At 34.5% G+C, this 140,674-nt stretch overlaps 19 protein-coding genes and 2 non-coding genes across 28 annotated transcripts; 7 read left to right on the top strand and 14 right to left on the bottom strand.

Moving 5' to 3' along the window:
• Positions 1-1,003: 1,003 nt before the first annotated feature.
• On the bottom strand, positions 1,004-6,487 carry LOC108226045 (pollen-specific leucine-rich repeat extensin-like protein 1). Its single transcript, XM_064079282.1, has one exon. It carries the CDS (start codon positions 6,155-6,157, stop codon positions 1,202-1,204), a length of 4,956 nt encoding a protein of 1,651 aa, XP_063935352.1. The 5' UTR covers positions 6,158-6,487; the 3' UTR covers positions 1,004-1,201.
• Positions 6,488-6,635: 148 nt separating this feature from the next.
• LOC108225792 (CCG-binding protein 1) lies at positions 6,636-7,989 on the bottom strand. The gene is made up of 3 exons (XM_017400750.2): positions 7,677-7,989; positions 7,360-7,433; positions 6,636-7,125 (listed from the first exon to the last, which is right to left on the bottom strand). The coding sequence occupies exons 1-3, from the start codon at positions 7,936-7,938 to the stop codon at positions 6,805-6,807; spliced, it is 657 nt and encodes a 218-aa protein (XP_017256239.1). The 5' UTR covers positions 7,939-7,989; the 3' UTR covers positions 6,636-6,804.
• Positions 7,990-11,272: 3,283 nt separating this feature from the next.
• On the bottom strand, positions 11,273-13,902 carry LOC108225787 (uncharacterized). The gene is made up of 4 exons (XM_017400744.2): positions 13,743-13,902; positions 13,243-13,556; positions 12,411-12,518; positions 11,273-12,028 (listed from the first exon to the last, which is right to left on the bottom strand). Exons 2-4 carry the CDS (start codon positions 13,546-13,548, stop codon positions 11,744-11,746), a joined length of 699 nt encoding a protein of 232 aa, XP_017256233.1. The 5' UTR covers positions 13,549-13,556; positions 13,743-13,902; the 3' UTR covers positions 11,273-11,743.
• A 1,107-nt stretch (positions 13,903-15,009) lies between these two features.
• LOC108225741 (B3 domain-containing protein REM20) lies at positions 15,010-20,069 on the top strand. The gene is made up of 6 exons (XM_017400680.2): positions 15,010-15,202; positions 17,389-17,442; positions 17,689-18,042; positions 18,235-18,336; positions 18,846-19,478; positions 19,650-20,069. Exons 1-6 carry the CDS (start codon positions 15,197-15,199, stop codon positions 19,908-19,910), a joined length of 1,410 nt encoding a protein of 469 aa, XP_017256169.1. The 5' UTR covers positions 15,010-15,196; the 3' UTR covers positions 19,911-20,069.
• A 4,413-nt stretch (positions 20,070-24,482) lies between these two features.
• On the top strand, positions 24,483-24,555 carry TRNAR-CCU (transfer RNA arginine (anticodon CCU)). Its single transcript has one exon. It is a non-coding gene; the product is annotated as a tRNA-Arg (tRNA).
• A 1,715-nt stretch (positions 24,556-26,270) lies between these two features.
• LOC108225806 (diphthamide biosynthesis protein 3) lies at positions 26,271-26,818 on the bottom strand. Its single transcript, XM_017400767.2, has one exon. The coding sequence runs from the start codon at positions 26,735-26,737 to the stop codon at positions 26,486-26,488; it is 252 nt and encodes an 83-aa protein (XP_017256256.1). The 5' UTR covers positions 26,738-26,818; the 3' UTR covers positions 26,271-26,485.
• Positions 26,819-27,523: 705 nt separating this feature from the next.
• On the top strand, positions 27,524-30,917 carry LOC108225762 (disease resistance protein RPV1). The gene is made up of 2 exons (XM_017400713.2): positions 27,524-29,460; positions 29,807-30,917. Exons 1-2 carry the CDS (start codon positions 28,520-28,522, stop codon positions 29,862-29,864), a joined length of 999 nt encoding a protein of 332 aa, XP_017256202.1. The 5' UTR covers positions 27,524-28,519; the 3' UTR covers positions 29,865-30,917.
• Positions 30,918-32,798: 1,881 nt separating this feature from the next.
• Positions 32,799-37,799, bottom strand: LOC108225716 (extra-large guanine nucleotide-binding protein 1). The gene is made up of 8 exons (XM_017400648.2): positions 36,157-37,799; positions 35,938-36,075; positions 35,754-35,858; positions 35,495-35,680; positions 35,037-35,217; positions 34,175-34,422; positions 33,871-34,034; positions 32,799-33,546 (listed from the first exon to the last, which is right to left on the bottom strand). Exons 1-8 carry the CDS (start codon positions 37,375-37,377, stop codon positions 32,964-32,966), a joined length of 2,826 nt encoding a protein of 941 aa, XP_017256137.1. The 5' UTR covers positions 37,378-37,799; the 3' UTR covers positions 32,799-32,963.
• Positions 37,800-43,609: 5,810 nt separating this feature from the next.
• On the top strand, positions 43,610-48,294 carry LOC108226044 (two-component response regulator ORR24). The gene is made up of 11 exons (XM_017400999.1): positions 43,610-43,667; positions 43,840-44,067; positions 44,160-44,237; positions 44,618-44,694; positions 44,792-45,002; positions 45,112-45,530; positions 45,766-45,846; positions 45,935-46,021; positions 46,100-46,186; positions 46,278-46,352; positions 48,268-48,294. The coding sequence occupies exons 1-11, from the start codon at positions 43,610-43,612 to the stop codon at positions 48,292-48,294; spliced, it is 1,428 nt and encodes a 475-aa protein (XP_017256488.1).
• A 4,110-nt stretch (positions 48,295-52,404) lies between these two features.
• LOC108225742 (protein JINGUBANG) lies at positions 52,405-54,077 on the bottom strand. Its single transcript, XM_017400682.2, has one exon. It carries the CDS (start codon positions 53,940-53,942, stop codon positions 52,605-52,607), a length of 1,338 nt encoding a protein of 445 aa, XP_017256171.1. The 5' UTR covers positions 53,943-54,077; the 3' UTR covers positions 52,405-52,604.
• A 7,284-nt stretch (positions 54,078-61,361) lies between these two features.
• LOC108225722 (probable CoA ligase CCL6) lies at positions 61,362-67,339 on the bottom strand. 2 transcript variants are annotated; one of them, XM_064080519.1, is made up of 20 exons: positions 67,202-67,339; positions 66,887-67,052; positions 65,785-65,848; positions 65,423-65,512; positions 65,270-65,326; positions 64,890-64,938; positions 64,680-64,756; positions 64,387-64,426; positions 64,194-64,288; positions 63,939-64,103; positions 63,589-63,699; positions 63,408-63,495; positions 63,259-63,325; positions 63,086-63,161; positions 62,899-63,016; positions 62,467-62,712; positions 62,176-62,315; positions 61,910-62,092; positions 61,711-61,830; positions 61,362-61,617 (listed from the first exon to the last, which is right to left on the bottom strand). In XM_064080519.1, the coding sequence occupies exons 2-20, from the start codon at positions 67,039-67,041 to the stop codon at positions 61,570-61,572; spliced, it is 1,989 nt and encodes a 662-aa protein (XP_063936589.1). In that variant the 5' UTR covers positions 67,042-67,052; positions 67,202-67,339; the 3' UTR covers positions 61,362-61,569. The 2 variants fall into 2 exon arrangements, with proteins under 2 accessions (XP_063936589.1, XP_017256147.1); XM_017400658.2 differs by having other exon boundaries at positions 66,887-67,268.
• Positions 67,340-69,985: 2,646 nt separating this feature from the next.
• On the top strand, positions 69,986-71,420 carry LOC108225807 (mitochondrial import receptor subunit TOM6 homolog). 4 transcript variants are annotated; one of them, XR_010284890.1, is made up of 3 exons: positions 69,986-70,267; positions 70,570-70,606; positions 71,210-71,420. XR_010284890.1 is itself a non-coding variant. In XM_017400769.2 (2 exons), the coding sequence occupies exon 1, from the start codon at positions 70,090-70,092 to the stop codon at positions 70,249-70,251; it is 162 nt and encodes a 53-aa protein (XP_017256258.1). In that variant the 5' UTR covers positions 69,987-70,089; the 3' UTR covers positions 70,252-70,267; positions 71,210-71,420. The 4 variants fall into 4 exon arrangements, 2 of the variants coding, with proteins under 2 accessions (XP_017256258.1, XP_017256257.1); XR_010284889.1 differs by having other exon boundaries at positions 69,987-70,267; positions 71,207-71,420; XM_017400769.2 differs by lacking the exon at positions 70,570-70,606 and having other exon boundaries at positions 69,987-70,267.
• Positions 71,421-72,531: 1,111 nt separating this feature from the next.
• On the bottom strand, positions 72,532-73,264 carry LOC108225799 (17.3 kDa class II heat shock protein-like). Its single transcript, XM_017400758.2, has one exon. It carries the CDS (start codon positions 73,173-73,175, stop codon positions 72,702-72,704), a length of 474 nt encoding a protein of 157 aa, XP_017256247.1. The 5' UTR covers positions 73,176-73,264; the 3' UTR covers positions 72,532-72,701.
• Positions 73,265-74,268: 1,004 nt separating this feature from the next.
• Positions 74,269-76,428, bottom strand: LOC108225736 (pentatricopeptide repeat-containing protein At2g15980). The gene has a single exon (XM_017400676.2). It carries the CDS (start codon positions 76,386-76,388, stop codon positions 74,892-74,894), a length of 1,497 nt encoding a protein of 498 aa, XP_017256165.1. The 5' UTR covers positions 76,389-76,428; the 3' UTR covers positions 74,269-74,891.
• Positions 76,429-83,421: 6,993 nt separating this feature from the next.
• LOC108225777 (uncharacterized) lies at positions 83,422-84,498 on the top strand. Its single transcript, XM_017400732.2, has one exon. It carries the CDS (start codon positions 83,492-83,494, stop codon positions 84,314-84,316), a length of 825 nt encoding a protein of 274 aa, XP_017256221.1. The 5' UTR covers positions 83,422-83,491; the 3' UTR covers positions 84,317-84,498.
• Positions 84,499-87,781: 3,283 nt separating this feature from the next.
• Positions 87,782-89,506, bottom strand: LOC108225786 (non-symbiotic hemoglobin 1). Of its 2 annotated transcripts, none has more exons than XM_064078964.1 (6): positions 89,207-89,506; positions 88,988-89,137; positions 88,779-88,905; positions 88,517-88,631; positions 88,125-88,241; positions 87,782-88,026 (listed from the first exon to the last, which is right to left on the bottom strand). In XM_064078964.1, the coding sequence occupies exons 1-6, from the start codon at positions 89,259-89,261 to the stop codon at positions 87,886-87,888; spliced, it is 705 nt and encodes a 234-aa protein (XP_063935034.1). In that variant the 5' UTR covers positions 89,262-89,506; the 3' UTR covers positions 87,782-87,885. The 2 variants fall into 2 exon arrangements, with proteins under 2 accessions (XP_063935034.1, XP_017256230.1); XM_017400741.2 differs by having other exon boundaries at positions 88,988-89,134; positions 89,207-89,481.
• A 2,295-nt stretch (positions 89,507-91,801) lies between these two features.
• LOC108225731 (uncharacterized) lies at positions 91,802-96,387 on the bottom strand. Its single transcript, XM_017400669.2, has 11 exons — positions 96,123-96,387; positions 95,815-95,945; positions 95,378-95,456; positions 95,067-95,147; positions 94,460-94,882; positions 93,943-94,349; positions 93,397-93,496; positions 93,234-93,293; positions 93,059-93,145; positions 92,834-92,962; positions 91,802-92,313 (listed from the first exon to the last, which is right to left on the bottom strand). The coding sequence occupies exons 3-11, from the start codon at positions 95,429-95,431 to the stop codon at positions 92,002-92,004; spliced, it is 1,653 nt and encodes a 550-aa protein (XP_017256158.1). The 5' UTR covers positions 95,432-95,456; positions 95,815-95,945; positions 96,123-96,387; the 3' UTR covers positions 91,802-92,001.
• Positions 96,388-100,367: 3,980 nt separating this feature from the next.
• On the bottom strand, positions 100,368-106,156 carry LOC108225729 (probable E3 ubiquitin-protein ligase ARI2). The gene is made up of 7 exons (XM_064079820.1): positions 105,877-106,156; positions 104,305-104,337; positions 103,931-104,210; positions 103,171-103,651; positions 102,031-102,579; positions 101,800-101,951; positions 100,368-100,785 (listed from the first exon to the last, which is right to left on the bottom strand). The coding sequence occupies exons 1-7, from the start codon at positions 105,994-105,996 to the stop codon at positions 100,640-100,642; spliced, it is 1,761 nt and encodes a 586-aa protein (XP_063935890.1). The 5' UTR covers positions 105,997-106,156; the 3' UTR covers positions 100,368-100,639.
• Positions 106,157-129,373: 23,217 nt separating this feature from the next.
• Positions 129,374-129,447, top strand: TRNAN-GUU (transfer RNA asparagine (anticodon GUU)). The gene has a single exon. It is a non-coding gene; the product is annotated as a tRNA-Asn (tRNA).
• Positions 129,448-129,861: 414 nt separating this feature from the next.
• LOC108225365 (uncharacterized) lies at positions 129,862-133,617 on the bottom strand. 2 transcript variants are annotated; one of them, XM_017400210.2, is made up of 8 exons: positions 133,458-133,617; positions 133,281-133,377; positions 132,486-132,624; positions 131,363-131,445; positions 131,085-131,219; positions 130,872-130,976; positions 130,478-130,611; positions 129,862-130,205 (listed from the first exon to the last, which is right to left on the bottom strand). In XM_017400210.2, exons 1-7 carry the CDS (start codon positions 133,550-133,552, stop codon positions 130,483-130,485), a joined length of 783 nt encoding a protein of 260 aa, XP_017255699.1. In that variant the 5' UTR covers positions 133,553-133,617; the 3' UTR covers positions 129,862-130,205; positions 130,478-130,482. The 2 variants fall into 2 exon arrangements, with proteins under 2 accessions (XP_017255699.1, XP_063935953.1); XM_064079883.1 differs by lacking the exon at positions 130,478-130,611.
• Positions 133,618-133,857: 240 nt separating this feature from the next.
• On the bottom strand, positions 133,858-140,308 carry LOC108193055 (protein TIC 62, chloroplastic). Of its 2 annotated transcripts, XM_064079882.1 has the most exons (16): positions 139,941-140,308; positions 139,384-139,501; positions 139,217-139,289; positions 139,092-139,140; positions 138,830-139,006; positions 138,071-138,152; positions 137,523-137,595; positions 137,323-137,433; positions 136,582-136,734; positions 135,792-135,925; positions 135,392-135,580; positions 135,144-135,317; positions 134,805-134,957; positions 134,607-134,716; positions 134,400-134,508; positions 133,858-134,262 (listed from the first exon to the last, which is right to left on the bottom strand). In XM_064079882.1, exons 1-14 carry the CDS (start codon positions 140,107-140,109, stop codon positions 134,665-134,667), a joined length of 1,707 nt encoding a protein of 568 aa, XP_063935952.1. In that variant the 5' UTR covers positions 140,110-140,308; the 3' UTR covers positions 133,858-134,262; positions 134,400-134,508; positions 134,607-134,664. The 2 variants fall into 2 exon arrangements, with proteins under 2 accessions (XP_063935952.1, XP_017215112.1); XM_017359623.2 differs by lacking the exon at positions 133,858-134,262 and having other exon boundaries at positions 134,273-134,508.
• Between the last annotated feature and the right edge of the window lie 366 nt (positions 140,309-140,674).

Raw genomic sequence — 140,674 nt, 5'->3', positions numbered from 1 at the left:
TTTAGTGAAACTTTTAACTTTTAAGAGATAATATTAAAAAAATAAAAGCCGGCCAGGACACGGTTGGAGGAAAATGAATGGTATTGTCCAACTTTATATTCCAGGATCAACTTCTATTAGGTGGCACGTATGTGGGGTTACTAAATTAAAAAGTTAAGCTCTTAGTAATAACTAGTTTTAGACCTGTGCGAGCAATAAAATCATAATATAACAATTGCAAATATGGATCTAATACAATTTCTTTATGAGTTTTTACTTCTTACATACAAGTATTCAAGCAGTTTAAAAATATAAGACCTTACATTTTCACTAGTAAGTAGGCTATAGTTCACGTTCTTTTAGTCCCTTATCTTATAATGTCTTAGATACCATACCTTATACCACCTGCAACAATCATAAGAAGAAATTATGGTCAAATCACATCTAAATGAACACACAACCAATATAAAGTTCCTAAAATTATTACCTAAAGTTTGATGTTTACAGTATTGTAGTATGGCTTTTAGAGCTTGTCACATGGAAAAGGTTCAATAATTAACTGTGAAAAGTACGTAAAAAAGAAGGCTTAAAAAGAATACTAGATAAGAGAACGGTAGACGTAAATCCGAATTTGGTTGCTTTCATTGGCATTGCAAGATTGTGTCTTCGAATTAAATGACCTGAAAGTGAGGCCTTCGATGGATCAAGTTGTGGTAAAGGTGATTCAAGAATTGGAATGACTAGACAATTTGTAACCTCATTTAATAAGGTATCTTAGTACTGACAATTAAATTGATTTTTCCTTTATCAAGCACACTTTGACGTAGAATCACATTTTAGATTTAAGAACTATTTGCTAATTCTTCACAAGGAAATATGTGATTAAATAATAACAGCTTGTGTGTGAGCTCGATCACATGTTGGAAATAAACTACACATCTTTTCTCTCTATGTTTTATGCTACAAAATAACATTTATGTAGAATAACATACAATGAACAATGTCTGCTTGATCACGTCTAAGGAACCAAGCTAGTTTATTACTCTAACTTTACATTTAAATGGATTATTCATACAAGAGATAGCAACAAACTATTAATATGTAGACAATTAGAGAAAAGATGTCAAAGATTTATTCCCACTTGACAAGTGTTTGAGCATTTGACATTCTGAACTACAAATGGAGATAAAACTAAAAAGAGTATAAAAACATAAAATAATGCTTAATATCCCGCGAACTGTGGTGGTGGTGGTGATGAGTACAATGCTCCCAAATTTGGTGGTAGGATGAAGTCTTCAGCTGGTGGTGGTGAAGAAACAGGAGTAGGAGGAGCATGAACAGGCGCTGGTGGTGGTGAACGTGCAGGGGCGGGTGGTGGTGAACGTAATGGAGCGGGTGGTGGCGAATGGACCACTGGTGCTGGTGGCGGGGAATGGACTGGAGCAGGTGGTGGTGAATGGACTGGAGCAGGTGGTGGCGAACGCACGGGAGCCGGCGGTGGGGAATGCACGGGAGCCGGTGGTGGGGAATGGACCGGAGCCGGCGGTGGGGAATGCACGGGAGCCGGTGGTGGGGAATGCACGGGTGCGGGCGGTGGGGGGGAATGGACAGGAGCTGGCGGGGGTGAGTGGACGGGAGCTGGCGGTGGGGGTGAGTGGACGGGAGCTGGCGGTGGGGGTGACGGGACGGGCGGTGGGGGTGAGTGGACGGGAGCTGGCGGTGGGGGTGAGTGGACGGGCGGTGGGGGTGAGTGGACGGGAGCTGGCGGTGGGGGTGAATGGACGGGCGGTGGGGGTGAGTGGACGGGAGCTGGCGGTGGGGGTGAATGGACGGGCGGTGGGGGTGAGTGGACGGGAGCTGGCGGTGGGGGTGAATGGACGGGCGGTGGGGGTGAGTGGACGGGAGCTGGCGGTGGGGGTGAATGGACGGGCGGTGGGGGTGAGTGGACGGGAGCTGGTGGTGGGGGAGAATGGACGGGAGCTGGTGGTGGGGGACTTTTGACAGGCGGTGGGGGAGAGAAAACAGGTGGAGGCGGAGAGTGAACTATTGGTGGAGGCTTGACATCAGAAGGTGGTGGTGTACTCTTTGATGGCTGAGGTGATGAAGATGGTGGTAGTGAGTGGGCTGGAGACACTAAACTAGGTGTAGGTGGTGGTGTACTCTTGGCGGGTGGTGGGGGAGAGAATACAGGTGGAGGCGGAGAGTGAACCATTGGTGGAGGCTTGGCATCAGAAGGTGGTGGTGTACTCTTTGATGGCTGAGGTGATGAGGATGGTGGTAGTGAGTAGGCCGGAGATACTAAACTAGGTGATGGACTAGGTGCACTTGGAGTTGGTTTCGGACTTGGTGGATGTAAATAAGATCCTTCCGGATAAACTATAGATGGGGATGGTGTAGGTTTCGGACTTGGTGAAGGTGAAACTTGTGGTGTTGGTGGACTCAGAGTTAGTTTTGGACTGGGTGGTGGTGTACTCTTTGATGGTTGAGGTGATGAAGATGGTGGTAGTGAGTGGGCTGGAGACACTAAACTAGGTGTAGGTGGTGGTGTACTCTTGGCGGGTGGTGGGGGAGAGAATACAGGTGGAGGCGGAGAGTGAACCATTGGTGGAGGCTTGGCATCAGAAGGTGGTGGTGTGCTCTTTGATGGCTGAGGTGATGAGGATGGTGGTAGTGAGTAGGCCGGAGATACTAAACTAGGTGATGGACTAGGTGCACTTAGAGTTGGTTTTGGACTTGGTGGATGTAAATAAGATCCTTCCGGATAAACTATAGATGGGGATGGTGTAGGTTTCGGACTTGGTGAAGGTGAAACTTGTGGTGTTGGTGGACTCGGAGTTAGTTTTGGACTTGGTGGAGGTGAACTAGATGGTGGCGTGACTTTTGGAGGTGGAGATGTGGGTGGAGGGGATTGTACAGGTGATGGTGGTGAAGAAACTAGAGGTGTTGGGCTAGGATGTGTCGGAGTCTTAGGTTGTTGCATCATAGGAGCAGTTAGAGATGGGTTAGGAATTGGCGAAGGTGAAGTTTGTGGTGTTGGTGAACTTGGAGTTGATTTCGGACTTGGTGCAGGTGAAGCTTGTGGTGTTGGTGTACTTGGAGTTGGTTTAGGAGTTGGTGGATGTAAATAAGATCCTTCCGGATAAACTATAGATGGGGATGGTGTAGGTTTCGGACTTGGTGCAGGTGAACTGGGGGTGAGTTTAGGTGTAAAAGATATTGGTGCAGATGGGGTTGGTGCAATTGGGGTTGGTGAATCCGGATAAGTTATTGATGGGGATACTGTAGATGGGGATGGTGTAGGTTTCGGACTTGGTGCAGGTGAAGCTTGTGGTGTTGGTGTACTTGGAGTTGGTTTCGGACCTGGTGGATGTAAATAAGATCCTTCTGGATAAACTATAGATGGGGATGGTGTTGGTTTCGGACTTGGTGAAGGTGAACTGGGGGTGAGTTTAGGTGTAAAAGATATTGGTGCAGATGGGGTTGGTGCAATTGGGGTTGGTGAATCCGGATAAGATATTGATGGGGATACTGTAGATGGGGATGGTGTAGGTTTTGGACTTGGTGCAGGTGAAGCTTGTGGTGTTGGTGTACTTGGAGTTGGTTTCGGACCTGGTGGATGTAAATAAGATCCTTCTGGATAAACTATAGATGGGGATGGTGTTGGTTTTGGACTTGGTGAAGGTGAACTGGGGGTGAGTTTAGGTGTCATAGGTGTAAAAGATATTGGTGCAGATGGGGTTGGTGCAATTGGGGTTGGTGAATCCGGATAAGTTATTGATGGGGATACTGTAGATGGGGATGGTGTAGGTTTCGGACTTGGGGAAACTTGTGGTGTTGGTGGACTCGGAGTTAGTTTGGGACTTGGTGGGGATGAAGCTTGTGGTGTTGGTGGACTCGGAGTAAGTTTCGGACTTAGTGGAGGGGAAGCTTGTGGTGTTGGTGAACTGGGGGTGAGTTTAGGTGTCATAGGTGTAAAAGATATTGGTGCAGATGGGGTTGGTGCAATTGGGGTTGGGGAATCTGGATAAGTTATTGATGGGGATACTGTAGATGGGGATGGTGTAGGTTTCGGACTTGGTGCAGGTGAAGCTTGTGGTGTTGGTGTACTTGGAGTTGATTTCGGACCTGGTGGATGTAAATAAGATCCTTCTGGATAAACTATAGATGGGGATGGTGTTGGTTTCGGACTTGGTGAAGGTGAAACTTTTGGTGGTGGTGGACTCGGAGTTAGTTTGGGACTTGGTGGGGATGAAGCTTGTGGTGTTGGTGGACTCGGAGTTAGTTTCGGACTTAGTGGAGGTGAAGCTTGTGGTGTTGGTGAACTGGGGGTGAGTTTAGGTGTCATAGGTGCAGATGGGGTTGGTGCAATTGGGGTTGGTGAATCCGGATAAGTTATTGATGGGGATACTGTAGATGGGGATGGTGTAGATTTCGGACTTGGTGCAGGTGAAGCTTGTGGTGTTGGTGTACTTGGAGTTGTTTTCGGACCTGGTGGATGTAAATAAGATCCTTCTGGATAAACTATAGATGGGGATGGTGTTGGTTTAGGACTTGGTGAAGGTGAACTGGGGGTGAGTTTAGGTGTCATAGGTGTAAAAGATATTGGTGCAGACGGGGTTGGTGCAATTGGGGTTGGTGAATCCGGATAAGATATTGATGGGGATACTGTAGATGGGGATGGTGTAGGTTTCGGACTTGGTGAAGGTGAAACTTGTGATGTTGGTGAACTGGGGGTGAGTTTAGGTGTCATAGGTGTAGAAGATATTGATGGAGATGGGGTTGGTGAATAAGATCCTTCCGGATAAGATATAGATGGGGATACCGTAGATGGGGATGGTGTAGGTTTCGGACTTGGTGGAGTTGAAGCTTGTGGTGTTGCTGGACTCGGAGTTGGTTTCGGACTTGGTGAATGTAAATAAGATCCTTCCGGATATGATATAGATGGGGATGGTGTAGAAGGTGTAGATGGGGATGGTGTAGAAGATATTGGTTGAGTTGGAGTTGGTGAGGTTATTTTAGGAGGTGTAGGGACAGGCGATTCATGATCAGGATTCCCTCTGCAGCAACTCTCACAATTGACTGTTTCTTGTACCACTGGTGCGCACTCTGCCACAGTTTTCTGGTCTGTTGCATCAGGTAAACAATTCATACTGTGATCGAGTATTAGACCATTTCTTGCTTGTTGGCAACCCTTCATCTCTTCCTTAAAGAAGTTATAGGAATAGGTGAAGTTCTCCAAACTTGGCAATGAGCAAACAGATTCAGGAACAGAACCTACCAATCTGTTGTGAGAAACGTCCATCATGTTGATGCTCTTTAACCCGGAGAGGCCTACAGGCAATGATCCGATGAAATTGTTGAAGCTGATGTCGAACACATTTAAGTTTGACAACATCCCAATTTCTTCGGGCAAGCAGCCGGTGAGGTTATTATTCATAAAAATCATTTCGTTCAATGTTTTTGTCATATTGCCAATGCTTTTCGGAATGCAACCAGTAAAATTATTGTTGGCCAATACAATCACAGAAACAGGGGAATTGCCAAGATTTTCTGGAATGTTATACGTGAAGCGATTGTTGTTTACGAACAAAGCATCGAGGGGTACATCAAAGACCTTTGGTGGCAAAGGCCCTTCAAAATCGTTAAAACGAAGGTCGAGGTAGACAAGGGCCGGTAACCTCAGACAAACTTCTGGAAATGTACCAACAAAACGATTATTGCTCACATCAAATTCACGGAGGATAATCAACTTTGAGAATTCCTCTGGGATGATTCCGCAAAAACGGTTAGTATTGATGTGAAAAACTACCATATCAGTCAAGAGGCCAAGCTGTGGCACAAGGTGTCCGGCGATGTCTCCCTTGTTAAGATCAATGGCAGCAACAACTGTCAAGCTAGCATCATCAAGGGCCTGTTCACAGAACACACCCATGTAAGTGCATACGTTGGGACCAATCCAATTGGTAGTCATGTTATTCGGATCGGAGAATATTGCCATCTTCCATGCTTGAAGGGCAGTGTAAGCATTCTTAAGCCTCACATTGGCGAATGCTTTTGTATCAATATCTTTTTCAGTTGCTATAGGAACATTGTCAGGTGTTGAAGATACAGGAGATAGAGAAAGAAAAGAGAGAAAAAGAAAGCATCCTATATCTTTTAAAAATCTAGAGTTAGCCATGCCTACCAATTCTTCTTGGCCAAGCCCAGGGCTACTTAATACTACTACTCACCCCTGTTGAGCTACCCTATAAATATGGAGAATTGAGGCTGAATTCACATGACCCTCCAAATTCGAGGGCTGTTAATTCACTTCTCCTCCTCAATCCTTTCTCCACCACCCATTGACGAGACTTTTCTGGGACTACACATATGTTTTCAGTTAATTTTATCACCGGAACAGGATCATACTGTCTAATATTGGCAATGACTGGGTCTTGTGTTTATAGACAACCTCATTACTGGTCAATTCTTTCCGTACTTCTGTATCATCACAACTTCTAGCCATTCACAGTGAGTGGCATATAATTTTCCAACTTTTTTCTTTTTCAAGTTTAATTTTAAATATATATGTTATTTCCATCTCCAGACTAAAATTAGGGGGAGGAACATTTCTAATCATCTTGTCGTCGGTCCAATACATCTAACAACAAAACAGGGACTCCCAAATTTCGAGCATGTTTGGCTCTACTCATTTCCCAAAAACTAGAGATTTATTTAGACATAAGTAGACATTACTTGCATTCAAAAAATAAGTCTGACAACAGGAGTAAAATTCATCCAATTTCCTAACCGAAAAAAAGAGAGCGGAATCTAATGATCCATAATCTAGTCTGTTTCATGATCAGGCGCAGGGGAGTACCAAGCCGGAAATCTCCCTTTGTTTCTGAGCAACCTGGTGAATGGTGAATCCGGCATTCTTGCTTTTTCTTCCTCCTCCATTTCTTCAGCTGATCTCGGCAATCCATCCGGCACTGGACAATGGTTTTCCACTTGTTTCTTTGCATTTAGCGATGCCTTGTTCGACTCATTGGCAGCTGCTTTTTTGGCCTTGTGAATTGCAGAAATCCCATGTAAACATCCGATCAACGATTTCATCCCCCCTGCTTCAAGTATCACCTTCTCGACCTCATCTTTCGGCTCTTTGGTCTTCAAATTGACAAAAAACAATACTTACTTCGAGTTCAAAATAAAGTTCAGATCTATGAGTTCAATCAATACTTGGGCCAAAGCATAAAGTTCAGAATTCAGAAAAAAAACAAACAAAATTATCACAAAATTCAGTTAAAACAATATACATGTTGGCCTAATCTACAAACAGAAAGTCCATAATTTCTGGTGTAAATTAACATCAGTAGTAAAATGTACACCAGTAATACTCACTTCCAGATCTTTGAGTTCAAAATAAGCTTGCCAGCAACTATAAGAATTTTCCCCTTCAAGTGTTGAACAATAATCTGAAAAACAAGAAAAAAAAATAAATTCGACAGAGTATACAAACAAACTAGTACTAGCACATACAACTAAACATCAAGGACAGAATCAATTTAAAATGGTTAAATTCAACATCAATCCAAATCCAAATAAAACAAAGAGTTAGTACATAAAATCACAATATCTAGTCTCTCCAACTTGCAAGATTCATAAAACCAAAAAAAAATTAAAAAAAATACCCAAAAGAGAATATGATAATAAAAAACCTGCAAGTTGAGTTTCAGATTTTTGAATCAAGGGAGGGTCTTGAAGAACACGATCAAACTTAGTTCTGGTGCTAAAAGGTTGAAGCTTTGGTATGTAGCCATGGGTGTCGTTTCTTGAACAACAACATATTGTGCTTGTTGGTTTAGTAATAACAATAGATGGAGAATACATGTTAGAATTATATGGAGAATTTGATTTAGAACAAGTGGTGGAGTTATTAGGACAACCCAGAAACAGAGATGAAGATCTTGCTGCTATCATTGTAGTGTGACTGTGTAAGGATATTTTTTTCTAAGTACAATCTTATCAGATGTTCTTCTAGACTAGATATAAAGGGGTGTACTTTATTATTATATTATTATTTTTTATTATATTATATTGTGAATGAGAGAAATAGATGTGTGAGGACTTTGTGTATAGATAAGGATGAGATATTTTAGTGATTGTTTGTCTGATGTGTCAATCAATACTTTCAATTATTGTAATTCAGAGGATATGGAATGTTTTTATATATTAATTTACAATTTATTTACAAATATCTCAGAATATTAGTTAAATTCAAAATTTTGCGGATCGTAAAAATAATCATCGTTTTAGTTGATTCGCTGTGTAAATAGTATAACAATCTTCAAAGATAGATATTTTTTTAATTATTCATCATAATTTCATTATTTATTAGATTAGATTTCGAATTATTACCGGTAACGTCGGCTGAGAAAAGGGATCAAACTGTCAAACTAGCGGAAATAAAAAAGCGAGCCCATAGGATGTTTCATTGCGGGCTTCAGCGGAAACAGGCCGTTAGTTTTGCTTCTCCCCCTTTTCCCTTTGTCTTTTGAATTATAAAATATTCTATCAAAATTATGTAAACTCTTATATAATTTATAAGTCACATTATTCATATTTTATTATTTATCTTTCACAATTTAATTTTTTATTTTTAATTGTAAATAATACTTTTTCTTATCTTAATCAATGTTCTAAAAATTCTTAATTTATTGAAAAATCCCCGCTAAATTATCGACTATTTCTTTTTAAAAAATTAACGATTCATCAATTACATTTCAATTTATCAAAAATTCTTACATAAATTTTGAATTAGTAATTCCATTGATTAATTTTGATTTTCAATTTCTACGATAATGATCCTAACTACACGAGTGATAATTTTACATGAATAGTATCATGTAATACTTAAAGTGTGCGAGTATAGAATGTGCACTTCACTAATTTTTCACTCTAAGATATTATGCGCTATCTTAGAAGACAAAAATATTATATACTTCCAAAAATTAATTAAAATCCCGTATATATCCCAGCTTAAATTTTAGTTCATAAGCATATAATATTAGAATGTACACTTCACTATTTTACATTCTAACACTAATTTTACATTCTAAGGTCATCTCCAACAGTGGAACCAATTTTTAGCCTAAATATTGGTGCAAATTTAAACCGAACCATCTTTCCATTCCAACAGTTTGACCTAAATTTTGGTCCAAATTCATATATCAATATTTTATTCTTCTAACTATCTTTATATTATTATTTTAATCTTTTAACAATAATATTCATATTAGTAGTAAACTTAATAAATTCATTAAATTAGAAAAACATTACATTTAAACAAAGAAAATAAAAAAACTTTATATTTTAATTAATTAACTAAAACAAAAATCACAAAGATTCAATACTACTCCGAATTAATAAATTATTCCCACATATGCTCAATTAATGCAACTCGTTGTCGACTGTAATTTTTATCTTGCTGATTGTAATCTTTATCTTATGTTTAATGTATTGTTAATTTGAATTATTTTTAGAGTGTTTAATTATATGTTTCATAATTAATATATATAATTATTTAAGTAAAATATATTATTTATAATTTATAACTATTTAATAATTATATATAATCATTTAATTAACTAAATATATAAAAAAGCTAAAAAAGTTATTATTATATTACTAAAAAGATTTAGACCGGTGATTAGTATCGGCCTAAATTTAGGACAGTACTGTTCACCTGCCTAAATTTGAGCTAAGATTTAGGTCACTGTCGGAAAAATCTAGACTGAAACTGACTCAAATTTGGACCTTTATACCACTGATGGATTTGCCCTAAGCTATTATGGGCTACCTAAAAACTATCGAAAAGGACAAAAGCATTATATAGCTTCGAAAATTTACTTAAAAACCCGTATATATCCCAGCTTAAATTTTAGCTCATAACCTGGCTGTATAACAATGATATATATATGGTATATATGTATTAACGGTCTTTCTAATGTGCGCCCAAGGACACACAATAAGCACCAATTTTCATGAAAATGGCTTGTTTTGATTGGTGGAATTGATGTAAATGCAGGGGGGGCCATTTACATTTATTAACAATCCACCAATCAAAAGTTACTCCCTCCGTCCCTATTTATTTGTCCACTTTGGAAGTAAAAATTTGTCCCTATTTATCTGTCCATTTATACTTTCAAAACTAATTTAATGATAGTTTTTCAAATATATCTCCATAATTTCAATTTTCAAGGCTTGACTTATTTAAAACTTGGTTGAATTCATGTTTTCAAGACATAAAGTAGGGGTATTTCACCATTTTCAAGATATTAATTAGAGGTATTTAATGAAAAAGTTTATACAATCAATTATTCCTTGGTATGTGTTTTTTTTTCCAAAATGGACAGAAAAAAAGGGACGGAGGGAGTAGTATTCTAATGGATGTTAGAGCATCTCCATCAGTGTCTTACACCCTGCTCCCGAGTTTTAAAATGGGAGGAAAGCAAGTGAAGAGGAAGTAAAGTTATCTAACTTTCACTCCTTTGTGTGCTCCCGAGTTTTTTAAAGAGATGAAAGTGAGTGAAAGTGAGTGCAAATATAGCATAGTTGCACTCCAAAACTTTCACTCCAAAAGTGGGATGAAAGTGAAAGCACACTTGCATTCACTTGCTTTCTCTCCTAAAAAAACTAGTGGCTTCCTTATAAATATTATAAAATATTGAATCCTAGTGATTTAGGACAAGATTTTGTATTTCAACTCCAACAATGATCCTTATAATTCATTCCTTATTATTATTATAATAATAAATTTGGAAAAAGATTGATAAAAAATGGAAGGAAGAGAGAGAAAATAAGTTACAATAAGAGAGAGAAATGATTTTTTTATTAAAGAAATCAAATAAGGCATGGCTAGTGGTGCCTTATTAATAAGGCATGGAAGGAGGATCCTAGTGATTTAAGGCACTTCTAAGACACTGCTGGAGCACTAATTTATGTCACATTTCTTATAATTGGACTTAGGACATGAAATAGGGAAGCTGCTGGAGTTGCTCTTAGTGACTATTGTGTGCCCTTAGACACACCATAGAAAATTCGATGTATTAAAGTAATTGGATACTATTTCCAATTTGTAAGAACCTATAAGATATATTTTATTAGTTGGAATGTCAAAATTAAATATAATTATTTTGAGTGCGTAGTATAATTGTTGTGCATTAGTTTTGCCAAAAAATTTCTCCACGTTCGAATCTTTACAACGACATTTATACTCTGTTTACTGCATTTTTTATTTTTTATCAGATCAAAGTTGGCTTATAACATAATCCTATGATCTTCTGATAGATGAATTTCGGCAAGTATACAAGCTTGAGTTCAAGTACGTAGCACATCACATCTCTGTAAACTCCACACAAAAACATCCTCTAACTAGTAAAAATCAACATCCTGTGTTCTCAAGCACTTGCAGATGAAAAATACATGTCAGTCTAGGCCACTTACAACTTCTTGTGCTAGATGTAAAAATCGGGCCCTCGATCATTTTGGCCAAGTGTATTAGATGTTTTTCACCTTCAATGGTCCTGTCCAACATGCGACTAGGGTCTCAATAAATTATTACATCCCAATGGTTCCACGGTGGACAAGGTACCTAGTGTTCATATATTATTTGTTCGAATATATAAACATCTACTGCTGTCTGTATACTCGTATAACAGCTAAAGTTGATTGCAGTAGCACTAGTTTCATACTCATCTTCAGTTCAACTCTTTGATAGCTTTATCTAGGTGAAAACATTGCGGATATTGGAATACAGACCAAACAAGGAATACTGTCGGAGATTTGCTACCTCGTACCAGGAGTTAAGCACATTATAGTTTTTGTCTGTGCCTGAAAACGCCAATTGTATGCCTAGAGTGCAATCGACATCACCTCCATTGTTTTTGCACTTGGATGATGGTACTGCACAGTCTGTATTATTAACACAAACGGATTCCCCTGAGCAAGAGCCGCAGCCATACTTCTTCCAGAACAAGTTTTGGAGCGTGCCAGTTTTGAATTCGAGGACCTGCACATGTAACGCAAAACAATTTTGATAGTGCAGCTTTGTCACAGGGAATATGGAATACAGAAAAAGAATAAAAGACGATTTCTCAAATAGGCATAAATGACATGCTAACAATATCTTGGAACGCTAATTTTTCTCTTGGTCCCGTAAGTTAAAACTTTGAGAAGCAAAGAGCACTCTCTTCTGAAACATGGTAATCTACTCCAAAACTCCAAAAAACAAAAGGAAATTAGTTGGTATCTACTCTAATCTTCATTCTTTTCTCAAAGAGATATTCTTCTCTTTCCTCCGAGTATATCTTTGCGAAAAAATGACAAACATGGTGCAAATTAAGCAGATAGAAATGAAAGAAGGTAGACTAGAGATAGCAAGTTAGTCATACCAAGGTAAAACTATTCACGGTGTGAGTACCATCTGCAACAAAGACAGGTGGAGATCGTGCAGCGAACTGTCTCCCAGCAAATGCCACCATATGTCCACCAGATGTACCCTGAAAACCATAGTGCATATAAAGTTGGAGTAAAATAACAGGACGAAGATCATAATATAAAGATAGCTATCTAGACTTCTAGAAAGTGTCCTGAGTAACTCTATCCTTAATATGTAATTCATACATGTAAGCTGGAGCATTTGATTATTCAGAATGTGGGCAAAGAAACAGGTCAGAATTGTCTATACAAAAATTGAGCTGTTGAAATATATATGTAGTAGATGTAATTTATCCATCAAACAAAGCAATATCTGGCAAAGAATCTGTGCAACCACCAGTGGAGGATCGAGAAACATTCTAGACCAGGGTACTATACACATAGCAGCATTAAAATTAATTTTACATACAAAGGAAACACAACACATCTATAAAATTAACTTATTACCAATAGAAACACTAGAATAAAGTTTAAATCAAGATTGACGGTATCTCTTTTACTCAGGTGAATTAGTAAATTCTGTACAAGCCTATGCAATTTGGTTTAAAAAAAAAATCATACAAATATGATCTTCAGGTCAAGTTCAAAAAGGTCATATTACTGAATCTATAAACTATATAGTCTTGATGTAATAGTATGAGAACTGACAAATCTTTGTAAAGCCTGATCAGAAAAGACTAGAGCAACACACAGAATCAACTCAATCAAGCCAAATTCTACATTCTTAAGAAAATTCACGACGACAAAATGCATAAAGGAGTTAAGAAAAGAGAAAACTCGACATACGGGTTTGAAGCTGCTGGTATTGACAGACAAGAGAGTAATTTCATCGACTTTCGGCCTAAAGAGGGCAACTGCAGCAGCAGCATTCCCATTGAGTGGTAAGCGTTTATCGCAAGGCGAAAGCTGCGTCTGATTAAAGAAAAAGGTCTCCTTGGACGCAAACGCAAGGCCGAATGTAAATCCATCGTTTATCTTGACCTTAGTATCCGAACATGGCTCATATACAGGATTCGTGTCATCGCCATTGCACGTAATTAAAATCATCATCATCACCACAATCACCCTCATGATCATCATACTTTCCACCATTTTTAATTCTGCCGAATTTTAGATTGATTAAATATTATTCCTCATCACATAAATATTTTCTTTAACATATTATTACCTAACATGGTGACAAGAACAAAGAGAACCAAATATAACAGCTGGAAACATAGATAATTTCTCCATGAAATTTAAAATTGGAAAGAAAAATGGTGAATAAAAGAAGAGGCGAGGCTTACCACGATGAAGATTGAATTTTTGACACGGGATCCAAAAAATTGTTGATCGATTGTAGTAAAGATGTATTGTAAGTAACTTAAAGCTGGGGTTTGCATTATAGTATGTCACGAGTCGATCTCGTAAGATGAAGACATCAAGTATTGACAAAGCCAACAACAACGTGTTGTGAGTTACACAAAGACGGTTTAATCGGCAGGCCGGGTGGGTCCGGCTTTAGTGATTTTTTTTTGAAAGAGTTAATTTTTGGCATGTCTTCGTCTCTTACTCTTTTGTAGAAGTTAAAGACTAGCTATATTTGTATTCATAATTATTAACATCAAAATATAGCATAATTTTTTTTATTGTGACAAATATGGATAGATGATAAGCTCTTGACAACTTGAGCGATCCAACCGTTTTCAGCATGGTTTATTTTAATTGCTCCCTTTATTGTATTCTTTTATTTTGGATATGAGAGAAAAGAAGTGAAAAGAAATTATCTAAGGAAATTTTCGAGTAATGAATCGCAATAAAATTTTCGCGTGAGTGCATTAGCAAACTGATAAGTATCATTAATCGTGTCAAAATAGGAAAGTATCCTCGTAGCGAAAAATTGAAGACTAATTATGATATGTGGCATGCTTATTTTTAATATATTATTTTATTAAGATATTTTTTCTTTTGTTTTACAATTTTATATCCATGTTTAGACAACATTAAGATGCAACTGTTATAAATCTTTGATTAAATTAAAAAATCTTAAAGAATTTCACTTATATTTTCTTATTGATTCAATAAACCATCTTGTGGTATCAAGGTTAAAGGATTTTTCATATATGGCACAACATAGCTCTCTCAAGGACAGGCGCCTTTGCATATTTGTCCCAGTTGATGGTGGGAATGACATATCTACAATATTGTGAAGAAGGCTGCTTCATGGTAACCAAGAATTTAGTCATATCAAAATACTATTAAAATTGCAGTCTGTCCAAGTGACTAGTGTTTGCAACTATGATAATTAAAGCCCATGGGCATCAAAGATGCATGGAAAGATGATCAAAATCGGAATTTTTGTCCATTTACTGGTATCTCTGCTTGCCAGGAAGCTTATCTTTCTAGGAAAGACAGAGAGGAGGACCACTATAACATGTATAACTACATAAGGTAGCTGAAATCGACTTATATTTACTAAAGAACACCCATTATCATGCAATTCAATCTACGAAGGCTTGTACAAATTTAGAAATTTGATCAGTATTTTTCCAGTTTCAGGTCATACTTGGTCTTAAATCTTTTGAGGTTATTCCATTTTATAGCTGGTTTATCACAGAATTCTGCTGTATTCAGTTCAACTATACATGCACTACTGACCACACACTCTCCTCCATTTCTCAAGATCTGGGTTCAAACTCGAAAAAGTTTGGGTTAATTTCTTAAAGTTATATTATCTTGCTTAACAACTTTCTTCTGGATTATGGCCGTAAGTTTTCTCTTGGCTTCGACTTCTTTGCTAAAATATGAAATCCCTTGATTTTGATTATAATTTTTCCAGACTTTAATTTGTATCTTGTTCAAATTTGATTATTTAGCTCTTATGTCAATCATTTGGTAATTGGGTGCATATATGCTTTTTTGTGTGCTTCTTTCTGCAAATTATTGTATTCCTTAAATGAGTTTTTTGTACGCTTCAGTGATCAGGGCTTTATTATGGGTTCTTGTATAGAGTATTTAGCTCGCAGCTTGTTGCTTGTCTGTCTTTGATCTCAACATAATCATTTGTGATTTTACAAGTACAGTAACCTGGAGAGTATCGTGTATCCTTTGGCTAAAGAAATTTTATATAAAAACTGAATAGATAATATTAAAGTAACTCTTCAGAGTAGGTACCAGTGAATTCAAAAGAGGTGAAGGATGAGTGATGAGTCAGGTTAAAGAAGATTGCATGTCAAATTGTAAAGACGACCACTAAAAGATTTCTCCCTTACACAGTATTTGGCAAGTGATCTCTTGGCACAGTCGTTGAGCTAATTCCTACAAATTTACTAGTTATACCTTCACCCATGCCCGCTGCACAGATTTCTGTCAGCCTCAAGTACCTGAAACCTGGTAACAATGTCTTGATACCCAGATCCCCTATATCTGCCATATGAAGTGGCTCATTTGCGCGCTTCTATAATCTTTACATACTCCAACAGAAGCCTTTCACTTGGTAAAACTTTTATATGGTAGTACATCTTTTCGAACAGAACCAGCAGTTTATACTCTAGGAATCATCTCCAACTCCAGGTGCAGAATCAAAATTCCTTAACCTACAGTATGACTTCTTAAAAATTTGAAACCATAGGGGGAAAAGAAGGCCTAGGGTTTTCACGTTACAAGTTACAACCCCATAAGTAGAACTAAAACACCCTATTCCCTGACAACCAAAAGATTTCAGCAAGGTCACACACATATATTTTACTTAATTATTAATTGCTTTGGAAAAGTGCATAGATATTTTATTACTGGGAATACCCCAAAAAAAATGACAAATTCAACAGCTAGAGGATTTAAACCCACGCGCAATCATTTTTAATAAAGTATCCGTTGAATATTATACATGCCTATGCATATATTACTATTGGGAATGCAAAGAGGATTTTATGTGCAAGTCTGTTGGTTCTGTTTGAAGCAAAGGTAAAATATAAAAGAAATTTCTCAAACACTTTGTTTTGTTTTCATTAAACTACTTATGCAGCAGCCAAACAGATCATATTTCAAACTTATTTTGATCAAATTACTGCAATTTGTTTTGTTTTTATCAAACTACTTATGCACCAGCCAACAGATTATATTGTGAGCCAATTACTGCAATTTGTTTTGTTGTTATCGAACTACTTATACAGCAGCCAACAATTTATATTATGAAGTTCGGTTAATCAAATTAGAGCACAAGTTGCCGAGGAGTGATGGGCAAACATAATATATTGTGAAACTAAATCTCAGTATTGCTCACTGAGATTTTTCATACTGTGATTGTTCCGCCAGTTTTTGAGGCTCATTGAGGTAAAACTACAAGATTTAGGTGTAAATTTGCATGCCCCCTCACAAAAAAAGAGTCCTTCCAATTGTATATAGTCTACAAAAACACATAAAGAATCCTGGCGTATGTGGTGTGGATGTGTTGTATAAACTTGTACAAATCAAGGCTACTTATTTAGCTGCCTGCCTTCTTAGGCTCCCTGCTAAATCAATACTGAGATACCTAAGTTCCACGTTTCGTGTTAACTGGAAAGCTCCTCCATGAGTCCTAAACCTAGCAGACCTCGCCCACTTGTGGTATCTTGATCTTGCAAATAACTATGAAATATAGATTGTTAATATCCTCTAGTCATTCAGGAAACTTTTAGCATCTAAAGTAGGACCTCTCTCATCCTCTCCTGCCTCTCCTGTAGTAACCCGCGTTCAACCATTTTTGACGAAGTGTCTGTTAAGTGTGATACATACCTATGCATATATTACTATTGGGAATGCAAAGAGAATTTTATGTGCAAGTCTGTTGGTTCTGTTTGAAGCTAAGGTAAAATATGAAAAATATATGTATTTAGATGGTAAGCTAACTTGTGTGGATGTAATTGTTCATGATTTACTTTTATGCACTTCTAATATATTTATAATTTCTTGCAGATGGCGAGTGCTTTTTCAGACAATGGGCCGTCCTTTTTCACACTTCTGCACCATGTAAGTTTTTCAAAAAAAATTATGGTGCCATGAATGTAACAAATATCACTTAATCTTAAAAATTTAGAAAAAAGTAAAGATTAAGCTATAGATCTCAATATATAATGATCACTCACTCACAAGTATGTTGTTTTTTATCTTGGTCAAATATCAGAAAATTTTGTTTTGGCTTTTGGAATTTAAACAATTGATCTCTATTACTAACATGTATAAACTGTTGTTTCCAATGTCTGAATGTACACATAGCGACGGATTCCTGCAGTCTTTAAGGGAATGATTGGAGAAAGATATCCTTGTGTTATATATTTGAAGGTGTCATCTGGTCCTTGGTTTAAGATTGTTGTCTGTGATGACGACAATGAAAAAATGGCTATGAAAGAAGGTCTGAAGGGTTTTTTGCTGTCAAATAACATAACTATGAGCAACTTCCTAGTTTTCTGTTTTGATGGAGTCTCGAGCTTCCATGTTCAAGTTTTCGAACCTTCGGGATTGGAGAGGGTGCCAGAGAATAAAGAACAGCTTGAAACTATTGGTACTCCTAATGGAAAAAGGAAGCCAGGAAGGCCAAGAAAATATGGCAAGGATAATCATGTGCTGCGGGTAATGGACATTTAAGCTTATTTACAACATGAACTTTATCATCCAGATGGTTTTTTTTCTTGTTGTTAACAACTCTCTTTTGCCTGATGTTTGGTTTTGAATATTTATCAATAATTATAAAAGTTCCTGACCTGGAGATACTAGGTTCTGTTTGCTTTGCTTTATGTAGTACTAATAATACCTGTTTTTTAGGGCAAGAAAGAACAACAATATCAAGATTATGGAAAAGAGCCAAGCAAGAAAATCCCAGCATTCTTTAAAGCATTCATAACTGAAGAAGCCCACCGAAGACTGGTACCTGTTCTTGAATTTCTCAATTTTTTCGCCTTGGTTTCATTTTTTCGTCACATTTTCGCTTTGTTTTTTTGTTTTTATTAGTCTCCCTTTAAGATTTATATACTATACTGCAAAGAAATCGTAAAAGAGAAGGTTAAGACATACTACTGATCTTACCAAAATGAAAACAGACATATGTGAAAGATAAAATTTCTTTACAGAGAATTGATAGGTAAGCTGTTTGAAATATTTGATCAAGGTAATGATTTAAACAGTTAATAACAGGCAAAGGGTTATCTACAGAGACATGATTTAGATCATATTGTTATACACTGGTAACACTGCACCAAAGAGCCAAGGGAGCTGAAAACATATACAAGGCCTTGGACACAAATGAAACATATGATAAACTCGTATCCATATAGATACATAAGCAAGCTAATCAATAGATGTATAGATATCTTGAAATGTTTAGTAAAACTGCTATCTGTATGCACTGATAACATTGTCTCTGTAATTTGTTGCAGAACATTCCTTTGGCTTTCACAGAATATTTGGAAGGAAAGATAGCACATACTGCATTTCTGAGGAATCGTAAGAGTTATGTTTGGACTGTAACAACAACCAAAAGCAGAAATCAGTACTCTTTTGACAATGGTTGGCCAGAGTTTGTGGAACAGAATGATGTCCACCTTGGAGATTTCTTGGTTTTCCAATACGATGGTAAATGCACGTTCGACTTTAAGCACTTTGGCACTAGTATGTGCGAGAAGGAAGCGAAAATTTTAAGTTTTAAAATAGAGGAGGAATATGGAGAAGGTTTTGACAGAGAAGCAGAAACTTCTGAGAAAAAGTATGCTGATTCTGACAATTCTTTTAGTGATGTCAATGATGAAAATGATGGTGATGAGGACGATGAAGGTGACAATGATGTGGTGTTGGAGGATGAGAAGGATGTTGGTGAGGATGCTGGTTATGACTACGATGATGATAACTTTGATGGCGACGAAGATGTGGAAGGAGAAGATGTCGATGAGGAGGTATCTGTCAAGGATGTTGAAACAAATGAAGAAGATGCCATTTTTAAATCTGGAATAGTTGAGAGGCCTAAGAATCCTTATTTTGTTGCAAAGATCCTTCCATCTCGTCGTAGTGATTTGGTAAGACTTGCACATTATCATTATACATTATCATTAAACCTGAAAGAGGTTTTAGTGAATGCTGATCAGATTTGAATAAAGATTGCTGATTCCAGTTTTAAAACTTGAAATAGTAACTAGTAAGTATTTGTGCTTGAATGTAATTATGTTCACTGCTGTCTGTTGCTGCAGTTTGTTCCCTCCGATGTGATCAAAGATTTCAACCTCAAACTTCCAAAAGATCTTTGTATATTTGTCAAACACGGGAGGAGATGGAAGACAGAGGTAAAAGTTTGGAAGGATGGCAGAACAGTGCTTTCTAAAGGATGGAGGCCGATTTGCAAGTGGAACAATCTGCAGCTAGACGACAGGTGCATTTGTGAATTTGTTCCAGGAGATGGCGAAGAAGGCCTTTTTCTGCAGATGACTATCGTAAGGGCTGGATCATGGTAGTCAAGAAATGAAGATGAGGAGGAACTAGCACTTTGTGTAGGGAAGACTAAGTTTTTAAAGCTTTTAGTAGTTTTGGATTACATGTATGCTGTCATGACAAGTAATTACTTCATCAGATTTGTCATTTTAATCAAGTTCCAGAGATAAGATCATTAAAGCCTTAAGCTTGTTAACACGTAGTACTAACAAGTCTGATTTGCTCGCCGTCTTCTTAGATGTTCTGTCATTCAGTGGCTTCACTCTGCTAGTGGAACTACATTTACTGATTCTTCAAACATAAGTTGCTTGAAAACACTTTTTTATAGTTCAAGCAAAGTCTCACTGATGATTCCAATCGTTTCTCATCCTGGGCGGAGATGATTGTTGTGTTTACGGAACTTATAGTTGTTGTAATGAGCATTGATCATAGGATAATGTCCACGACAATCAATTATTAGCGACATACGAACAGCGGAAAAAATCGCTTGATGATAAAAATTCTAGAATAAGTGATTTTTCCGTTGAAAGATATCATAGTCTGATGGATTTAGTTTCTGTCTTCTCTCTCTCTCCAGAGGGAGAGCCGTTCTTGTGTATATGTATCTGTATGTATCTGTGCAATTGATCGTTCTAATTGTTTCTCCCCCTTCTCTTCTTTTTTCCTCTCCTTTTATGTCTTATTCTTCATGAGTCATTCCTCTTTTCCCTCTCCTTCTGCCATCTGGGTGTATCTACTGCTTATAGGGTTGGTGACTGTTTGAAGCTACTACACAGGCAGGCAGGTGAGTCAACAGGGATAGGGGCAGGTGTCGCTACGGATGGAAGGCACATGTCTTCGTTCGTAGGCTAAGCAGGCGTGATAGGGATTGCAGGGTAGGCTGGGTTCCAAGGGGAGATGGCCTTAGACCCTACGGTCCTTTGGCTGCTTATAGGGTTGATTTTTGAGTCTATCATTTGCCCTCGTGGTGGGGGAGCCTTCTTTAGGAGGCGTCGTTTGGGGAGCGGGATTCGATACCGCCTGAGTTATGTAAAAGTAGAAGTAAAAATGAATGAATTAATAAATAAATAGATGATAAAAAGAGGGCTCTTAAGTGGGTTTGTTTATATTTTGATATTTATTTTTTTTAGGGGGAAAAAGTGGTTTTTAAGCGCAAGTGGAGGGGTTTCTTTTAGGGGCAAAATTTCTATGTTGTTCTCCTTCTGTGGAGCGTGTTTTGGATGAGAATTCGGAGGAATTTTTCGTTTCTTCTCATAGATTTTCTTAGAATGTATGTGGGTTTTTTTGGAGGTTAATGGGTTCATTTGGGGGATATTGAACGTGTCTGTGGTTTTCCTGCAGATATTACAGGGAGAAGACATGGTTTAGAGTAAGAGGGAAGCTGGGGAAGAAGTTGAAGCTAGTGCTCCTGATTCGGAGAATCAGTTGTTGTCCGCTTCCAGTAGTGTAGGGGAGGGTTCGGATGGGGACAGTTCGGAGACAGAGAGTAGTGAAGGGGGATCTAAAAGCGGAGGGAAATCCTCGAGCGAGAATGTTCCCATAAATGAGTTGTCTTGTAGGCGGGCTCATGTCGTGGGTTTCAAACAAAAAGTGGGGGAGATGTCTGTAAAAAAAGGAAAGGAGAAAGTGGAGGAGGTAGAAATTCCAGTTAGAAAGAAAGCTAAGGCGCTGAAAGTTTTGGTCCGTAGTCGTTTGGGGGATGCTTCGGGATGGTTGGATTGTGCGGAGAAGTTTGTGCTAAGTCTGGCGGGGTTTCTCAGGGAGGAGTATTTCTAGTCATATGGAGTGGCTTGTTATTATGAGCCTCAGTGGGATGTAGTTGCAGGTGACTTTTTGAGCGAGGAGTTGGGAAAGCTGGAACATATAAACATGTTGTGCAATTTTAATCCAACTTATTTTCTAGTGATAAAAGCGGCTTTTCAGATATCCGAGGCTTATGAGGCGAGGTTGCCGGAAGTGGGTGATATGATATATCATTAAGGTGGAGATACGTGGGTTGGGATTCCCTTGAAACACTTTAGGGTAGTCTTACGGTTGCCTTTACATAGGTTCATTCATACACTGTTTGTTAATATGAGGTTGGCTTTGGGGCAGTTAGGGCCGAATTCTATTCGGAAGATATGTGCTTTTATAGCTAGGTGTACAGAGTTGAGTTTGGAGCTGACTTTGTCTTTGTTTTGATCTCTACATCAGTTGCAAGCATCTCGTGATTACTATCCACTTTTCAAACTACAGTGGGTGAGTAAGAGTTTGGGGGAATTTTAGTGGAGTTTGTGCTGTTCTTTTTCGTATTTGTTGGTTAGAATTGTGGCAAAAATAAATTTTTTTTGTAAGGATCATAGGTGTGTAAGCCTGTAAGAATCGTATTAAATTTTTAGTAAAGATCGTAGGCGTGTAAGCCTTTGTAAGAATCGTAGGCGTGTAAGCCTTTGTAAGAATCGTAGGCGTGTAAGCCTTTGTAAGAATCATAGGCGTGTAAGCCTTTGTAAGAATCATAGGCGGGGTAAGTGTACCGCCAACATGGTGGAGTAATCTTTTAGGTTACTCCGTAGTTGGAATAGAGTGTTTATTATAACGAGCCGTAGCTATTGTAGGGTACTCGTGTTTTTTTTTCTTTTAAGAGCCATAACAAGAGTAGGGCTATGTATGTTGGCTCGTTGTTGAAACCCGTAAGGTCGTGCGGGTTGCAGTGAACCTTATGGCCGTAGTGAATTTGGCTTACGTATGTTAAACCCGTAGGATTGTGTGGGTTGTAGTGAACCTTAGGGCCGTAGCGAAGGTGGGCTACGTATGTTAAACCCGTAGGATTGTGTGGGTTGCAGTGAACCTTAGGGCCGTAGCGGTTGTAAGGCTACGTACGATGGCCTTGTGGCAGGGTAGCCATAGCGAAGAATGGGCTATGTATGTAGGCTCTCTGCTGTTGGGCTGTAGCGATTGTAGGGCTACGTATGATGGCCTTGTGGCAGAGTAGCCATAGCGAAGAATGGGCTATGTATGTAGGCTCTCTGCTGTTGGACTGTAGCGATTGTAGGGCTACGTATGATGGCCTTGTTTTATTATGTGTTAGATAACGCTTAAGGAAAAGGTGAGATATATGAGGTGGTAGAAAAAATTTACATACAGATGTGTTATTTGTATGCTAACTGAAAGTCGTTGTATACCTGTATGCAATCAACCTTGAGATCGTGAGCTAGGCGGAGGCCGGCTAGATGGCTTCATATTCAGAGCAATTGTTAGTGGCGGGGAAGCAGAATCTAATGGATTGCTGAATTTGAAAGCACTCTTCAGTGGTCGGAGGATCTGGACCTTGCTCTTCGTCCATGTCGGGGACTGCGGTTGCCATATGGGCAGTGGTGGGAGTTTTCTGAGACTCGAGACCTAGAGGAAGAACGTTTTGGCCGATGAAGGTGGTCATCTAGGCGGCCAAATTATCCACCTGCTCTTGTAGATGTCGTTGTTGAGCTTCATATTGGTTGAAGCGATCGAAATTCGGGGAGTGAGATGGTGAGGGAGTGATGTTATACGGGTGGTGAGAAGACTGAGATGGTGAAGGTGCTATACGGGAGTGATGCTATACAGGTGCTCGATTCTTCGCTCACCTTTCTTCGTGTAGGGTTTTCTTCCTAGTCGTCGTGGTATGGTGGTGAATTTCACGGGTTTCTCTTTCTTTTCGATCCCCGGCGGCGGCGCCAATTGATGGATTTAGTTTCTGTCTTCTCTCTCTCTCCAGAGGGAGAGCCGTTCTTGTGTATATGTATCTGTATGTATCTGTGCAATTGATCGTTCTAATTGTTTCTCCCCCTTCTCTTCTTTTTTCCTCTCCTTTTATGTCTTATTCTTCATGAGTCATTCCTCTTTTCCCTCTCCTTCTGCCATCTGGGTGTATCTACTGCTTATAGGGTTGGTGACTGTTTGAAGCTACTACACAGGCAGGCAGGTGAGTCAACAGGGATAGGGGCAGGTGTCGCTACGGATGGAAGGCACATGTCTTCGTTCGTAGGCTAAGCAGGCGTGATAGGGATTGCAGGGTAGGCTGGGTTCCAAGGGGAGATGGCCTTAGACCCTACGGTCCTTTGGCTGCTTATAGGGTTGATTTTTGAGTCTATCATAGTCCCTAAAATTTTTCACTGCAGGTCCCTCAAGTGCAACCTGGGTCATCAGCCAGAACTCTTCTTCTTATGGTTTTGTTCCAAAATGTAGCTCCTGGTCCACCAAACACACTTTTACAGGTTGCTGTGAAAAATTCTCAGCAACCTGTGTGATACTACAAAGATAAAATTTCATTACTGGTTTTTTTTACCGAGGATGGGACTTTCCTGCCATTGTGATAAATAGTGTGGAAGCTACACTTGACCGGTTGGCTTCATCGAATATGTTTTTTTATCGCAAAGCATAAAAATGCCAACCAGGAGGTCCTGTACCTCTCCGTCAAGATCCCTAGAACAATCCCATTTTTTTTTTTTTTTTTGACAAAGAACAATCCCATTTTTGATTGAACTAACAATGGTGATCGGAAATGAAAAAATCTGCAAGGCAATATTGCAGTAGGAGTGAAATAGAACGATCAAGAACAAAAGATTCAAAGTAATCACCAAGCGCCTGTAGCTCAGTGGATAGAGCGTCTGTTTCCTAAGCAGAAAGTCGAAGGTTCGACCCCTTCCTGGCGCGTAATTTGTTTTGTTTCAGTTTATTATTCTAACTACTTATGCAGCAGCCAAAAAGATCATATTGTAAACTTATACTTATCAAATTACAGCAAACAGGTCATACTGTGAACTTATTTTTAACTTATCAAATTACTGCAATTTGTTTTGTTTTCATCAAACTGCATACTGCAATTTGTTTTGTTTTCATCAAACTACTTATGCAGCAACCAAACAGATCATATCCTTAATTTTTATCAAATTACTGCAATTTATTTTGTTTTCATCAAACTACTTATGCGGCAGCCAAACAGATCATACTGTGAACTTCTTTTTACTGAGCAGCGTTTATTCCCGAGCACAAGCTGCTAAGGAGTGAGGTGCAGATTTGATGCAGCGTACAAAGATATCATATTGTGAAACCAAAGCTCACCATTGGTCACCGAGATTTTTCATATTGTGATTGTTTCCAGTTTTTTAGGCTCACCCGAGGCAAAACTACAGGACCTAGGAGTGAATTTGCATGCCCCTTCTCCCAAAAGACTCCTTCCAGTTGTATACAGTCAGCAAAAACACATAAAATATCCTGGCACATGTGGTGTCGATGTGCTATATAAACTTGTACAAATCAAGGCAGCTTATTTAGCTTCCTGACTTCTTAAGCTCCCTCCTAAATCAATTCAAAATACCTAGGCTCCCTCCTAAATCAATTCGAAATATTAAAGTTCCCCGTTCAGTGTTAACTGGAAAGAACCTCCAAGAATCCTAAACCTAGCAAACCTGGCTCACTTGTGGTATCTTGATCTTGCAAATAACTATGAAATACGGATTGTTGATATTCTCTAGTCATTCAGGAAACTTTAGCATCTAAAGCATAAGGACCTCTCCTGCCACAGTGCCACTCCTTCCCAAAATTAATATGCTACCTTCTTTGCAGGTTTCAAAATTACATTGATGCCTACATTTTAAAGATTTTCTTACATACGCCCATACTAACATTACGTCTTTAGTCTAGCTGACATTAGCCAACGTGTCCACAGTCCTCCACTAACTGTCTACCACTACTGAACTTGGTAAACAATAGCTTAATTAAACCGTTTTTATCTGTTGGTTTCAAATCCTATTAAGACAGTAAATTCTAAACATTCTTGACGAGGTTCAAGGTTTAATTCCATCTCGGATTACTAACCTTTCCCAACTTACACATCTTATTCACATTGATTGCCAACATCCCTTCCCAACTGAAAAGTCCCTGTGGTGAAAAATTTCCACGGTCAGTTCCTGAATCTACTGGAATATAAAGTAAATTAAATTCTATATATCTTTCTGAAAGATCCTCAACTATTACTTTCCTAAGTCAATTTCTCAGCACACAACTCCTCAGCATATTACACTAAATGAGTTTGGTCTATCTTAAATTTGCTTTAACGACTGACAATTATAACAGATTCAGCAAACTACCCCAACTTAAAACTCTCTACCTATCCAACTAACATTAAGTTAGAAACTTAAATTCAATAACTTCGAAGCTTATATATAGCAATTCCAACTGAGAATTGTGATCTTAATAAACATAAACACTTCAATGTCAGTAGTAATAAACTTACCGCAAAACCTACTACCATCACTCAACCAGCCAAAATCAGAAATACTACCAACACAAAATACATATAATTTTATTAAAAAACAATCATAAACTCAATTTCAAACACATTTAATCGAAACAAAAAACAATCAAAATAGTCAGCCTAACCAAACCAAATTTTCATTAAATTCCGTAACAATATCACTACAATAAGTCGATAACCGAAAAATTCAACCACTACAAAATTATAATCATCGATAATTCAAAAATATAATTAAAGAAAAACCCTAATTACTAATCTTACACATCAAAAATCAGATTCCTCAATAAAACAGACATACGTATATGAAGACGTACAAAGATTGAAACTTTAAGCAACCGCTACAGGCTGCTGTTTTGTGGGCTCGAGATTCTTGTTGCGATCATTATCGCCGGCGAAATCTTCCATATTATAAATAACGGTGATAAAAAGAGAGCAGCTAGGGCAGCGAGCGATCTCTTCGCCGAGTTTAAGATCCTCTTTTGTGATTTGAAACAAATCGCCGCACGGACATGGATATGTGTAGGCTTCGAGCTCTGCGTTCCACTCCATATCTTCAATCTCCACGTCGTCGTACGACATCGTTTTCAGCCTCCGTCCACTAATTAGGGTTTGGATGGAATTTGGGGGAGGTATTTATTGGGCTTTGTTTTCTTTATACAGAGTCCACGTGTTTTATAATTTTATTGTGTTACACATAACCGAATCAATTCGGCAGGTATTGCTCTTAAATGCACGGGTGTTTTTCGCTAAGTTTTTTTTTCTAAATAATTTTGTGCAGTAATATTTTATCATCCAAAAGTTAGATTCGGCTACAAAACCATTATTATCTAATTTCTTTTATAAAAATGAGAACCGAGTTTACTAGTGCACTAGATATACTACCCCATTTCAATTTATTTGATCGATTATTCAGAGAGTTTCAAATAGATTAGAGGAGCTTAAGTATAATATTTTTTTTTCCATATTTTCTATTTCTATAAAAATTTGGATTTAAAATTTGTATTCAAACAAAAAATCATAAAAAAATATTATGTCAAAACTTCTTTTACACGGGGTCATATAAAATAGAACGGGTAGAATCTATATTATTAAATCGTAAATGAAGTGTTTATATTAATTTCAAATTAATAAGCAAAAGTTGTTTTTACGTAAAAAAATCATGTAATTTCTGTCTTGACTTGCACTGAATTGAACAAAGGAATAGCAAGTTGGGTATAGCTTTCAGTTTTGCCGTTGAATGCTAGAAAACCAGAGCGCACACAGATGACAGAACATGGTTCGTAAATTCTGTTTCCTGGTGATACCATCAGCTAGCTGTGGTTTCAGTGTTTAAGACTTGAGTTGCTAATTTTAAAATTTGTTGTGTAAAGTTTGCACGTTCTGTAGTCTATATAGTTGGTTACATCTTGCACATGAATCCCACACACCTTAAATTCCAAGATTACCACAATTCACTTGTTCTTGTCTCAAATACGGAGAGTTTATAAATTACTATAAGAACATCCAAGCATGCCAGGAGTTTTTGATAGCTGGACAAACGAGCTAACCAAGCTGAGGGCTCAGACTCAAACCATACTCTCAAGTGGCTCCAACCAAGCTGATGATCAGTCGGTCCGGTCCGACAAAAATACTCTTGTTGAATCAAAATCACCCACCATTATTCAGTTCATGCGAGACAACTTACATCTGAAATTCTACTACTCTGAGTCCGCGCTTTCTATGATGGTTCAATGTTTTAGCCCTTGATTATCATTAAACTTTTTATGGTAATTATGCTTGTAGATATTTTTAATTTCGTGTCATTCTTATGATCCGGTTCATAAGAATCTAAAGTTGAGCACTATGTACTGGTATTTACTTACACGGTTATGTGATTCATTTCCATCTTTCCAGTCTCATGTCTCTTACACAAATTGTCTATTAGCATTATTGTAATTGAGCTTAGATTTGACAATTGTAATAAAATCTCAAGCACGTAAAAAAAATTATGGTCCTGATATATCATATATAGGGGCCGGACCGTTTGCAATTGGGCGGGTGGCGCACTCAAATCAACGGAATTGCGACAGTTTTAGTTGACACTTTGCCGCTCTGAATGCAACCTAGTCAACTATAAGCTCTATCACCACACTGAACATGCTATATATGGTTAATTTGCAAATTGAAGTTCACCAACGCGTCTAGATCGAGTGCGAAGCTTAAGTCTTAAGGTGCCCCCTATTCTACTCAATCTAACAGGTTCATGGAGTTGGAACTTGCTATATAACCATGTATTCAAGTCGAGTGTCTGACATAAAAAATCTGGCCTGGTCACTGTTTAGTTAGTTAAAATCTCGTACAGAGTTTTCAGTTTCTCTGGGGATGGGTTGGCTTTACGATTCTTTTGTTTCCTTTTTTGGTAGGGATACTAGAGATGAAAATTCAGCTACGGCTGCAACTCCCTCTTCAGCAACCCCTCCGGTTGCCTCCCATTCTCCCTCCCACAGCGTCCCCAGGTCCGGTCCTGGTTCCAGCTCCACCAAGCCCCAACCAAGTCCACGTGTTAGCTCCCCGCCACTATTCAATGCCCGCTTGAGCCCATCCTTAAGGCCCGTGTCAAGTCAACGCTTTAAATCCTATATAAGTCCGCCTTTAAGCCCGGCCTCAAGTCAGCGCTTGAGTCCCAATCCACATTTTTATTCCCCCTTAAGTCCGCCTTTGAGCCCTGCCTCAAGTCAACGTTTTAGCCCCAATCGACACTTTAGTCCCAACATAAGTCCAACCTTGAGCCGTGCCTCAAGCCAACGCTTGAGCCCCCCACATTTTAATTCCCGCTTGAGCCCACCCTTGAGCCCACCATCTCCTCTGGTTTATGATCTCTTTCTCAGCTTCAGATTCAAAGACACTGGAAATAACTTCACCAGTCATTTATATAAAGCTCTTAGTGAGGCCAGAATACGCACTGCAGGTAGTCCTCGGGTTCCGCTAAGCAGCACAGAAAACATATCAAGTGAATTCCATCATGCTATTCGAGCATCTGAGATGTACATCATTATCTTCTCAGAAAATTATGCTCATTCAATTTGGCTTCTCCAGGAGCTAAGACACATCATTGAGCATTCAGAACTGACTGGCCGACCGGTCATTCCTCTATTTTACAATGTCGAGCCACATTATTTACAACTTGAAGCTGAGAGGTTGGGAGATGCTATCCTTGAAAGCTATGAATACTCGGATAATAGCACTACACATTTTATGGAAAAGTGTCGTGTTGCACTAAGTACAGCCGCGGAGCTTCCAGGTGTCGTTATAGATGATACTACGTAAGTATAATCATTATCAATATATTATTTTTGTTAGAATACAATATGATCATGATAAACTCTCCGCCTAAAACCTACACTTCACAATTATGACCGGAATATCATCTAAAGGTATCTACACTAGAATTAAGCTATCCTGATTTCTAATTTGGGCAGAGTTGAGTATTCTATGAAAGAACTGATATAAGCGGTCTTATATTCTGATGGAATGGCTTATAAGTAGCTTACGAGATGAATTTCAGCACTTCACATTCAGTCCGATTACGCGAGTCATTTATCCTATAAAATTACCCGTAAACTAATCCGGATACAATTTTGATGCCCAAAATATATAAATACATAACAGGTCCGAGGCCAGAATCGTTGAGGATGTTGTTCGAGCTGTTCTACAACATATTGCTTGAATAATTACATCAACGGATCAAATGCAAACCACAAACAAGAAAATCGATTGTCAAAGTGGGAAGTAGAACAAACCTTCCGCGGTTCCGGGGAATAAGCTTCTACTATGATACAAGAGAAATGAATCTTCTGCTTAAATTCTTAATTTTACTTGTTTTCCTCTGCAATAAAAATATTATTATATTCAATTTACTATATTATATAGCGTTTTTTGTCGATTCTGCTAGATATTAGGATAAATCTGAAATAAGGACTGTGAGTTCTGGGATCGAAAACCGTAATCGAACCAACAATTCAGTTATAATTTTAAATTTTTTGATTCGATTGTAATTAGCTCGATTTCGATAACAAAACCGCCGACACAAAAACCAGAAAACAAAAAACAGAGAGCAGACTCACATGACGTTACTAGCAAATAAAACTATGCACACAGAGAAAGAGAACATGGTTTACACTTTACAATACTGTTTCCTGGGCGATACCGCCGGCTACCAGTGGTTTGAGTTGCTAGTTTACAAGTAGTTAGATTAAAGTATATAATACTACAACACTTCCTTTATCTACATGTAGTCATGTAGTAGTCTATAAATATGCAAAGTATTGTACACACACCAAAGCACACATAAATCTCACACACTCGAGTCTACAAAGAATTTTACTTCTACTACTAGTACTTGGAATTATATTGAAGAATGCCTGGAGTTATGGACAGCTGGACAAACGAGCTAACGAAGCTACGAGCCTGGGGTCACACCATGTTGTCGAGTGGTTCGAGCCAAATTGATGAGGCGGGTCAGTCGGAGAAAGTCGGTTCGAAGTCACCCACCATATTTGAGTTCATGCGACTCAATTCGCCGGTGAAAGTGAATTATTCGGAGGCCACGGTTTGCATGATGGTGGAGTGCTTTAATCCGTAGTTGATTTAAACTTGTGTATTTGATTATTATGTATTTGTAAATTTGTCATGTCATAATTGGTCACTGCCTTTTAAGCCGTGAGCCTTTTGAATACTGAATCACAAGTGCTATGGATTTTAAGTTTTGTTTTGATTTAAACTACTCTCAACTTGCTAGAACGTACACGCTGCCCAGTATTGCAATAGGTTAACACAGATCGCCGTCTCATTTCCAAAATTTCTCCTTTAAAATAAAGATTACTAGTATATGTTAAGGTTTAGAGAGTCAGAGCTATCACTTTCGATGGAACGAAAATTCGACCCAATCTGACGTGAAACAATTTTAACAAATATGAATTTAGTTAAAAATATTTCTGTTATGACTAAAAAGTCTTTTATAATTGTAAGTAAAATGTACTCCCTCCGTGCCCGGCAGGTTGTTTACACGTATTTTGAGACTCCCGTAAAATATATGTTCATAATGATTTTTTTAATTTTTTATGAATAAACATTTAAATGTCAAAATTTTATTCTAAGAATTTTTTTTTAATTTTATATGCAACTGTTGTACTTTATAAGAATTTCAAAATATACATCAAAAAATAACGTAAAGTATATGATGTGCAAACAAATGAAAAAAAGTAAAACTATATACATTTTGGACGAACAAATTAGATCATGAATCCAAAAGCATCATTACTTGCTCTTGTTGATATGGCTCACACGTTAGCGTGGGACTGTTAATTTGGAACATGTGACCGTCATCTTGGAAGCGTGGAAGAAAAACAGTCGAACCGCAGCTTCGTCCCGCTATAAATCAAATTACATGTGCTTTCCTCTCCATAATGTGTCTCCAATAATTTCCTTCTTCTGAAAATGACAATTTTTCTTTCATTTTTCAACATATTCGAAATTCAATAATCTCCTAAATATCTTTCCGCATTCTTCTACTATATAAATAAAACCTTCTCCTCCTCCTCCTCCTCATATTCACAATCAACAAACCATTTAGCAAGCATTATTATATTAACATATATCTTGAGCCTAAACAAACATACTATATTTGGAGATCTGTAATGGCAGCAGTAGTAGATGTGTGGGTTGGAGAGCTTGCAAAGCTGGGAGAGAAAGTGAAGATACCCAGCTGTGTGTTTTTCGATACCAGAAGAACGAGAAAAGCTTGCGAATCTGCTCAGGTCATGGAAGCAGAAGTAGAGGAACAGAGTAGTGAATCCAGAGTTAAGGTGAATGCAAAGATTGAGGACACACTTTCAGAATCCACTGTCTTCATGCTCATGAACGCGTTTGCTCCCTCCTAATCGTTTACGTTTACTACATTCCTAATGTTATTTATCTGTATGTAAATTGATCACTGTATCATGTATTTATTCATCACAAGGAAGATAGAATGCAAATTTAGTGCAATATGTTGAACTAGTTATATGTTTCCTTAAGGTAACACTAGAATAAAGTTATATGGAGACCCCTTTGGTATTAAAGAACTCGAAAATGTTTTACTCGCGTAACATATATAGTCTCCAAAGTCTCCGATAAAAATGTGGTTTCTATATAACTCAACCCAATACTAACCCAGAAACTCGGGCATATAATATAGTGACATGCTAAATTAAAAGGTTATGTAAAAATATCAGATGCTAATTGTTGAGAAGAACATTAATGCAGATTTAAGTATAGTACAGATTCTGAACTCGAACAAAAAGAGATATCCCCTGCAACTCTGTGACAGATTGGTAACAGTAGCTAATATAAAACCAGTAGCATCCTAAAAATTCTTTAAACCAGGTGATAGAAATCGCGTGAAACCATTCATAACAAATGAGAAGAACTTGCTCGATCTTCTCTTTTAAAAGGTCGAATGTCGTGAGTATCAGAAGAAAGTCTTTATCGGAATTCGGAAGAGGTTGGAATTTGGATGGTTCACAGTGGTTTCAAACAAAATCAACTCCTCAGCATATTGTTTGCAGCATCATATGAAATTGACAGTAATCTGTTAAAAGACCCATATATGACAAGATCAACGTCTTCAAACATCTCTAACTTCTTCATTATCTTTATGTAACTTGATTAAGCACTTCCTATCTACTCTTTCTTTTTCTATCAATTCAACTGCAATTTGCATAGACGCAGTAAATTTACACAACAAAAAAAATTTCAAGCAAGAAACAGGCACAGGCTGCGGTGCTGATCATGAGGAGCTGCTGATTTCAACACTGCCAGAAGACCACTCATTTATATTATAAGTTGGTTTCTCAAAATCCCAGTTTAGAATCTCCCTTGCGTATTTCAGTGCTTCATCCACACTATCAGCTTCCAGTCCACTAACCTGTGATACGTATAATCTGTTTCCAGTTAAGGAATAAAACTCTCCTTTGAACTTTGATGCAATGTAATGGAATGCTCGTTGAGCTAATGAAGCATTTGAATTGTTGCTCATGTTGGAGTTTGGATTGCTGCTAATCACTGGATTGAAGTCATGAAACCATTCACAACGAGTGAGAGGAACCTTTTCAATCATCTCTTCTAAAAGGTCGAATTTTGTGAGTATCAGAAGACAGTCCTTTTCAGAAGAGATTGCATGGTTCACTATGGTTTCAAACAAATTTCTACTCTTCAGCATATTGTTTGTAGCATCACCATTGGTGTCATATGAAAACTGACAGTAATCTGTTAAAGAAACACAATATATGACAAGATCAACTTCTTCAAACATCTCTAACCACTTGCACTTATTACCAAGGCTACTCGTGTGCACTCTAATGAGTTGGTATCTGCAACAGCAAAATAAGGTCTATTTCAATAATCAAATGCTCAGTTCTATAAAGAAACAATAATCTTCCTTGGTTGTAATTATAGACGAAAAACACATTATGACATCGTTATATTAATATTTCACTTGTAACAGTCTAAACAAGCAACATACACATGATTGAAGCTGTATCAATGATCTTAAACTACTACCAAGGATCTTGATAAAATGACCTTCTGGCGCAAAGATTTTGTAACTTAAAATTGTTAGTGACAATCAAACAATTTCTGTGAATATGAAATCTGAATTCATAATATGTGCAAATAAAGAGAATTTGTGACCAAACCTTTTTAGCGGATCATCATGATCAGTAATGTCCATGTAGCTGTCCTGAACTGATTTGGGGAATGAAAATTCAACACTGGCAATCCCGTTAGATAAAGTGATGCCTTCAGCATGCAGAATGTCTATGTCAGAAGGCTCATAGTCTGCCCTCGTAATTTCAACAGCCTTTAAAATGAAACTGGTCAGACTATGCATAATTCACTTGAAAGTTGAAGGAGCCAGCTATTTAATGATCTAGTGTCATTTGACACTTTGCTACTCAGAGGATTAATTTCGTTGACTGAGAATTGTGAGCATAAGCTTACCCGATTTAAAAAATAACTGACACCTTGAGAAAGCATTTGGAGTTCATTTATCCGGTTGTATGTGGCTTGAATGGCTTTATCCTTCCACAGTTCCTCCACTAGTGGTGCATACTCTCGAGTAGAAGCTGGGAATATGGCCTCTAAATTTCCGGACACCATAACTTGGAGAAGCCAATCAGAAAATGCTCTTAGTCTTTTGTTGATGGAATAAATACTTTCTTCAGCAATCTGGTCAGTACTTTGTGTGCCTACATGTTCGTTATATGTGTTTCAGTGTCAAGATATGTAGTAACCCGTAAAATCAAATAAAATGCAGAAGGTATAGGCTTTGCATCTGGAAGAATTTTTTTCATTATATTCTACAGCATCATATGTTTGCAGCACAATATCCGCATCCTATAATCAGCACTGAGATTCCAGGCTGAATCAGTTTACCAAATTGATAACAGAAAAGCTATAGCAAGTGCAAAGCTAATTCCAGTGGTGAAATTTTTTACCAAATTGATTACAGAAAAGCTATAGCAAGTGCAAAGCTAATTCCAGTGGTGCAAATTTCTCTCAAACTTGTAAACCAAAACTTCTTTGTATGTTCATATCACAAGTTCAGATGCACAATTCAGAGTGGACTTGATTTTTTATCTTCTGGGAGTTGTATCTGATTCTAGTGGCCTGACCAGTGTTTTCTTACTATTAAAATGTATATAATATATACCAGAGCATGAACAAATTGCCATACATGATCCAGCCTCGAAGTTGAATGATACTTTCAATTCATTAGTTAAAGTGAGCTGTGATGGATTAAGCAGGTCCACTTATATTTTACATGAATAATGCTGACAGAAGTGAATTTATTCCTCTGTACCTGACGGTGAAGCACCAAGCTGATCAGCATGTTTCATCCTCGCTCTGTTCAAACTTTCCTCCTCAAATCGTTCACGATCCTCAAGAAGAATACCAATATAGCTGTAGAGCTTGCTCTGAATAATGATTTTAATTTCTTGACGCTCTTCTTCAGAGAAAGGAGCATTGTACAAAATTTTAGCCTAAACAAAACATGAAAATTACACTGATGAGTTGGAACTTTCTGTGTGCAATATACTGGTGCAATTCTGAGTCATGAATTCTTTTTAAAGATGCCTTCAGGCATGCATATACCTTAAGAAATAAAATGAAATTGCATTTTTCAAAAAACCCCTATATAATCTGTAATATTGACCTTCTTGCAAGTTTTTAGCTTAAGTGTGAATTGATATACAGACCCTTTCCCTATTTTCACATCAATGAAAGCCTATCACATATTATGCATAACAGATGTCATACCTGTTTAAATAAGGTGCTGGTTCCAGATTTCTCAGAACCAACCATAAGAAATTTACAAGGTTTTCTCTGCTCAAGGTTGCCCGAAGCAAGTTTGCTAGTAATTTTATTATCTTCTTGTATACCAGAATGTGCAGCCTCAGAAGGCACTGGCAAAGATAAAATAGCACAAAGTAGTTTGATTCTAGGCTGAAAAATAGCATATGTCAGAATTTTTGCAACGTAAACAAGCATAAATATCACCAGAAACATTATTGCCTACCTTAAATAATTTTTGCTTCATGACATTTTTTTGCCCCTCCTCCTGGAAGGAACCATCAGCACTCATCCAAAAGTGTGGTTTTCCTTCACAATTAATTCCTGCAAACTATAAGGTTTGACAATATGGTCAAAAATATTATGCAGAATTACATACTTGCAGTGTAACAAAATACAGTCATGTATACCTCTAACATCCAGAGTTCCGATCTGGTGATCTCCCTATTATTTACCAAAATGTTTGTATTGCCATTGCTGGCATTTCGCATGATCTGATCACCAACAGACAATTGAGCGCTAATAATCTGGCAAGGCTTCTTCCCTTCCTGTTTGAACAGGATTGGCGATCTATTATAAACAAGCAAGTTAAATGTTAATGATTAAACTAGAAACTGAGTAATTCTCACCTTTCCCCATAGTCCAGACACCTTGTCATACCAATACTTTATGGGTTCTAGCTTTCTCGGAGGATTTGGACAGCATAGCAATTCAACCAGCTCTGCTTCACTAAGTGATCTGCCATTCACATAGATCAATTCAGGTGGAAACTGATTGGCTTTGCATGATATCTCATGCCTCATGATTTCTTTTGCTCTTGCCTTAACGTGTAATCTTTTAATCATTCTAGAACTTTTTCCCAAGGTCGCTCTCTTTGACTCATCAATCCTATAACCAATGCAACTAATACACTTTCTTCCTTCTGGCATCGATCCCATTGCCCTCAGCACACACTTGTAGCAATACTTCGCACTACAAACCAAGCAAGCTTCCTTCTGTGTGAATTGGTTTCCCTTGAGACATAGATGGCATAATCCTTTCCCAACACTAGCCCTAGTACTTCTTTGCTTTTCTTGTACAACAACTGACTCAACGTGATCATTCTCCCCATAAACAATATCACTCAATTCAGGATCACGAAACTTCACTATAGGTATTCTATGGCGAGGAGACCTGGCCTCATGAACAGACTCCTCTTCTTCACAAGACGTAATTTCAGAGGAAAGAATAGGTGATCTCAATCCTGGTTTATCAAATTCTGAAGAAAGACCTCCCACAGGACCATCACTTACACCCTCCACATCCATATTTTCTGACAATTCATGTGAATTACCATGACTCTCTGAGACCCCTAAACTCCTAGAACTTGCATTTCTATTCAAAACTCTCCTTGTTATAAACTCATAACTATCAGAATATCCTGATTCACCTGAATCATCAATCACATTAACAACTCTAAATGATGTACCTTGACCACTTGATAAACGAGCTTCACGACCATCATCAAATCCACCTGCATCTATTACAGAAATCGGAGAATTAGCTGCTGCACTTAAATCCAACTTTCTCTCATTTGGCAATCTCATGCTCAAATGATCCTTCCTCTTCTTAACTATAGGTTGAACAACAGGCAGTGACAAATTACTCAAACTAGATGAAGTAGAAACCTCTGCAGCTGTCGGAATGTGACCAACATCCACAGGAACCACCCGAGGAATATCATAAGTCACCGGAGGGCCACTGTACTGCAAAGCAAATGAGTACTCCATGTTGTACTCATCATCAGCATTAAAATTCGAATTCGAGGCCGATGGATTAGTAGGCAAAAATTTTCTGAAAAAAGTTGCCATCGAGTTAAATCTTTTTCCTTCAAAAATTGAAGGAAAAAATCATTCTTGTTTTTTGAATAACAAGTACAACTAAACCTAAAACAGAGGAGATCACTAAAATTCTAAATACTTCAAGCAAAAAAAATAAATATTTAAGAACATCATGGTTTACTATAAGTCAATAAACACAAGAACCAAATTTCAACTTCTAACTAACTTGGCAGAAAACACATCACTTGACCAAGTCTGTAACACTTTTCTTGTTGACTAAATTCACCGTTTATTTTTTCTGAAGTTACGACATGAAATAACCTAGTGATAAAAGCTTATTTCCGCTCTCGAGAAAGTTGACGTGGACTTAAAATGTGTTGCTTACCAAAAGGGTAGAGAGGAGTGAGACTTGAATGGAGACTTGGGAGGCAAACAAAGACCATTTCTTGGTTTTAAAATGAAACGCGTTTGGTGGGAAAGATATACAAAGGACTATGATGGGGAAGCATATATAAAAAGACAAAAGAATGGGCAGTGTTTTTCTTAATTTTCTGAACACAAATTTGGAATAATGAGATGAGTAAGCACTGCACTGGGCCTTGATCTCTTGTCTCCTTGCGGAAGATGGCGATTGCATTAAAATAATAAAAAATTCACATGCCGGAATTGGCTCATGCCGCATGTCATCGCGGTGCTCGGTTTTACGAGGATAAGGCCACCACTTGGTAACTGCATCTGAACTAGTAACTGCATCTGATTTCAAAAAAAATCCCAATTGTTCCGAACTTTTTAGTTTTAGAATGGAATATTTACGGAAAATTTTTAAATGGCAGTTCCAAAAAAACGTAATTCTATATAAAAAAACGTATTCGTAAAAATATTTGGAAAGGTAAGGGATCTTGGGCAGCCTTAGAAGCGTTGTCATTAGGTAAATCTCTTTCTACCGGAAACTCACTATCTTTTTAAACATACGAGTAATTAAATTACAAGAATACCATCTTTATCTTCTCATTCTTTTTTTTACTACTCTCTCCTCCCTTTCTCACCCTCCTCTCACTCACCGTCTCTCTCTCCTCATTAAATTGAACAAACCAATAAAACCCCGAATCACAATGCTATAGCAACGCATTTATTACAGTGCGATTATGTACAAATGCTGACTGAATCTGCAAGGCGAGTAATGTGTTCTTTTTGCATTTTTCAATACCTGTGTTTTTGATTCAAAATTTAATTTGAATTCGATGAAGCTTCTTCAATCTCGATAGATTAAAACTTCTTCTTGAACTCATCGATTGAAAGTCTATAGGATTAATGGGTTACTTAAAGTTAGTATATATATCAATTCCTTATGGGGCCGTGGGCTGTCGTCCGGGAGTTCAAATATATATATATGAGCTGCCATCACCATATATTTTTATTTTTATTCATGGTGTGGGGGGCTGGATATTGAAAAGAGAAGGTAGTAAAGTTATGTTGTTTATTTAATTGGTTGCTTTTAGTTGATTTCATGGTTACTTTTGTGATATTAGTATTAGCCCCGCAAGGTACTCATTTTCGTCATCTGCAACCACATTACAACTTATTATGCAATTAAATGTAATTTTTAAGAGATTTTTTTAAAGTTGCATTTGTAGTTGCATATATAGTTGCTGACAGTTGCAGATATGGTTGCATATGCAACCTCCGTATTTTTGCAAATATTTTTTGGAGTGTAGTTATTTTACAATTTGTTTTAAAAAGCGACGGTATTTTTGCAAAAATTCTTTTAAACTTGGATATTTATGGAAAAAGGCCCTAATAATTATAGACTCCCCATACTCTCATATTATCCGGACTCCGTAGACCTCAACTCAATAGTATATTTTGGAAACAACAATTAATTTATATGAACAAATAGATGTGTGTGACGATATTTTAAAATCCTTATCAGCACCTAGAGAATAAAAATTAGTCACTTAAACTTTCATTTTGTCAAGTAAATAATGATTTTTTTAAATATCTAATATATAAACTAAGTAATAAAATAAAGCAAACTATGATATTCAATGTTAAATTCATGAGACAATTTTAGATTTCGGTGATATGTCTTATTTTATTTTATTTTTGCTAAATAATTGTATGTCTATTTGACGTAACTTTCATGATATATTATTCTAAAAGAAGCATACAAATAATCTATCACTTCCCATATAAGAACAAGTGTTCTGTTTAGAACCATGATTATATTCATTCTTTTTCATTTAAATTCATGTAAATTTTTTATAAAATTTATATATCGTTAAATTCAACATTAAAAACAAATTTATGTGAATTATTGAAAATTAGTGAGTATTACTACATAATACTATAACAGTTTTGATGGCTTTTTCCAAAATTCTACATAAAATGATTCTTTTCGAAACATTGTCTTAAATCATATTCGACAATGTATCGTAGTTGCTCAAGGAAATTAAATTTCTTAATATACATATCGATTTGGAAATAGTACAAAAAATCTATTCAAACGGAACATAAGAAATCTAATGATGTGTAAACGCACGATATTTGTTGTGTTGTGGTTCGACAAATGCAGGTCGTATAGTCAAGGAGACATGTTCTATAAATTATTATAGAGTAAAGTGCATTATGTGTACTTGCACTTTAAGCGAGACACCACTTTTAATACTGCACTTCTAAAACCACCACATGCAATATCACAGTTAATAACCCGATATAGTTTATGCAGTACTGTCTATAATTCTAACAAATATAAGAGTATTTGTGTAATTTCACCTCTATAACGGCTCTTTTATGCTTCTTTTTGCTATTTAATGAAGCTGCAACCTCCCCAAATCATTCTACAGCCTCACGCAACCCTAATTTTTCAATAGTTCTCTCATAAGCTACCTGGAAAATTAGGGTTGAGTGAGTCTGTAAAATAAATTGGGGGGTTGCAACTTCATTAAATAGCATAAAAGAACCGTTATAGAGGTGAAATTACACAAATACCCCTTTGTCCGTTAGAATTATAGACGAGACTGCATAAACTGTATCGGGTTATGAATTGTGATATTGCATGTGATGGTTTTAAAAGTGCAGTATTGCAAGTGGTGTCTCGTTTAAAGTACAAGTACACATAATGCACTTTACTCATCATTATATAATTATTACTAATTATTTCAAGAGGAAATGATGAATGAAGTTATTTTAACTAACTGATTTATAATTAAATTCAAATGATTAGATCCTAAAATAATCAAATTTAAAATATAGAACAATTAGGTCCACCATGCATGCTTACATCATAATCAATATCTAAGCTAATGCAATTAAAGTGGTCATGTAACTGGAGTTTATATCAACACTCCTGAAACATACTTACACAACTAATCACTTTTAGTAATTCAATCAATCGGGTGATTAAAACAATGCTAATCTCTCTCGAGTGTTAATGATATCAGAATTTCAATAAAAAATTTACACTTATATTCAATTCTGCTAATCGTATGTGTGCCTTAGTAATATACCTCTACATCGTCCTTCTATTTGCTTAAAATTTATTTGTGATCAGCTGATTACATAAATTAATATCAAAGCAAAATCACTAGAATAACAATAACCAATCCAATCACTATGAATATAGCGCTAAAATTATTGCACAAACATGGCTTTCCCACCCCTGTAAAATACTATAATAAAAAAAAAACAAGTAGGATAATAAAAATACATAATTGAACTAACGATAATAAATAAGAGAACTAAAAAAAACTTTTAACCATAAAAATTGCCACATCAAGAAGAGTCATAGTTATTCTCCATATCTGACCCTTATAATATTCAATAATCTAATAATATACATTAATCTAATGATCAAGCTTGGTCCCGTGTTTTAGCTTGTCTTAGTATGTTGGTTATGTAGTAGCTTAGGTTTTAATTCCGTTGGTTTCTAGTGTCCTTTTGAAACTTTGGTTTCTAGTGTCCTTGAAGCTTGGCGCTATTTTCGTTATGTAAAGCCAGCTTCCGTTTTATTAATGATATCGCTCTAGCTTATCAAAAAAAAAATACATTAATATTTGGTCTCATCTCTAATAATAAAATTATTCTTAATGTTTTAAATCAATATAGAAATAGAACTCTACAATCAATTAACTAGTATTCTTCATAAAAATACGCAACTGTTATTACAACTCTATTTACCGGTTTTGCGGAGGAACTTTGTTTCTTGGGCTATCTTTGAATTCTAAAGAATTCATTAAACTTCGTATGAGAAGTAGGATTATCTAAATCTGATGTGTGGAACTAAGATATGAATAGTCTAAAAATTGGATTATTGAGTCATACCCAATTTTTCATATAATTTATCTTCAAAATAGATTTTTCTTTCCAATCCCTCTTAATTAAAAAATTCTCATTTCTTGCACTAACAAGCTAAATGTATTAAATAAAAATATAAAATATAATAATATATGAGAATAGAATCGTAAAAAATACATACACAAATATATCATATCATCTAACATGAAAAATCTTGACTTTTTTGTGACCTTCATCATCTTGAACACAAAAGGGACACGAGTGCTATATGTAAACAATCTATGTACCTTAACTACTTATATCCTCACAACTGTTTCGCGCTGTTTTAATTTTAGACTATTTTAGAATTAAATATATGTGTGTGTGTATTTGTTTTTGATAATATTCTTAACATCATTTAACGTCATCCATAACCTAGTATTATTTAATCATACCAATTATTTAAATATCTTCCGTTTAATAGTGCATACATTAAACTTTAATATGTAACTATTGAGATTTAAAGCCAATAACAACATTAAAACTATAATATCATACATATTAACTTATAACTTTTAATAGCTATTGAATATTAATCGCTGACTATGAATTATATCATATTCAAATATAATGATGTAATATAGTGTTTAAATTATATAGAATTGAATGTAATAATGAGTGATTATAAATATATGAAGAATAATATTATTGATTCAATATATAGTAAAATTTGTTTTTTCTTTTGCCATTATAGATAACAAAACCACGATGCAAAACCATGGGCTGTAAACAAAAACAGATATCATATCTTATGGATTGCAAGTTGAATACAAACAAGAAGTAATAGAAAATCCATGCCAACACTTATTTCAACTAACATTACCCTTATCTCTAACATTAAAATCCATTCAATTGATTATGTATTTACACAATTATAAATTGGCGTATTTGTAATGCTAAGTAGTAACAAAGTTACAAGGAGTATTCCGTTCTCAATAAGGAAAACAGAAAAAAAAGTGTTTAGATTAAAAGGGAGAAACACAACATAAAATGTACAGTGTTTTGTTAGTGGATGGAGATGAAACATCTTTAGCAGTTTCTAAAGCCTCTCTTAAGAGATGTAATTATGAAGGTATGGATTATATAACATATGATAATGTGATATCAAATGCTAAATTAGTATAATTTAACATTTAATATATCTAGTTATCAAAAAATATCTAGTATAAGTTAGTTAAATACCAGATACGAGCAAGTACTTGTCAAAGAATTGCTAATTGTTTAAAGATGAAGATAATGGATTATCTGGTTTGATTTATTTTTAAATAAAACAAATGATAAGTTTGTATGCGCACAAATAATATTATTTTGATATGAGGAAATATTGGAAATATATACTCTGTTATTATTCAAATTCTTATAGTGAATAATTTTTTGAACAACAAATGATAAAAGTTTACTAATTTTACTCAAATTTAAGATGCAATATTGGTGAAAGTATATTGACATCGCACTTTCTTAGTCAATTTAGATTTCAAAACATAACATGTGGGTGTGTGTGAAGATGAAAATCTTTTTGTCGTATATAATTGATATCTTTTAACATATATTTATAAATAATTGTAAATATTAATAATTGACATTTTTTTCATGTTTGAATAATTATTAAATATTAAATAACAAAAAAGACAGGGTTTTTTTTATCTTAATAAAATAATGCTATCTAGTTGTCTTTTAACAGAATTCAGATTCTTTTAGTTGCAAGTTTATATTTTGTCGCACGAATTATTTTTATATCAATTGAAAATATATTATCTACTTTGTGTGCCTAATATATATTAGATACTAATACTTGTTTAATTAATGTACGAGGCTAATATATTTCTTAATCTTAATTTTAGTGACGGCCGTAGGTCATATCAGGGACGCTTTGTGCCTACTCCAGCAGAAATCATTTGATCTAGTTTTAATGGACGTTCACTTGCCAAACATGGATGGTCTTCAACTTCTAAAATGCATTAATAAAGATTATGATATACCTGTAATATGTAAGTTTTTGAAATACGTTTCATTATCATATAAATCATGGTTGTATATTAATGTACGATAATTATAAATCCTGTGATAATATTAACATTCTCGCATTTTAATTTTTAACTACTGTATCTAACGAAGATTAGTTATGAGTTACTAACAAACAATGAATTTTTCTATATGCAGTAACAACAGATGATGTCATGCACGAGCTAATTGGAGATGGACTTAACAATGGGGCCGAATCTTGCTTGCTAAAGCCTATATTGCCTGATGCTGTCAGGGACATATGGCAATTCTATGAATTGAGGAAAGTAAACAAGAACATACATACTATGTCCGGAAGCTCTTTAGCAAAGGTACCATCAAGCATTGGCCCATCTACAACTGATAATTCTAATGACAAACCAGCGAGTAAGAAATTAATTACTTTTAATTTATGTTTACATAATATATATTCTGATAATGGTAATGAAGTAAATGATGAATTGTTTATTTTGACACAGAGTGGGCCAAGAAGATTGATTGGACCCCAAGGCTTCATAATCGATTTGTCGATGCTATTTTAGTCACTGGTTATCATAGTAAGTTATATATCCACATACCTAGTTATTAAAACTTAGAAATAAGAATATAAACATATATATATATATATATATATATATATATATATATATATATATATATATATATATATATATATATATATATGAGAACCTTATATAGAGTTAAATGAAAGACATGTCCTGAAACATTTTCTGCTTATGTACTTTACAATGTTTTATATGCAAAACATATTGCATGGCATATAATTATTTAATTAATACTCCATATAAAATATTTTTATAATATTTTATATATCAGACGCGTTGGTGGATATATGAGTCTCTCACTAGTACTCTCTATAAGATTCTTGATTGAATTTTACCTTTATATATGATCCTCTCCATATAATTTTCGACAGAAGCTATTCCAAACACTATATTGGAAAAGATGAATGAGCCTGGAGTCTCTCGAGAACAAGTGGCTAGTCATTTGCAGGTATGTGGAAATGTCACATGATAATTTCTATAAGAATTACATAATGTATATGTCTTTATAATTATTGATTATTGTTGGACTAACACGTACAATGTAGAAATATCGAAAATTCTTGAATGGAGTTTTGGATGGCAAGATTAGTCTTCAATCTTCAAAATACTGCTCCAATTTGAATTATAATCACTCGAGTATAGTGGATGGGAATCCAAACCTATTTTTGATCAATCAACTAAGAAATGAGCAAAGATCTAGCAAGGACGCAGCCCCAATTCGTGCATCCTTACCCATGTTGAGATTCAACGAAGCTGGTGAGCTAATTATATATATATTTCACATGCAACCAAATATTTCAACTTGATAAAACGTTGTTAACCACTATCTGTTAATCAAATTTATACATATTTTTCACTTGTGCAGGGTCTTCTTCCAGGTTGATAATGAATGCAATGTCAGCACCAAACTATGCACCTTGTGCTGATATAAATATAAAAGCAGATTGGCTTAGTAATGGGATTGCTACTTCTGAAAATGATGGTAACTTAAACATTGGGAATATCGTTGAAAGCAACCATGCCTATTATAATCGCTACGAGGAAGGTGAGAAGGGTGATTATAATCAAACTACACTGACGCCACATCAAAACAATAAATTTTCTGATGGTGGATTGCTTGGAGGTGCTAACATCAATGATTGGCTTCATGCAACAAATCTTACTGTACTTTCTGATAGTGTTATTGAATCCATTCATAATGCCTTCATTTCTCAACCACCGCTAAATCCTGAAGCACAAGGCAACACTAGAATCTTTAATCGAAACAATTTCAACAGAGTTCAGGTAAAATAGGGGTTAGATATTTTATACACAAGGTCGGAACATGGATTTACAATGACATGAGACCAAAATTCTTAATAATATTTCTCCTCAAGGTTTAATTATTTACTATCTTTTATTGTAAGGATTATATGTTACTTTTTCATAAAACAATAATTATTTCTGATTCCTTTTCCATGTTTAAATATTTATTTATGTCTCCCAACTATCATTGTATTTCTTTGGTTACGTGTAACAGGAAAATTCTCAACCTGCTCCATCTATTGATTTTTCCTTTGGTGAAAATCAATTCATACATCCTTTAGGGATGGATGACCAGGCATGTATATAAGAGTTTCACACATATATGTTTACATATGTGTTTGTTCTTCGGCGACCATTAATTTATATTTTTGATCGTGATTTAGTTAGGAGCAATGCAAAGTGATATAAACACAAGTGATGGATCACTTGGCATCAAAAAAATTGGAAATACCTTAACGATAAATGAAGAGGTATTGTATATGTGATGTTGCGCAACTCTAAAAATTTCTCTTGCTATTGCTAATCTTTTAGTTTTAATTTACTGGTAGACGAGATACATGCAACCCACGCATTCTGGCATTGGTGCTTCATTGGTTGCAAATCAAGATGAATATACCTTCCCGGTGAATAAAAAGGTATGTATGCATATAAATTAGTATATATGATACTACACTTTTTTTAAAAAAAAATTCTTCCAAATTATAAATACATGTTTTTTGTGTGCAGCCGCGAAATGGTGATGATGATTGTAATGAATTGAATAATTTTGACTTGCTTAGTTTCGATCCGGACTCAAGTAAGGTATACTTTTAAAACTTCCAAGCTACAAATATATTGAACCGATCAATTGTGTACCCAATAAATAGATATGATTCATTTATATATCTCTGTGTGTGTGTGTGTGTTTATATAATTGTGTCACCGTATATATTTAGTTGTAGTTTTGTGTATGTGTGTCTTTATAAACTATGTAAGTTTGTACTTGAACACGATCAATCTCAAATCTCTCTCTCTCTCTCTCTCTATATATATATATATATATATATATATATATATATATATATATATATATATATATAATAAACTACTTTGACTTTGTTTCAGCTACGAGATTGAAACATATGGTGACAAAGGATGATGACGCCAAGACCAAGGATATATGATGACTAAAATATGAGGACGATGCTCGCAACGACTTTAACTTTAAAATTTTATCGAATAAATCATGCTTTTTAGAATGTTAAACCAAACGTACAAACAATGTTTGACCTAATATTTGGTGGTTATTTACTTTTTTTATACATGGATATTATCGTAATAATTCGGTTTGGATTTGTGACTATATTTTAGTTTAAATTTTTCGTAGCTAATGATATATTATATTTGTGTTTATGTATGTGTGTGTGTGTGTGTGATACTAATATAATATTATTGAAACATGCATGCTAGATTGTTTTTCATATTATGTATATCATCAAAAATATTATTCTTAAGAGGTTTAGATTTATAGCAATAGTTTTACAATATATTATGCTAGATTGTCCAAAATCCTTTTCATGTTTTATCTAGAAAGCTAGTTAGAAGAAAGGGTAAGATCAAAAGAATATATTTTGGTAATAATGGTATGTGTTCTTCTATATATTTTTCATCGATAATAATTGTCTAATTTTTTAAGGCTAATAGAAAAGAGGAAACACTTTCTAGGAAATCTTGAAAATTCATATCAAGGAATCTAGTCAAATCATTAATTTTTAGAAGTCAGTTATGGGAGTAAGTCTAATGGTCTTTTTCATAATCTCAAAGTGCTAATATATAATGTAGGAAGAACATTTCATAATCTCAAAGTGCTTTTATGCCGGGTAGGATGATTTTTGATAATGTTGTTATTGCTTTAAAAAGATGCATATGTGAAAGAGATAAATTTAGACCGGGACAACAAAGTTGGCTCTCAAAATCGATATAACTAGGGCATACAATAGATTTGAATTGAATGAGATTATTTTAGAGAATATTATGTTTAAACTCACGAATAGGACGGACCGGGTTGGTATAATAATGAAGCGCATTATCTATGTTAAGTTTTGGATTCTTATTAACTGATGGGTACGGGGTCATGCCGAATAGAGCGCTTTGGAAATAGGATCCTTTATCCTCTTACTTGTTTTTATTTTGCGCCTTATCATGTCTTATCTAGAAAGCTAGTTAGAACATATAGGGTAAGATCAAAGAAATATCAAATATATTGATAGTAATGGTACTACGATTTCCAATATATTTTTCGTCGATGATAACCTTCTAATTTATTAAGACTAATAAAAAGAGGAAACACTTTCCGGAAAATCTTGAAAATTTATATTACGATACCTAGTCAAGTCATATTTTTTAGAAATCAATGTTTGGAGTAAGGTTATTGGTCTCTTTGTGCAAGTAGCTAGCTAAATATTAGGATGTTAAATTTGTTGGAATAATCTTAAATTTAATTGTTATTAATTATTTAGTTATTTATTTATTTTGATAAAATTTGATTATTTGTGTTCATGTTAGTTTTTAGATAAAAGTAGTTTTAGCTAAAAGTAGCCAGATGTTTGTTTGAGCGTTTTTAGGAGGAAGTATTTTGAATAAGGTGGAGTGATAGAGAATTTGTAGGAGGTAGTGGTTGGTTTGTAGCCAATATCTATGGGTTTTCCTTATATTGCTTGTATTTTTCATTCTGCAGAAGAATAAGAGAGACAATACAATGTAGTACTTGAGATCAGTTCGCGCTTATAAATATCTCTCTTCCATCTTGTTTTACTTTATATTTATCATTCTATTATTTTTTATTTTAAACAAAATTAGTAATAATTAAGATGGATAACTAGGGTTATCGATTTTTGTTGGTAAAAAAGAAAAGTTCAATTTTAATACCATAAAAATAGGACTTGCAATAAACATAAAGTTGATATGATCCTTCCTTTTTTAGTGCTTATTAAGGTATCCTGCATATATAATAAGTCGTTTCAAGTTACGTGGAAATGTAATAAATGATATTCATCGCCTAGCTGTGAGATTTTGGTGGGGATCTTTGGACAAGAAAAGAAGAATGCACGTGTTTAAATATAAAATGTCATGTTTACCAAAAATTTAAAAAAAAAAATTAGAATAGAATTGAAGGTTGCATTTTAGGAATTAATTATGAGTCAAAAATTTTGATTTCTAATATTAGAAGGTGATTAAGACTTGCTACTTTCTAAATTATAGTGTCTACGATACTAATATGGATCTAAGCCTCCAATAATTAGGCGAAGAATTCCTCTAGGAATGATAAATCATTAAAAAGGGATAATAGTGATGGGAATAATGTTCAAATTATTGATAATCCATGAATTTTAAGACCGAATATTTTTAGTTTTTTGATAAATCATATCTCCCTGATAACTTATATGTGATTGATCTCAAACAAGATGATGGTACATGCGATGAAGACAAAATCATTTGGCATTATATTAAATATAAGTAGTATAATTTTAGATATGAGTACAAAATCTCAATCCAAATATTTTCGCTAGTAAGAATTCAAATAAGAAGGATAATGAGAATCGGTGGACTACTATTTGGAAATGATTGTTACTCCCAAAGTGAAATAATTTTAATGAAAATTTAATAATTGTTGGCTTCATAAAAAATTTAATGTCATGTAGATTGGTCATGCTACTGACTTATATTTCAGATGCATGATATTTTACAATCCCTTTAATTATGTCATGAAATTGTTGTGCGGAGAAAAGTGGGTTTTAGTTGCTTATTCATAAATATCATAGTTTTGATATGGTCACTCTTCTTTCTAATATGTTACATAACATTTCTTTTGATAAGTATGAACTTTTTGTTACTATTTTTTGAGATATTCGTAAGAAGAAATTTTTTTTATGCTACAGATCATGTAAAGGGGTTTCAAACTTTTACGGATGATTAAAAAAATAGTGCAAGCCCTTTAAAGAAAAGCATGTGGCTACGTTTAGAATAATTTGAAACATCCCTTACCTACTTGTTTGAAGAACAATATTGATGCATCCAATGTTATGGAATTGTGTTGTAGAATTATGCAATTCTTAGTGATGAATGTAAAAAAAATTATTCAGAATATATAGACCAGTGTACAATTCGTTAATTAATGATAGATCAGAATATATAACTCTACCATTAAAGAATTATATGCTATTAAAAGGCAATTTTAATTGAATATCTTTATATATATGGCATTAGTATTGGGTTATATTTTATATATCTTAATTTAATATTCAAATTATCCGTAGTGTGTAATGATATGGAGGATTTGGTCACAACTACTCTTTAATTGACCTGTCAAGCTTCTTTTCATGGATTTCTGCTATAAAAGTTCATAATCATCATCTTAGCAATTTGAGGCTACCCGTCAACATCTACGTAGTGCGAGCCAAAGACATGTTTGAAGCCAATATCACGGAGACATGAGGCTTACTTAAAATAGGCAATATTCAACTAATAAGGGGCTAAACTAATTAGGTAAAAAGTGACGTTGCTCTGAAAATCATAACTCAACTTGTAAGAAGGCTGCTGATGATTTAAAATTCATATGAATTATAAAATTTTGTGGAAAATCTAGCAAAATATGGTTGGTAAGAACCAAATTTTATATATATATATATATATATATTCGAGCCTACAATATTTGAAAACAATATTTCAATAAGAGCAACAACAATAAACGGAAGAACGTTCAGTATAAATGGAAGAAACACAAGATAGTTTGATCCTAGAATTAAAGCGAGAGTAGAACATCAAATCAAGTTTTATGGTTAATCATGGAGGAGGAGGATTTCATGCCAGAGAAGTCAGGACATAAATTTATATGAAATGTGTATGCAGGCTAATTGGGTTGTTTATTAGGAAGATATGTTGGGAAAGACCATTACAAAATTAAGTATACATTGTCATGTGCTAGCTAAATGTAGCTTGCAGCATGAAGTGTAATGTCCCGAATCCGGGATCATAATCACGTGCGACTAATAGCCATATATAATATATAAACTTGGATATATACAAACACAATTCCTTAAAATATAGGATCGTTTAAAGGCCATAATAGTATTGAAAACTGGAGAGAAAAATCTACAAGTTATTGCAATAAAACCTTATTAATATTATGACAAAAAAAAACCTTATTAATATTAAAATGATTTGGTAATATATAATTTGCTTAAATTTAAAATGTTTTGAATTCGTCTTCGCTTTTTAAACATGGCTCCCATCAAGCTCAGTTAAAATTTTGCCATTAACTTGTATAAGTGTGGAGTATATTTTAGAGTCATGACCAAACTTTACATCGAATTACAAAAAGTTGGCGAACTACAGTGCAAGCACGCATACTTATTTATACGAAATATTGCACACACCAAAAGTTTCCCTAGAGTTAGAAACTGAAATCAAACATCAATTTCAAATATTATATATAGAAAAATCACAAGCATACTACTTAATAACCGGAACTGCTGAAAACTGAAGCAGACAAAACTATGAACCCAATAATGAGATAAGTCATCTTCAATTTACTACCATCAGAAGTTGCACCATTTTCTATAAAGTTCTTAGATCCTGTATTAATTAAAAGATACAAGGTTTTTAGTTTAGTATAATGTATTAACAGTGTTATAAAAATCGGTTGTAGGCGGGGGAGAAAACAATCCGCCGCAACAATGTCTTGCATTAATACTGATATAGGAGACTTATAAGTAAGTGCTCATGTTGTCTTTAGATCACGGAGTTATTGCTGAAGAATCTAAATATACATTCAGTACTCTGCAATAGACAAATTTGCTGCTGTTCGAATACTCCGGGTACCAATTAATTTCCAGTAAATTATAGGAAAACCTAACTATGATTATTATATGTTTGAAATTGATCTCTTTACATCCTTTATATGCCTACAAATAAAAGAATCTACTAACTGTATAAACTTATCTTGCTTGGCTATATTTGCTTTCAACAGGTTTGCCTGGATTTTATAAATTGACATACAAAGCTGAAATCAAGTGAAGACTTTTTATGATGAAAAACATGGAATTAAAATAGTACACTTGCCAATGAAAGTATATGGATACATGAGATAGTTAATTATGTCATCAATTTTATGTTTCCATGTTTTTGGATCAGGATCAACCACTTCGAAGAAATTAATGAATTTAGTTCTGCTATAGTGTAACATTGTAGAATTCATTTTGCTTATTTCTGTTTAATATTATGGATCTTTTTTTTTTTTTTGCCATATTGTATGGGTCATTTCATCTTTTCATACATGCAATAAATTGCTTATACCCTTGACAATGAGATATTGCAATGTAGTGATTGGAAAATAATTTTGGAGGGTCAAAATTTGTAATAGACCCTTCCTTTATTCTTTTGAAATTTATAACAGCAGTTAACTGATGGAGTTTGCACTTTCGATGCTATGGAGTTTGCACTTTCCATGCTAAGGAAGAGCACAAAGTAGTGTCTAATTAACTTTAAGACCCGTAATTTTCAGTCGATGTAAAGTTTGACCATAACTCTAAAATTACTTCACGGTTATATAAGTTAATGATAAATTTTTAATGAGATTTAATGAGAGGCACGTTTTTAATAAGTGGAGACAAATATGTGCCAATTTTTTGATGATTTCAAAACTTGACCAATTTCATGTAATTCAGCTCGCTCTCAATTTGAATCGAATTCTTCAAGAACAAATTCGTGCCCGACTTGTTAATGAAAAGAGTTGATGTTAAACATAAGATCTTAATTGACTCAACTCGTTTAAGTAGATTCATGCAAAACTTAAATGGACTTGCTCGTTCGAAGCTAGAAAATCAAACAAAAGATTCATGGTCATGATAATTAGGATAAACACTTCAAAATTTGTTCAAACATACAATTATGTATTTGACACATTACAATTACACACTTCTCAACATTATTATGCCCGCTTCCTTTTTCATCTTATATATACAGTTCGAGATACAACACACAGGATCCAAACATCATAATCCAAGCGCGTACTCTTCACTCCCCAAAATGATCAACCTCGTGCGCGTGTTCAGACAACCGCCAAACTTTGACAGAACTGTCCAAACTCCCACTATACAATCTCCACCGTTGATCATCCTCCTCATCCTCCACAATACTCCCCTCTTCCTCCACAATAGTCAGACACTTGACCGGCCCAGTGTGGCCCACCAGCACCGTCAAACACGAGTGGTCCCCACTCTCTTCCCTCCTCCACACACAAATATTGCTATCCGCGGACCCACTCACAACCAAATTCCCCGCCACCGCCAAACACAACACCGCCATCTTATGTCCCTTCAACGCGCCGCCGTACCTCAAACTCTTCTTCTCACGCACCCAATAACTCACCAACCCATCCGACGCGCCGCTATAAACCACCCCACTCGCTGCCACCGCCACCGCCGTCACCGCGCACTCCTGCCTCAACAACGTCTGCACCAAAACATGCCTCACCACCTTCTTCCCCACCTCCCTCCGCCACATCTTCACCGTCCCATCCGCCGACCCCGTGAAAACCAAACCACCGTCCACCGCCACAGAATTCACCGCATCATCATGAGCATTCACCGACTCCATGCACTTCAAATCCGACAATCTCCACACCTTTACCGTCTTATCCCACGAACCGGAATACAATAAACCGGTCTCCTCATCCAAACTCATACAAGAAACCGCATCAAAATGCTTAATCCACGGCACGTTACGATGTCGTCTCACCTTCACATAACTCCTCGGATTCATCGAGCTCTTCACAAAATCTTTACTAGTCGGTAAATTCCCAATGCGCTTGTACACTCTCTTTTCACCCACCGGAACTTGCCACACCCGAATTTTACCGTCTTGATGACCGGTAAAAATTTTGTTACCGGTCACAATAATCGCCTTGACTAATCCACTGTGCGATTTAAATCCCGAGAAGTCTTTTAAATTCTTCCAGACATGGATATTCTGGCTTTCTGAACCGGTATATAAAATGTTCCCCGATGCGGCTAGTGAATAAATGTGGCCTTGTTCTCGAACGAGTGAGCCGATGAGTCCGGGCTGCCATGAACATGCGTTATAATCATCTGTTGATGGTTGATGAATCCATGGTGAATTTATGTAAGGAGAAATGGGTTGATTCCAGGGGGAGAATACGTATGGGGAAGCGGAGGGTGTGTCGTATAAGGGGGGGCTGGGGACGGAGGCGCTGCTTAAGCGGCGCTGAACGAATTCAACGTCTTCCTCGTTGTTTAAGATGTTTATGTCGGAGTGGAGTAGTAGGGTTTCGAGTTTTTGTCGAGGTCGTGAGTTTTCGGTTACTACCGTTTTAATGATCTTTTGGTTCGTCATTTTATCGACAAGCGGAATATATCGGATACGTTTGATTTCGAATATATATGATAATGTAAATGAAAAAATTTTGATAGAATGAAAAATAGAGAGAAGAGGAGGGGAGGGGGTATATATAGAGAGGGGAGGGGATGTAGCGTGAGTTGAAATGAGGAAGAGGTTGGCTAAAATTAGGTGGATGGGAGGTGGAAAATAGGACACCTGTGCAGAGTGTGATCAGAGTATGATGCGTATGCAAGAAATGTGTGGAATATTGGGAACTTGGAACCGGTTGTTCGGGTAAAAAGGGGTTGACCAAAGTGGTCTATGAAAGCGTGTAAATATGAAACATTAGGGTGCGTTGCAGAATTTGCAGGAGTGTGGAAGCTGAGAGAAGACAAAAGGTGATTAAAAGTGTTGCGGTAACGGGAGTGGAGACTGGAGAAAGATTGAGAGCGAGAGGAGAAAAGATAATAATAAATCTGCTTTATAGCTTTTCGAGTCGACTAATTTGGTGATGTATTTTTTTTAAGTAAATTACGTCTTTTGCTTTAGTTTCGGTTGAATTTTATTACATTTGTTCATCTTTGATTCCTCGAGGTTTTCTTCTAGTATTTGGAATCAATTGTAGTTCAGAACAATTTAATTTTGAATAAGTGTTTTGTTTGGACAAAAAAATTTGAATGAGTCTCAAATTTCGATAAGTTTGCTTTAAAAGTTATCCTCTCTTTCCATGCCATTTTTTTTAATAAATTCTTCTCAACATTTTTTTTAATTATTGTTTTCAAACTAATAATTTTTTATAACCAAAACTCAGTCAATTAATTAAGTGGCCAGTTCGACTCGGAAAAACATAATGAATCCTTAAAGGTAAACGTGCCAAAAAAAAAGAATGATACTGAATTATTTTATCATTTATAATTTAATTCGAAATCGAAATGGAAATTTGTATGAGCTATATATATGTTTTTTTGATATTTTCTTATTTTAATATATTCTAAAATATTTTATATATTATTTTTAATAATTTCATACATAAATTATAAATGTAAAAGGAGGAGAAAGCAAATACCGGCAAAATGAAAATAAATATAAGAAGGGACATTGCATTAACCTACACCTGAATTGGTTTAATTATTTCACTTGTTCTCCGTTAATTAGCTCAACCAACCAAACGTCATTAATCCGTTTCATCGTTATAGCACCCATAATTAATTAGAAGTTCACATCGATTGATTAATGCATGAACTCCTTTTATGTTTCACTGTGGCCTCGCTTGCAAATTGTAACCAATCAGAGTTCGAAAAATCACAAAGAACTTTTTCTATAAAAACAAAATCAGACAAAGAAATTAAACATTACTGCCAAATATGAAATGGCCAGAAAATAACCATTGCAGGCTAAGATTATACTCCCTCTGTCCCTCTCATTTGTTTACAGTTTTTTTACACTGTTCGACACGCATTTCAAGGCGTATATAAAACATAGTTATACAACTTTTTTTTGGAAAATTTCTTTTTTGTATAAAAATATAAACATCAAACCTTTATTCGGAAGAAAAAAAAGTTCAAAATAATTTATCAAACTACGTTTTATAAGAGCATTAGAATGCGTGCCGAGCCCCCGTCCCCCAATGTAAACAAATGAGGGGGACGGAGGGAGTACATTGTATATTTAATAATCAGTTACGTCACGCCAAAAATAACTAAACCAATTTTCACATTCATGTAATTTGACGCGCCAATAATTCTAAAAAATGTCAACGGTCCACGGCATCATTTCGGGTATGGGAAAACAAGGGTGACAAATTGGAGACATTTGACACGTACCTCATTTGGATTAAGTCACTCGTTAATTTAATATTGAATTGATATTATAAATACATAATAAGATTACCAAAGTGAGATGCAGTAGCCAATATATTTTTGTTTCTAGAAGAGGCGAAAACTTGCACCTGGCTGTTTATCACACCAATACAACTTCGATAAGTATTTTGTAACAATATAACACGTTTTTATTACATATTCCTCGTAAAAGTAATGAAAAATCTGTTGTTTTTGACCTATTAGCAGGAAAAAGTTGAAAACTAAACAAATAATTCCCGAGCACACAATTGAATATACATAATTTTTCCCTAAAATTTTCGAAAATAAATGGAATTATTTTTCTTTTATAAACAAAAATAGGTATCACAAACATGTGGCAAGAATCCTCGTAGAAATGTATATACATAAAATATTATGCTTAAGATATCTTAGATAAATATTTAAAAAACTAGTTGAGAATCCGCGCGTTGCGGCGGCTTATAAAAATTATATTAATGATTCAATATTAATATTTGTAGAATAAAATAATTTAGTGGTTGTTTATAAAAAGTATAATAATGTTTTAAAATTAATATTTGTAGGATAAAGTATATTTTATATTATAAAAATCTTGATGTAATACCAATACTAATATATAAAATTGTAAAATTGGACTATAATTCATGGTGAAAAAATGAAAATAAATTTATACACGTAATTAACAATTTAAAGTACGATGAATCTTAATTTTATTTGTGTTTTTCTTAAAAGTAATCATGTTCTTACATTGTCACCTTACTCCAATTTTTTTAGATTTATTATGCACAAAAACATCTAACTTAATCCGTGAGATAGCGGTCTATAACTATCCTTACTCGTAACAACTTTTATATTTTAATACTGTATAAACAGCCTTCACTTAAAATTTGCTTGAACGGAGCAAACAGATAATGCATGATTAATTTTTTTTCCAGTATACAAAGTAAATCAGAAAAAAATTAACAATAAACATGTCCGAAAAACAAAACAAATATTATAATAATAACCAACAAACATACATCACTGACAGTTAATTTATTGATATCATCCATCAATAATAATTTTCACTTATCGTTGCAGAAGAACGGCACCACCGAGTTAAAAATCGAGAAAAAGAATTATCACCAGAGAGAGGTAGGGTTGTGATATTGAGAGAGAGAGAGAGGAGGTTGTGTTTAGATAATCCAAAACCCTACAATCCGTAGGGGTATTTATAGGTGTAGAGAGATTTGTGTGCTATTTTTTTTATAATTAAATATTCTCTGAAACAAAATCAGATTAAAACTTTCAAGCTACTATATTCCATAAATAATCTAAAATAAAATCAAATTCTGAAACTTGCTTCCAATATACCCGAAACTAAAAAAGGCAGTTCTGATTTTTGATATTTCCAAAAATTTTAGAAAATTAGAAAAATAAAACAGAGCGATGTGAGAAGCGCCAACCTACACGCCCCTCGCTTCTCCTTTATATATCAAGCTACTATATTCCATAAATAATCTGAAACAAAATCAGATTCTGAAACTTGCTTCCAATATACTCAAAACTAAAAAAAAAAAAATTTTAATTTTTAATATTTCCAAAAATTCCAAAAAAATAGAAAAATAGAACGGAGCGATGTGAGAGACGCCATCTACACGCCTCTCGCTTCTTTATATTGATTGGATTCGTTGAGATCGGATTGTCATGTTGTCGGGTGACATTTTACTGGAAATTAAACAAATGATGATTTGCTAACTATTCTAAGATTTAAAAATTAATTTTGTGATTGTTGCGGTGGAAGCAACAGAAAGCGTCCGTAAAAAAATATGTAAAAGATTTTAAGGTCAACGTATCTGCTACAAGTAAATAATATAATTTTCTCAACATCCTTTTTTAACTATTCTTGTAATTATGAGAATGAGACACCTGGTGCCTATGAAATATAATAGTATAAAAGGTTCAGTACCGGCTAATCTCTGTTGAGATCTTCATTTGCATAAATAATTATGGATATGATCTCTTTTTAGTTACGTTGATTTTGTTTTCTCCACGCGTGCCATTGTTGCTGGGACAATTGTGTTGGATCCTTATTTGTAACATTGACCGACTAATTTTTCGATCAATTATTACAAAATATTATGTTGATTCGATATTTTTATTTCTGTTGATTATAATATATATTTTTAAATTAATATAACAAATTTAATAAATTAAATATTGTAATATTATTTTATTTTATTCGATTAATATCCTCATTAATCATTTCGATTAATACATGATTATTCATTAATTACTAGGCGGTGGCTCATCGATTAATTTCGATTTTTGCGTCTATAATACTCTACCATCTCTACCATCTGTTGGATCAAAGTTAATTATTTAAAAATAAAAGTTCAAGAGACTCTGCAATTCATTTTGGAAAAAATCAAAAATTCTTTAAAACATAAATGTAATTATCTAAATGATTGATTTTTTTTAGTAATAATATAATTTCACGTGTAGCTATATGCCCATAAATGAAAATCATACATATGTCATTATATATACATATATCATGGGATGAGATAAACGTTTTGAAAATGTTTTATAGGTTATCTAACACTATTCTAAGAAAAGAAAGTATAGTAAGCAACAGATATCGTTAGTGTGAAAATATTTAACGCTTTCATTGCGAGCAGATATCATCATATAATCATGCTGACGAAAGTCCAAGCCAAATTATACTCGCTCTGAGCATATGTTTTTAAGTAAAAGTAGATCTTCATATTCTTAGAAAATGTCACTTTGTCAATTTTTATGAAAAAATTGTGCTCATGTCGTTTACTTTTTGAGATGTCCTAACCAATTCTTTACATTCCAAAAATTATCAAAGAAGTTAATGAATCTCGTCACTTTTTCACCTTTCCTCCCGTCTCACATTATTTTTATTCCACCTACTCTTTTATATATATTAAAAATTAATATGTCCCACTATTTCACCTACTTTTTTTTTCATTTTTCCACTACTCTATATATACTCCTTCCGTCCCACCCATTTCTTATCAAATGGGTTGGGCACGGAGGTTAAGGAATATGTATAAAATAGTGGAAAAGAGGAAGAAAAGTGGGTAAAGTGGTGGGACCCATTGATTTTTAATGTATAAAAAGAAGATAGTGGAGTAAAAATAGTGTGAAAAGGAAAGAAAAGTGGAGAAGTGGTGGGACCCATTAACTATTTTTGGTAAGTTTTGAAATGTAAAGAATTGAGTGGGACACCCCAAAAAAGAAAGTGTAAAGAAATGGATGGGACGGAGGGAGTATTTGTTAACCTCCGTATTCAAACCAAAGAATTAGCCGAGACATAGGAGTAACAAATTTCATTGTCAAATTTCATGAAAATCATTATTTGTTTAATTATACATCAAAATTATATTTATAATAAATTTATTACTAAACAATAAACATATATATAATTTTCAATGCAAGTTTCTATAACAGGACAGCACTATCCCAACTGCGTAATCCTGGTCCCCGGCTTTCTCTTTTGAAGGATCATTTATTCTCTAAAGACTAAAGGTAGTACTCTATAGAAGAATAATGAGGATAAAGGCCCCGTGTGTACAGTACAGTGTACACAACTGACAACTCAATGATAAAAGCGTTATACTATTCCGTTCCGCCCTGATAATGACGAAATTTGTCAAAGATTTTACTGTCAGGTCTTACAAAAATCATTATTTTTAATATACATTTAAAAATATATAAATATTAAAATTATTATCAATATATTATTATTTATATAACAAAAATATTTTCTCTATATTTTTCTAGAAGCACAACAATTTTAAATCATTCAAATAATATCATTCATTCGAGTGATAATATAAGACACGACCCGAACCCGACTCGAACCCGCCACCCGATTTACTGAGACGAAACCCGAAAGTGACCTGAAAATCACATGATTGACCCGGAATAGACTCGAAATGACCCGGAATTAGAATTTCAATTCTAATAACTTCAATTTTCAATTTTAATTAATTTTAAGTGATTTTAGCTTGACTCGAAATCGACTTGATTTCTGACATGAACACGACTTTGTTACCCGAAATTGTCACCCCTAATCATTCCCCAAAGGCAATATAGAAGAATAACAAACTTAATGATAAAAGCGTAATATTCCTATGGAACTAATAATAACAAACAGCTCCTGTCAGCAGAAACGATATTTTGTGTAACTTTACGTGTAATATCAATTTTTTTTTTTTGACGAAGTGTAGCATCAAATTATTAGTTAAGTTGAGTTGGTTTGCATGAAAATATTTATATTATTAGTATTTTTTGTTGTAATAATACATTAATATATTTTGAAATTTTTTTGATAAAATGGTCTAAAATTTTAGCAGGAAATTTAAACATGAAATATTTTAATTTATAATATTAAAAAAATAGTTCTACAGAAACCGGGGCGATCTGAAGCCGGCGCTGCCCCTAGCGAATACTGATGGTATTGTACACACAAAATTGTGGCGAAAAATAAAGAGGACCAGACAAGTGTCCATCTTCCATGCCCGCCGCCCAATCCCGTCTAATGATGCTATCATGTCATGGTCATGCACTAGTAGTCTGTTCTGTTGGCACTTTCAGGTTTCAGCAGGGGGTGGCAATTCATGGCTTCGGATTAGGATAACAGATATTCTAAAAGTATATTCAAATCAATCCCAGATTTCAATGAACAAGGTACGGGTACAGGTGTAATCGAGTCGAGCCGAGCCGAGTCGAATACTGTCAGGCTCGGCTCGAGCTCGACCGAAAAGTTCGAGACTCGAGTTCGACCGAACCTTCAAAACTCGGCTCGTAAACGATTCGATAGGCTCGAGTTCGGCTCGAAAGCTCGAATCGAGTCACCATATATCAATAAAAACTCGAAATATGATATGTTTGGCGATTCGTTTATTTATATAAATTATAAATAAAATATTAAATATTTTTGTAAAAATATTTTTATAATAAAAAATTAAAAAATAGTAGAGGCTCGATAAGGCTCGCGAACCTTACAAGCCGAGTAATTTGAATCTCGAGCTGGGCTCGATAAAACATCCAAATAGCTCGAGCTCGAGCTCGGCTCGATTATTACCTAATCAAATTCGAATATCTTACGAGTCGAGCTCGAGTAGCTCACGAACCCCTTAGTTACGGCAGAATATATTTTATTAGTAAAATTCCTGAATTATTATTAATTAATCAAATTTGAAGTAAAGCATAATCTTCTTCTTATTTTTTCCGGTAACGAGAAGACTTAAGTGTCAAATTTCTGTGTATTTGCACTTAAACATTGAAGCCCTTTTGTTTGCGATCCAATATCTTGAAAAGGCAGTTTGACAAAATTAATAATTTTATCAGAAACCATTAATCAATAATGATTTTGTAAAATTTTGAATTAGAAGTGCTTCTTTCTGGGTCATTTACATGTGTATATTGATCATCCATATTAAAGGTATTTCAAAGTTTCACAAAATCATGTCAAAAAGAAAAGCTTTTACAAAATAGGTTTTTGTCCTAAGAAAAATGAAATAAAAAAGGTAAAATTAGTTTTCATATTATGAAAATTTATTACTTTTAAAAAGCTTTAAAATTGACGAGACAACGAGTATAATACAAATGTGTTTCCCCCAGAATTTGGGACTTCATACATATGTATTTCCCTTGGGATTTAGGACTTCATATATACAATACAAGAGCATCATCAGATTCACAGAAATTATTACACTAACAATGTATTCCAGAAGAGTTCACAACTTTAAGTATTGGATGCTCACAAATAATAATTCAGTGTAAATGTACTATGCATTTCCTGCCTTCCCTTCAATGTACAGCTGATCTATGCACTCCTGATGACATAAAAAAAAAAAATTTACTATTAAAACAACGATTTGTTGTAAAGGAAGCAATGTATTGTTAGAGATGCAAGGTAAATGTTATACCTTGTAGTGCTTAAGCAGCTGAGGCCTCTTTAGCTTAAATGTTGGAGTCACCAAATCTCGTTCAATGTCGAAAGGCATTGGTTCCAGATAAACAGCTCTCAACATCTCAAAACCTCGGAGCTGTGAAATAACATTCAAAAGAAATCACAACAGAGCACAGGGTTTATGGTATTGATGTTTTTATTGTGCACACACATACTTTTTCTTTCCGGCCAAGGCTATTAAGTTCTTCCAAAATGTATTTTTTCGCTTTCCCATTTTGGCACAATGATTGGAAATCTCCAGAAAGATTATTAGCTGCGGCCCAATCCTCAAGGGGTTTTCTCTCAGGAACCACCACAGCCACAAGAAAGGACTCGAAACTGTTGCCATAGACCCAGACCTGTGGAAACAATGAGTCCTCAGAATCACAAAATTGAAGTGTATTCTATAAATGTGCTGAGGAGAAGTGATCTAAGAGCATACTGTGGTCACGAGGGGGCATCGCGAATATGTGCTTTCAATATTTTCCACTGCAACATATTCGCCTTGAGATAACTTGAATATGTTTTTCTTTCTGTCGATTATTTTCATTGAACCATTAGGCTGCCATTCTCCGATGTCACCTGCAATAGTTAATTTCATTCTTATTTAGCAATCACAAGATGAAAATAAAAATTCCAGACTTATGCAGAATTCTTGTCCATCACAAAACACATTGGCAGTGGTGCCAACTAAATATTGAAGTTAAGAGATGAGAAGTACATCATATCTTACCTGTATGAAGCCATCCATCTACAAGGGTCTCCTTAGTAAGATCCTGCCGCTTGTGGTACCCAGAAAATAATGTTGTTCCTCGCAGACAGATTTCTCCACGTGGCACAGCGGCTAAAGCATCATAAGACATCTCAGGCACTGATTCAAGCCTCGCTTCAATGGTTGTCATGGGCACACCTACAGTTCCTAGCATAGAGATCACATTGGCTATCGAGGTGAAGCATCCACCACAACTTTCAGTAAGGCCTGTAGATAAATGAAATTAGAAAAGGTAGCAATATGATGTGAATGAATTTAAAGTTAAGAATTAGGCTGTATAACATAGAAGGAAATCGCAGTGAAGTAATACTGACATTATAACAGTGCCAAGTAGTACATTGTGTTCTGAGAATAGATATTGTATAATATACTCAGCATGACATTCTGACATACCATATCCTTGTGACAAAACGGTACAACATGTCACCCTAAGAAACTCCTCCAAATGCCTTGGCAACGGTGCAGCTCCAGACAACATAAGACGAACCCTTCCTCCAAATGCTTGTTTGATCTGACATGAGAACTCAATAATATGAACTTATTGCACTTAAATAATGTTAAATAATGAACAATATGCAACCTTATCAAAAACAATTTTATCCATGAGAGGAGCTGCTTCTTCTTGTCTGTAACCCTTCTCAAGATTTCCTAGCTTGCTGTTAGTAAATAGCTATTTTGTTAGTTGCATAACAAGTAAAGTTAAACATTCATAATCGCCAAAGAAGAGAAATGAGGGAATAAGGGGACACATACTAGCTATAAGCATACTGAAATAGCATCTTCTTCAGTGTACCTCCTTGTTCAATTTTATCCATCACACCTTGAGAATTGAAAAATATCTTTAAATTCAAGCTTAGTATGTTGGATAATGTACATGTAATAGGATTTTGAGTATTTTGTACCAGTGTATATGCGGTCATAAACTCTGGGAACGCCGCAGAATACAGTTGGTTTCAATTCAAGAAGGTCTGGAATCAAATATCTGATATCCTGAAACTCAAATTCAACATTGATGTTAAGAGAAATTTCTAAGAAGTACTTGAACTGTAAGAATGCTCGTTGAAACATTATAAAAGATGTTACCCCTTGCCAAAATCCTACTGAAGAACCACTGTAGATCCAGTAGGTCACTAGAATCTGATCCATAATGTGAGCGAGAGGAAGGAATGAAAAGTATGTATCTTCAGGTGAGCCCTGTAAATGATAATACCTTCTTTAGATTCTGGGTTCCCACTAAAATAGTAAAGAATCTGAATTGATCTCCCTTGAGCATTCAGTTTGTCAAAATGTCCAACAAATTTGAGAAAGGATCAGACATGGAATTATTGTGATAAGGGTCATGAAGAGTAACAGCTAAAGAGTCATATGCAGGCCATACGATTCCAAATGACCATGGCATAAATATATTGAGAATTGTAGAACTAAATTCTTACAGGTTTATCTGTTTCCACAAGTAGTTGGTGCATTGACAAAACTTCTCCAACGAAGGACCCATTACTTAGAATGACTCCCTTTGGCTCTCCTGTTGTTCCACTAGTATACATTATTGTACAAGTATCAGTTCTCTGTCTAGCAGGTAGTTCATGATCCAGATGTCCCTGGAAAATTGAACAAGAGTTATACTCTGATCAATTAAAACTAGCATATATTTTTATATACTTTCTTTATTGGAATTTAATATAGCGTACCAGAAGTGCAAACTCCTCCCAAGAGAAGCAATCTATGCCAAGTTCCTCAACCTCCTTCTTTTGAGTGCTGGAAATTGTCCCAAAGCTAACAATGGCTTCATAAAGGAATAAATGAAAACTCAAGTTATTTTCGAGTACAAATTATTGGAGTCCAGATTTTTTCTCTGGTTTGTAGACATTACTATGGACTTACTTTTAAGATGAGCTGTGCAATTTGGGAGACATTTTAGTACCTACAGCAAGAATTGAGGTTTAATTACAGCAAAAAATGGAGAAATTAAATTTAACAAGAAAAAAAAGATGGAGAAATTAAAGTTTCAATAGGGTAGAAGGAAAAAAGTAAATATACAGATAAATGATAACTATATTAAAGTTTTGACTTGCCAATTGAACAAATTAAAAAAAAAAGCTTGAGAATCCTCCCTAATACAAACATAATATAACTCGAAAAATAATTAGCTCGATTGGTGTATAAGTAGAACATACCGCTGGTAGTTTGTTCTCTTGAATAAAAGCTATTGAGACTTCTGCATGGTTAATGATAAACTCCACAGCATTAGCACCTGCAACATTTAGAGGTTGTTAAACCCAAAAAGCATAGCTCACACTTCGAGTTTGAGACATATAGAAAGATAATACTGCATCCAAATAGCTTAGCAGCTAAAAAATTGCAGTGAAAAGGTATTGGGGATATACCAAGTGTATCATAGAGGGGCACGCAGGAAATTACATGGCTGTTACATGCCTGTCGAAAAATGAAAGATAAAAAGATAAGATTGTATAAATATTCAGCAGTAGAATTACAAAGAAGTGTAGTAGATATCAAGTACAATGTAAAGACAATTAACATGTAAACATCTACACTAAACATCAATTTTGCTGGCCAATATAAGCGAACAATCAGAATTCACTTGGAGAGGAGAAAACGCTATAACTGGTAATTATTTAACTGTGAATATTTGATAATGCATGTGTAATTATCGTTGGAAGGATCCTGGATTGTGTTTAGAGGGTCATCTCCCCTGCCGACCTTCCTAAATCTGCACCTAGATAGTAGGCATCTGTTGTACACATACCTCCATTGCCATTATCCACTGTGGGCAGTTAGCTCCATATATTCCACAACGATCTCCCTAGATGAAAGGAACTGTCAGCTGAATAGATTACAAGCATAAAGAATTACATTATTACATGTAATATTACAAAGGCAAAAATAATAAACAACTTACAGGATTAACACCACGGCTTCTGATAGCGGATCCAATGCGGAGAGTAGTCTCATAAGCCTCCTCATATGTGATCCATGTATATGGGCCTGCCTGCAAATTCAATCCAAATTTGCAGCATATTGTCATTTCACTGTTTTCTTTTAAACAATTACGGTGGTGAAGTTGTTTTAATCATTCATAAAACTAGTAGAAGCTTGTTGATAAACAGATTGATGTATTGTTAAGTCAGCCTATTGTTTATCTAACTGCTAAAGTCTTTAATATTCTTGTAAAACATGGCATCACAAGCTGTTTAGAACAGTGTTTTATCTGGATATAAGTTGTTTGAATGCTAGATGTAAACGTACAGGAAGATTGATTACCTTCTTTTCATTTAGCTGACGACGGCCAAGCATTCGATTCTTGGGGTTTCTTTTGACTGATTCACTGATAAAGAAAGACAAGTTAAATTAAAATCTCAAGTTCTCTTTAACAAATAAACTTGGAATATTTCATATTTGCATTTTATTTTTCAATTTGAGCTGAAACAAAGAGTGAAAGACAACAAAGACTTGTGAAGGTTCAGTTCTAGTGAAATCCCCCTGGTCTATGAAATCACCAAAGCCCGAAGGTGTTACAAGAATAAAGAGATCAGAAGTTCACGTTTTCTTTTGGTTATTTTTCCAAACAAAAAGATATAATTCATTGCCTAAGAAGTATAATTAGAGCCATATCAGTGTAATGAATTTTGCCCTCTGATACAGTTTCGTGGCCTATAAAAAATTCTAACTTTTTAAAAAAAATCTAAACAAAATTATAATTGAGAAAATTATACTATATATATTTTTTTTTTGCAAAATCAGGATCCGGGCATTCAGGAAATAACATTTTGTAGCACGATGGAGTAGGATAAGTTTCCGTCACGTCTCATCTTTTCATAGCCTACTTCCTTCTACAAGTCTGAATTTTTGTTTGTGGTTTGAATGTGATTAAGTTTCAAATCAAATACTTATATACTCTAAGTAGTAAGCTACACAAGTAGTTAGAGTCATAAAGCTTAAGTAATATAACAAATTAAGAGAATACTTCACCAACTAGTTAAGTAGGTAGTCTATATATACACAAATATACTAAAGCTGAATTACTCAGGTCCTATTACACAAATGTCAAAAAGAATTGCTAAATGACTTGCTCTATTTCAATTGAACTTGATCAACTTCAGTGACAGCACTAGCAAAATTGATAACAGCATTTCTAACTAAAACTTTACCCCTGTAGTTAGATTAATTTAATTTACCCATGTCTCCCTCCTCCCCCAGGCTAATGGTTGGAACAATCAAGATTAATCAATAATTTAATTTAACTCAGAAAAAATTCGATTCATAGATGTCAAGACCACACATATAAAAGCACAAAACACACACAAAGAATATGAATCAGATTCAGAATAGCCATGGTGCACAAAAAAAATAATTTTTTTTTTACCTAAACAAGTCCCAGGGGGAATTATATTGAGAGGGTACATCCATGAGACCATCTTTGGCATAAATGCACCGGTACACCGGGCCTGCAGACGGCTTTCCAGCTGCCGGGGGTCGAGAGCCTTCAACTTCCACCGTATACACCGCAGTCGACGACATTATCTTGAAGCCTGTAAAAAACTTATGCAGCCTAATAAACTCACAATGCTGCTTATATATTGCAGTACTAGCTACCAGCAAGCTATTAAATATAAATGACAAGGAGATTTGCTAGATATGGATTGCACAAGAAAGTAGTTGGTAGAGATATAAATCTGGCCTTAATTTCTTGCACTACTCATAGTCTTCCATGACATAGTGAATAAAGCTGTATGCATAATATAGATGGATGAACACCAAACCCTGCAGCTCATTTATGTAGGCAGTTGGCAGACTCATAAATTAAACCTTCCCCATGCATTTTGCTTTTCACCCTGTCTGTTTTTTAGGAGTTTTTTTTTTCTTGCTCTATTTTCTTATCCATCCCATTTATTAGATGCACCTATTTCTGAATAGCTGCGGCCTGCCCAACTGTTAACCAAAGTGTTGCTTGACCCTGAAATTCAAAGTCGGTTTCATGGCTAAATTTCAAAGTTATAGGGACAAATGGACAATGTGACAACATGGGTGGGTTAGAAATTTAGCTCCTGCATTGACTCTGGGTCAATATTGTTAGAAGTTGATGGTACTCCACAGTTTGCTTGCAGGACTGACTAATGTATAAAAACAACAGATTTTCTAGTGTCTGTGTAACATCCTAGGTTAGATAAAAGAGTTGAGCAAGTAAGTCATGTATACCAATTTGCTAGCATGGGTTGTTGGGTCCGGTCACCAGAAACACCCTAAAAATCTAAAAATAATGAAAAAAATATATATCTTGATAAAAAATATTTATTTAATTAAATTATTATATATATAATCAAATATTTTAATAGATGATTCAAAATTTCCCATCACACTACTAATCTAGTTCATGATCGGTGGATCTCCGCCCAGTCCGCGGCTTACTTTTTCTTAATCTTTTTCGCTCAAATGATTTATACCTTGCTTTTTTACTTTTCTTATCTCTGCACCGTTTTAAATCGGCAACAAAGCAGCGTCAGAGTTAAAAACAAGGCGTCCCCTGTGTTCCTGATTTTTTCGAGCTCCTAGATCCTGGTGGCGTCAAAAAGGTGAACTTCATGTAGACGATGATCAGAATCTATCCATACAAAACATCCGTATATAAATCGCAGATGTTGTGAACGAGTGAGAATCGGCTATATGTGGAGGCGGCTCAACGATTCATCACTAAATGGTGGTCCTCAAATTATTGGCTCATCTATATTCAAGATTTTGACTTTCAAAATAAAGGTGTACTCTCCCAATTCTTAACATGTTTATGTGATTATTTGTTTTATTAGTGTATATAATTTCGTATGTTTTAAGAGTTTTGTCGTAAGATCTCGGATTTTCTTACTTTTTTGTTTTTATGCATGATAATCAATTTCTGAAGGTGTGTTTTTGTTTTAATTTTGTCTTTTGATTTATCCAGAAGATGAGATAGTTGGTGAGTTTCAGTCAAACTTGTTTTGTATATTATGTGTATGATATGTTGTTTTTTAACAATTTATTCAGAGTCACAAGTTCGTTTGCAATTGTGTTTTGAGCTTGTAGGAGTTAGAGTGTATATCGTTTGTAATGACAATGACGAGATTATGGTTATTTCCATGTCGGTGATGAGATGGTTATATCATTTGGTGTGATTTTGATAATAGAATATTATTGATAATTTCTTGCATGATTATAGGTTTTTCTTGTAAAATTAGTAAGTTTATTGCCAACTTTATTTTATTTAATTGACTTTATTAGTAGTAAATGTTGATTTAATTTTGGCTATTTTAAATGGCTAGTTGACTTTGCTTGATTGTTACTAACTTTCGAATTTGGTTTTCGAGTTATTGCTAATTAATATGCTTTAAATGCTGTAATCCTCATTGATTAGAGTTTTATGCAATTTGTTAACAGATGTATAATTACTTGCAATTCTTGATTATGGCTTTTATTTGTACCATTTATGGGTGGCCATGATTGGTGGCGTTGATTATTGGCCTGGTATACGGCAATTTGGTGTCATTTTGTTGGCTCGTTTTTTATATTTAAGTTTTAAAATTTTAGATATATTTTTGAAAACTAGAGTTTTATATTTTAGCTTTTATATTTTGATTCTTATATTACTAATTATATTCTTAGTATTTATTTAGTTTGTTATATATCTAGCCAAAGGGTCTCCCTTTGGTTAGATATATATTTTCTATTTTAGTATTTATTTTATTTATCACCTTTTTTTCACAAATTATTTTATTTATCTTTCATTGACTTTGCCATCTTTTGATAAACTATTTTATATTTTATTGTAATAATTAAATTTATAATTTTCCTGTTATTAATGAATCGTATTATTTCAGGGATGAGGTGGAAGTAGCGTGGATTTGGAGCTTGGGACGTTTTATTTCAGAAATTAAGTTTTATTGTCTAAACTTCCGGAGACATTTTCTTGTCTTTCGGTTAGATAATAAGCTTTTTGAATGAAAAAAACTCCTCGAAGTATTGGCGTATTCTCGATACGAGCAAGTGCATTTCTGTCAAAAAAAAAAAAAAAAAAAATTCCCATCACAAAAAGTTTGTCTTATGTAAGCAAACGATTAAGGGTACTTAATTTTTATAATTTATGTTTAAATATCTCATAGATTCTTAGTTAAAGAATTTTCATGTTTGGAAATGGTTTCAGAGATTTAACAAAAGTTTTGCATTATTTGATCCAATTAAAGTATAGTTATTGAATATGTGAAATAGTTTATATGTGTATTATATAGTCTATATCTTTATTTTATATTAATTATATGTTCTTTTTTAAAATAGACTATTTCAACATGTGAAGGGAAAATTTTTTATTCAGAAAAAAAATGATCAAAAAATCAATTATGGTTGATTGAACAGAAATAGATTCTAAAAGTGAAGATCTAGAGCCCAATGACATCTACGATCCAATGAAACGGATCCTCAAAGCCCAAACAATTATTATAACTTTGTACAGAAGAAATTAAACATGTACACTGGCAGAAAACGCCTAGGGTTTTAAGTTTTCATCAATCTCCAATTCAACCAAATCTGAAAATCTAAGGCAAGATGTTTGCAGGGATGTATGGCAAACCAGACAAGAAAGCAGCTTTAAAGCAGCTTCGGACCCATGCAGCTATGTTCGGGGCATGGGTCGTGGCTATTCGGGTCACGCCTTATGTTCTTCATTATTTCTCTCATCAAGATCAACAGCTCTCTCTTGACTTCTAATTTCATCACCTACAAGGTCAGTCACTTTTCTTTTGTTCCTTATTGTTTCATTTACTTGCTTGTAATGCTATTCAATTAAAAAAATTAAAAAAAAAATTTGCTTTTTTTTAGGGTTTGCTTATGTTAATTATGATTCGGGTAAATTTTGATTTTTTGTTTATTTATGTGTATATTGGGGAGACTAGTGAATGAGTAATGATTTGAATTCATGAACCTTTAACTACTAGCCTATCGACAAATTAGTGATATAAGAGGGATTCTGGATATTGGGGGGGGGGGGGGGGGGGGGGGGGGTATTTTAGTTTTTCTTGATCTCAGGGAATGGATATTTTGCTATTAATTTCTCCGTTACAAGGTACAATTTTGTTTCGTATTGAGGATGCTTGTGTAATCTTCATGTTATGTTCTTGGTTCTTATTTCATTTTCCAAGTTTTGCATTCAAATTTTGAAATTTCAGCTGCCCTTTTTTTTAGAAATTAAAGTGATTCCTGAGCATTAATATTTATGTGGTGTTTGGTTGGGGAGAATGGTATGGAATGAGTAAAATTACTTGAAACTAATAGAGATAAGAGGGAAGTTTGAAATAAATTTAAGTGAGTGCAAAATTGCTATGATGAGATTTAAGAAGAAATTGGGGGTAGGAGAGAATGGAGCATTCCATCTCGAATTGAAGGTATGATCTCTAGCACATAATTTAAGGAATGGAATGGAGGAAGGAATGAAATTTGTTAACAATTGCCCATAATATAGTTCATTTTTCATTCCATTCCTTCATTCATCCCAACCAAATACAACATTATTGGTATGGCAGTGTTTAATCTTTCAACTGAAGCACTTTTATTAATTGTGGTTCATGAGAAATGGTATATGCTTCTATTGAAGAGGTTACACTGTGTTTTAAGGATAATGCCCTTCTTAATGCTTTTATTTATGGTGTTGCTTTGTTTTTTGCAGCAGTTCAACGAAGAGGAGCAGAATTGCATGGATGGATTATGTGTCACTCCATATATTTTAGTTATGTTTTTATGAACTTTAATTTTGCTGATATTTATGGTTGACACAATCATGTAGTTAAATCGTTATCAGATTCGTTTTGTTGTGTTGAATAATAGATACAATTACCTTGAATGCTTATTTCTTATACTCTATAAGCTCCTGTTTTGCACTATGATATGCTCTTAACATTTAGTAGCAGTCTGAGTTTTCTAACCCATCAAATTATTACCTTTGCCGGCTATATGTTCAATTTTTGTTTATACTTTTAGTGATGCAGCGTGTATCTTGATATTTTCTTTGTTCACTTCAGCAAATAATCTGTTAATGTTGCTAATTGCTATAAAATTCCTATACTAAACACAAACTAGGAAAGGATATAGGACCAAATGCTAGACATTCTTAATTGGATAGGATTGTTTGAGGAAACCACATTAGACACGGTGAGGAATTTACATTACAATGGACAATTATAGAACAGGCAGATTCCCAGCTGAAGTGAAAAGCTAGATACATTGGTTTCCTCGTTTTTTAACTTGTCTAAATGAGGAAAACATTTTTCATAAGGCCTTTCTTAAGTTGTTGTGATGTGACACTGATAGCATTAGGTTTTTGGGGGATTGTAGTGGAAGTTAAAAGCCCTTTTTTGGTATTAGTTCTGGCAGCAATTTTAATCTCTGTTTTGTGTACAGTGTGCTTGTTAGAGGAGGTACAAGATGCAAGATGCACTTGGGACCAAGAATAGGCGACCCAGATGGTTTCTTTTAAAATAAAATTTGTTTATTTATTTATTTTTTGTGACACCACTTACAGAGATTTTGAAGTACTTGAACATGTGTGTTTCTACTCCAACCCTCAGACATCTTAAAGGAAAGGTGTTCTTTCCACTCCAACCCTCAGACATCTTAAAGAATGTGGTCTTTTTACAATTTAGATACTTGTTTTGTCTGAAGATCTAACAGAAGGCAAATGAAGTTTAATTTTGTAAACAAGAAGATTCAGGATCAGGTTGTCAAGCTGTAAAGTTTATAAAATTAAGGAATAAATTAGTTAGCTTGACACCAATTTCTCAAACCTCTTAGATTAAAAATAATTCGAATTTTCTTTTCTTCCAGTGATCCATTTCTCATTTCAGTTATATCTTTTTCCCTTCAGACTTGGCTACCTGTTCTAACAATTCTGATTTGATTTAATAATCGTTTGATTTTTTATTAGATGGTTCTCTGCCAGTCGGCTATAATTTTATAAAGTTCTGTTCATGAGGAACACAAGTAAAAGTAAGGATAGACTGGGAAATGGGAATTGCTCTAAACACACAATTTAACAGCACAAAGCATAAGCAGTCACTCCATTACATTTGGGCAACATAAGAAACTCTCACGCACACATAAGTTGAACAAACATACGATAGGTAAGAAAAACATTCCAAGCCAATCCGAGAGCAATGCATCTTCATTTAAGCAATCTTGACCTCGATAGTCTTAGGCTTCTTCGGCTCCGGCGGTGGCAACTTGTCCACCGTAACACTCAACACACCGTCCTGACAAACAGCTTTGATTGTCTCCAAATTAGCATTCTCAGGCAACACAAACTTCCTCATAAACTTGCCAACCCTCCTCTCCATCCTCACATACTTGACACCTTCTTTCTCCTCTTCTCTCTGTCTCTCGCCACAAATCACCAGCACATTGTCTTCCTCCACCTGTACCTTGATATCGCCCGACTTCAATCCCGGCATATCCACTACAAACACAAAGGAATTCGGATACTCTTTCACGTCTGCTGGAGTTGATGCCATGGCTTTGGCATCACGGACATAGGTTCGGGCTTGGGTGGATTTGTTGGTGTCGTTGGCTGAGTGATTGTCATCGTCGAGAATGTGGTAGAGTGTGTTGAGGAGTGGATCAAATCCCATTACCCTCAAATCCATTTTTCTGTAGGCGCTTGATTTGCAAACTGAAGAACAAAGTGATTTGTTTATCTGTGTATTGATGGTATATGATTTGATTTTTTGATTGAAAGTGGGAATGTTTTGTTGAGAATTTATAAGTGGCAACGGAAGGTCATGGAAAGTTCCAGAGCGAATGGGAGTTTTTAAGAGAGGTTCTGGAATATGGACTTTCTACTTCTTTCCAGAAGCATCTAATTGGAATTAGGAAGACCCAATGGAGCCCTGTTCGGACAGATGTCAGGTTGGCCCCATACGTTTGGGCCACTCTATTAATCTGGCAATCCTCTTCTTTTCAGATATTTTTCCAAAACTTCATTCACTTGCCATATATAATAGGTTCAAGTAGAGAAACAGAAACATATTAATAAATTTAACTTTCATTACAAAAAAATAAAAAAAAATTATAACTTTCACTTCATATCTGTTGGGGGAGGTAGAGTCAATCACAGATTCACAGAGAATGAGAGACCAGATGGGCTGATAATTAACTAAGACCACAGCTGTTTGTGAAAGAACTCTTGGTTCGATCATATCTCCCCTGCTCTCTTTACGAGATATAGATGATTTGAACCTTGTCAAAGACAAAAAACAAGGTGGGTGATGCTTGTGTCCAATTATCAGAAGCTCAGCATATATGAATCGGGTGTATATTAATATATGAATTGCTGCTAAAAAAATCATGAATATAATGGGGTTGTAAAACACTGCAGGTACCGTGTGAGCCATGCAAGTACCTGCAAGCCATGTAAGTTTCAGTTGTGAAGCTAGTTCAATGCTACCACTACTATTGTTGAAAGACTTGGAGCATGTCAACCAAAGCTTATTACAATGATTTTCATGTACATGATACAAGTACTAAAGTTGATACTAAATAAAAAAAAACTCACACTAAAAACTAAAATCAAGCTGGTCTGACAGCATATCGTACAACATTAAAAGGCTACAAAATATAAAACTATGATTGATTAAGAAATTCCGATACCAAAGTGTAATTTGCTTCCACAAATGACAGTTTATGACTCGCAAGCATGCACACTACAGAGAGATAATAGAATTAGTAAAGCAAACTACATAGACCAAATATAATTTGCATCAAGATAAAAGAATTATCCCAATAGTGGATTCAGAAATTTCCATCACACCAATCCACGTGATACAATATACCCACATGAATTTGAAATTGAACATTACGGACTCGCTTGGGAAGACACAGAGTCAATACATTCAAGTGAGCCATATCTGGCTTTAAAATTGTTTCTCTGGTAAAAGCACAAGCCTTCCATTTTAAATTTTTAGCATTCTGAGTTCTGAGTTCTGGCCAATTAAAAACAGCTTCATATTGATGAATAACCTCAGGGTTCCCATAAAAGCACCACATTTTAGAGTTCTGATCGGTTAGTTAGAAGGGTGAAGAATGTGAACAGAACAAATGATTTGAACATGTGCATGATGTTTTAGTGTAACATCATTTCTAGCCGCAATCCTTCCACTTCACAAGTGTTATTGTTTCCTTCCCCTACTCCACATCATTCAGATACTTCAATCATCTTCTTCTTACACTCCAGCAATATCTCTTTCCCATCTTTATCTCTTTAACCCTTTCCTTTGACAAGTACCTGTGAATTCTTCATTTCTGCAGCAGGCAAACCATTGTATCCACTTTCAGAAATCTTAAAAGCATGACACAAGATATCACTATCTAATTGCTTCCTGCTGTTCTTGAATCTGAACCATCTCCTTCCTTAGTTTCTTAGCTTGCTCCTCGTTCCCTTGCTTTATGTATCCGTCTATAAAAGCATTATAAACCTCAGAATTAGGCTTATACCCTTTCCCAACCATCTCAGCCTGAAGTTTCAATCCTTCTCCCATCCTTCCCTCCTGACACAAACCCTTGATCACAAGCTCGTAACTTGTGCCCTTTGGGACAATATCATGTTTCTTTATAGCAACCCTCAAATATTCTGATGCTTCAGAAATTCTATTTTTCCCACATAGTCCCTTGATCACTTCGTCAATCGTCAAACTCTCTGGCCAAAAACCTTTTCCACACATCACCTTGTATAAAAGCAAGGCCGAATCAACATCCCCAATCTTACAATATCCACTTATAAGATGCTCAAAAGTAACACAACTACTATCCACCCTGTTAAACTCCATCTCTCCAAAAAACTCCTCAGCCCTCTTAACCTCTCCAATCTTACAAAATCCTCCAATTATCGTATTATAAGCAACCAAATCACGTTCCAAACCCTTCCCTCCCATTTCTTCCCACACCCTCAAAGCATCCACCATTCTTTCATCCTCACAATACGCTGCCATCAAAACACTATAACTATAAGAATTCGGCCCACAACCCCTCCTCAGCATCTCATCCCAAACCTCTTCCACATTCTGAACCAACCCTTCTCGATAAAAACCAACCATAATCACATTAAAAGTATGTACATTCGGCACAACCACCCTAACACCATTCCCACTAACATCCCTCTCAACACCCCCAAAAATCTCTTTATACATATCATAACCAACAAAACAATCATGACACTTGCAAACATTCTTAATCAAATCATTACAAGTACTAATCTTTAAAAAAATACCTCGAGACCGCAACATCCTAACAACCTCCACAGCCTGATCAATCCTTTTTGCCTGCAAAAGCGACATTACAAGCAAATCAAACACAAAAGGGGCAGAATCACAAACCCTATAACTCCTCATCAAAGACTCAAAAATCTTGGGATATTTTGGGCAATCACCCAAATGGGCTTGAGGGAATTTATGCAAAACAGTCTGGATCAAGCTCTGGGCTTTAGATTTCTGCCTGGCCCGTGCAAGAACGTGAATAATTGTGGAGTAAGAGCTCAAAGAGTGACAACAAAGTGAGTGTTGGACAGTGAAGTTGAAGTAGTTAAGGGCGAGATGGGGATTATTGCGAAGCTGGAGGGTAATTTCGGAAACTTGGGTGGGTGTGAAGCCGTTTGGGAAGAGTGACCGGAGGTGGGTCCACCGGGATTTTGAGCGGTGGTGCTTTAGAATTGTGACTGCGGTGGTTATTACAGTTTTGTCATCGGGAAGAATGGATGGGGTGATGGAGGATGAGAAGGGAATTGAATGTTTTGGAGGGGTAAAATGGAGAATTTGGTTTCTGATGATGCCTGAAACAGATGCCATGAAGCTCTTTTTCGCTTGCATTTCAGTTGCCAAGAGAAAGGGCTTATTTTCCTGCTCGATGTATAGCGAGGGGTGGTAATATTGGACCCGACCCGACAACCCGACATGAATTCGACCCGCAAAATACGAATTCGGGTTGGGGTTTTTCGGGTTCGGGTCGAATTCGGGTTGACCCAAAATCAACCCAGAAAAAACGGGTCATTTTCGGGGTGAATTCGGGTTACCCGAAATTACCCGAAAATTAATATATAATATGAATATTATATATATTTATATTATTTTTATAAAATTTATTAGTTAAATTTAAGATAAAAGTATTTAATTTAATAAAAATTAATTTTTTGGCTTAAAATAATATTTATTTAATATTTTAAAAACATTTTTATTAATAAATATTAATTTTCGGGTCGGGTTCGGGTTACCCGCGGGTAGTGCGGGTCGGGTTCGGGTTGGGTATTCTGACCCACTAAAATTTCGGGTCGGGTTCGGGTTGGGTAAATTTTTTGACCCGTGACTGTCAACCCGACCCGAAACCCGAAATTGCCAGCCCTATGTATAGCTGTGCTGATGTTAGAGATGTTCAAAAAATCCGAAATCTGAAATCCGATCTGATCCGATCTGGAAAAAAATCTGAAAAATCCGATCCGAAAAAAACCCGGTCTGGCCCGGCCCGGCCCGAGGGCCTAAAACAGGCCTAATATTTTCAAAAAAACCCGGATAAGATCCGGATTTTTGAAAAATCCGAGCTTTTTATAACTAAACAGGGCCTAGTATTTTTGGAAAAGCCCGGCCCGGCCCGGCCCGATTTTTAAAAAAGCCCGGCCCGATCTGGTTTGAAAAAAATCCGGATTTTTTTGGCCCGGTCTGGATCTGGCCCGAACAGATCTTTTGTGCATCTCTAGCTGATGTGCACTGTGCTACCAAGTACCACTTCTTTTACTTCCCGCTTTGGCTAAATTGATCATATTTTAATTAAAATTTCAAAATTAATTTTATATTATTTTGGAATTTATAAATTAACTAGCTTATGACCCGTGCAAAGCACGGGCGGGTATAATATTTGTTATTTTATCGTATATATTTAAATTTAATTAATTTTACTGTGAAAATAATATTATGATAGAATAATGTTATTAAATAATTTTTTTTAACGGCTGAATAATTCTTAATAGTTTTTTTTTGACCGAATGAATTCTTAATAGTTAGGTCCGTCAAATGACTAATTAAAAATTAGTTCGAATATTTTTTATTTAATGAAAATGTTAAAAATTAATAATTTAATATAGAACATATTATAAGTTAAAGAGACACGTAAACCCAAATACCGACACATCATAATAACATAATTTTTAATTGTTTGGTTTAATAGATAATGAAAAGTATATCATAACATGTTACAAATTAAGGAGGTCTGTGGGTCAAATATCAACCGGATCACCAAACTCGACCAAACTTTAATAGTATAATAATAATATACATTATAGTATAGATTTATAATATTACTTTTAAACTGAGACCATTAGAGTATTTAAAAATAATGCTAATATATTTTAGTGGAAAAGTATCACCGGTTTATTATTAATTATATATAATAATATTATATTTTTATGAATATGTCGCCTGCTCTGTTTAAGAACTCGGTGATTAATAACGATTAATCATCGATTAATCCTTATTCCATAGCTCGCCGAACTGATTAAATATCTGATTATTCTATTAATCATTCGATTAATCTCCGATCAATAAAATTAATCCTCGATTAATCCTTGTTCGGTGTCTTTACCGATTATATCTGATTTTCGCTTTTTACAACACTGGTCACTTGTAGATCGTATTTTTTAGTTCGAAAATCTAAAAAATATAGTGTGTTTTAGTTAAAAAGGTAATTACTATGTTGCTTGATGTTATTTTAAGATTGAGTTTTTTAGTATAAAACATAAAAGAGATAATATATTTCAGTTAAAAAGAATAATTAGTTATATAGATAGGCATGTATTTAGACCCAGTACCAAACTTCTGATTTCCGACTTTAATAGTATAGTATAGATTACAATAATATTTTTTTTTACATGTATGTGGCATGTGTTATTTTTTAGAAAATCGGTTTTTTAGTTAACTATCTGAAAAAGATAACGTGTTTTAGTTAAAAAGGTTAGTTGCTATGTTGTCTAATATTATTTTTAGAATTTTGAGTTTTTTTTAGTTAGAATATATAAAAAAGATAATTGTTTATAGTTAAAAAAGATAATTGATTATATAAAAAGCCCATAATTCGGCCCAATACCGACCAACCAAACATTTAATAATTGATTATATAAAAAGCCCATAATTCGGTCCAAGTACCGACCGACCAATTAAACTTTTAATGTTTCGGCTTTAATAGTATAGTATAGATGTGTATTTTTGATTGACATAATGCTAAAAGAAATTATATGATATATATAAGTTTTTATTATGAAAAACAGAGTTAGGATTTGATAATTAGAAATTAAATAATTTTATCTCAAGAGAGAAATGAAAAAGACCTGGAAAACTAGAGTAAGAGCATCTTCAACCGGCAAACACTATATCCAGAGTAAATTTTTTATATCCAGAGCAAACAAGCATGAAAAGACAAAACTGACCCCGTGCATACACAATAACAGTAAAAGACAAAAAACAATGTGAGGGATAATTTCGTCTTTTCATGCTTGTTTGCTCTGGATATAAAAAATTTGCTCTGAATATAACATTTCCCTCTTCAACCATGAGAACTCTTAGCTAAAAACTGAGTTCGAATACAAAAATAAAAAATATGGCCAATCTTTTCAAAAAAATCACACTCCAACCATACCCACCACTTATGTATAATTTTAGTCAAATCCTATATATGATTATATTTGTCTAAACTTTACAAGCTTGTAGGAAGATTACACATTATTTATTATCATATTAAACTAATATATTTTATTTATAACACTGATCCTTCCGGTTGCAACTATTATAGTTGAAAGATTTTTCAGTCATGAAAATTATCTAAAATACTACATAAAAAATAAAATTTCTTATGGATGCAAAAATAAACTATAAAATGCTTTCATGACTCTTCCTAGATATTGTTGGTGCTAAGTATTTTGATGGTAGTGCAAGGATGCCAACAATCTTTGTAAGACTATATTATTGATTATATTTAAAAAATAATATGATATTTATTAATTTTATTTTTTATGTAGTATTTTAGATAATTTTCATGACTGAAAAATCTGTCAACTATAATAGTTGCAACCGGAAGGATCAGTGACAATTTTAATAGATGATAAACCAAAGAATATATAACAGCTTTCTTTGTCTCGATCATTATTTGTGAAAGATCAATGATGCTCTTCGATTCAGAAAAAACAGGATGATCTCTCACATTCATGATGAAATTCTCAAATTGATTATCAAGTAATAAGAGTTGCAGTGTTGAAAAATCACAAGGATAGCTCTGCAAATCGAATTAACTTCTTTTTATCAAATGCAGAGAAAGAATCAGATGGATCGAGACAAGCCATACACAAAAGCAACTTTATGTTAACTTCATTGAATCGACTATTTGACTCTCCCATCTGATCATTTATAATAGTATAAAATAAACTATTCTGAAAATGATGCAGATTTGTGAATTTTTATACCCAGCGTCTTGATCTTCCTCGAGCTATAAACATATCTTCCATATTTGGGATACTTATTGAATTCTTTATACAAATCATACGTTTCTTCAAGCAGAGATTGCCAACCATTATCCCTCGTGTGTTGAAATCTTCTTTTACACTATTTAACAAGATCCATGACATTTACAGGATCTTGATCTTTCCTCTGCAATACTTGTTAATAAAAATGAAGCAAGGTGGACATGGGTAGCCTTAGCTAGTGTTGGGCAGTGACTGATGAGGCTCGAGAGAACAAACACAAGGCTGAAAGATATGTTTTAAACTTATTTGTTTTGAAATTGTTATCTATTCATATATTTAATATAAATACATGGGTTTGAATCTATGATTTGTTATGAAAGAGCTACTATTACCCGCTTTTATTTTCTTAAAGAGGCAATACTCTATTCAAATCGAGAAAGAAGAAGGCTTGTGTCGGTTTAAAATTTGATAAATAGACTAAATTTCTCGAGATTGCCTGCGATGTATGTCTAAGAATATCATTTTATTTTGGTATTTTTTTCTTTGTTACGTAACATAGTCGTCTCTTCGCCATTCTCTGCAATTCTTTTTCTTTCTTTTTTTAAATTTTGTAAAAGCAGGTCGAATTTAAAAAATGGGTAGCATGATACAAGCAAGAGGATTATGCATGTTGGGAGTATGTTGAAGTACCCACGCTAGAAAACAAATATTGAAGTACTAGATTATAAAGTAAGTGTACTACTGGTGTCTAGTGGAGCCGTGGAGGCTAAGAAAAGAGAACACAGAACCTCATGCATCCTCTATTCCTCTTATTCTTTCTGTCTCTCTGTTCTTACAAGCACAGAGAATAAGAATATTGGTCATGACCGAAAAATGCAGTCCGGATCTCTTTTTTAAATAATACAGATGTTTATTTTTTACTCAATGAAGAAAAAGGAAAAGTGAAAAACTAAAGATAAAGAACATTGCAAGGAACATAACTTTGCAAATCAAACTCCATCTGAAATTTTTTGATACAACTTCGCAAAATCAAGATTATTCGACTGATCCTAACATATAGGGGGTGTTTGGCGGCCACTTTTAAACCGGGCTTCTCGGTTTATAAGTTAGAAGCACTTATTCGTACGGTTTCTGTAAAAAGTCAAGAAACACTTATAAAATGTTAGGAATGCTAGCTTTTGTTTCAGAGTTTCTACTCATTTCTCAAACACTTTAATCACTTATAAGTCTTATTTTGCTTCTAACTTCTACTCCACTTATTTATTTTAACCTAAAAGCACTTATTTTAATCTCACCCAAACGGTCCCATAGTTTCTCCTTAGTCTTAGTAGACGTGGCAATTTGACATGTAACACAAAACGAAACTACACGATAAAAATGAATATGGGTTTTGATTTTTGATACACGAAACACGAAAGTACACGAACATGAAATTACACAAAAGATTTCGTGTCGGATATGGGTTTTCATTTTGAGGAACATTAAAGTACACGAAATATTTGTAGATAATATTTATTATATATGTGTTATGATATATTAAATATATAATTGTGTAAAAAGTATATATTTATATGTATGCGTGGATATATATTGTATATAAATTAACAAATTTATAGAGAATTGTATACAAGTATAAGTATATTATTCACATTTAATAAAATTATAAAGGAAAATATATATTAAATCTATTTTTTGATTAAAAAATATATTAATATGTTTATATATAATATACACGAAAAGTACACGAAATATACACGAAACATTTCGGATCGGATACGGGTTTCACCTTCGAGTACACGAAACACGAAAATATACGAAACGAAACTATACGAAACGAAACGATTGTCACCTCTAAGTGTTAGATAAGATTATATGCGTGTATGGCTAAACTTATTCTGCTAAAATAAGTTCCAGTTTGGAGTAAATCTTTTACATCTATATACTGGTTTTGTAATTTAAGTATATAAAGGCTTTTGAGATTTTTTATTTACATATAAATTCTCATTTTGACCAAAAAAGCACACATTTACTCAGAAGCGGAGGCAGGTTAAGACCCCTAGGGTCACATTCACTCTATGATTTATAATTCAAAATTAGAAAACTACAATGAAGCTCTTCGAGAGACGTCACACCCACTCCTCACTTCTTTTTTATTTAGGTATATTGATATATTGATCGATGATTGTACTCAAATATGAGAATGGCGAATATTTTCTTGAATTAGATACTCTTGAAAATATTTAATATGTAATCTCAGTTATATATTCGCATATGGGGTGGGTCCAAAGTGTACTTATTCGTTTATCCGAAATATAAACAATGGTGGATCATGGAAGAAAAAATACGAGTACTGTTAAATTGTTTAATTTAACCCGAAAACATGTTATATAAGAATCATTTTTATTTTTTGATTGTTTCATAACTCTTTTATATTTTATATAAACATGGATAGATAATGATACTTCCTCTGACAAGCATGTTCTTTACTTTTTCACACATATTTTGAGGTTTTTATACATTATATTTTCATAATATTATTTTAAGAATTTTTTTCCGAATAAAAATTTACATTAAATTTTACAGAAAAAGAAATTTAAGACCGTTGTGGAGAAGAGGATGCTTGTATATATCCATATTGCGTGATTCCATGAAAAATTATTAATCAGCGATTGTTTGTGTTTTATGTTTGTTCGACGTGACTGTTTTTATATATACCGTATAACTTTTCATTATTGAATTGATTTTCTACTAAAAAACCTGTTCTGAAACTATATTTTACGAGTGTCTCAAAAATTGCAAAAGTTAGAACGTAGATAACGGGTCGAGACTGTGCAAGTGACAATAACACTGTAACAGTCGAATTGAGGCTGTTTGAATTCCATGTCCACCTGAATTGATTGACGAGATCTTGTAAAGTAAAAATTCGTATATATTCTCCTTGTGGGACATGAAAAAACATACTCCATTAATATGCTTTATGTCTATCATCCTCCCCTCCTCTTGACGCGAGGAATTCCTTTTTATTTGAGTCCTTAATCCACCACCTTCGCCACTATACCCTAAGCATAAATCCCCTCCTTGCTTCACCTTTAAGCCATCCCCTCATTCTATAACATTTTCTATCATATACACCTCCAATTCTCAATTTCTCAATTAAATATCCTTCCAAAGGAAAAGAATCAACAACTAATTTGGTTTCTCCAATATTCATTTCTTTAATCACTCATTAGTTGATCCCTCATCGAAATACACATCTTTTGTTATTCTTATCCACTTTAGCAAGTACACGAGGCTGTTTGGGTAATTTTAAAAAAATCTTCTTAATTGTTTAAAATCAAAAAATAAGTGCTTTCAATTTTTTACACAAACGGATAAGCCGGCTTTTTATCAAATAAAAACCAGAAGTGGCTGTGTCCAAACAGGCACTATATATATTCATGTTCCATAAGCTCATTATGTTGCCACCAAGCCATGAAGTACAGCCAAGAGATCATCTCCCACCTGAGCCACCCCCAACACAAGCTCAAATTCGAGTACACCGAAACCCCCTTCAAATGCGACGGCTGCAACGAAGTCGGCATCGGCTCCAAATACAAATGCGGCAGCTGCGACTACGACCTCCACATGCACTGCGCCGTCCCCTCCGCCTCCATCACCCACCCCTTCTACACCAAGTGCTCCTTCCAGTTCCTGCCCCGCCCCCCCGGCCTCACGCCGCGCTACTGCAACGCCTGCCAGAAGGACGTGTCGGGGTTCGTCTACCACTGCGGCTCCTGCGGCTTCGACCTCCACCCCTGCTGCGCCAAACTCCCGATGACGCTGGACGACGGAGAAGTGAAGCTTTATTTGTACCGGAAGGTGAGCTCGGCGTGTCATAAGTGCGGGAGGAAGGGGAGGAGCTGGAGCTACAGGTCTGCATGCAAGAAGTATAATTTGCATGTGGCGTGTGTCAAGGAGATGCTGGTGGAGACGTGGCATGAGTTGTATTTTGGGGGTGGGATTGGGAAGAAAAATAGTGGGAATTATGATTATTGTTATTATGGTGACAAGGGTGTTAAATTTGATGGGAATAGATTAAGTGGGATTAATAATAATAATAAAAATGATTTGAGGAAGTTGGAGACGAGGATTCCAAGTTTGAAGGGGACGTTGCAGAATCATCATAAGAAGAGTAAAGGGAAAGTGAAGAAGTGTTGTGAGATGGCTGGATTGGCTTTGCAGTTTGTGATATCTGCGGTTCTTGGAGATCCGACTACTCTTATCGCCGGGGTGGTTGGATCTATGATGTCCAAGTAGTTCATAAATCAGGTCACGTGTGTGTGATTTAGTGAACAAAATGTCTAATTGTGATAATCAAATACTACATGTTTCTATGTTAATTATGAACATCCCTGAGCAGAACTCTGTATTTGATTCGTCTTCTAAGAATATATTCCTTTTCGTTGGTGGCTAATAATTTTTTCTAGTTGATCTTCTTAGCATCTCGGAGTAATCTAACGTACGTGTTCCCCTCTAGACAATAATAAATCCAAATTCTAGTAATGAACTTACAACCGATGAAAATCTCACATAATTCATGTCGATCGTGATTTATAAAAAATTACATCGTGATTCTATCAAAAATTCAAAACAGCGCATGAAAAATACATAGATCAAAACGCATACATATTTAAACAATAATCAAAATTCTCATTCTAATTATAATTACAAGTAATCGATATACTTGATTTCAAAAAAAAGTAATCGATATACTTAAAATATATATAAAAAATATGTTAAGAAAAAATGAAAAAATAGATGGAAAAAATAGCAAAACAGTGACAGCGGGCGAGAGAAAAAGATACACTTATACTAATCCGAAATCTTTCTAAATGATGGCGTTTTATATTATTTTTCCAAAAAATAAGTACACACGTAGGGAGAGGGGGAGGATTTTTTAATTATTTTTAATCATTCAAAAAAAAATATTTTTTTAAAATTTAAAATGAATATGGGGTGTGAGAGAGATATTTGTGTGAACAGAGGTGAAGCGAGATCGGAAAGAGTGAGTGGGAGAGAGAGTTCAGACTTTGTTTTTTTTTTGAAAAAGGAAAATAATTCAATAATGAAAAGCCATACGGCATCTACAGATATAATCGAAATTGAACAAACGCAGAATCATATCGCCGTTGAATCCTTCCTTCTTCGGCAGGCAACCAAGCGATTTTTTGAAGAGATATATACATGTTGTAATACTCTCAATGTTGTTTTGAGCAATCGACCATAAATGCATCACCATACAAACCTTTATCATTGAATCAGCATCATGAAAATCCCGCAGATCTGTAATCCCGGACATGATGAACACACAAAACCTAAACAAAAATCAAACTCTCACAGAAGGAGAGACCAAACAAAACCCAAATAAATTGGGAACTTATTGAAGAAAACAAGAGATTAACTAATAGTAAGAAAAGAAGACAATATTGGGGCTTTCCACCGGTGAAATCCGATGGAAGCCCCTCGGATAAAAGAGACGGCGGCTTGTTTTGATGATAAAGAACAAAATTGCGATTAACCAACACTGCTTGCATGATAAGAATACAGAAAAAAATTTAATCTAAAAATAAAATGGAAAATCCACAAATTGTAAAAATTGGATGTAGAAGCATCTATTGCCGCCTTAAATAAAAGTTATGACCCTATAATCGATGGATAATTACTCTCTCGTCCCTCTCATTTGTTTACCGTTTTTTTACACTGCTTGATACGTTTAAAACGCATATAAAATATAGTTCCATAACTTATTTTTAAAATTTCTATTTTTTTATAAAAATTAAAATACTAAATTTTTGTTTAGAAAAAAAAGAGTTCAAAACAATATATCAAGCTATAATTTATTATTTATGAGAGTATCAAAATGCGTGCCGCGTATCCGTCCCCAAGTGTAAACAACTTAGAGGGACGGAAGGAGTACAACTTAAAGTGTATTGACTACTATAAGAATCCAACTCTGATCAGGATAGTCTTCGATATATTTCTTGTCCTAATATGAAAAGGTATTCAATTGGTCCCTATGTATAAACTTATAATCTCTACATGAAAGATCATCTAAATTTCCATTCGAGGCTTTAGGAGGCAGAAAGTTGCAGAGAAAAGCATCACCAGGTAACTTGTTAATTCTCATAACTCTGCAACAATGCATCTCGTTCCTTTTATTTATGTGTTAGTATTGACTAGTGATTTTTATATTGCAATACATCGTTGCACATTAATCCGTAGTGTGGTACTTCTTTAGTATTTGCTTGAGTTTGGTGCACAAGGCGTGTCACTTGCACTTTGGTAAATTTCACAATACTTTGAGAGGATCTGCTTAGCTATTCTGTTCTCTGTTTCCGTCTTTTCCCCGATCATAATGTTTTACTATTAGTCACTATATTCCATCTGTGACTGTAATTTCAGTTATATATTTATTTACAATCTTTGTCAATTATTGCAGACTTCACAAGGATTTCGCATTGTTCCTAGTAGATGGATGCACAACCAAAATCCTCGATTTACACACAAGATAGCAAGAGCAATGGTAGTAGCATTGGCATCAAGAAGCCTGGGACAACTTTTGACTGGCGCCCTGCAATTAGGGACGGTATTGATCAGTTTCCAGAAAGGGACCTTTGGAATCCATCTGTTTCGACACCACGAATGAGCTACAAGTCCGCCACCATGAATTCAACATTACCTTTGAAACCAGACTCTTGGAACATGACTCAAACTGGATCACTAGCTCCACAATCTAACTCAAAGTATAGTTTCAACTCAATGACAATTCTGAAGGATGATCAAGTAGCACCGAAAACTTTGACTAGAAGCATAAAATTACCACCAATAGGTTCTGGTGTGGGTACTGCAGCCAGTGACATTGGAAAGCTAACAGAGAAAATGCAAAATACGACACTATCAACCGAATCAAGGAAGACAACAGATGATGGCTATACATTATGGTTGCCGCAGATGGATGGCATCAATATGGTTCTGCCTTCATCTTCTCTTGAGACGAACCGAAGTTCTTCTAGTGCAGCAACATCGACAACAGACCATAAAGAGAAGATGACTGACGAGATGTTAAAGACAGAAAACTATATAAATTCTGTCCTGTATGGCCCGAGGAAATCTAAGAGATTGCCGGTCTTTGAAGAGATATGTCCCTCCAGTTTGTTCTCAGACACAGAAATAAACCCCAATTAGGCAGCCTTTTTTAGGAACTCAATGCCAGGAGAGTACTCAAGCTTCTATTACACGGCTCACCAAACTCTGCCTGGGACTAGGTACCTATTATTCACAGTATTGTATTGACGTAGAGGATAATTTTCATTTATTTGATTTGAGTAATTACTTAGATAGATAGTTAGTTGCTGTTTTTGCCTTCAGCTTATTTGGAATGAGATTCTATTTACTACCAGATATAGTTTGTTATTGCTACAGTTTTAACATGCTTATACAGTTTCTTCACTCAATAGATCAGTGTTAGTATGGTTATGTAGTGGACTATTTGATTAATTTTGCATATATTAAGATTAACGAGGTAGACGTTTGATCCTGCAAAGTTTGATTATCACATTAATGTTAAATCTTAGTTTACTTATACCCTCTCAAGTCTTACCAACAGAATGATCAATTACCTTATAAAGCGCAGTGACCTCGAACCCTTGAGTTCCATGACTTTAATCACAGAATCTGCTTCTTTGTCAAAACTTGAATTTCAATCTCACTCACTTATTCAAGTTAAATGTGAAAAGTGGGACTTGCATAAAATGTGAAAATATACTTCTGGTCGATGCACTACATCTAAGTTACTAGCAAATCAAACAAAAATATCATCCCAGCGATCATATTGATGATGAAGGTGCCCTTTCTTTCATAGTTACGACCAGCTGATCATAAGCTTCCCCCCAAGCATTCTTCATCTCAGGTGACCACATGTCTGGAACTGCTTCCTTGATCGTTTCCAACAATGCAAACTTCGTGACCTGTATGCATTTATAAGATACTAAAATAGAATCAACTTTATTCAATAAGTACAGCCTTTTACATCTTAATTTACAAGAAAAAGCCAAGTAATTAGTACCTCAAAATGTTCATCAACAACCCCAACCCTGGAATGAGTAGCACCCATATCTTTTAGAGTTGATTCCTTAACAGTAACTTTTCCAGCCTTGCGAAGTTGTACTGCTGTTTCACAGGTCTGCAATGCGCGTGTTATAAGTATTGATCAATTGTCACTGTAATAATATTTAAGATCTGCTTCCTCAAAATTAGTCTGCAGCATGAGTTCACACAACTACAAAATTGTTAGTGCATGATAAGTGGATGTCCGATACACGAACAGTACTGTCTGTCTGGGATAGGTTCTGATTCTGATAACTTAAACTGTCCATTAGTATACACCAGTAATATATTCTAATTGAGATTTATCACTACAGTATAGAACTGAATACATTGTGGTGAAGATTAACTAACCATTACAAAGACAGTCATAGCATGAGGTTTGAGTTTTGCATTCTGTTCAAGAGGAACATCAGAGTTCTTCAAGAAACTGAACATCTTCTTGGCAGTTGGTGCAATTTCAAATATCCTGCAAATTGTGACCAATACTAATGACATTACTTCGAATTGTGAAAATTATACTACTTTTCGCAAAAACTGGTCGGAAGTTGCATAACTCCAATTCTATTAAATTTGGTAATTTTTCGAGAAAATAAGACAAGGAGAGAATGGTTACTTTAGAAAGAACTTAAGCCCTAGCTCTGCTGCATCCTTTTTCATGACATTCCATGACTTGACAACCAGAGCTTCCTGCTCCTCCGTAAAAGCAGCTTTAACTTCCAAACTTGCTCTCTTTCTTATACCTTAAAAATACAAAGCTGGTTTAAACATATCTACCAAACAAATAAAATCATACAAAAAAGAAAAAAAAAGTTATGAGATTACTTGTAATCATTTCAGGAGTTGTGCAAACAAGCCTACAGCCAGATCCATCCCTTGTCACCCATGAAAAGCTTGCGGAATTATAAGAAACTCCAGATTTTCCCACGGGAACATTGTCGAAAGGATTCAAAAGGGCCCGCGTATTGCTTCCTGCTATGAATATCATTAGATCAGACAAAATTAAGACAAGAGAAGGGAAAGATTGTAAGAGCAATCACTAACCATTGCAGAAGAGCAGAGTGGCATCTGATACAAAAGTTTTGGCGTTGAGATTCATACAGAAGGCTGAGGATTATTCTGACAAAGGTGTTAAAAAATGTATTAGGATGTTATGGTAAAGACACAGAGAGTTATAAAGTAACAAGGTTGATCTTTTAGGTAACCCAAAGGCCAACCAAGCAACAACTACATGCACTGTATTAAAGTAAGTGTTTGTTTTAAGTTTTGACAAATAAATACAGTGGTTTGCCCTGCCCATGGATTTGTTGAGGTGCCTGGAAGGATCCTGATCCTGTTCTTGTTCATCAACTTGAATCTTTATCTATAAATCCTGGAAAATATAAATTTGCTGACAACTTGAGTCCTCCTGTATGGATATGGGTAGAGGTCAAAGATAACAATATCAAATTGTATATTCCAAAGAATAAAATAGTGAAGTTAGTTGGTTATAGCCCTTTTTGCTTGGTTTGATAACTACAGCAAAAAAAATAATATCTATAACCTATTTTATGATGAGACATGACTCATTCAGACATACAGGTCTAAGCAAATCTGTCTAGCTTCTATCTCAATTGCGGATGCTGAGTAGTAGGGCTTTTATCTCAATTGCGGATGCTGAGCAGTGGGGTACACGTATATTTATGTATATTGAAATAGCATGTATCAGTTTCGTGTTATCTGATTATTTATCAATCATCGCATATTATGAGTAAAAGCATAACGAAGTATTTAATGAAATTAGAATCTCATGTTTTGTTTCATATAAGTAACTTGATTTTTTTTTATCAAAAAAAAAAAAAAGTAACTTGATTTTTTTTTTTGATAAAAAGGAATCAATTCATTAATTAAAAGCCATACGGCATCTACAAACACAATCGAAATTGGACAGACGCTGAAAAATATCGTTGTTGAATCCTTCCTTCTTGGAGAGGCAACTGAGCGATTTAAAGATGATTTGAATATACACACTTGTTTCCATCTGATTGGTTTTCACCTGAGTGTTCTGAACAATCGACCATAGATGTGATCCCATGATAACCTTCAAATCTGAATCAAACCCATGAAAATCATGCCGATCTATAACCTCGGTCATGAAAAACATCAAAACACACCAAACACAAAACAAACCAACTCTCACAAGAAGGAGAGACTAACAAAACCCAAATAAATTGGGAACTTATTGAATGAGAAATAAGATTTCAAAACAAGAAAACAGGAAAAAAAAGGGAATCGGGGCTTTCCACCAGTGAAAACTGATGGAAGCCCCTTCAAAAATCTTTGACGGAGGCTAGGGAGGCTAGGGTTTTGAGGGAGAGAAGAGGAGGATTGTGATAAAAGTAACTTGATTTTTAATCTCATAGTTAATTCATTCCGGCATAGTTACTTTAGATAACCAATGACAAATTTGATATTTGTCTTAGCAGTAAATAATAATCATACATTGTTGAATAAGTGCATATTTCTTATGAACCCAGTCCCAACTCCAACTAACTCTACTTTATCATATAATACTTGTGACCGCGTATGTTTGCGTGATGTTGTGCGAACAAGTTTTCATATATCCGATTTATATTTCTCATTCATCCATAATTTTTAATCATTCAAAAGACGTTCAGATTTAACAAATGACCTCAAAATGTTGATCTTTATACTTCAAAATACACTAATTCCATATGCAGAAAGAATATGTAAATTTTCATGATTAGTATATTGTGTTCTTTAACTATTTTTTATGTAGCATTTATTTTTTAAATATGTTTTATAATTTTTATCTTTATCCGAATATATTTTAGTTATTATAATATAATTGTTCATGTTATTATTATGATCTATAATGAAATTAAATAAAATTTATTCAGTTTACTAAAAATTAAAATATAATAATAATAATTGAATCGTAAATTTATTTTTGGATCACATGGTTGTTGCTTGTTATAGAATTTAGATCATTCAATGAAAATGTTTTATACTAGCGTTATTGTATTCTACCACGACATCAGGGCAAACTAATCAAATCATGTTCCGAGTTTCGAAATCACATCTAAAAGTACTCCCTCCGTTGTCCATTTTGGAATAAACACACATCTTAAAAAAAAGTTGGTTAGATAGAATCGTATCTCATGTATCATTAATTAGTGCATTGATAAGTGAGAATATTGTTGAGTTTCAAAAAAATCACAATAAATATAGGGATTTAGTGCATTGAGAAATGAGAATAATGTTGAGTTTCAAAAAAATCACAATTAATATGTAGATAAATTTGTATTGAAAGAAGAGAAGAACAAGTATTTTGAGACAATTTTTTTTTCCAAACTGGACCTATAAATTGAGACGGAGGGAGTATAATAATAGAGGATGAAATAAGAGATGTAAAAGGTAATGAAAGTGTAAAACGGTGTAAAATGGGTTGATGATTCTGATGATGGAACAGTTGAAGTTGATGAGTGTAAAATGGGTTGATGATTCTGATACTTTCACTTCATCATAAGGAATATGCAAAAGGTTGCTATCAATAATCTGATTTAACTAAAACTACCATAACAACTTTCACTTCAGATCTTCTGTTCCAGGTTCTGCCTCATCTCATGTACTGTCGTGTCGCGTAAGAACTATTTACATAATACTAATTAAAGTTTACACACGGGGGCATGGTCTGCGTTCATCTCACAACCTAATTTCCGAGTGAGACATTGTGAATACTCGTGTTTTTGGTTTGGCTTCACCTGAAACCAGTACATGGAGTGAAACAGATGATACAGAACAAAGAATCCACTAAACCCTTATAAAGTACAGTATCTTTATTTACTGGCTAGTTCTGGTGCAAACAAATACCGAAAAGCAAAGTTATGAGGGATCCATTCAATTTTCTTGGAGAGCTTATTTTCTTGAAGAGGCTGATGAAAGCTGTTCTGCAGCATATAGCACGATGTCGAATGCTCAATCATCTTAAATAGACTAGCTGAGCATAACCCCGACTCCTTTGCGTAAGAGTCCACAATCTTTGGTAGGAATATCTTCCGCTCGTTCTGAATTTTGCACGTAGTCTGGATGTACTCTTCCTTTGCCATTTCAAGTTCTTGGAAAAGCTTCTTTGGTGTGTATATCCGGACCTGCAGAAAAGCAGTGAGTGGTTTCAGGTCCATGGTGTCAGGGCCGTTCCATGCGTTTTGAGGGCCCAAGGGCGAAACGAAAAAATGGGCCCTATTCTTTCCCAAAATTAGGAATATATTGAGAATATATATCATATAGTGTGAGTGTATATATATTTAATTAACTTGTGTTTTATGCGTAGGTGATTAGTGAGTTAGTGTGCATTGGATGTAAAAAACAAAGATTAAACGGATACTTGATGATATTTACTCATTACTTGTGAGTGCATGTGCATTAGTTAAGAGATCAATTGATATTAATTTAGGCAGGGACGTGCACACACGGAAGTTAAAACAATACATAAATTTAATAGAAAGTTTAAGTTATCGATGGATATTAGTAACAAATGCATGAATTATATAATTTTTGGGCCCCTAAATTTTTTGGACCCTGGGCGGTCGACCTGGATGCCCTCCGTCAGGGCCGGGCCTGCATGGTGTTTCTGAACTTAGAGCAAGAGGAAATGTGGATAGACTTTACCATGGGATCACAGTAGCTTCCTGAGGTTAGAGCAAACTTTAGGAGAGGTTGGGGACGCCTTATCTCGTATGCTTTTCTTGCATCTCCAGCCTTGAATTTTGACTTCGGGAATAACAATGACTGAAACCACTGTGAGAGGATTGAGATTTTCATTAGCCTTTGATAAATACCATCGTACATGAATCGAATATCTAATAAAGCAATCGTGCAAGGCAGGAAATATACTTGACCAGGGCGAGGCAGACGACATCTTAGTATTGAACATTGTATCATGTCAACACTTATGGTATGGCCTCCAATATCATAAGAAGCCTGGAGAATGCACGAGTTCTTAGCTAATGAAATCAAAAATATGCGGTCTTGTTTGCAAAATTACACTTGACTGAGCCTATTATATTACCTTCAAGAGTAAGGAGGTCCTCTTGAGATTACTTCGTGGGATTCCATTCACCAGGAAGACCTGAAACAATGCATGTTTATGGGGTTAATAAGGTTTCTGGAAATAACAATACAGAAAAAGAAAACAAACAACATAATATATTTAGGGAGTGGTATATTATTACATGCATTACTAGCACATTGTGTACATTAATCCAGAAAGCTAACTTCTCCTCATGTTTTAGCTTTCTAGGATCAACTTCTTGCAACTGAGAGACAAGGGACCTGCAGACATCAGAAATATTAGACATGTAACCTTTTAAGCAAAGAATGAAACGCGTACATTGCTAGATAGTGTTCAGGCTCCAGGCCTTGTAAAATGACAGCAATGGAATGCCAATCCTCGGGTTTTATTTGTAAAGTTTCTATTCCTTGGTAATCAAAACCCAAAGATCTATGAATTAGTGTTGGTTTCAGAAGATGGGATGTCTAATGTTTTCTTACCCTTGAAATCGTGCAATACTAATCTTCAGATATAAGATCTAGACCATATTTTGTACATAATGCAGAAAAATAGGGTACTCTGCAGAGTGCAGACTGTAGGATAGAACCCTAATCAATCATAAAACTAGTTTTTCACATAACAAATCTGAGGACTGAGGTCCCAAGGCATAGGAAACGTTGTATGTGCATATGCAATCTAGTGTAAAAGTAAGTATTCAAGCACTAACCTAAAATGTTGCAGCATATGTTCAACTCCTTTCAATCTCCAAGCATCTCTACAAAGTCCCTGAATCTCAGTCACTGTAGAGTAAGTTCCACTTAATTCACTTGAATCTTCAACATGAAAAGGTTTGCTAATCCATTTACTGAATGATGAGCTTTCTCTGTTTTGAGGACTCCTCCTATCATAATAATGGACTTGCGGAGGAGAGTCACTCATCGACGATGAGAATGACATCGGAGATGTAGGTAAACCATGACTTAACAAAGGGGGTTCAGCAAGTTGGCTATATATCGATGTAATGCACTTGACCATTTCCTCAGAAAGCCTATTCGGTGTTTCCCTGACATGATCAAAGGACTTAACTGTAGCAAGATGCTCTGCAAGACTAACACTTGATGAATCTTGAGCACGCTGATCAAAATTATTGGGAAATTAACATCTGTTAGTGACGAATACAAGACAGACCAAGCTTTTGGCAACAATACAAAAAACATTTGACAACTTCTATATACAGTAATTACCTCTAGCATTGACAACGGCAAGGAGTGGAACGAGTGGATAGCTTCAGCGTTAGTTGCTCTAGGAGGAGAAATTTTATAAGAGCAAGCTGCAGACTGAGATAGGGAAGAGTGACTACGGTACTGAATGCTAGAATCCAGCAGTGGCTGAACTCTCAAGATGCCGCTAAAATTATTGCCTGGATCACTTATTACAGCGGGGGGAAACCGTGAAGATGTTGAATCAAGCATGGAACTATCCTTTACTACATGTTTTGTAGAATTACAGTCCAGATTGTCTGCATTTGTTTTTGACATGGTTTCCATTGCAGGATAAGATGATGCGGTTTTCTCAAAGGTTTTCCTGTACTTCGAAAGAAGATATTTCTCCAAATTCTTGACTTCCATCTCCAGAATAGCAATCTCCTTTATTATATCTTCAGCAGGCTGAGTTTAGGGAAAAACAATTATATAAAGCATACTTGATATTGGCTGAAAAAACTAACTCAATCATTTCTCTTGCAAGATTGCTAAAATATATGCAAATTTTTCACCCAATACACAAATCATGAAGTGTACTACCTCTAAGAAATTTAAGCAGCATTATGCAGAAGGATGATTGTGTGTCTACCTTTTCCATTACAGTATGTTGAGTATCAATACTTTGAAATTGCCTCTTTCTGGCCTCATTAAAGTTCATCTCTCCCATTGGCTATTATGAAAAAAGAATTATGTAAATAAAAACCAATAAATGCATATATACATAAATAAAAACAGATGCTCAAACAAGTAAGAGATAACAGCTGAATAGCACCTCAGAGATAAGTTATTCACTAAAGGATAAAAACTAAAAAGACATAATAAAGAACAGACAAACTTATGGAATATCCAGAATATGATAGAATCACCACACAAAAATAAGAGAAAGGGATCAGTTCTCACCAAATTAGGATAACCAGAAGCTTTGAAGATGACTTTCAGCTTATCCTCCTCCATTGTTTTCTTGGTGGAACCACTGTCACTAAGAAGAGCCAAACTTTGATACATTAGCATGGTGACTGGTGTATACATATATAATATCTTTAACTAACTACTCTCACTCAAACGTCATGACTGACTCGATAATCAAGTGTCTACTTTAAACCTACTCGAGCATAAGACCTTCATGAATCTTGTGCACTAGTAACAACATTTTATCACTCTTACTTTCACTTCAAAACAATGATATATTCCTCTTGTTCTAAATTTAAAAACAATATCTTTGAATAAATTTTATATTAGAAGCCAAGAAATTTATAATTCTCTGCCTAATAAAGCAACTTGGGAATGAACATAATGACCCTTAAACAGTAAGTTGGAACTTGGAAATACATAACTACCTGTTAGAAAACTTCTGTTCTGAGGTAAACACTCTAGTGTGGAATTGAGCAGCTAAAAAATAGGAGCATGCACTGAAGGACTAGAGGTGGTCACAGCATCTCTGGGCCCTACTTTCTTGAAAAAAATATCACTGCAACACAATATTAAATGCTTCAAAGTATATCCAACAGAAAATGACAAGAACCAAACAGAAACCATAGCAGAAACTAAGAAGAATCCAAGAATCATTAATCTTGTAACAACAAGAAACCTGCTTCCTCTGCTCTTCATGAACAGTGTAAACAAGAAAGATGTAGTAGTAACTTACATGTATCCCCAGAAAGCTGATCCAAATCTGCTGTTTTTATCTCAAATGATTAACTTCTGATACTCTTGATTCTTGCCCACGAACACACACACACACACACACACACAACACTGAGTGAAATTTGGTAGTGTGCTTGAGGTAGGGTAGACTATGTTATGAATGGTCACCAATCTGAGAAAGTAATGTCATCTTTGTGTGGCTTTTCTTATGCATGAAAAGAAGAAGTTTAGAACTTTAGATATATGAGAAAGTCAAGTAGAGTGTTGTGCATTTAATGGTCACTAGTACTTAAATAGTTGTACAACTTATACTCTAGCTGTTTGTATAAAATAACTTGTTTTTTCAAACATAAGTAAAAAACAAGAGGCAGAGTGGATGGATGTGGTGCAAGTCATGGGACCTGGTCTGTCAAACCTGTCTTCTACTATCACAAATCACAATCAAACAGTAATCCCTACCTTAGTCTTCATACAGGAGCTAGGGTTTAAGCTTCATTTTATTTTATCTCAAAAACGAACACGGAAATTCAGATACTCACGCACACATGTCTTTACTGTCCCTTGAGATCTTGTTAATGATGGTTTTATAATTATTGACAATATAGGACTAATACAATATAGGACTAATGAGTTTGATTAGGTCTCATGATCACATATTCCTTTAATCTTCATCATGGTTCAAATTATATTATATTAATTAATAAGATTGACTGAAAATTAAAGTGCTTCATAAAATGTAGCTTGTCCTTTACTACTGAAAGTGCAAATAGTAATGTGAAAAAGAGCAGCATCGCACTTGCACATACAAGAGATGGAATAAAAACTTGGAAAAGCATTAGCAAAAAACCTCAAAAGGGCTGAAAGGTGAAGGGTCAAAAGAAAAGCTTAAAGAAAGTTTTTGGTTGCTATGAAATGACTTGTTGTAGGCTATTCTTGTTTCAGTCCCGATTGGCACTTGATTTTGGGCCCATTTTGTGTAATGGATTCTACACCCACAAGCATGCACTCATAAAAGTTTGTTGTCAATTTTTCATCATCCTTGATTCACTGAAGGAAAAAATCATACCCCTGGTAAAGTGTTCAATCATTAAATTTATAAAGATTATTGGACATTGGTTCGTGGAGCCACAAAGGCCCGAACGAGCCCGAAATTAGTACTAACCAGAGCCTATTGCGCCTAAACATCACCTCGTTTGGCAGGGCAATGCAATTATGCAATACATCTAGTGAGAATGTGTTGAGACACTCGGGAAATTTGATGTATGCATGCAAAGAGCATTACAGCTTTAGACGCTCACAGATTGTCATTGATTTTCAGCAGGAAGTTTCCAGTGTGAAATTTCAATACAAAGAACCGACCACAGCCATGTCCGTGATCTTATGGTGAACCCATAGACGCCCGCTAGCGAGTGTGAGTGTACGCGTAATTCAATCGGCACGTATTCACTTGGGATTAGATAGGAGATCCGTATATCACTACAACAAAACTGGATATTTATGACGGAAAATATAGAGTGCAAGGCACGGGAGCTTTTTAATTATTTATAAATTTTTTAAATATATTTTAAATGGTGTGAAAAAATTTAATTTATAAATAATAAATCAAAATTTTTAATAAAATAAAATTTGAATATGATTTGTTTGTAAGTTAAAACCGTTGTAAATGCACCATCACAACTTTGAAATGGAGGTTACTATGTGACAAAAATGCTAATGAACTAGCGGCTTATCTCGCTGATCACGGTGCTCGCAACTACAAAGTGATGGTAGTGATGGCACAACCATTCGGCAAGGGCCATTATGTTATCACTCTGTGGTGGCTGAGTTTGTTGTGAAGAACTGTCCAAATGGCTCCGAAGATGGAATGAAGGACCATTAAATTGAAGAGGAGAATGGAAATGGACGTTCTGCAGCTCCATCGGATATCTGTTCATCATATTATCATCATAACCACCTAGTGAACGAAGATAAGCATCTGAAATTAGAAAGTTGACAGGTGCCAAAATTATCGTAGTGTGTTTAACTTTGTATTGTATCTTGTATTTTCAGTAATCCTTAATTTATAATTTACATTACTAAATATTCATGTTAAATTATCATTCAAACACTTTCAATAACTTATAAATCATAACCTCCATATAAAAGATAGAAAAGAAGTAAAAGTTGGAAAAAAAAAACAACTTTTTAAACTTCATACTTCTCAAGGAACTTACTAGAAGTGTTTTTTCTTTATGAGGGTTGTTTGGCTACTTATAAATGATTAAGTTGTTTAAGAAAGAAGTAGAAGTCCTAAAACAAAAGCTAGCATTCTCAACTTTTTATAAGTATTTCTGATTTTTTACACATACAGGTCAAAAAAAAGAAAAGTAGAAACCGACTTTTAGAAAAAGAAGCTGAAAGTAGTGGTAGCCGAACATGCACACAAACGGATTAAGAAAAACGGATTAAGAAAAGTATAATTCATTTGACTCGTTTTTTGTTATAAGAAGTCCGAATACTCATGGCCCAAACATACGCTGTAGGTCTGTACCCCGAAAATTAATGATACAACATCATCGGACTCGTACATGTCCAAATCGAGATAACACCAGTTCGCACAACATGGATTTATGAGTATATGAGTATATGAGAGGATTACAATTTCCCCTAATATCTCTGCGACTGCAACACGTTAGTTTCTCATAGTCTAAGAAAGTTTTGTCAACACAGTCTCGTCCAAATAATCGAAGATCGCAAGTATCTCGTTTGCATCTACCAATATCTAGATAAAACAATCATCTAGTATCGATTAGTCAAATTTAGCTTCATTAGAGAAACTGACAGACATGCTTGCAGACCAATTTAAAGCTCGTAGTTTCTTCATCACCTTGTTTAAACCCAAACTAAACAAAATTTTCCAAACTTCGAAGCCATCAGGATCATGCAGTCCCAATATTATATCCCTTTGATTTCGAAAGATGCTTGCATCTCTAAAAACAATGCATCGGAAGGTCAAACAGAAACATGTTTGAAAAATTAATATCCAAGTTTTTAAACAATAATTTTGGTTCAAGTGCCATGAATAGTAAATTACATGAATTGATCAGAGTTATTTGACTCTGGGGTTCTGATTCATGTTAAAAATATGTTGTTTAACTATGCTGAAACCTTTGTTTCTGTGATTTTGAGTTGGGAAGCTTCAGAAGACATTATTGTTATTATATTATGAGCTTTTTAAATACTAAAATCGAAGCTGGAATCTTATGACCTTGTTTTAAGAATACCCCCCAGGCTGCAGATATAATAATGAATTGTGTGAATCTTGAGGAGCTCAAGGAAACCCAGAAAAAACAGGAGAGCGAAGTTTCCAAAGGGGGTGGTGTTGTTGAGTTGGTCAATGGTAATGATAAGAACAAAAAGGACATCTCTTCTTCTCATATCTTTGTCTGCTTTAATTTCTCCTAAACTTAACAATCTTGAACTTATGGAAAGATGAGAGTCCAGGGTAGTTTCAGAATCCAGAATAAAATTGTCTAACTCATGAAGGGAAGTTTCAGCTTTGCAACCGTGGCTGCAGAGCAAAGCTAGTCCCGTGGACAAATAATAATCCCCTTCATACTAGTTATTGGCATACAAGAATAAATGCGCAGAAAAAAAAAATTGGGAGGTCATCCGATGGTTCCTAAACAGTAGGGTGAGTATAAAAATCCAAAAAACGGATCAATCCGAATTTTCGGTCTGGTTTAAAAAAAATCAAAAATTCAGATACTTTATCCGAAAACCCAGACCGGATATTTGATCCGGGTTTTTTTATAAATCAGATCTGGGTCTGAATCCGGATCATAATTTTTTACAAAATCGGATATCTAGATGCTATCTGATTTTAAAGTACTAGTCAATTTATTATTCATAATGTCAGTTATAATGGGCTAAAATATATTTAAATTGAATAAGAATTATAAACTAAACTTAACTACATTGAACTAATTCGGATCAAAATAATCCTTTTTTTCCAATCCGGTTAAAACGGATACCCGAATTCCAGATATCTGATTAAACGGAAACCAGAATCGAAAGGAATTTGATAATCCGAAAAACAGGATATCCAATTCAATGATTTAACAATAACCGGACTAGATATCCGATTTTGCTCACCCCTACTAAACAGTCTTCAACCCTTAACCCTTATATTAGAGATGTGTAGCAAGAGACTAGAACCCTTATATCAGAGATGTGTAGCAAGAGACTAGAACCCTTATATCAGAGATGTGTAGCAAGAGACTAGAACCCTTATATTAGAGATGTGTAGCAAGTCTTGTCTCTGCCAATAGAATGCACAGATTTAGCACCCATAAAGTTAAATATGCCTATATATAATCTTGCAACGAAAGAACAAATTTCAAAAACACAAGATTCTAGCCTTCTTTTTTTCATTTTATCTCAGAAGGGGAAACATTTCTTGTTTCATCCAATTTATGCTAGGGTAACAACAAAAGAATTGCTCTTACTGTTCAAAGAAGCAACTGCTCTAAGTTCAATTTAATTTCCTTCCAAGACTTCTGCAGGCAAGTTGAGATCAAAAAATGCTGCACCAAAATTTTCCTTTCTTGGTCTCTTCCGCGAAGAATAACCACTCTGATCTGAACTCCCAGAACCTGATGGTCCCTGTGATTCCAATGTGCATCCTGCAATAATTTATGTTCTGTTAAAAAATGAAGAAATATTTAAAAACTTGCACCCTAGTATGAAAAATGGTCAACAGTAGTTTTATTTTGAGAAAAGGTCAACAGTAGTTAATCATACTTAATGAAGATGTGACACGCACTTTAATGCTACTGTAAAGTATAGTTCTAAAACTTATTTTTAAAATTTTCTTTTTCTGAATAAAAATTTAGAAAAAAGGTTGAGTTAAAGGTATAGATGACTGGGTTGGAATTCAGATAGGGATTAACAAATCACAACAGATACCGTCTCCTCTCAACGGATTGTCTGACTAGTAAAGTCATACACTCAAATATAAGGTTTCTGAACGGGTTATGGTCGGTAAGCAAGCAGTCGATTGACTTCAACGACTAGGCGACCCAACTGGTCGCCCGAGAGGTTTTAGTCTAGCGCCTTGACAACCATGGGCCATAGTCAATATGATATGTTTGGTAGGTATGAACATACTCAGGAGAATCAGGAGGATCAGGAGGATCAGGAGAATCATTGGTGACTGGGGAGAGCTGCCCCTTGTACCAAATCAATTTTGATACACTATTTTGATTATATCTATACTTCTATCATATGATTTTGTTATTTATTGTATTTATGATTGTGGAGGTCATTTTCAGGGTTTAACATTTTTATCAATTCTGAAGGATATAATCCTGCACAGGTTTTAGGTTTGTTGAGTAACCTCAAATATCTTCTTGAGAGGGTGATTCAACATTTCAATGTTATCCCAATGATAGAAAATGAATACTTAGAGGGAATGGTATGTTTGAAAATTTAGCATCCCTTCATGTCCATATCAACTGTGGACCTCCCCATCATTTTAAACTTTAAAAGGTTTACCGTGCATAAGAATTTACACTGTAGACTAAATTATCCTGATGAAGCCCATCTTTGTATAGATATTAGATAGGTCAACTGACACGATCAAATATTTTAGAACACCAAGTACATAATGACAAAGAAAGAAGTTGAAACCAGTTTACCGTTGTCGTCAGCTTTTTTAGCATTACAGGCTTTAGAATTATGACAGATGGTAAGCTCAGTTGCCTTCTCAATGCCTTTCGAATGGTATGGAGCTATATTGTGAATACCAAATAGGAGAGAACCCAATAGATCATTCTCAATACATTCATACCTGCAAAATGTTAGCAAATACATGAGTTCTGACTAATGAGATATTGATTCATTTAAAGTTATGTGACAGCCATACTCACATTTTCTGGCACAGATTATCAGTAATCACACAGAGATTAATTACTTGCATCCTTATATTCATGACCCGGTCATCAGGTAACTGATCAAGTGGCTCCTCAATACACTTTGATAGCTTCTCCACATTTGCTTCAAGCTGCTGCTGCTGGTCCTCAAATAAATTCTGTTTTATCTCCCGTTCCTTTTCCGTCATCTCACCCTTGAACAGCTCTTCTCCAAACATATAATACGCAAATGGGTAAGAATAAGAGAGAGAACGCCTGGATCTGAAAAGTCTGTATAGCCCATTTGTAACCCAAGTAAAATCTCTTGCACTCGGATCTCTCTTTTCCAAATTCTCAACCTTCTCCCTGATGGTCTCCCTTAGTGTAGATTCCTGCTTAAAAGAATCTGTATGGGCCTTGTACATATTATGATAGTGCATATACCTATAGAGCTCCCGCTTTGCTCGTTCAGAGTTTTTCTCCATGTCCTCTTTAAATCGTCCGCAACTGTGGCCGCTAATATTTGACCATGTATGGTCACGACCAGTTGCAGCACCACATAGCCAACTAATCAAGAATCAAGAAAAAATCACAGTAAGCAAATTTATGATATGAAAAGACACGAGTTATTGAGAAGAAAAAGGGTAACAAAGCAGTCAAGTAAACTATAGCAGCAAGAAACAGAGCACAAAGGTAATGAATCATGACACAACTCGCAAGTAGCTTCCCATACTTGTATAGAACCAGAGCTCAAGAAGTACTATTATAAATAATAATCGTACTAGATAATCTAATATTTTAATTACTCTCCGACCAAGGATAAGCTGCAGAGAGCATCAAATGATCCTACTGTATGGACTCAAATTACTCCTTCAACTTGAACAATGAATCAGTTCTTGTGGAATCTTTGGGCCAAGTAGAATGACAGCCACATTACGGACCAGCGTATATAACATGAATATGCAGAAGATGATGAACACAGAAGAGATTCAATACATAAATTCCTTTTTATACATACCTACCAATAGCAAATGGTTATGCATTCTATTGTATTGTGAAATCATCAAAATACATTCTACAGAGAAATACGAAGACAAAAACATATCAGAACAAATAAGCAAGCAATACAATTACAAGGATGAGGGAAAGAGCTCACACCAAAAAGATTGCCCACAGATGCAGCTGACAAGATTACACCCACCGTTCTTCTCCACAGGTTTGTGACACTTTGGACAAGGCTTTGTATGAACTGTAATCCAATTCACTGTTTCAGATTCATCTCTGCATTTTTTTAACCAGAGCTCCCACATACGGCATGAGCAAGGTGAGTGTGCTTCAGATAGACAACTAAAGCAAAATTGTAGGCCACATTTACATTCTACCTCACAGAATTCATCATCCTCGACACGTATAGCATTCCCACAATGTGGGATACTTGGGCACCATTTTACCATCTTATTATCCTCTATATAGGATTCCAGTAAAAAACGCTCAAACTTCTCTGCTAAATCAGGGTGCCTTTTACTAACTAAGTTTCTAATTACTGCTTCGTCACAAATGGCGGAACATTTATGAGCCATGCACCTAATACGCTTACTTTGTCCCTCATTTATCTTCACAATGAAATGCTCTGTCCAACCTAAAATACATATGAATAACATAAGAAACTGGACAATAGCAAAAAAAAATATAATCAAGATTTTCTTATTCAATAGCTCACAGTGAAATGAATGATGATAACACTATAAATGTGACAAATATTATTTACAAATTATTGAATCTATAACAAGGTCACTCATTTTCTGCTGACATTCAATTCCAAACCCGCAGAAGATTATTTGTTCTGTCAAAGCCATAACAAACTGCTACGAAAACTGAAAAAATCAAAAAACATACACAATCAAGGAGATAAACTTACAATTGTTGCAAAAGCAATGGCCACAGTCCATTTTAGTAACCTCCCGACCAGATACATCCTCAATACAAATAATGCACATGACCGTAGAGGAATTCATAGACGTATCAAGTTCATGATTTTCAACCAAGGGTACACCTGCCTGAGCAAACAAAGCAGATTTTCCCTTTTCAACAAGTACCGCGAATAACTTCTCAGCATCCCATCGATAATAAATCAGCAAAGTCCGTGCATGATGCTCCCTCAAAGATAACAGTTCCATAACCTGGCGCAAATCTTCTTTCTACATTAAAAATCATCAAAAAAATCAACAAAACATATCCGAAAACAACAAAAATCGAGTAAATAAATCAGACATTCAAAGTTCTTATTCCTACCTGTGCTGCCAAGAGAGACTCTTTAGTAATCACCTGCGAGAAACCATCAATTTATATCATTTCCATGAGCTAACAAAACTAAAACAAACCATCAAATTGAAAAGTCATATTACTATTGAATCATGACAAGTCGAAATCAAGCAATTACACAAATAATGCATGAACCATACAAAAACCTTAAAGCAAAGAACGCATTATGTTACTCCGACTCTTTTGTTTAGGGAGCCGTATCCGTACACATGCCCGTGTCAGACACTTGACACACGGACATGATACTTATTGTGTTAGATCCTTTGACTGAAATGTGTACACTCTGACCAACTTAAAGACCAAGTGCAATATACAATGCAAACCAACACAAATGAGCAGAAAGAAAGAAGGAAGTATAAAAAAAACAAGTAGAGAAGATAACTAATTAGCAAAATTCTTTACTAAATCGTGTTCAATCTGAATTTGATTGTTACATTGTGTTAGAGTGTCTACATACCATGCTTGTTTATTAATGTATTATATGTTGTGTCCCTGTACCGGTGTCCAAAAGACAATGTCCATATGTCCCAATTTTCAAAATTTTCGAGGCCAACACTCAGATATGTGCCTATGTGAACACTTGGTACCCGAGTGTATACACATGTATATATATTATATATAGGCACGTAAAAGGCATTTTCATATAATCTTTTACATTCCACAGTAAAAGAGCAGAAACTGACACAAATCTAACGAATCAATCTTTCACAAGAGGAAACAATTAAAATGACAAATATAGCCAAAATCCTCATCTTTTACCATCAGATCACAACAAAAAATCTAAAATCACCAAAAACATATAACACCAAGGTTGTGTTCACTTGGATGAAACTGAATGAGGGGAGAATGGAATAAAAAATTATAAAGAAGTTCTATGGAGAAAGAAGAGAGTGTGAGAAAATAACGACTATAAATGAGTTAGTCTAAATTTTCTATGATGAAAATTTTAGGAAAACATGATGTTGAAGTGGAATGAGTATCCTTCCAAAACACGTGGGTTAGATTTCCAGTTCAAATATTTGGTAATTGAATGATTAAAGGAATGAAAATTATACACCTTTTCTCTAATTACCCTCCATTTCGAGTACAAATTTCATTCGATTTTCCCTCGTTTCATTCCATCTAAGTGAACAAAGTCTAAGAATTAAAGGAAACTGCATGGTCCATACACAAATACCGACATATAAACGAGAATTAAGATAATTTTCCACATTCCACATTAATCAACAAGACAAGCAGGGTTTAATAACACTGACACAGACAATCAAATCAATCTTTCAAATACGAATCATATACAAAAAGACAACAGCTAAAAGAAAACCTAATTTTCACCTAATCAGCCAATTGAAAGAATCAAGGAATAAAAACCACAGCATCAACATCACAAATTGAAACACCAATTCACCACGTAGATACATAAAAACACATAAAGTTGCAATCTTTAATCAAAAGTGATGAATAAAAACGAGAATGTAGCATTACATACATACAGAGGCTAATCAACATCAATATATAATCACAAAGAAAGGGGCATGATGATACCTTGATAGATGAAGGTTTAGGTGGGACCCACTGAGAATCAGACTCTTCGTTATCGAGACCATCGAAAGAGTCTCGATCAGAATAACAGTTCTCTTCTTCGCTACTCGTATAACCATCCATTATCTGTGTCGATAGGTGTATGTATATGCTGAATTTAATCGATCGATTGTTAAACGACGGTGAGTTTCAGGCGATCGGAAAACAACTCCGGCAAGCGCAGAGAGTATGATTTGTAGAGAGAGAGTAAAGAGGGGTTTTTTTCTTTGCTTTCTGAGGTGCTAAAACAAGAGCTTATGTGGATGGACTTTATAATCTGCCTCTTTAAACGGCGTCGTGTAACAATTTCACATTAATTTTTCGGACTCATTGTCGTATTATTTATTAGGCTCTATTTATTATGTATTCGATTCGATATTTCGATTGGATTTTTAATTTATTCAAGCCGACGAGCGCAATTTGTTAGGACAGCGAGAAAATGTTTATCACTAATTTATTTTCTGTAGAGTATCACGTCATCGAATTCTGAAAAACTATTACTGAATTAAAAGTTTACAAACATCCGCGCCAACTCAAAATTTATTATCAAAATAATTATACTAATTATGAATTTAATAACATTTGCATTGATAAAGACTTTTCCCTGCTCAAAAATTTATAATCACAAAAAAATTATGTAAAAATACTATTTTTTTTAAAGATAGTTGAAAAACATAATTAGTCAATAGTAAAATATTTCTTAAATAAGAATAATGTTATGAATATTTAAATTTATATTTTTAGATGCTGACATGTTATTTGTGTATGACCAATATATTTTTAAATAATACATGAAATTCGATCTCTATATATATGTGTTCATAAATTAAAATCAAAATCAACCCTGTCATATTATATTATTTGAAATGATATTTTAAGACTCTTGACAAGATATAAGAATAGATGATAAAGATATTAAAATTTTTGTGTTATAGCATGTCTTTCAAAACTTGTCTTGCACTTTTGGGCTATAACATGGCATGTAAAATTGTCTTATAATTTGCATTGACGAGGAGTATAATAGCTATAAGCACTTCTGCTCTTGTGCGATTGGAAACTTGGAAACTTCTTTCACAAACTTTACATGAAAGTGTATTGTTGTTTGGGAGTATCTATGGTGTGTCCAAGGGTACACAATAGTCTCTAACTCCAATAAAAATAGTTCTATTTGATTGGTGGGTTAACAATAAATGTGAATGGCCCCCCTGTATTCACTTCAACTCCACCAATCAAAATAGCTCATTTTTATAGAATTTAGTGTTTATTGTGTGCCCTTGGGCACACATTAGAAAGACCGTTGTTGTTTTTATTTCAATGATCCCGAGAACTTCTTCATCCGAGTTGGTTAAAATTTGTTGGCAAAACTAGATTTGAATAATCATTGTACAAAATTCGTTGAACTTTTAAAACATAACTAGCCCTAAAACCCGTGCAAGGCACGAGTATTGTATCTAGTAACTCGATTTAAATATGTAAATTATTTTTTAAAATTTTTATGAAATTTAACGTGATCAATATAATTATATGAAAATTGATCATTCACGAATATTTTCTAAATAGTTAACCTATAATTTGTGTGCTAGTTTCTAGATATATAAAAAAAATACATCAAATTTATGAATTTTAGATGTTGGGTCGAACGGCTTATTTACATATATATTGTATGATTTCCTATTTTGAAATCCAAAAAATGACAAAACTTAATGCGTTTGAAAACACACTTTCATTAGTTAAGCGAAAATAATGATATATCGTGGAGATTAAAGTATTACAAAATTATTTAAACATCCATAATAATTTTGTGCAGCTCGTAATTGACGGTATAATACTTATATTTCGATTGAAAGTAAAGTGTGAATTGTTTTTATATACAATTTAACCTCTATTGCGATGAGAAGTTATATTCGAATTACCTTCGACATATCAGATACTTCGTACAAGATAATCATGATTCTATTAAAGATTGAATTATGAAAAGTATGATAAATAAGTATATTATTGATATATTTTAATAATGGATTAATAAAGAATTACTAATACAATAATGATCTTATAATCTTTACTTTCCGATACATGCACACATAAGAGTAGCACATTAGAGGCATCAGATCTGTCTACAAATACTTTTATTATATTATTATTCTAGCACTGATATGTAATAACCTTTTTTAATTCAATTTTAGCAATAAATTAATAAACAATCTAACAACTATATAAATATATTATAGTCTGATTAAAATTCATATTTTAGAGATATTTTTATAAAACCTAAATCATATATTTTTAGAATTGTCTTTGATTCTTAATCTAGTCACTTTTATGGTACCGATATTGTTTCTAAACAGAAAAAATAGTATGCATATCATATATAAATATATATATTATTGGACAATATATTTTATATTAACAAATACAAACATAAAGTCATTATTAAAAATTGACAAGAATTAAGTCTCTATAATAAAACATCAAAAAATCTGTTATTTACACGATACATACATATTATATAAACGATATTAAAACATTAATGACAAGTTGATATAATGCTACAGAAAAATGAAAGCTAGCAGTGCACTCACTGTTCGATTCTATTAAAGGACAATTTTTTCACAAATATTAAAAGTGAGGATAAGTTTCTCAATCAATTGAATAAAAAGTGTCATAATTTCATTTGCTAAATTGGTCCCATGCGTTATTATTATATGAATGAATGTTATTAAGACATAAATGACAAGTTAATGTGAGAGTTAATGAGTTTTAAATATAAAGGTAAATAAGTCTTTTTATGAGATTAAAATGTCTAATGATTTTATTTGCTCAACATGATCCATGTTGGGCTATTATTAATAGAATAGATAGATAGATGGTTCGATGACATTAATTTATACTCTCTCCGTCCCTTTTTAGTTGTCATATTTGCTTTTGTGCCGGTCAAATTGACCAAATTTTGACTGAAATTTATTAATATTTTATTGATTAAAAAAATAAAAAAAATATGTCACCGAAAATAACTTTTAATCTACTTTAAGATGTGATTTTCAGTTTTTTAAAATAACGTCTTTCATGTATCGATGCTAAAGAAGTATAATCCAGATTCAAAACATGTGATAGAATATGAGCCGGTAGAACTCGAGGCAGATTTATCGTATGTAGAAATGCCAGTGGAAATCCTAGATAGAAAAGAGAAAGTGTTAAGAAACAAGGTAGTGAAATTAGTAAGAGTACTATGGAGAAACCCAAAAGTTGAAGAGTCAACCTGGGAATTAGAAAGTGATATGCGTGAAAAGTACCCTCATTTGTTCACCTAAGCGATTCTGAGGACAGAATCCTTTTAAGGGGGGAAGGATGTAACATCTGGGATTATCTGTGTAATTATTTGAATGATTAATGAATATTATATGAATTTTATGTGAATTTTTGTGAATTAATTGGTTCCTGTTATATTAATTTAGTTATGAATTTTGATTAAATTTGAGGAATACCAATTTTTATGTGTTCAGTACAAAATATAGTTTATTTAGATATTTTCATATCGATTTATGTATGGTCGTATGATTTTATATTTGATTTATGGATTTAATTATGTATATTATAATTAATTATTAATTATTTTGATTTTACAAAAACCGTCAACCTGTAACGGTACCGAGATTTTACTTCCCGAAAATTTCAACAAAATTCACCTTTAGCCTAATTTGAACATTCCGGACACTTTTCATGTTTTGACTTTTTCGATCCGGAGTACGGTTTGTTCCGGAGCCGGTCCGGCGGAATTTTTCGGTATCGATAATTATCTGTTTGTATCGATAAACGTGAAACTAGATATTTTATATTCATCCTTATCTTGTAATAATGGCGGTGGGACCCGCATACTAATGACGGATTAAAAAGCCCCGTTTTGATAATTATCTCGAAAACCGGTACCGATTGGACCCGTTTTATTAATATAAAGCTATTAAACATTGTATTTTCGTGTCATATATGATCCAAAGGGGTACTAATTATTCATAAGTATAAATATTCTTAACTGTATTTTATTTCATTACGAAAATCATAAAACCAGTTAAAACCGAGAAATTCCCGAGAGTGTTCTTCGTGTTCTTGAGATTCAAACGAAGATTTGGAAGCGTTATCGGACTCGGATTTTGGCGTTCAAATACTCAAATCGAAGGTTTTGACGAGTAGAATCCAAATCTAGCATCAGTTTTAGTGCAGAAACATCAGGTAGGTTCGGATTTGAGGATTTAAATTCGAATTAAACAAGCTCAAATTAGGGCTTTTTGATTTTGAAGTTGTTCATGTGATTTCTTGCTTGTATGTTGTAGATAATGTTCTCCTGATCATTTTGGTATATCATATGCTTGATTTGGAGTTCAATAACATAGTTAATTTTAAGTTTAATTATCGAGGGTTGAAATTAGGGTTTATATGAATGTTTGAATGTTCTTAATTGAACTTTGGGGATTTCTTATCTGTTGATTCTGGGCGTATGTTGATAGCACCATCAGGTAGAGCGGGTTGAGCGGAATAAGTTTGTGTATTTAGATTGAATGGAGGAGTTGTGGTTAAGCCTCGCCGGAGTTTCCAAGAAATTCGGCGGCGGCTACTTCGATCGGCTTTTCCGGCTGATTGGCAAGCTTTTTATTGATTCTGAGATCATGAATGGATTTGTTGCAGTGTGTTTAAGGTATCTGGAGCGTTTGGTAAAGAACGGTGGCCTGTGCGGCCATCTCCGGTGAGGTCGACGTCGGGGGGCGGCGGCTTGGCCAAATTACAGTTTAGCCCCCCATGTTTTGGAAATGATGAAGTTCAGTCCTTGGACTTTTTGTTTTTGTAAATCAAATCTCCGGGTTTCGAGTTTTACAAAACTAACCCCCAGTTTTCTAAACTTTCAAATCAGCCCCTGTTTAAGTTTCCAAAGTTTATATTTTAAACCTTGGACTTTCAAAATTATTTAAAAGTTTTATTTATTTAAATTTAATTTCGAAAATCATTTATTTTAATTTCAAAAATTGTTTTTAATTATTTATTAATTCAAAAATAAATCTGATTTAATTTATTAATTAATTTTAATTAGTAATTAATTACTATAATTAGTCAATTAATTAAATAATTAATTGATTAATTGTTTTAATTAATTATTAATTAATTTTAATTGATTTATTAATTAGATTTAATTATTTTAAATAATTTTAAATGATTTTAAAATTCCGAAAAATAATTTTGAGCTTTGAAATATTATTCTAAAATATGTTTGAAGCTCGTTAATTGATTTCAAATGATTTCGGACTTGATTTCGAGTATCCAAAAATGGATTATTTAGTTATAAAATGATTCTTTGACCCGTTTTAATTCTGAAAAATGTTTAAAAATTCTTAATAAATACCAGAAAAGTCCGTTTGACTTCAAACTTCTTTTGAAAAATATATTTTATTAAATATTTTATGTGATATGTGCTATGTGCTATCTGATTGATATGTTATGTGTTTACGTGATTGATATAAAATTGTTTTTGACATATCTTTTGATCCGTAAATCGGATTTGGGTGAAACGAAGGGTAGATAGAAGCTCGTTTCGAATGTAAGATGATGAGAATAGTATGAGATCACATATTGATAATTAGTTGTGATGATTAGCAGAGAAGCCAGGCGTAATAAAGGGGAAAGCAAGTGGATATAGAATAGTATATCGAGCAGAAGCAATTGAAATTTAAAATCGTCAGTATAAGGCAAGTTTCCTTGATACTTTCCTTCAATTATATATATATATATATATATATATATATATGATCCTTTATGTGATTGCTTTGTGAGCTTTCTAATTCACTCCTGACACTTATTGAGCCATATTATGAATTGTTTGATTCATTGACTCTTGAACCATCAACCAGATTCTTTAACTACCACTTGGACTATTCATTCATTGATTCTTGAGCCATTAAATTGATTCTCTGATACCTATTCTGAAACCTTATTCAATTGTAAACCTTCAAACCTTGAGATGTTTAAATAAATACCATATAAACCTCATTTCAATGTTTTGACACACCTTGGATATCCAAACCAATTGACTGGAAGTCAATCATACCTGAAATACCATACACCCCACAAGTGTTTATTCCTTTTCAATAACCTAATTTCTTTGAATTTGAAAACACCTTTTTACATGTGAATTCTTTACAAAACCATAAACCTTCTTTCATACAAACCATGACTACTGTTACACTTGAAATCCAGATATGCTATATCTGATCCCTTGACTCGTGGAATTATTTCTGATTCTTATTTCGGAATATCTTGAAGATGTTTCTGAATTGTATTCTGTTTCTGCTTCAAAGTTTAATCATGTTATTAATGATTCTGTTTATTGAATTATACTGCTGCTCATCCTGATTCATAATAGAATTGGATAGTTTTTCTTAAATGGACCAAATGAATGGTCAAAACCAGATGAGTGGTCACTTTAGGCCAATGTGTGCCTTGGATCCAGTAAACGAGCATGGCGGGGCCTGCTCGGGGTTAGTGTCTGACTGATCAGCAGCCTAACCTTTGGTTTTAAAAATAAAATTTAATATCCAATTCTAATTGAAACTCTAAAAAGAAACCTTGACATTGAGATTGATTCTATTAGATACTGATTTCCATTATCTTTTGATAAATGTTTAAATTGATATTGTTACACTTGCTGAGCTTGTTAGCTCACTCTTGCGATACTCTATGTTCTTTCCAGTGAAAGCAGAGAAGGTTGGTAATGATGACCCTCAGACTAGTGGTAAAGCCAGAATTCCAGGCTGAGAGACAGAGGGAGCTATCAGCAGCACTTGGCTTTTTATATATGTAATAGTATGAATAACGAAACATAGATGACTTGTAAGCTTGTAAGAATTAAGTTTATATTTTGGGATTGGGTTTGTAATAATTAAAGATATGTTGTGGCTTGTTTTATACTTTAACCTGTTGCGATCCATGGACAGTTAAGGGTCACTGCATCTATTATATTATTAATTACAGGTTTATGTTATAGTGTGGACCCCAAACTTCTGACCCGGGTTTGGAGGGCGCCACAGGTTGGTATCAGAGCGACAGGTTTAAGTCAATGAAACAAGCCTAGATTGTTAGGTTGGGTAGAAGATTAGGACTAGAAATGAGTGATAGGTAGATAGAACGTTGAGAGGTTGAGGAACTCGTAAAAGATTTAGGGTTGATTTTGGTAGTGGATACAGATTTTGATACGTGTTTGTTTATGTTGGTTCTCAGACTATCAGACATGTCAGGCCCCAGTACCCCGGTTCATTCGGATCATTCAGAGTCGACGGTTGAGGGACTTCCACTCCGTCCTGGAGTTGTACCGGTATCTTCACCCAGGGCACTTACACCCCCACCTGTAGCTGGACCTTCACGTCCACCTGGATACCCTCATAGTGGACAGACCCCTATTGCAGCTATACCACTTAGGGCTATACCTCCGCCTGCACCTGAGATGCCCCCACCTGCTCCCCTTATACGACCTCCTATCCGTGGACCTCCACCAGAGCATGAGTCTTCTGGATTTTCAGGTGTCGGACCCTCTTATCCGTGTTCCCCTCTTTCGGTACCCTACCACTACTATCAGGCACTCTTGATGGAGAGAGAGGAGCTGTTGGGCCAGATTGGAGAGCTGACACAGGCAATGAGGGATTTAGATCCTAACAGGGGAGAGCGACAGCTGAGAGAGGAGATACGTGCTTTTAGGACAGAGGCAGTAGAGAGGTTATGTGGGATCACCGCACCCCTTGGTACCCCTGGAGATATTATAGACTGGGCTCGGTGGGTCTTGGAGCAGCTGGAGGTTATCGGAGGCCCAGACTTTCTATAGGTCTGGAGTATATCATGTGTTGGAGATGGTCAGTATTGTAGTGAGTAGTGTGTATGATGCAGTGTGTAGTGAGTAGTTTATATCAGGTCAGCAGATTTTGACATGTATATATAGACTAGCGGAGCTGGCCAGATGATGTGTATGTTGTTGTAGTCGTCAGCAGATTTTGACATGTATATATAGATTAGCTGAGCTGACTAGATAGCCTTGTTGTTGCTGTTGTTGTACCTTACTTTTGATGAAGCGCTTAACGCTTGTATCTCCAGCACTGACTTATATATATCAGCATCTTTTACTTTACAGTCTTGTCCTTTACTTTATCGCACTTGTCTTACTTTACTTTACTTTCAGTACCGATCATAAACTCTTGTAATAATATTGCAACCTTTCTTTTATTGCTTTACATTCTGTAAAGAAGTATGCAATTTATTTAGTTAAATAATCTCAAAAATGTTTTCAAAAATGTATAAATCTGTTTTCTTAAAACCCTTTTATAAAAAGAGAATTTAATTTAAAACGACTAAGTGAATTGTTTCTTCTTTACAGAATGCCTCCAACAAGACATACTCGTGCCAACAGTGATCCTGAAGGCACCAACAGCATCAATGATAACAATGATAACCAGAATGTCAACATAGGCCCAGTAGATCCTGCTGTGGCCCAACTAATTCAAATTTTGGCACAACAAACTGCTCATCTTACCCGACAACAGCAACATCAAGAGAATCCTAGGGTAACTTTTAAAACTTTTCAGGCGGTTCATCCTCCAGAGTTTAAGGGCTCAGCCGATCCTGTTGCAGCCCAAACATGGTTAAAAGAAATGGAAAAGTGTTTTGAATTAGTTCCAGCAAGTGAGGATCAGAAAACAAAGTTTGCTAGTCATTACTTAAAGAATGAAGCAACGTATTGGTGGGAATCTGTGAAGAATATGGAAGGTACGGTTGAGATTACTTGGGAGAGGTTTAAGGAATTGTTTTTAGAAAAGTATTTTCCTAGGTTTCTTCAAGACCAAATGGAGTTGAACTTTTTAGAGCTGAAACAAGGAAATATGTCTGTGGTTGAGTATGAGAATAAGTTTGCGGAATTGGCTAGGTTTGTGCCAACTTATGTAGAGACAGATAGGCAGAAAGCAAAAAGATTCCAACAAGGTCTGAAGCCTTGGATTAGAAGCAAGTTAGCTATTTTGCAATTAGAGACTTATGCGGCAGTGGTTGAGAAGGCAATGATTGCGGAGGCTGAGAATGAGTTGTTTCAGAAGTCTAAAGAGGATAAGAAGAGAAAGCCAGACAATAGAGGAGGATCATCTTATCAAGGGAGGTTCCAGAAGAAAGGGAAGTTTCAAGCAGGAGGAAATCCTAATTTTAAGAAAATAGGCAGTGGTGGACAAGGAGGACGTTTTCTTACGGGAAGTCAGGCCAATCAGCAAAGGCCTTCAATGCCAGAATGTCAAACGTGTGGCAAGAGACATGGAGGAGTATGTAACAAACTGAATGTGGTATGTTTTAAATGCAACCAGAAAGGACACTACTCTAGAGAATGTCAGAACCAGCCAGCGATAAAGGATCAGACCAATAGAGGCTCAACAAGTAAGACTCCAGCCATAGGATATACATGTTTTAAATGTGGAAAGCCAGGACACATGGCTAAAGACTGCAAGGCACCAGCCCCTGTTAGCAATGCACTTAGAATCATGGGAACTGTTCCAGAAGTGAATGAACCTCCTAAGGCAAGAGTCTTTGATATGTCAGTGAAGGATGCTATTCAGGATGCCGATGTGGTGACAGGTACGCTTAATGTAAACTCTATAACTGCCAAGGTGTTAATTGATTCCGGAGCCACTAGATCATTTATTTCTCAAGCTTTTGTTGATAAGTTGAATTGTCCGGTTGAATTGTTAAATGAGGTTATGAATGTAGAACTAGCTAATCAAGATCGTATCTCCGTTAATCGAGTTTGCCCTGATTGTGAAATTGAGATTTTAGGAAATAAGTTTTGTACCGACTTGATACCTTTCAAGTTGGGGGAGTTTGATGTAATTCTAGGGATGGATTGGTTGTCTAAACATAGTGCGCAGATAGATTGTAAAAATAAGAAAGTAATATTAATGACACCAGACGACAAGGTAATAACGTTTAGAGGACAAAAGCAAGTAAAGAAGTTTTTAACCATGCTCCAAGCCAAGAGGATGTTACGACAAGGATGCGAAGCCTATATTGCTTATGTAATTGATAAAAGTCAGGAACCAGTAAAACTTGAAAATATCCCTGTAGTGAATGAATTTCCAGACGTGTTTCCGGATGAGTTACCAGGACTTCCTCCAGACAGAGAGATAGAATTTGCAATTGACTTAGCACCTGGAACGGAGCCGATATCCAAAGCCCCGTATAGGATGGCACCTGTAGAGATGAAAGAATTGGCAAAACAATTACAAGAGTTATTGGAAAAAGGAGTGATCAGACCGAGTGTATCCCTATGGGGAGCACCAGTGTTGTTTGTAAAGAAGAAAGATGGAAGTATGAGGTTATGTATAGATTACAGAGAGCTTAATAAGCTTACTATCAAGAATAAATATCCTTTACCTCGTATTGATGACTTGTTTGACCAGTTGAAAGGAGCAGAATATTTTTCTAAGATTGACCTTAGGTCGGGATATCATCAGCTTAAAATCAAATCTGAGGATATACCTAAGACAGCTTTTAGAACAAGGTACGGTCATTATGAATTTTTAGTGATGGCTTTTGGATTAACGAATGCACCAGCAGCTTTTATGGATTTAATGAATAGAGTCTTTAAGAAGTATTTGGACAAGTTTGTGATTGTTTTTATAGATGATATTCTGATATATTCTAAGACAGCTGAGGAGCATGCGGAACATTTAAGAACAGCCTTAGAGATACTAAGAAAGGAGAAGTTGTATGCAAAGTTTTCTAAATGTGAATTTTGGTTACAAGAAGTTCAATTTCTAGGACATATAGTGAGTCGGGAAGGAATCAAAGTAGATCCAGCAAAGATTGAAGCTATAATGAATTGGGAAAGACCAAAGACCCCCACAGAGATCAGGAGTTTCTTGGGGTTAGCAGGTTATTATAGAAGGTTTGTCCAGGATTTCTCAAGAATTGCAACTCCACTGACCAAGTTAACTAGAAAGAATGAAAAGTTCATATGGAATGAGAAGTGTGAGGAAAGTTTTCAGGAGTTGAAGAAAAGGTTAGTGTCAGCACCAGTATTGTCCCTTCCAGATGATCAAGGAAATTTTGTGATATATAGTGATGCCTCTTATAAAGGATTAGGATGTGTATTGATGCAGCATGATAAAGTTATTGCGTATGCATCTAGACAACTTAAACCTCATGAACAAAAGTACCCCACTCATGACCTGGAGTTAGCAGCTATTGTATTTGCATTAAAAATATGGAGACACTATCTGTACGGAGAAAAATGTGAGATTTATACAGACCATAAAAGTTTGAAGTACATCTTTACTCAGAAGGAGCTGAACATGAGACAAAGAAGATGGCTAGAGTTGATTAAGGATTATGATTGTACGATTAAGTATCATCCAGGAAAAGCCAACGTTGTAGCGGATGCTTTAAGTAGAAAGGAGAGGTTAAACGTATTGACTGTGCCAGAAGAATTGTATAAAGAGTTTCAAAAGTTGGAAATTGAGGTAAGAATTCATGAACCATCAGAGATAGCGGTGTATACCATGATCTTCCAACCAGAGCTATTAGAAAAGATTAAGAAATGTCAGGAAGAGGTAATGGATCAGGATGTAAACAAGCTAGTAGGGGAGGAGTTATGTACACAGAAAGATGATCAAGGTATTCTTAGGTTTTCTTCCAGGATATGGATTCCACCGGTAACAGAGTTAAAGAATGACATATTGCAAGAAGCACATAATTCTAAATATTCAATTCATCCAGGCAGCACTAAGATGTATAGAGATTTAAAGGAAAACTATTGGTGGCCAGACATGAAAAGAGAGATTGCAGAATGGGTAAGTAAGTGTTATACGTGTCAAAGAGTGAAAGCAGAACACCAAAGACCAAGTGGATTATTGCAACCTTTAGAGATTCCAAAATGGAAGTGGGAACATATTGCTATGGATTTTATTGTAGGATTACCAAGGACTAAAGCAAATCATGATGCCATTTGGGTTATAGTGGACAGATTAACCAAGTCAGCTCATTTTCTTGCAATCAATGAGAGATTCTCTTTGGATAAATTAGTCCATATGTACTTGAAAGAGATTGTAGTTCGTCATGGAGTTCCCGTATCTATTGTATCAGATAGAGACCCACGATTTAATTCGAGATTTTGGAAAAGTTTTCAAGAATGTTTGGGCACTAAATTGAATATGAGTACGGCATATCATCCACAAACAGACGGCCAAAGCGAGAGAACTATTCAGACGATCGAGGACATGCTACGTGTTTGTGCAATCGATTTCAAAGGCAATTGGGACGAGCATCTACCTTTAGTGGAATTTGCATACAATAATAGTTATCACGCAAGTATTGGGATGCCTCCTTATGAAGCTCTTTACGGACGCAAATGTCGATCACCAGTATATTGGGATGAAGTTGGAGAACGCAAAGTATTGGGACCGGAATTAGTACAACAAACAAAGGAAGTCGTTGAAATTATTCAGAAACGCCTAATTGCAGCACAAAGTCGTCAACGAAATTATGCAGATCAATTCCGGAAGAACGTAGAATTTGGAGACGGAGAAGCAGTGTTACTGAAGGTGTCACCATGGAAAGGACTATCTAGATTCGGAAAGAAAGGCAAGCTGAGTCCCCGATACGTGGGGCCGTTTGAAATCTTGAGACGTGTAGGCAAAGTAGCGTACGAATTGGCGTTACCCCCGCAAATGGAGCACATTCATAACGTCTTTCATGTATCGATGCTAAAGAAGTATAATCCAGATTCAAAACATGTGATAGAATATGAGCCGGTAGAACTCGAGGCAGATTTATCGTATGTAGAAATGCCAGTGGAAATCCTAGATAGAAAAGAGAAAGTGTTAAGAAACAAGGTAGTGAAATTAGTAAGAGTACTATGGAGAAACCCAAAAGTTGAAGAGTCAACCTGGGAATTAGAAAGTGATATGCGTGAAAAGTACCCTCATTTGTTCACCTAAGCGATTCTGAGGACAGAATCCTTTTAAGGGGGGAAGGATGTAACATCTGGGATTATCCGTGTAATTATTTGAATGATTAATGAATATTATATGAATTTTATGTGAATTTTTGTGAATTAATTGGTTCCTGTTATATTAATTTAGTTATGAATTTTGATTAAATTTGAGGAATACCAATTTTTATGTGTTCAGTACAAAATATAGTTTATTTAGATATTTTCATATCGATTTATGTATGGTCGTATGATTTTATATTTGATTTATGGATTTAATTATGTATATTATAATTAATTATTAATTATTTTGATTTTACAAAAACCGTCAACCTGTAACGGTACCGAGATTTTACTTCCCGAAAATTTCAACAAAATTCACCTTTAGCCTAATTTGAACATTCCGGACACTTTTCATGTTTTGACTTTTTCGATCCGGAGTACGGTTTGTTCCGGAGCCGGTCCGGCGGAATTTTTCGGTATTCGATAATTATCTGTTTGTATCGATAAACGTGAAACTAGATATTTTATATTCATCCTTATCTTGTAATAATGGCGGTGGGACCCGCATACTAATGACGGATTAAAAAGCCTCGTTTTGATAATTATCTCGAAAACCGGTACCGATTGGACCCGTTTTATTAATATAAAGCTATTAAACATTGTATTTTCGTGTCATATATGATCCAAAGGGGTACTAATTATTCATAAGTATAAATATTCTTAACCGTATTTTATTTCATTACGAAAATCATAAAACCAGTTAAAACCGAGAAATTCCCGAGAGTGTTCTTCGTGTTCTTGAGATTCAAACGAAGATTTGGAAGCGTTATCGGACTCGGATTTTGGCGTTCAAATACTCAAATCGAAGGTTTTGACGAGTAGAATCCAAATCTAGCATCAGTTTTAGTGCAGAAACATCAGGTAGGTTCGGATTTGAGGATTTAAATTCGAATTAAACAAGCTCAAATTAGGGCTTTTTGATTTTGAAGTTGTTCATGTGATTTCTTGCTTGTATGTTGTAGATAATGTTCTCCTGATCATTTTGGTATATCATATGCTTGATTTGGAGTTCAATAACATAGTTAATTTTAAGTTTAATTATCGAGGGTTGAAATTAGGGTTTATATGAATGTTTGAATGTTCTTAATTGAACTTTGGGGATTTCTTATCTGTTGATTCTGGGCGTATGTTGATAGCACCATCAGGTAGAGCGGAATAAGTTTGTGTATTTAGATTGAATGGAGGAGTTGTGGTTAAGCCTCGCCGGAGTTTCCAAGAAATTCGGCGGCGGCTACTTCGATCGGCTTTTCCGGCTGATTGGCAAGCTTTTTATTGATTCTGAGATCATGAATGGATTTGTTGCAGTGTGTTTAAGGTATCTGGAGCGTTTGGTAAAGAACGGTGGCCTGTGCGGCCATCTCCGGTGAGGTCGACGTCGGGGGGCGGCGGCTTGGCCAAATTACAGTTTAGCCCCCCATGTTTTGGAAATGATGAAGTTCAGTCCTTGGACTTTTTGTTTTTGTAAATCAAACCTCCGGGTTTCGAGTTTTACAAAACTAACCCCCAGTTTTCTAAACTTTCAAATCAGCCCCTGTTTAAGTTTCCAAAGTTTATATTTTAAACCTTGGACTTTCAAAATTATTTAAAAGTTTTATTTATTTAAATTTAATTTCGAAAATCATTTATTTTAATTTCAAAAATTGTTTTTAATTATTTATTAATTCAAAAATAAATCTGATTTAATTTATTAATTAATTTTAATTAGTAATTAATTACTATAATTAGTCAATTAATTAAATAATTAATTGATTAATTGTTTTAATTAATTATTAATTAATTTTAATTGATTTATTAATTAGATTTAATTATTTTAAATAATTTTAAATGATTTTAAAATTCCGAAAAATAATTTTGAGCTTTGAAATATTATTCTAAAATATGTTTGAAGCTCGTTAATTGATTTCAAATGATTTCGGACTTGATTTCGAGTATCCAAAAATGGATTATTTAGTTATAAAATGATTCTTTGACCCGTTTTAATTCTGAAAAATGTTTAAAAATTCTTAATAAATACCAGAAAAGTCCGTTTGACTTCAAACTTCTTTTGAAAAATATATTTTATTAAATATTTTATGTGATATGTGCTATGTGCTATCTGATTGATATGTTATGTGTTTACGTGATTGATATAAAATTGTTTTTGACATATCTTTTGATCCGTAAATCGGATTTGGGTGAAACGAAGGGTAGATAGAAGCTCGTTTCGAATGTAAGATGATGAGAATAGTATGAGATCACATATTGATAATTAGTTGTGATGATTAGCAGAGAAGCCAGGCGTAATAAAGAGGAAAGCAAGTGGATATAGAATAGTATATCGAGCAGAAGCAATTGAAATTTGAAATCGTCAGTATAAGGCAAGTTTCCTTGATACTTTCCTTCAATTATATATATATATATATATGATCCTTTATGTGATTGCTTTGTGAGCTTTCTAATTCACTCCTGACACTTATTGAGCCATATTATGAATTGTTTGATTCATTGACTCTTGAACCATCAACCAGATTCTTTAACTACCACTTGGACTATTCATTCATTGATTCTTGAGCCATTAAATTGATTCTCTGATACCTATTCTGAAACCTTATTCAATTGTAAACCTTCAAACCTTGAGATGTTTAAATAAATACCATATAAACCTCATTTCAATGTTTTGACACACCTTGGATATCCAAACCAATTGACTGGAAGTCAATCATACCTGAAATACCATACACCCCACAAGTGTTTATTCCTTTTCAATAACCTAATTTCTTTGAATTTGAAAACACCTTTTTACATGTGAATTCTTTACAAAACCATAAACCTTCTTTCATACAAACCATGACTACTGTTACACTTGAAATCCAGATATGCTATATCTGATCCCTTGACTCGTGGAATTATTTCTGATTCTTATTTCGGAATATCTTGAAGATGTTTCTGAATTGTATTCTGTTTCTGCTTCAAAGTTTAATCATGTTATTAATGATTCTGTTTATTGAATTATACTGCTGCTCATCCTGATTCATAATAGAATTGGATAGTTTTTCTTAAATGGACCAAATGAATGGTCAAGACCAGATGAGTGGTCACTTTAGGCCAATGTGTGCCTTGGATCCAGTAAACGAGCATGGCGGGGCCTGCTCGGGGTTAGTGTCTGACTGATCAGCAGCCTAACCTTTGGTTTTAAAAATAAAATTTAATATCCAATTCTAATTGAAACTCTAAAAAGAAACCTTGACATTGAGATTGATTCTATTAGATACTGATTTCCATTATCTTTTGATAAATGTTTAAATTGATATTGTTACACTTGCTGAGCTTGTTAGCTCACTCTTGCGATACTCTATGTTCTTTCCGGTGAAAGCAGAGAAGGTTGGTAATGATGACCCTCAGACTAGTGGTAAAGCCAGAATTCCAGGCTGAGAGACAGAGGGAGCTATCAGCAGCACTTGGCTTTTTATATATGTAATAGTATGAATAACGAAACATAGATGACTTGTAAGCTTGTAAGAATTAAGTTTATATTTTGGGATTGGGTTTGTAATAATTAAAGATATGTTGTGGCTTGTTTTATACTTTAACCTGTTGCGATCCATGGACAGTTAAGGGTCACTGCATCTATTATATTATTAATTACAGGTTTATGTTATAGTGTGGACCCCAAACTTCTGACCCGGGTTTGGAGGGCGCCACAGATAGCCCATCGACCCAGACTGTACCTCTATGTTCATTATGAGGTAATATTGACCGGTTTCGTGTCTCCACTTTCGATCTCTTTCCATTGTAGGATTAAACCCCCAGCCTTTGTATCCACACCTTCAATAACTTGACTAATTAAAATTGCGAGAGTCGACTCTAATTACCACATGTGATAATCTGCGTCAAATTTTGAGTTTTTTTTTTTGAAAATCAGGTCAAATCTGAATTCTGAATCCTAAAAATGTCGCAATATATATACACAAATGTAACAACTTGGACAATTCACAAATTCATCATAAACCCCCGAAAAATCATGATTTGTTGGTGAAATTGATGGCAATACTTATATTTATAAAGTGAACAAATGTATCCACTCTCCTCGATATAGGATTTGGTTGTTACACTCACATAATATATCATATATGAAAGTAAACTAAAAAATTGATTTTAAAACATATGGATAATATTTCGTATGGATTATATATTCCAATGAAACAAGTAAAATATAAATAAAGAGAATGGAAGGTTATGAGGCCGGAGGATGTATCACGACATAGGCCTTGAGAGCTGGGATGGGTCTGACCAAGGACTCTTGCTCTTTAAGGGCATTTGGACATAGGCCATGAGAGCTGGGATGGGTCTAATGAGACCAAGTTGGGGCTTACTAAGCACTCTTGATCTTTAGGGGCATTTGGACATAGGCTTTTAGAGCTGGGATGTGTCCAATGAGACCGTGACGGGGCTTACCAAGGACTCTTGATCTCTAGGGACGTTCGGAGCCTAAATGGACATGTTGAAAGTCTTGACAAGATTTTTGTAAATTCAGAGTAGATTGAGTGAAGTCGAGTGTGTGCCCCTGAAGAAAGATGGCATATTACAAATAAGTAATGACATATTGGGGTAGTTGATGTCATATAGAATGGGTTATATTAGATTTCGTTTAGGTTTTATTTCAATTTTTTTTGTTTGACCATTTATTTATATATATAATCAAATATAAATCTCTTAAATGAAAACTAAATATAAATTAAAATAACCTCATTCATATAACATTACCCACCAATTTGATATCACATATCAGAAGAGTTTCGTGCATCTAAACCTCATTTATATATATATATAAAATGTTATTGACAAGTATTAAACCCAAGACCTCTCTAATTCATGTGCACCACTTAAACCACTTGAGCTACACAAGCAATCAACATGTTATTCAAAAGTTTTAACCACATACATTAAAACAGTGATATTTATATTTTTTTCAATATCTTATTTATTTAAGATAAGTTATAATTTAGCTAAGTGTCATATATCGTTTACATGATAGATTAATATCAATAAACTAATTATATACATAAATAAATTTAAAATTGATAAAGAATCTGAATAATAAGGCTCGAATCATGATTTCACTTTCTAAAAATAGATATAATTCATATCTGAATAAAAATGAACAAATTCAAATCTAACTTAATAGTTTAAACGAGTACCAATACAGTATTATAGAAATTTTAAGTAATGAATGTGAGAAATAAGCTCAAAATTTAAAAACTAAGATTTCAGCGAGCATCTCTGGAACAAAAAGTTGATGGGCTTTCAACATGGACTATGTCATATTGTCATATTAAAAAATTTTATTATAAAATGTGATTTATAAAGAGATTACAATATTTTGGAGAACAATAAATAAGGTAACTAAAAGAATATTCTTATTTAGAATATTTTTTATTTTAAACTTATGAATTCAGAATTGGACGTGTAACTAAATCTGTTTTAAAACAAATATAGATATAATAATAATAATGTCAAAGACATCAAATTTGGTGTCACTAAATGATGTAATTTTATTTTTTTTTAACGTAGGAACCCGGAGCCGCTACCCTTCGGGTGCGTACTGGGTAAACCCAAGAGCTCACGTAATAGCCTGCAAACCACGTGAACCAAGGTAAATGATGTAATTATAATGATATATGAATTTCAAATATTATAACTTGCGATATAAAGTTGATTTTAGGGAAATTCTATATTGTCAATCAAAGGTCAATCAAATAACAATAAAAAGCGTTTATGAGACCTACTAAAAAAATTGAGTTATAAATTTTACTTGATTTATTTTCAAAAAAAAAATTACTTGGTTAAAATAAAATAACACAGAGGAATAAGCTATATATATTAAAGTCTTAAAACTATAATTTTTAATATGCCATCGATCAATATATAACATATAAGTTATATAAAATGATTCAAACTACAATTAAATTAATTAATCATTTACAAATTAATCTAAAAAAATATAATTAATTTTGAACCGGATAATCTGACGCGATACAGTGAAAACTAATATCTGATTAAACGGAACTAGAACAAGAATAATTTATTTTTCATAATCCAGAATATTGGATATCGAATATTTGAATTAATCTTTAACAAATGAACATGATATGCTACATTGCTCACTCCTAAGAAATATGAGTATCAAAATATTTAAAAATTTAAGTTTGCACAAAGATAAAAAAAATTAATACACAATTAATTGAGCTAAATATTCCATATCTTTGTGAACTTCATGGGGTGTGACTTATATCTACTCTGTTTTTGCTATTTCAGATTTCAGGAAATCATTGTTTGAGATCTGGTTTATAACAATTACATGAAAAATCATTAAAAGTCTTAATCATCAAACTTAGAAAACTAATTATAAAAAAGTAAAATTTAACAACAAGCCGATATTATAACAGATTGTATCAAAGTAATAATCTTCTAATATTTTAAATTAACAATAAAAATCTAAGACATTAAAGTACTTTTCCGTTGAAATGAAAATTAAAAAGTTAAACCACATTAAAGGTGTCAGAATTTTTTGGACACAGTTATAAGGTTATTAGTTGAAATTATACTTTTATAATAAAATAAGGTATTGGTCTTTTTAGTTGTTACAATCTCTATTTATGCAAAATGTGTGCAGCATATGTTAAAAAAGAATGTGTTGATGATCTGCCCATCATGTGTCACTTAACTATGACGCCAAATCTACGCTAAAAAAAAGAAATAAATGTAAAACAATGCACGACACACATCTTCTTCTAATGACGATTTAGGATATCGTAATTAAACATATTAAGAACGAGTTTTCATCAAAATCATGTTATGTTAGGTGAAATAATTTAATAATTTTCAACAATAAATTACAGATACTTTTAATGAGGAATAATATATTTAAAATCTAAAAATTTCAGTATTCATGTCAAGTGTAATTTTGAACATGTAGATAATATGATGATTACCTCTGTATCCTGACGAATTTGAATACAGAAAAATCAATTCGGCAGTAGTTTTTGATACATAATTTTTTTTTTAAAATATAGTACTTATTATTATTATTATTATTATTATTATTATTATTATTATTATTATTATTATTATTATTATTAATGCTATTAGGTTGCAAATATAACATTTTCATATCTACTTATTTTGTCAAAAAATAAAAAATTCGTCAATATTATTTAATTTTTATATTTACTATTAGGTTGCTCAAAACAATACGATGACACGTCAATATTATTTTAAACACGACATAAACTAGAGGCTCGTGCCTCGCACGGGCTTTTATGCTAGTGATATAATAATAACTGAAATATAAAATAAAATTGAAAACCCTCCGCATGATCCATGCGAAAAATTAATATTTAACTCGTAATTAATGAAAGATTAATGGAGATCCAAAACTTACTCAATCTATTAGATTATATTTATTAATCTAATAATAATAATAATATGTGAACATACAAATCAAAGACAATTATTTTTATTATGTTTATTCAGTTTATGGGTTAATTAAGGTATAAAATAAAGAATTCTTAAAACATCTAATTTGATCCGGGTTTTGTAATATATAATATCCAATAATAACCTTATCAGGGTTAATGGAGTCTGATATGGCTACTATCCAAATAGAAATATAAAATTTTGATATTCAAGATTATTCCAACTTTACTCCTCTATAATCTATTGCATCAATTTGAACGAGATATTATAATAAGTGAATCAAGTCTGTAAAAGATAAAATCCCACAATTCAAGATAATAATTACAGCTATAAAAAAATGTACGCTTCTGTTACATACTTTTATTATAATCTTAATAATATCACGTAAAATTATAACGTTGATAACTAGGGATGGCAGAAAAAACCGATCCGAATGGATACCCGACCGTTCCGACCCGAATGGATCTTACTGAACCCGATATTTTGGATTTGGATTTGGATTTGATTTTTAGACCCGAACGAGTTTGAATTTGGATTTGGATAATAGGTATTCCGTATCGAAACCCGACCCGAAATCCGAATCCAATCCAAACCTGATCCAAACCCGAAACACGAAAAAAAATCCAAATATATATATAGGGGAGTGATCAAATACAAACCAATATTAAAATACAAACTACAAACCATATATAAAAATAACATAATTCATACACAGTGATCATTCATTCTTCCCTACTCAGATCTGATTTCTCTCTCCTCATCTCTCTCACCTCCGTCTTTCTCTCAACTCGCGGCGCTGTAAATTAATATAGTTTGCTACAGCTGAATTTTGTTCCCATTGAGATAGATACACACATATAGATATAATTTAGTGATGAAGTTTCGGTGCTTTTGGTATTTGATGATGCTATGTTTTCGTAGTGGTGATGCTGGTGATGCTGGTGATGAGGTGTGAATGGTGGTGATGCGATGGGTAGTGGCAGAGGCAGAGGTGTATTCACCTACCATCGTGTCTCCATAAGTCCACTGCTATATATTTTAGTGATTTTCACTTTGCAAATTAGTGATTTGTGCTTTATAAATTAATGATTATCACTTCGAAATTGGTGAAACAGCGAGCTGAGTATAGATGCTTGTGGCAGTGACAATAAGATGTGTCTGTGGTTTAAGGCGACGGTGGTGAGGCTGGAGGGGACGATGGAGGTCGGAGTGGATTTGGTGGTGATAGAAATAATAGAGATGGTTATGGAGGTGGAGATGGGGTTGTTAGAGTTTATTGACATTAAAAGCTGCAAATCACTAAATAGTATTGTCATAATCACTAGTTTGTATGTTTGTACCATAAGGAGTTTGTACTGGAGTATGACCCTATATATATATATGTGTGTGTGTGTGTGTGTGTGTGTGTGTGTGTGTGTGTGTGTGTGTGTATGTATATGTATATTTATATGTATACTAATATATTTTTTTTCAATTTTAAATCTACTAAATTTTGTTTATATATATATATATATATATATATATATAGGCCAACATTCCAGAGAGGGACTCCTTATATGGAGTTACATAGTGCGCCACTATAAATCATCAATTTTATTATAAATTCTGTTATAAAATACATATAAAACGTGATTCTAATATAGAATACTATAAAATAAATTTATTTTAAGTAATTTAACACTTAAAATTTGATTAAAAAAAGTATATTTTTGAAACTGATTCTACAACAGAATAATTCTGGATGATTATTATTCTGTTATAGAATCATGTTGAAATATTGCATAATTTTAGATGATCTTTGGAATAAAAAAATTGTATAACTTCATTTTCGGTTTAATAATCAAAATTTGCAATTATATTTCATAGAAAGTATAATAGAATATATATTATGTATATATTTATAATGGTGTGCTACGTAACTCCATATAAGAGGGCATGCTATGGAGTGCTACCCTATATATATATATATATAGAGTAAAGTTCTATGGAGACCACTTTTATTGGAGACCGTGGAGACTATTTATGTTCTGCAAGTGAAATATTGCATAAAAACATTGCAAAACGTATAGTTTTGCATATCATGTTGTACAAAATCATTATTTTACTTTAAAATCTTGAATATCATATAAGTTTCGCATGTAGAACATTACAAAATGTTATATTCTACGAAATATATTTAGTTTGCAGGACATTGTTCAACTTGCAGAACATATATTATATACTTATGAAACATAGATGATCTTCAACAATTTTAATGAATACATGATATTTGTTGAACATACTTTACAAAATAATGTATTTTATAGTGTTTTGATTGCAGAACATAAGTGGTCTCCACGGTCTCCAATAAAAGTGGTCTCCATAGAACTTTACTCTCTCTATATATATATATATATATATATATAGGTAGACTGTGAATGTGTATATTTTTGGGTTATAGTGACTTTTTTTGTTTAACTAATGAGTTACTTTAAAATTTCATACTCCATATAGTGAAGATTTGTGTTTAGAAATTATTAAATACGTTTCAAGATTTTATTAATGTGTAATACTTTATTATTAAAGTTGTTTAGTTTTAAATATAATGAAATTTAAGGGCGAAAAAATCAAAAATAATATTTTTACAATACTATATAAATTTCGGAATTCACGTTTTGGATAAACCCGAACAAACCCGAACCCGATCCGAAACTCGTGGATTTGGATTTGGATTTGATATGTGAAACCCGATTGGATTTGGATTTGAATTTTAAAAATAATTTGGATTTGAATTTGGATATCTCAAATATCCGAACCGATTCAACCCGATGATAACATACATAATATCCGGCCCATCATGTAAAAAATAAATAAAATTGTTCGCATATATACACATTTCACAGCCAACTATTATCTCACATGTCACGACATTCTTCATAGATCGTTACTAACACATTTTATATTTTGCATCAAGCTGGAATAGCTCAGTTGGTTAGAGCGTGTGGCTGTTAACCACAAGGTCGGAGGTTCAAGCCCTCCTTCTAGCGCGGTTTTGCTCTTTTCTGGGATTTGGTCCAATTGTCCATCCCAGACGAAGTGGGCATCACTTGATAACTTCTAATGTCAACTCAACGCTGTGTTTGCTTCCTCTTTTTTTATCACGTTTATGGTGGTTCATTTTGGTACCCCTACTCAATCTTGACCACTTCTCAATTGTTATAAATCAGGGGAAACGAAATAAGAGATTGTTATAAGTAGATAACAGAAAGATGATAAGATGATAAAAACAACTAGATACAGCAAAGATAAGGTGATAGTTAATCTAATGAAACAAACTAAATGCAGCAAAAGTAAGCTGATAGTTAATCTAAAGAAACACACATGACTTGGGCAATGTCGTCATGCCTTCCCCGCTTCCATCACGAAGCGGCATTGGGAAAGGATGATATCAAGAGACAGTATAGGTTCTCAAATGAGAAAGTACTTATTCACCATCAATTTCTTTCAGGTGAACACAACATTCATAAACAAATGCAAAAAACTCGGAATGCATGTTTAATAGTTTCAAAACGAGACAAATGTGTTAAATGAATTACTTGACAATGTTTTACAATGGCTAAAAATGAAAAGATTTCCAGGTGCAATAACAGGAGGCTTTCAAAAATCATGAAGCAGCCACAAAGATATCCTTTAGATGCCATTTCTAGTCTCATCCTCTTATTTCTTGAGCGGTATCTAACATTAGAAGTTTGAACATACGCAGTCAAAGCACTGTATATAATACACCGGCTCTTAGGAGTAGTTTCTGCACAATATGTATGGTAAAGGAATCAACACTCATGTTTTTGTTCACATTACCACAGTCATATTATTCAAATAAAAGGAGGCAAAAATGGAAGTTGGAAGGGACCACAACTATTTACAATTGAGATCATTGAAGACAATAAAATGTTCATTTTCAAAAAATAGATTCCAGGAGCCTTGTAGACGGTATAGCACTTTAAACGAGAATAATTAAAAAGAAGAAACAGAAGGTGTATTATTAATATTTTTTAAACCAGCAAAAGGATTACGTGCCTGTTCTAACTTTCCATCTCGTCTAAATTGGTACGGAATATGTAGTCTTCATTGTCTAATTCATCGTGAAACATCGAAATAGACGGCGTTTCGATCTTTTTTGTGCATAGATCAGTGTCTGGCAATTTTTGTCCCTGAAAATATACAAATTGTTATTTGCACCAGGTAATATAGCACGCTACATATTCTTTGAACATTGCAATACTATATAGCCAATTAATGGGAACTCCCACCCTCTAAAATAAAGTGCTCACACAAGTTACTTGTATCAACTATCATCAGATTTAGGAAGATTTCATAGATTGTGACAACAAGATTATCTTGTCCTTGCACAAGTTATGCTATCAAGCATCCCAAAAGGTTATAAAAGGAATGGCACAAACGTGGCACTAACCTTCTTTAATATATAAAAGAAATAATGAAATCCATCACCAAATGTACTCCACTCCATGGACCAGTTGAAGTCTGGAGCACAAAATATCGGTCGCCTGAAATGTGGCTGTATGACATGATAATTACAAATCAGCAAGTTCTGCACATTTGGAAGTCTCACTTCTGTCGTAGTAAGAAACACAAAATATAATAATTATGTTTCTATTCCTACTACCTGACCAAAAGTAATTGAGATAAATACACCATCTGGCTTCAGAACCCTATGAACACCTTTAAGCATTGCCATAACCTTATCTAAGGTTGCAGGTCGTGGATTCCATGGATCACCACTGTCCACGAACAATACATCCTTCAAAATTTAAATACATACATACTTGACAAATTAAGAGAAAATAAAAGGTGGTTGATTATTATAATAACAATTTGGATAAAAGGAAAAAGATCCGTTGTTTCAGCATCTTTAATGATAACTGATCAGACTACGGATTTTACCATGGTTCCCTTCTCTATAACCACATCAAAAGCCTCGTCACTAAATGGTAGATCCAGCATGTCAGCTTCTACTACTCTAATATCTGGAGAATGAAAAGCAAAAAAAAAAAAAAAAAAAGACATAAACAGCCAGCTTAAGTTCAACTTTTCTTAACAAAATATAACGACTTATACACAACTCAATTAAGCTCAAAATTAATAAACTTGGTAATATTAAGGTAAACTGTAGTTCTATTACCTTTGCAAAGTTTAAATAGAATTATTGAGAATTTTTTATACATATTTATTTTCATGCAAAGAAAGGCTTAGAGAAACTTGTTTCGATCATTCTGAATTATTACAATCCAAAAGCATGGAGAACTATAATATCTCAACATTCAGGTGCACATGTTCAATTATAACATCTATGCAAGCTCTTTGTAAACAAGCAGAATCGATAGTCGAATTTTACCACATGCTAATTCAAATGAATAACTCACGTGTTTCTATAGGGCATGTTCTGCAAGTCAGAAATCAATTCCATTCGGTTCACCTACCGAATAATGAGTATTTATCGGGGGGGGGGGGGGTCGGGGGGGGGGGGGGGGGGGTAACTCAGGATGAGTACTCAGGACAAGAACTGGATGTGTTATGATATTCATTTCAATATATATATATATATATATATATATATATATATATATATATATATATATATATATATATATATATCTTTTCAACTAGTAAGATTATATTCTACGATATTTCATTAAATATAATAATTAAATTTCATATCATTTGATTAAAAACTCATAAAAAAATATGTAAACCCGATTTGGACCAAGTTTGCCCTGACTTTACATAAAAAACCAAGTAATCGGCCGAGTCCCTCAAACTCAGATTGGAAATGAGTCCAAATTTGAGTACTCGTCCGATGAATCTGCCAATATTCAGAAAAATGCATTAGGTATTTAAATTACTTGATCAGAATTTGTAGTACTGATAAGAAAATTGCCAGTGTCAGCTGTCATCTAATCCTCAGGCAGACCGAGACAAATTATGCTTATATATGGGTGATAATAGTTTAACCTGATTTTTGAAGGACTAAATTCATCACTATTATGACTGAATATGATTCACGTACCTGGATACCCCTTGCTGAGTAACCTTCTCTGCATTTTCTCTACTGCTACTGCTGATATATCAATACAGGTCAACTCTGTAACACCATCATTATACAAGTTCTCACATAACTGCGAATTTCCGCAACCCAGCTCCAACACCTGCATTTACTTGGTCAATGAGATCCATTGTCAGTACATTAATCAACTATATGCACTTCACCTGAATACTATTTTACATTGGTCAAGTTTTACAACCAGCTAATATGATGACATTTACAACCCATATGTTTTACCCAGCTCAAGTACACATTTGCATTTCTAAAATTATCAGTTCTTTACCAGGAATAATCTATATCCACTGTATACACTCAAAACGACAGATACAAGCTTGAAAATATCATCATTTAGCTAAACACAATACCTATACTTACCAAACAATTTTTGTGCAGCATCAAATTTGATCCCCACCCAGAATCTACTCGAATCTGATTTATTTATCGACACAATTACAAAGACAGAACTCGAAATGATGACATATATCAATACGTACTTGACCAAACATTAGTGACTTACTTAAGAAGAATGAAAATCTATATTCATGTCAATCGAATTTCTTTAAGTACAGAACAAGTCAATAAATTATGAACAAGACCCAAGACCTTAATTTGACACCCCTAGTTATATAAACACCCCAGGTTTCATGACTCAAGGACATCACTTGTTCATAGAATAAAAAAACATTATTATATATAAATATATCTCACAAACTTTCATAAAAAAAAAACCAAGAAGAAGAAGAAGAAGCAGTAGCTTACAGAGGAATTAGGTTTAAAATGTTCTTTAATAAGATGTTGAAAATGAGAGTAATCTTTAAACCATTCATAGTGCTCCTCTGTAGAAAATCTTTCATCCCTGATGATTAAAAATCACAACCCAATTGATTATTAACAGTAAAATTCAAGAAAATAAAGAAAGATTGAATTTTTACAGACCAGTATTGAGGGTTCAAGTATTCTAATGTAGAAGAAGGTCCAACACTGGCTTTCTTGCTGCTGCTAATTTCTGCCTCCTTGTGCTTTTCCTCCATTGCTGCTACAAGATAAACCCTAACGATTACCAATTATGCAAAACCAAAATTACTTTTCAATATTCTGTGAAAATTACTTTTAAATTTAAGTTATTTCAGCGAAGACCAAAATTTATTTAGCATGTAATACATATTTTTGATTTTATATAGTTTTAATTTCTAAGATGAATATTATTTAAACTTAAATCAAAAATACATTTTTCTTATAATTTAAAATTATGTTAATGGTCCAGTGGTATTTGTTGTTTTTAATATGGGCGAAAATAAAGGATTTAAGAATATAAAAATTAGCTCAATATTACAGCTACAGCAAAATTAGAAAGTTATATTTCTTTTTCTTTTACATATGCAAAAGAGTAAAATCATATGTGCTAATCAGAAAATTAAAAAGAAAACATTAATCTGGCAAAAAAAAAAAAAATTAAAAAAAAACTATATTCCTAATCATTTGAGTCTTGAGATGGTTTGAATCACATCACCAAAAAATAACCATTTGAGCTGGTTTGAACCGCACAATCCAATCCGGTTCCTCAAATTCGGACAGAACCGGGCTGACTCAAAATCACACCCTTCATGCAAAAGTAAGATTATTCGAACTTGCATTTGGTGGAGCCTCACATTTCGCACAGAATAACAGATTGAGAATCAAACCGGATATTTCGGCTCCACATAGTAATTTCTTTTCGAAGTGTAGTGTGATGAAACGATGACTGCTGCAAATATTTGCTGTTAAATGCATGCATTAACATTGAGAAATGTAACTCGCCAAACACAGAGTGTGGTTATTCGTTGTTACAAAATGTTATGTGCAAAGTTGACAACTTATTTGACTCGAACATTAACATACTCATATCAAGATATAGTTGTGGAAGAACACCCAAGTAATGTAGTACATTGATACATATCTACAACTTCCTTTTGCTTGTCCCTTTTAGCATCAATAGCCAAAATGCCACCTACATAATAACAATAATTATGATATATGTGACACACTTGAGTGATGTTTGCAAAGCCACAAGAAAATTAGAAGCTCCGGTCTCAAAAGACTGCATACCTGCAATAACATAGTAGCAAGACCTCGTTATGTGTCGATTGATGATTTTTTTTCCTCATTATTTTGGTTGTGGAGGTGTCGGAGAAGTTGGTGGCTTCAAATCCTCGTACCTATTTGTTCAAAGGGAAAAGAATGAACCTTGACAAGATACATTTGAAGTTTTATTAAGTACTTGAGGATGCAAGATAAATGACTTACATTGGGAAAGGTGAAAGTGGCCTAGATTGTGGTGCAGTGCACGGAGGTTGAGCTGTGCCGTTTGTTGATCCACCAATCACAGGGGATGCTGCTGATTGTGTGATTATTGGTGAACTAGGTGATGGTGATGTTGGAGGCTTAAAATCTTCATATCTGATAAAATGAAGCTTCATATGTAAGGATAAGTTATAGAAATTTGCTGAACAACTTCTAGGTTTTTTTTGGTGGATTATACATTTTTTGGATCTTGGGAGATTAGTACTAATCGTGTAAACTTGGAAACTATAAATCAAAACTCTGCAACCTGGTTTTTGTTATTTTGATTGTTAGATGACTTACGCAGAGTAGGGTGAATGGCAGTAATTTGTTACGGGAAGAGGATCATATTCAGCAACACTGACAGTTTTAACCTCTGATATATTACTGGCTTCTGGAATTTCTGTAATAGATGGTGTCTCTTTGGGACCACTAGGTGTTGGGCAAGGAGAGCATGGTGGCTTTAGATCATCGTATCTGCAGATATCCAGTCAACTGGTAAAGACAGAAATTCTTATGTTCAATTCTAAAACAATTTGAAATACACTTACGCGGCATAGGGAGACAAGGGCCTTTCTTTTGGTTTTTCTAGCACTCCTGGACTGTGTTCAGGAATACTAGTGATGATTTCCGGTGTTATGACACCGTCTGTTTCTGCAACAGGTGTTGATGCAGTAACTTTTTTACTATCACCAGGTGACTTTGGAGATGGAGATGTGGGTGGTTTAAGATCAGCATAACTGTAGTAAAATAATGTGATGTTAGTCAAACCAAATACATCTCATAGTATAACACCGTATCAGCAATTTATTAACCTGAATAACAAAACAGTACTGGCAAGAACATGATGATCTGTGTGCTAATATTTATCCTTTATTTCAGAGATTCAGAGTGTGGCCAGATTCGACTGAGAAATTTTTTAATGAATCAATGCAAGTAACTGTTGCTCACGCGATATATGGAGAGAGTGGCCTTGTTACAGTTTCTTTTTCTTCGGTTGATTTTTCCTCCAAGGAAGTACTTGAAGTTTCCGCAACAGTGCTTTTGGAAACTGAAGGCTGAGGGCTATCTGTAGTGCTTGATTTCTGTGGAAGCACGAAAGAGTTGGATCAAATTTTACAAGCAGATAAACAATATTATAACAAAAATTGCAAAAGTATTTATTTTTTGACAAAAATTATGCTTATTGCTAAGGTAGCACACATACTTTCCATGCATTTTGCCTTTGGATATGAAAATTTACCAACAATCTACTGTTGCCAAAATGCTCCATGTATTTGAAAGTTTACATATGCAGTCCTAGTGTTGATGAATGTAAAATTTCAGAATGTAATAGAGAGATATCAGGTGACATCAAACGAGAGGGAGAAAATTGCTCAGTTAGTTGGAGACACAGTTATCACGCTGTCAAGTCATCTACAGATGTAAATGTCAAATAATATTGTGTAGCAGGCTCATATTAGCTTTAGTAACCAAAACACAGAACCACAGCACCATGACAGGCAAAAATCAAAACAAAAGTGATTATGCGAAAAAACAGAATTTATGCTGTAACTCGGATATATTGATATCTGCTTCAGAAGAGTGATATATTACTATATATTGCCATATCGGACAAGCAGAGATCCATCATATATTGATATTAGAGCAGATTAAGCCATTTCAGTTTCTCAACAATTTAAAGATGTAACGGAGCTTTGGATGGTGAACCTTTAGGTAGGAAATCCAGCCAGATAAATACCTTAGGCAATTTGACTTCAACTCTTTGGGGTGGTATCTTTTCTAGGAGCTTGTCCATAGGAGTTAATGGGGCTGTAGTTTCTGCTATTGCTTCCACCACTTTACAATATGAAAGGCTACGATTTTGGGCCATAAATGCTAAGAGTTCAGCCACCTGATGACGACAAAACAAAAGTTTGTTGCCTGATTAATAGACTTCAAAGTTCAAGCTTCTGCAGAACCGTTACAAAATATTATACAGTTCAAGACAATAGTGCTTAAATAGAGACCAAAAAGGACACCGAGAAGCAACTTACTTCCTCATATAGTCATTTGCTCAACAGATTACAGATTACAGATGTACAATATGCTATTCAGTATCCAGCATGCTAGTTCTGATAAATTTATTGAGATGGCAGTAATAAATATAAAATTCAATTTAACACAAGTAGGCAAGACAATTTCCAGACTCCTAGTATAAATTATTTTATAGACTTGTAGTACACACCAGATGGTTTACCAAAACTATAAAAATGAGTGTAAAATGGTAATATAACCCTAATACCAGCCTCCCCTCTAAAAGCCTGTGCATAGTCTGCTTTTGTTGTAATATGTTTTGCAGTTGTGGTGTAATCCAACAATTAAACTAATCGACTGCCGATTGCACATACAGTTGGTACTTACAATTAACATTACTGAAAAGATGTTTATACTGGAATTTATAGAAAGTGGAGGTGGTGGGTATCAGTTTGCGGATCAGAACCTGAAGGTTTGACACCTGACCACCAAAGAGAGTATCTTCAAGTGAAAGAGTAAGGTTATGAGTTTGCTTGTAAGAATCAGTTGGCCGCTCCATACCTCCAGGTCTTACAATCTGAATAAGCAGAGAAAGAAGTGAGTCGCGAATTTCCAATCTACTTAATCAAATCAAAATTCTCAGTTGTGAACTCCGAATGGACTTACAGTGTAGGGGATACCACTTGCAAGGAGTGCTTCTTCCGCCTTCCTCTTCCAGCAGAGGACTCCCCAAAACAGACTTCAACAACAGATGCTAAGGAAGTCAATAAATCTTACAACTGAACAATGGAAATAATAAACAGACCAACTCCTTTTGTCAAGAGCTGAAACTTCTTTTGTTAAAACTTAATGTTTTAAATAACAATGGCACTCAAACTCATTGCAAACTACACTACAAGAAGAAAATGAGAAAGATGCAGCTGGAAAAAGTGATATAAAGCTTCTTCAAGTTGACTCCATATTGTGCCAAAGTTAGATAACTGGAATAGTCATACTGACCTATCTAGCATTTCAGCATTGTAATTAAGTTGGGGATTTTTTGGAGTTAAAGGAATGCTCTTTTTGTGGGTAATTTTTGCCAGAATATTAATCAAAGATTTCCATTGACTTCTTCTCTTTCTCACAGTTGCATCCCTTTCAACTCAATTATATCATTTAAAGCTGTATATACTAATTGACATTTCACATTCAAATTAATAACCATCAGGACTTACTTTAGTATAGCCGCAGGAAATCCAAACTTATTTGTTCCCAGGGATGTAACCAATATGAAGTGGCTGACCTTTGCAGCAGTTGCTGCACAATTAAAAGGAATTCTCGTTGTAGCATTTATAATTTGAAGAACACTGGTGGCACACAATATTTTCATTAAAAATGGCAAAACACTCAACAAGAGTGCTGTTTCCTTGTAAGGAATCTGCAAGCACCCTCAGGGAATAGACGACTAAGCTTCAACCTATACTTTAAGAATATAGAGCTCTACTTAAGATATGAGATTCAGCTAATTAGTGCTGGACTAAATAATAAAACCGTTACACACTTGGTTTCAAGTAGTACCTAGTAAAAACAAACCTAAGACAGGAATACCTTTTACTCAGTTGATTCTTTAGAATATATGCAAATGTTACAAAAATACAAATAGATTCCTAACTCTTTAATTGAGACCTACTAGAATTAAAACTTCTGGAAGCTGTAGTAAAGAATCTTGGAAAACAGATAAAGCTAATGCCCTGTCGTGGATGGGTTGGCTTGCCGCAGGTACAAAACATAATCCATGTAACCATGTTTGGTTCTTTGCTTACACATGCATGTCTATGTGATTCTTGATTTATTTGCTCATGTTATTGTTTCTTTCTATCACCTTTAAGGAATTACAATAATTCAAAAGTCAATCGCTTAATAACCAAGTACGAGTAATTAGTAATCACCTAACAAGCAAAAACAATCATATGACCACCCCAAAGTTCTCTTACCTGCATCAACAAGATTTTTAGTGGCCAGATAGTCAATTCGATAAGGTCCTGTAATATCAGATATCTCCTTCTCACTGGCCCCAATGCAGCAGATGACAGTTGATGCATTGGCTATTGCAGGTCCAATTTGATCCGTTTTCTCCAAATCGCACTCTACAAGCTCAAAATTCTTCATAACTGGGCTAGAGACCAAATAAATCATGTTATATTATATTGCAAGAGATCAAAGCCGAATGATGTTCCAAAAACTCTCTTCCCTTACATTGAGTTTCATCATCTGCACCACCATCAAGTTTCATTTGTTGAACACTCTGCAAATGAAATACGTCTTACATTTCAAAAATAAAAAAAGACTAGTATACACTATATTCACTAATCAAATTATACCTTCTGAAGAAATTCTGCTCTTTTTATACTCCGTACACCAGCTCGAACTTTGCATCCTAATTTCAAAAGCTCCCTGATGAACATAATTGAAATCCACTATTTCAAAGAAAAGCCGAAATCTGATAATCCTTTCTTTTGGTTCAACTAACTAGCTTTCGAAACATTACCTAACTGTCCGTGAGCCAACTTTACCAGTGGCACCAGCAACAAAAACAACATTTTCATCTGTCGAGTTGATATCCTGTGGAATTGCTTCAACAGCAACTGAAGATGATCTGGTCGCAACTTGTGGAACAGCATTAAAGATTATTACATTAATCAATAGGGACAGATAAGAAGTATAATTTAATCTTAAACATTACTCCCTCTGTCCAACCACTTCTTTACGGTTTCGGTTTGGGTGCTCGACCAATTCTTTACATTTCAAAACTTATCAAAAATAGTCAATAGTTCCATTACTTTCCCACTCTGCTTCCTTTTTAGTTTCACGCTAATTTACTTCACTATTTCCCTTCTATACATTAAAATTCAATAGGTCCCACCATTTCATCCGCTTTTCTTTCTCTTTTCTACTATTTTATACATATTTCTTAACATACGTGAACAAATGACCAGGACCGGAGGAGTATAAGAAAGAACACTTAGTTTCTATTTCCCAATTATACCCCAAAAATACATTAATACAAGAAAACATGCATAAAAAAATACAGCATTGTGTCAATACCTGAAGCTTGAGCTCTGTAGTTAAACAAACTAAGTTTTCTAGCATCGGGGTATTTCTTGAAATGTGTTAACTTAACAAAATGACCATTTAAAAATGGAGTTAGTATCAAGGATCCACTTTTAGGTATGCTGCAGCTCACAGAAGGTGAATGAACAGACCTCAGCTCCATCAATCCCGATGGTGATCAAGAAGATATTCAGAATACAGAGGATTATATATAAATATAATAAATCTTTAATGTTTGGGGGTGTTGTTTTTTCTGTTTTATCAGTTGCGAGTTCCTCCACAGCCCTCCATTTACATGTAGATAAATGGACCCCCTGAATATATGATTCCTACAATGAACTCGCTTCTTTTGGTTTAGTTTGTCACTACTAGATTTTTGGATATGATTTTGCTGGTTATAAACTTATTAATGAGAAAAAATAATATCGGAAGAATAAATGGGCTGCATCTAATTAGCATCCTAATTTTTTTTTCCATTCATCAAATTCAGGTATATTTAATTTGAATAAAAAAAGTTTATATCCAATTTGAAGTCTAATTATCCTAGGAAATTTAATGATATTCGATCAGAATTTTAAATTATACTTAAAATGTTAGTGGGTTTGTTTGAAAATTCGTAAAATAATGAGTTTGTAGAAATGTCTTGTATATTTTATATTTTTTTTGAAATTTTTCATAATATACGAGTTTTGAAGGATTGTGTTATAATATTAAGAAATAATAATTTT

Source organism: Daucus carota, chromosome 6, assembly GCF_001625215.2.
Source record: "Daucus carota subsp. sativus chromosome 6, DH1 v3.0, whole genome shotgun sequence".
NCBI lineage: Eukaryota > Viridiplantae > Streptophyta > Magnoliopsida > Apiales > Apiaceae > Daucus > Daucus carota.
The sequence above is the reverse complement of the archived record's forward strand: the minus strand, read 5'-3'. Positions and strand labels throughout refer to the sequence as shown.

Bases quoted from the DNA above. Each gene is read 5' to 3' on its own strand.
- LOC108225741 (XM_017400680.2), top strand. The intron at 17,443-17,688 runs GTAAGTTTTTCA...ATGTACACATAG, and splicing joins TTTTCACACTTCTGCACCAT to CGACGGATTCCTGCAGTCTT. The intron at 18,043-18,234 runs GTAATGGACATT...CCTGTTTTTTAG, and splicing joins AGGATAATCATGTGCTGCGG to GGCAAGAAAGAACAACAATA.
- LOC108225792 (XM_017400750.2), bottom strand. From the start codon at position 7,938: ATGATAGCAGCAAGATCTTCATCTCTGTTTCTGGGTTGTCCTAATAAC. The intron at 7,434-7,676 runs GTTTTTTATTAT...CTTGTTTTTCAG, and splicing joins ATCTGAAACTCAACTTGCAG to ATTATTGTTCAACACTTGAA. The intron at 7,126-7,359 runs GTGAGTATTACT...GTCAATTTGAAG, and splicing joins TTGAACTCAAAGATCTGGAA to ACCAAAGAGCCGAAAGATGA.
- LOC108225742 (XM_017400682.2), bottom strand. From the start codon at position 53,942: ATGACGAACCAAAAGATCATTAAAACGGTAGTAACCGAAAACTCACGA.
- LOC108225716 (XM_017400648.2), bottom strand. From the start codon at position 37,377: ATGGCAACTTTTTTCAGAAAATTTTTGCCTACTAATCCATCGGCCTCG. The intron at 35,218-35,494 runs GTATGACATCTG...TGTTTTGTTTAG, and splicing joins CCAGCACCTTATTTAAACAG to GCTAAAATTTTGTACAATGC. The intron at 34,035-34,174 runs GTAAGCTTATGC...TTCATTTTAAAG, and splicing joins TCAGTTATTTTTTAAATCGG to GCTGTTGAAATTACGAGGGC.
- LOC108225729 (XM_064079820.1), bottom strand. From the start codon at position 105,996: ATGGATGGTTATACGAGTAGCGAAGAAGAGAACTGTTATTCTGATCGA. The intron at 102,580-103,170 runs GTGTGAGCTCTT...ATTCTTGATTAG, and splicing joins ATCTGTGGGCAATCTTTTTG to TTGGCTATGTGGTGCTGCAA. The intron at 101,952-102,030 runs GTGAGTATGGCT...AACATTTTGCAG, and splicing joins GATAATCTGTGCCAGAAAAT to GTATGAATGTATTGAGAATG.
- LOC108225799 (XM_017400758.2), bottom strand. From the start codon at position 73,175: ATGGATTTGAGGGTAATGGGATTTGATCCACTCCTCAACACACTCTAC.
- LOC108225807 (XM_017400769.2), top strand. From the start codon at position 70,090: ATGTTTGCAGGGATGTATGGCAAACCAGACAAGAAAGCAGCTTTAAAG.
- LOC108225777 (XM_017400732.2), top strand. From the start codon at position 83,492: ATGAAGTACAGCCAAGAGATCATCTCCCACCTGAGCCACCCCCAACAC.
- LOC108225787 (XM_017400744.2), bottom strand. From the start codon at position 13,548: ATGGTGGAAAGTATGATGATCATGAGGGTGATTGTGGTGATGATGATG. The intron at 12,519-13,242 runs GTATGTCGAGTT...TATGGTTTTCAG, and splicing joins ATACCAGCAGCTTCAAACCC to GGTACATCTGGTGGACATAT. The intron at 12,029-12,410 runs GTATGACTAACT...TTACATGTGCAG, and splicing joins CCGTGAATAGTTTTACCTTG to GTCCTCGAATTCAAAACTGG.
- LOC108225762 (XM_017400713.2), top strand. From the start codon at position 28,520: ATGGGTTGGCTTTACGATTCTTTTGTTTCCTTTTTTGGTAGGGATACT. The intron at 29,461-29,806 runs GTAAGTATAATC...AATACATAACAG, and splicing joins GTCGTTATAGATGATACTAC to GTCCGAGGCCAGAATCGTTG.
- LOC108193055 (XM_064079882.1), bottom strand. From the start codon at position 140,109: ATGGAGCTGAGGTCTGTTCATTCACCTTCTGTGAGCTGCAGCATACCT. The intron at 139,141-139,216 runs GTATAATTTGAT...TTTCATTTGCAG, and splicing joins GAGCAGAATTTCTTCAGAAG to AGTGTTCAACAAATGAAACT. The intron at 134,717-134,804 runs GTAAGTCATTTA...TTGAACAAATAG, and splicing joins CCACTTTCACCTTTCCCAAT to GTACGAGGATTTGAAGCCAC.
- LOC108225722 (XM_064080519.1), bottom strand. From the start codon at position 67,041: ATGTCGTCGACTGCGGTGTATACGGTGGAAGTTGAAGGCTCTCGACCC. The intron at 64,289-64,386 runs GTAAGTCCATAG...TCCTTTATGAAG, and splicing joins TTGCACAGCTCATCTTAAAA to CCATTGTTAGCTTTGGGACA. The intron at 62,093-62,175 runs GTATGCTCTTAG...TTGTTTCCACAG, and splicing joins GATGCCCCCTCGTGACCACA to GTCTGGGTCTATGGCAACAG.
- LOC108225786 (XM_064078964.1), bottom strand. From the start codon at position 89,261: ATGAATCTCAACGCCAAAACTTTTGTATCAGATGCCACTCTGCTCTTC. The intron at 89,138-89,206 runs GTTAGTGATTGC...TGATATTCATAG, and splicing joins CACTCTGCTCTTCTGCAATG to CAGGAAGCAATACGCGGGCC. The intron at 88,242-88,516 runs GTTAGTTAATCT...CGCGCATTGCAG, and splicing joins CTATGACTGTCTTTGTAATG to ACCTGTGAAACAGCAGTACA.
- LOC108225806 (XM_017400767.2), bottom strand. From the start codon at position 26,737: ATGTCGTACGACGACGTGGAGATTGAAGATATGGAGTGGAACGCAGAG.
- LOC108225365 (XM_017400210.2), bottom strand. From the start codon at position 133,552: ATGGAGGAAAAGCACAAGGAGGCAGAAATTAGCAGCAGCAAGAAAGCC. The intron at 130,977-131,084 runs GTAGTAGGAATA...CATGTCATACAG, and splicing joins TCTCAATTACTTTTGGTCAG to CCACATTTCAGGCGACCGAT. The intron at 130,612-130,871 runs GTTAGTGCCACG...GTATATTTTCAG, and splicing joins TCTTTTATATATTAAAGAAG to GGACAAAAATTGCCAGACAC.
- LOC108225736 (XM_017400676.2), bottom strand. From the start codon at position 76,388: ATGCAAGCGAAAAAGAGCTTCATGGCATCTGTTTCAGGCATCATCAGA.
- LOC108226045 (XM_064079282.1), bottom strand. From the start codon at position 6,157: ATGGCTAACTCTAGATTTTTAAAAGATATAGGATGCTTTCTTTTTCTC.
- LOC108226044 (XM_017400999.1), top strand. From the start codon at position 43,610: ATGGATGGTCTTCAACTTCTAAAATGCATTAATAAAGATTATGATATA. The intron at 44,238-44,617 runs GTAAGTTATATA...AATTTTCGACAG, and splicing joins TTTAGTCACTGGTTATCATA to AAGCTATTCCAAACACTATA. The intron at 44,695-44,791 runs GTATGTGGAAAT...CGTACAATGTAG, and splicing joins AAGTGGCTAGTCATTTGCAG to AAATATCGAAAATTCTTGAA.
- LOC108225731 (XM_017400669.2), bottom strand. From the start codon at position 95,431: ATGGAGGAGGATAAGCTGAAAGTCATCTTCAAAGCTTCTGGTTATCCT. The intron at 95,148-95,377 runs GTGAGAACTGAT...TTTTCATAATAG, and splicing joins CTTCTGGTTATCCTAATTTG to CCAATGGGAGAGATGAACTT. The intron at 94,350-94,459 runs GTAATTACTGTA...AATTTTGATCAG, and splicing joins TGCCGTTGTCAATGCTAGAG to CGTGCTCAAGATTCATCAAG.